The sequence below is a fragment of the Ranitomeya imitator genome, chromosome 2 (assembly GCF_032444005.1).
Source record: "Ranitomeya imitator isolate aRanImi1 chromosome 2, aRanImi1.pri, whole genome shotgun sequence".
Lineage (NCBI taxonomy): Eukaryota > Metazoa > Chordata > Amphibia > Anura > Dendrobatidae > Ranitomeya > Ranitomeya imitator.
Genome location: NC_091283.1, coordinates 248326376 through 248470554, shown reverse-complemented (window position 1 = coordinate 248470554; position 144179 = coordinate 248326376). Strand labels below are relative to the sequence as shown.

Genomic DNA, 144179 nt, shown 5'->3' with positions numbered 1-144179 from the left:
AAATGTTTTACAAATAGATCAAATTTTGTTATCCACCAGAGAGCTCACACAGGAGAGAAGCCTTTTTCCTGTTCAGAATGTGGGAAATGTTTTAACCGGAAATTAGATTTGGTTAATCACCAGAGAACTCACACAGGGGAGAAGCCTTTTTCCTGTTCAGAATGTGGGAAATGTTTTAACCGGAAAGCGCTTCTTGTTAGACATCAGTGCAGTCACACAGGGGAGAAGCCTTTTTCATTTTCTTAATGTGAAAAATATTTTACTTGGAAATCAACTGTTAATAAACATCAGAGACGTCACATAGGGGAGAAGCCTTTTTTATGTTCATAATGTTGGAATAGTTTTAATAAAAATTGAATCTTCTTAAATGGGTTGTCTCTTGTCATTCCTCATGTTTGCTGACAAAAGGATACAACTAAACTTTATTAATTCCAAATGTAAAACTATACCCATAATTTACCCCCGAAGGTTAATCAGTGGGTGACTAATAGAAAAAACATGTACCCCACAGTTCAGTATATAGGGTGAGGTGATGTATACACAGTCACTCTCCAAGCCTCTCATTTCGACTGGTTTCATCATCCTCACTAAGAGCGAATCATCAGAAGACTATGTAATATTGACCTATATTCAAGCATGACTAGACAAAAAAACTAAAATAATGTATCGTGTTATCCGAAACAGTCAGAAAACCAGCCACATATTGGCAGATCCCAGACCTCACACTATATACTTTGTAAGTTTATAAGCCACTCCAGTGTCAGGAATAGATAGTATGTGACAATACAGTACAATTCTTGTGTTTTTCTCCTATAGGGACTGCCCTAGTTTGGTATTGTAACAGCTGTTAATTAGCAGTGCAGACAAATTGTCCTAGACTAAACTCCGTTTTCAGACGGGGGGAGATGACACACAGGTATCTATAATATAACGCTGGGAGCTTCACTCTGTCCGAAGCCTTTATAGACTGCGCAAGCGCCGGCGCAGTCTGGACCCCACAGAGTGACGCTACCAGGAGATCGCGGTATGCGTAAAAACTGAACGCACATCGCGATCTCCACTGGAGAGGCAGGGACGCGCCAGGAGGGTGAGTATATTCACCTGTCCCCCGTTCCAGCACTGCGTGCGGCTCTGTCTCCCGGGTCCTTTGACGTTCACAGTTCAGACGGCGCGATGACGCGCTTAATGCGCGCCACCCTCTGACTGAACAGTCACAGCCAGAGGAGCCGGAACACGGAGCGGCACGCAGCACTGGATCAGGGCCAGGTGAATATAGCAAGTGTCGGGGGCCTGAGCGAGCGGCGACTCCGGCACCTGACCCCCACAGCGTGCCGGTGACCCCGCCTACTCAGGCCCCCCAGCACCCGGCGCCCAGCGACGATAGGTGAGTATGGTTTTTTTTTTTTTAATATATTGCAGCAGCATACGGGGCATATAATCCTATGGAGCATCTTATGGGGCTATCAACCATAATGGAGCAGTGTACGGGGGCATGTAATACCATGGAGCATCTTATGGGGCCATCAACCATAATGGAGCAGTGTTATGGGGCCATCAACCATAATGGAGCAGTGTACGGGGGCATATAATACCATGGAGCATCTTATGGGGCCATCAACCATAATGGAGCAGTGTACGGGGGCATATAATACCATGGAGCATCTTATGGGGCCATCAACCATAATGGAGCAGTGTACGGGGGCATATAATACCATGGAGCATCTGATGGGGCCATCAACCATAATGGAGCAGTGTACGGGGGCATATAATACCATGGAGCATCTTATGGGGCCATCAACCATAATGGAGCAGTGTACGGGGGCATATAATACCATGGAGCATCTTATGGGGCCATCAACCATAATGGAGCCGTGTACTGGGGCATATACTACCATGGAGCATCTTATGGGGCCATGAACCATAATGGAGCAGTGTACGGGGGCATATAATACCATGGAGCATCTTATGGGGCCATCAACCATAATGGAGCAGTGTACGGGGCATATCATACCATGGAGCATGTTATGGGGGCCATAAACCTTTATGGAGCAGTGTACGGGGCATATAATACTAAGGAGCATGTTATGGGGGCCATAAACCTTTATGGAGCAGTTTACGGGGGCATATACTAGGGAGCATCTTATGGGGGCCATAAACCTTTATGGAGCAGTGTACGGCGCATATACTATGTAGTATCTTATGGGGGCCATAAACCTTTATGGAGCAGTGTATGGGGCATATACTATGGAGCATCTTATGGGGGCCATAAACCTTTATGGAGCAGCGTATGGGGCATATGGATGGGAGCAGCAAATTACAGAACGGGGGCGCAGGATGGGAGCAGCACATGACAGAACGGGGGCGCAGGATGGGAGCAGCACATGACAGAACGGGGGCGCAGGATGGGAGCAGCACATGACAGAACGGGGGTGCAGGATGGAAGCAGCACATGACCGAACGGGGGTGCAGGATGGCAGCAGCACATGACAGAACGGGGGCGCAGGATGGGAGCAACACATGACAGAATGGGGCGCAGGATGGGAGCAGCACATGACAGGATGGGGGCGCAGGATGGGTGCAGCACATGTCAGAATGGAGGCGCAGGATGGGTGCAGCACATGTCAGAATGGAGGTGCAGGATGGGAGCAGCACATGTCAGAATGAGGGCGCAGGATGGAGCAGCTCATGATAGGATGGAGACGCAGGATGGAGCAGCTCATGACAGGATGGGGATGCAGGATGGAGCAGCACATGACAGGATGGGGGCGCAGGATGGAGCAGCTCATGACAGGATGGGGACACAGGATGGAGCAGCACCTGACAGGATGGAGACTGTTGTGAATTCTGTTGTCGGGCACCCTCCTGTGGTCATGAATGGTACTTCAGCTGGTTCTGTCCATGGACTTCCTCTGGTGGGTGTTTCTGAGTTTCACAGGTGACGAGGTTAATTCGTTAGCTGCTGCTCTATTTAACTCCACTTAGATCTTTGCTCCATGCCACCTGTCAATGTTCCAGTATTGGTCTAGTTCACTCCTGGATCGTTCTTGTGACCTGTCTTCCCATCAGAAGCTAAGTTCCAGCTTGTATTTCTTTGGTTTGCTATTTTTCTGTCCAGCTTGCTATTTAATTTGCTGTCTTGCTTGCTGGAAGCTCTGGGACACAGAGGGAGCGCCTCCGCACCGACTCACGGTGCGGAGGGTCTTTTTGCGCTCTCTGCGTGGTCTTTTTGTAGGTTTTTGTGCTGATCGCAAAGTAACCTTTCCTATCCTCGGTCTGTTCAGTAAGTCGGGCCTCACTTTGCTAAATCTATTTCATCTCTGTGTTTGTATTTTCATCTTTACGCACCGTCATTATATGTGGGGGGCTGCCTTTTCCTTTGGGGAATTTCTCTGAGGCAAGGTAGGCTTTATTTTTCTATCTTCAGGGCTAGCTAGTTTCTTAGGCTGTGCAGAGTTGCATAGGGAGCGTTAGGCACAATCCACAGCTATTTCTAGTGTGTTTGATAGGTTTAGGGATTGCGGTTAGCAGAGTTCCCACGTCCCAGAGCTCGTCCTTATTATCAGTAACTATCAGGTCATTCCGTGTGCTCTTAACCACCAGGTCCATTATTGTCCTGACCACCAGGTCATAACAGTACAGGTGGCCCAAAGTACTAATGCATCTCAATAGAGGGATAAGAGAAGTTCTGAGACCATTTTTTTTTCTTTGCAGTGTGTTTTGTCTCTATTTTCCCCTTTACCTCTGGGTGGTTCAGGACACTGGTGTAAACATGGACATTCAAGGTCTGTCCTCTTGGATGGATAATCTCACTACAAGGATACAAAACATTCAAGATTTTGTGGTTCAGAATCCGATGTCAGAGCCTAGGATTCCAATTCCTGATTTGTTTTTTTGGTGATAGATCTAAGTTCTTGAATTTCAAAAATAATTGTAAATTGTTTCTTGCCTTGAAACCTCGCTCCTCAGGTGACCTTGTTCAACAAGTAAAGATCATTATTTCTTTGTTACGTGGTGACCCTCAAGACTGGGCATTTTCCCTTGCGCCAGGAGATCCGGCATTGTGTGATGTTGATGCATTTTTCCTGGCGCTTGGATTGCTTTATGACGAACCTAATTCAGTGGATCAGGCAGAGAAAATCTTGCTGGCTCTGTGTCAGGGTCAGGATGAAGCGGAGATATATTGTCAGAAGTTTAGAAAGTGGTCTGTGCTCACTCAGTGGAATGAATGTGCCCTGGCAGCAATCTTCAGAAAGGGTCTCTCTGAAGCCCTTAGTGATGTCATGGTGGGGTTTCCCATGCCTGCTGGTCTGAATGAGTCTATGTCCTTGGCCATTCAGATCGATCGACGCTTGCGTGAGCGTAAAAGCTGTGCACCATTTGGCGGTACTATCTGAGCATGGGCCTGAGCCTATGCAATGTGATAGGACTTTGACCAGAGCTGAACGGCAAGAACACAGACGTCGGAATGGGCTATGTTTTTACTGTGGTGATTCCACTCATGCTATCTCCGATTGTCCTAAGCGCACTAAGCGGTTCGCTAGGTCTGCCACCATTGGTACGGTACAGTCTAAATTTCTATTGTCTGTTACTCTGATTTGCTCTTTGTCATCCTATTCTGTTATGGCATTTGTGGATTCGGGCGCTGCCCTGAATTTGATGGACTTGGAGTATGCTAGGCGCTGTGGTTTTTTCTTGGAGCCCTTGCAGCATCCTATTCCATTGAGAGGAATTGATGCTACGCCTTTGGCCAAGAATAAGCCTCAGTATTGGACCCAATTGACCATGTGCATGGCTCCTGCACATCAGGAGGATATCCGCTTTCTGGTGTTGCATAATCTGCATGATGTGGTCGTTTTGGGGTTGCCATGGCTACAGGTTCATAATCCAGTATTGGACTGGAAATCTATGTCTGTGTCCAGCTGGGGTTGCCAGGGGGTACATGGTGATGTTCCATTTGTGTCTATTTCGTCTTCCACTCCTTCTGAAGTTCCAGAGTTTTTGTCGGATTATCGGGATGTATTTGATGAGCCCAAAGCCAGTGCCCTACCTCCTCATAGGGATTGCGACTGTGCAATTAATTTGATTCCTGGTAGTAAGTTTGCTAAGGGCCGATTGTTCAATTTATCTGTGCCAGAACATGCCGCTATGCGGAGTTATATAAAGAAATCCTTGGAGAAAGGCCATATTCGCCCGTCGTCATCACCGTTAGGAGCAGGGTTCTTTTTTGTGGCCAAGAAGGATGGTTCTTTGAGACCTTGTATTGATTACCGCCTTCTTAATAAAATTACAGTCAAATTTCCGTATCCTTTGCCGTTGCTGTCTGATTTGTTTGCTCGTATTAAAGGGGCTAGTTGGTGCACCAAGATAGATCTTCGAGGGGCGTATAATCTTGTGCGTATTAAACAAGGCAATGAATGGAAAACAGCATTTAATACGCCCGAGGGCCATTTTGAGTACCTGGTTATGCCATTCGGGCTTTCCAATGCTCCATCAGTATTTCAGTCCTTTATGCATGACATCTTCCGGGAGTACCTGGATAAATTCCTGATTGTGTATTTGGATGATATTTTGGTCTTTTCGGATGATTGGGAGTCTCATGTGAAGCAGGTCAGAATGGTGTTCCAGGTCCTTCGTGCGAATTCCTTGTTTGTGAAGGGGTCAAAGTGTCTCTTTGGAGTTCAGAAGGTTTCATTTTTGGGTTTCATTTTTTCCCCTTCTACTATCGAGATGGACCCTGTTAAAGTCCAGGCCATTTACGATTGGACTCAGCCGACATCTGTGAAGAGCCTGCAAAAGTTCCTGGGCTTTGCTAATTTTTATCGGCGCTTCATCGCTAATTTTTCTACTGTTGCTAAACCGTTGACTGATTTGACCAAGAAGGGTGCTGATGTGGTCAATTGGTCTTCTGCGGCTGTAGAGCCTTTTCAGGAGTTGAAGCGTCGTTTTTCTTCTGCCCCTGTGTTGTGCCAGCCAGATGTTTCGCTTCCGTTTCAGGTTGAGGTTGATGCTTCTGAGATTGGAGCAGGGGCTGTTTTGTCGCAGAGAAGTTCTGATGGCTCGGTGATGAGGCCATGTGCTTTCTTTTCTAGAAAGTTTTCGCCTGCTGAGCGTAACTATGATGTTGGTAATCGTGAATTGTTGGCCATGAAGTGGGCATTCGAGGAGTGGCGTCATTGGCTTGAAGGAGCCAAGCATCGCGTGGTGGTCTTGACAGATCACAAGAATTTGACTTATCTTGAGTCTGCCAAACGGTTGAATCCGAGACAGGCTCGATGGTCGTTATTTTTCTCCCGTTTTGATTTTGTGGTTTCGTACCTTCCGGGCTCTAAGAATGTGAAGGCTGATGCCCTGTCAAGGAGTTTTGTGCCTGACTCTCCGGGTGTTCCTGAGCCGGCGGGTATTCTCAAAGAGGGGGTAATTTTGTCTGCCATCTCCCCTGATTTGCGGCGGGTGCTGCAAAAATTTCAGGCTGATAGACCTGACCGTTGCCCAGCGTAGAAACTGTTTGTCCCTGATAGATGGACTAGTAGAGTTATCTCTGAGATTCATTCTTTAGTGTTGGCTGGGCATCCTGGAATCTTTGGTACCAGAGATTTGGTGGCTAGATCCTTCTGGTGTCCGTCTTTGTCGCGGGATGTGCGTTCTTTTGTGCAGTCCTGTGGGACTTGTGCTCGGGCTAAGCCCTGCTGTTCTCGTGCCAGTGGGTTGCTTTTGCCCTTGCCGGTCCCGAAGAGGCTTGGACGCATATTTCTATGGATTTTATTTTGGATCTCCCCGTCTCTCAAAAGATGTCGGTCATTTGGGTGGTTTGTGATCGCTTTTCTAAGATGGTCCATTTGGTACCTTTGTCTAAATTGCCTTCCTCCTCTGATTTGGTGCCATTATTTTTCCAGCATGTGATTCGTTTACATGGTATCCCGGAGAACATCGTTTCTGACAGAGGTTCCCAGTTTGTTTCAAGGTTTTGGCGATCCTTTTGTGGTAGGATGGGCATTGATTTGTCTTTTTCCTCGGCTTTCCATCCTCAGACAAATGGCCAAACCGAACGAACTAATCAAACTTTGGAAACATATCTGAGATGCTTTGTTTCTGCTGATCAGGATGATTGGGTGTCCTTTTTGCCGTTGGCTGAGTTCGCCCTTAATAATCGGGCCAGCTCGGCTACTTTGGTTTCGCCGTTTTTCTGCAATTCTGGTTTCCATCCTCGTTTCTCTTCAGGGCAGGTTGAGTCTTCAGACTGTCCTGGTGTAGATACTGTGGTGGATAGGTTGCAGCAGATTTGGACTCATGTGGTGGACAATTTGACATTGTCCCAGGAGAAGGCTCAACGTTTTGCTAACCGCCGGCGCTGTGTGGGTCCCCGACTTCGTGTTGGGGATTTGGTTTGGTTGTCGTCTCGTTTTGTTCCTATGAAGGTTTCCTCTCCTAAGTTTAAGCCTCGTTTCATTGGTCCGTATAAGATATCTGAGGTTATCAATCCTGTGTCATTTCGTTTGGCCCTTCCTGCTTCTTTTGCCATCCATAATGTGTTCCATAGGTCGTTATTGCGGAGATACGTGGCGCCTGTGGTTCCATCCGTTGATCCTCCTGCCCCGGTGTTAGTTGAGGGGGAGTTGGAGTATGTGGTGGAGAAGATTTTGGATTCTCGTGTTTCGAGACGGAAACTCCAGTACCTGGTCAAGTGGAAGGGTTATGGTCAGGAAGATAATTCCTGGGTTTTTGCCTCTGATGTTCATGCTGCCGATCTGGTTCGTGCCTTTCATTTGGCTCATCCTGGTCGGCCTGGGGGCTCTGGTGAGGGTTCGGTGACCCCTCCTCAAGGGGGGGGTACTGTTGTGAATTCTGTTGTCGGGCTCCCTCCTGTGGTCATGAATGGTACTTCAGCTGGTTCTGTCCATGGACTTCCTCAAGTGGGTGTTTCTGAGTTTCACAGGTGACGAGGTTAATTCGTTAGCTGCTGCTCTATTTAACTCCACTTAGATCTTTGCTCCATGCCACCTGTCAATGTTCCAGTATTGGTCTAGTTCACTCCTGGATCGTTCTTGTGACCTGTCTTCCTATCAGAAGCTAAGTTCCAGCTTGTATTTCTTTGGTTTGCTATTTTTCTGTCCAGCTTGCTATTTAATTTGCTGTCTTGCTTGCTGGAAGCTCTGGGACGCAGAGGGAGCGCCTCCGCACTGTGAGTCGGTGCGGAGGGTCTTTTTGCGCGCTCTGCGTGGTCTTTTTGTAGGTTTTTGTGCTGATCGCAAAGTAACATAGTAACATAGTAACATAGTAACATAGTTAGTAAGGCCGAAAAAAGACATTTGTCCATCCAGTTCAGCTTATATTCCATCATAATAAATACCCAGATCTACGTCCTTCTACAGAACCTAATAATTGTATGATACAATATTGTTCTGCTCCAGGAAGACATCCAGGCCTCTCTTGAACCCCTCGACTGAGTTCGCCATCACCACCTCCTCAGGCAAGCAATTCCAGATTCTCACTGCCCTAACAGTAAAGAATCCTCTTCTATGTTGGTGGAAAAACCTTCTCTCCTCCAGACGCAATGAATGCCCCCTTGTGCCCGTCACCTTCCTTGGTATAAACAGATCCTCAGCGAGATATTTGTATTGTCCCCTTATATACTTATACATGGTTATTAGATCGCCCCTCAGTCGTCTTTTTTCTAGACTAAATAATCCTAATTTCGCTAATCTATCTGGGTATTGTAGTTCTCCCATCCCCTTTATTAATTTTGTTGCCCTCCTTTGTACTCTCTCTAGTTCCATTATATCCTTCCTGAGCACCGGTGCCCAAAACTATAACCTTTCCTATCCTCGGTCTGTTCAGTAAGTCGGGCCTCACTTTGCTAAATCTATTTCATCTCTGTGTTTGTATTTTCATCTTTACTCACCGTCATTATATGTGGGGGGCTGCCTTTTCCTTTGGGGAATTTCTCTGAAGCAAGGTAGGCTTTATTTTTCTATCTTCAGGGCTAGCTAGTTTCTTAGGCTGTGCCGAGTTGCATAGGGAGCGTTAGGCGCAATCCACGGCTATTTCTAGTGTGTTTGATAGGTTTAGGGATTGCGGTCAGCAGAGTTCCCACGTCCCAGAGCTCGTCCTTATTATCAGTAACGATCAGGTCATTCCGTGTGCTCTTAACCACCAGGTCCATTATTGTCCTGACCACCAGGTCATAACAGGAGACCATATACCAATATAAATGCTCGCCACCCGGGCGTAGAACGGGTTCAATAGCTAGTATACTATATACAGGGGAGATGACATAGAGGTATATACTATACAGAGGAGATGACACAGGTATATACAGGGGAGATGACACACAGGTATATACTATAAACAGGGGAGATGACATACAGGTATATACTATATACAGGGGGAAATGACATACAGGTATATACTATATACAGGGGAGATGGCACACATGTATATACTATATACAGGGGAGATGACATACATGTATATACTACATACAGAGGAGATGACACAGGTATATACTATATACAGGGGAGATGACACACATGTATATACTATACACAGGGGAGATCACATACAGGTATATACTATATACAGGTGAGATGACATACAGGTATATACTATATACAGGGGGAGATGACACACAGGTATATACTATATACAAGGGAGAAGACACGTATATACTATATGCAGGGGGAGATGACACACAGGTATATACTATATACAGGGGAGATGACACAGAGGTATATATTATCTACAGAGGAGATGACACACAGGTATATACTATATACAGGGGAGATGACACAGGTATATACTATATGCAGGGGAGATGACACACAGGTATATACTATATACAGGGGAGATGACATACAGGTATATACTATATACAGGGGGAGATGACATACAGGTATATACTGTATACAGGGGAGAGGACACACTGGTATATACTATATAAAGGGGAGAGGACACACAGGTGTATACTATATACAGAGGAGATGACACAGGTATATACTATATACAGGGGAGATGGCATACAGGTATATACTATATACAGGTCAAGATGACATACAGGTATTTACTATATACAGGGGAGATGACATACAGGTATATACTATATACAAGGGGATATGACACAGGTGTATACTATATACAGGGGAGAGGTCACACATATATACTATATGCAGGGGGAGATGACACACAGGTATATACTATATACAGGGGAGATGACACAGAAGTATATACTATAAACAGGAGATGACACACAGGTATATACAATATACAGGGGAGATGACACAGGTATATACTTTATACAGGGGAGATGACATACAGGTATATACTATATACAGGGGGAGATGACATACAGGTGTATACTATATACAGGGGAGATGACATACAGGTATATACTGTATACAGGAGGGAGGACACACAGGTATAAACTATACACAGGGGAGAGGACACACGTGTATACTATATACAGGGGAGATGACACAGGCATATACTATATACAGGGGAGAGGACAAACAGGTATATACTACATACAGGGGAGATGATACAGGTATGTACTATATACAGGGGAGAAGACACATGTATATACTATGTACAGGGGAGATGATATACAGGTATATACTATATACAGCGGAGATGACATACAGGTATATACTATATGCAGGGGGAGATGACACACAGGTATATACTATATACAGAGGAGATGACATACAGGTATATACTATATACAGGGGGAGATGACATACAGGTATATACTATATACAGGGGAGAGGACACAGGTGTATACTATATACAGGGGAGATGACACACGTATATACTATATACAGGGACAATGACAGAGGCATATACTATAAACAGGAGATGACACACAGGTATATACTATATACAAGGGAGATAACACAGGTATATACTTTATACAGGGGAGATGACATACAGGTACATACTATATACAGGGGGAGATGACATACAGGTATATACTATATACAGGGGAGATGACATACAGGTATATACTGTATACAGGGGAGGGGACACACAGGTATATACTATATACAGGGGAGAGGACACACAGGTATATACTACATACAGGGGAGGTGACACAGGTATATACTGCATACAGGGGAGATGACACACATGTATATACTATACACAGGGGAGATGACATACAGGTATATACTATATACAGGGGAGATGACATACAGTTATATACTATATACAGGGGAGATGACATACAGATATATACTATATACAGGGGGAGATGACATACAGGTATATACTATAACAGGGGAGAGGACACACAGGTGTATATTATATACAGGGGAGATGACACAGGTATATACTATATACAGGGGAGATGGCATACAGGTATATACTATATACAGGTCGAGATGACATACAGGTATTTACTATATACAGGGGAGATGACATACAGGTATATACTATATACAAGGGGATATGACACAGGTGTATACTATATACAGGGGAGAGGTCACACATATATACTATATGCAGGGGAAGATGACACACAGGTATATACTATATACAGGGGAGATGACACAGAAGTATATACTATAAACAGGAGATGACACACAGGTATATACTATATACAGGGGAGATGACACAGGTATATACTTTATACAGGGGAGATGACATACAGGTATATACTATATACAGGGGGAGATGACATACAGGTGTATACTATATACAGGGGAGATGACATACAGGTATATACTGTATACAGGGGGGAGGACACACAGGTATAAACTATACACAGGGGAGAGGACACACGTGTATACTATATACAGGGGAGATGACACAGGTATATACTATATACAGGGGAGAGGACAAACAGGTATATACTACAAACAGGGGAGATGATACAGGTATGTACTATATACAGGGGAGAAGACACATGTATATACTATGTACAGGGGAGATGATATACAGGTATATACTATATACAGCGGAGATGACATACAGGTATATACTATATGCAGGGGGAGATGACACACAGATATATACTATATACAGAGGAGATGACATACAGGTATATACTATAAACAGGGGGAGATGACATACAGGTATATACTATACACAAGGGAGAGGACACAGGTGTATACTATATACAGGGGAGATGACACACGTATATACTATATACAGGGACGATGACAGAGGTATATACTATAAACAGGAGATGACACACAGGTATATACTATATACAAGGGAGATAACACAGGTATATACTTTATACAGGGGAGATGACATACAGGTACATACTATATACAGGGGGAGATGACATACAGGTATATACTATATACAGGGGAGATGACATACAGGTATATACTGTATACAGGGGAGAGGACACACAGGTATATACTATATACAGGGGAGAGGACACACAGGTATATACTACATACAGGGGAGGTGACACAGGTATATACTGTATACAGGGGAGATGTCACACATGTATATACTATACACAGGGGAGATGACATACAGGTATATAGCATATACAGGGGAGATGACATACAGGTATATACTATATAAAGGGGAGATGACATACAGATATATACTATATACAGGGGGAGATGACATACAGGTATATACTATAACAGGGGAGAGGACACACAGGTGTATACTATATACAGGGGAGATGACACAGGTATATACTATATACAGGGGGAGATGACACAGGTATATACTATATACAGGGGAGGTCACACTTATATACTATATTCAGGGGGAGATGACACAGGTATATACTATATACAGGGGAGATGACACACAGGTATATACTATAAACAGGAGATGACACACAGGTATATACTATATACAGGGGAGATGACACAGGTATATACTTTATTCAGGGGAGATGACATACAGGTATATACTATATACAGGGGGAGATGCCATACAGGTATATACTATATACAGGGGAGATGACATACAGGTATATACTATATACAGGGGAGAGGACTCACAGGTATATACTACATACAGGGGAGATTACACAGGTATATACTATATACAGGGGAGATGACACACATGTATATACTATACACAGGGGAGATCACATACAGGTATATACTATATACAGGTGAGATGACATACAGGTATATACTATATACAGGGGGAGATGACACACAGGTATATACTACATACAGGGGAGAAGACAAGTATATACTATATGCAGGGGGAGATGACACACAGGTATATACTATATACAGGGGAGATGACACAGAGGTATATATTATATACAGAGGAGATGACACTCAGGTATATACTATATTCAGGGGAGATGACACAGGTACATACTATATGCATGGGGAGATGACACACAGGTATATACTATATACAGGGGAGATGACATACAGGTATATACTATATACAGGGGGAGATGACATACAGGTATATACTGTATACAGGGGAGAGGACACACAGGTATATACTATATACAGGGGATAGGACACACAGGTGTATACTATATACAGGGGAGATGACACAGGTATATACTATATACAGGGGAGATGGCATACAGGTATATACTATATACAGGTCGAGATGACATGCAGGTATTTACTATATACAGGGGAGATGACATACAGGTATATACTATATACAGGGGGATATGACACAGGTATATACTATATACAGGGGTGAGGTCACACATATAAACTATATGCAGGGGGAGATGACACACGGGTATATACTATATACAGGGGAGATGACACAGAAGTATATAATATAAACAGGAGATGACACACAGGTATATACTATGTACAGGGGAGATGACACAGGTATATACTTTATACAGGGGAGATGACATACAGGTATATACTATATACAGGGGGAGATGACATACCTGTATATACTATATACAGGGGAGATGACATACAGGTATATACTGTATACAGGGGAGAGGACATACAGGTATATACTATACACAGGGGAGAGGACACATATGTATACTATATACTGGGGAGATGACATAGGTATATACTATATACAGGGGAGAGGACAAACAGGTATATACTACATACAGGGGAGATGATACAGGTATGTAGTATATACAGGGGAGATGACACATGTATATACTATGTACAGGGGAGATGATATACAGGTATATACTATATGCAGCGGAGATGACATACAGGTATATACTATGTACAGGGGGAGATGACATACAGGTATATACTATATACAGGGGAGAGGACACAGGTGTATACTATATACAGGGGAGATGACACACGTATATACTATATGCAGGGGGAGATGACACAGGTATATACTATATACAGGGGAGATGACAGAGGTATATACTATAAACAGGAGATGACACACAGGTATATACTATATACAGGGGAGATAACATAGGTATATACTTTATACAGGGGAGATGACATACAGGTATATACTATATACAGGGGGAGATGACATACAGGTATATACTATATACAGGGGAGATGACATACTGGTATATACTGTATACAGGGGAGAGGACACACAGGTATATACTATTTACAGGGGAGAGGACACACAGGTATATACTACATACAGGGGAGATGACACAGGTATTTACTATATACAGAGGCGATGACACACATGTATATACTATATACAGGGGAGATGACATACAGGTATATACTATATACAGGGGAGATGACATACAGGTATATACTATATACAGGGGAGATGACATACAGGTATATACTATAGACAGGGGGAGATGACATACAGTTATATACTATATACAGGGGAGAGGACACACAGGTGTATACTATAAACAGTGGAGATGACACAGGTATATAATATATACAGGGGGAGATGACACAGGTATATACTATATACAGTGGAGGTCACACTTATATACTATATTCAGGGGAGATGACACAGGTATATACTATATACAGGGGAGATGACACAGAGGTATATACTATAAACAGGAGATGACACACAGGTATATACTATATACAGGGGAGATGACACAGGTATATACTTTATTCAGGGGAGATGACATACAGGTATACATAAATACAGGGGGAGATGACATACAGGTATATACTATGTACAGGGGAGATGACGTACAGGTATATACTATATACAGGGGAGAGGACACACAGGTATATACTACATACAGGGGAGATGACACATGTATATACTATATACAGAGGAGATGACACACATGTATATACTATATACAGGGGAGAGAACACAGGTGTATACTATATATAGGGGAGATGAGATACAGGTATATACTATATACAGGGGAGATGACACAGGTATATACTATATACAGGGGAGAGGACAAACGTATATACTATATACAGGGGAGATGACACACAGGTATATACTATATACAGGGGAGATGACATACATGTACTGTATATACTATATACAGGGGAGATGACATACAGGTATATACTATACACAGGGGAGATGACACAGGTATACACTATATACAGGGGAAATGACACATGTATATACTATATACAGGGGAGATGACATACAGGTATATACTGTATGCAGGGGAGAGGACACACAGGTATATACTATATACAGGGGAGAGGACACACAGGTATATGCTACATACAGGGGAGATGACACACATGTATATACTATATACAGGGTAGATGACATACAGGTATATACTATATGCAGGGAGATGACATACAGGTATATACTATATACAGGGGAGATGATATACAGGTATATACTATATACAGGGGGAGATGACATCAGGTATAAACTATATACAGGGCAGAGGACACACAGGTGTATACTATATACAGGGGAGATGACACAGGTATATACTATATACAGGGGGAGATGACACAGGTATATACTATATACAGGGGAGGTCACACGTATATACTATATTCAGGGGGAGATGACACAGGTATATACTATATACAGGGGAGATGACACAGAGGTATATACTATAAACAGGAGATGACACACAGGTATATACTATATACAGGGGAGATGACACAGGTATATACTTTATACAGGGGAGATGACATACAGGTATATACTATATACAGGGGGAGATGACATACAGGTATATACTATATACAGGGGAGATGACATACAGGTATATACTATATACAGGGGAGAGGACACAGGTTTATACTACATACAGGGGAGATGACACATGTATATACTATATACAGGGGAGATGACACATGTATATACTATATACAGGGGAGATGACATACAGGTATATACTATATGCAGGGGAGATGACATACAGGTATATACTATATACAGGGGAGATGACACAGGTATATACTATATACAGGGGAGAGGACAAACGTATATATTATATACAGGGGAGATGACACACAGGTATATACTATATACAGGGGAGATGACATACAGGTATATACTATATACAGGGGAGATGACATACAGGTAAATACTATACACAGGTTAGATGACACAGGTATACACTATATACAGGGGAGATGACACATGTATATACTATATACAGGGGAGATGACATACAGGTATATACTATCTACAGGGGAGATGACACACATGTATATACTATATACAGGCGAGATGACATACAGGTACAGTGCCTGCAAGTAGTATTCAACCCCCTGCAGATTTAGCAGGTTTAATAAGATGCAAATAAGTTAGAGCCTTCAAACTTCAAACAAGAGCAGGATTTATTAACAGATGCATAAATCTTACAAACCAAAAAAGTTTTGTTGCTCAGTTAAATTTTTATATATTTTAAACATAAAAGTGTGGGTCAATTATTATTCAACCCCTAGGTTTAATATTTTGTGGAATAACCTTTGTTTGCAATTACAGCTAATAATCGTCTTTTATAAGACCTGATCAGGCTGGCACAGGTCTCTGGAGTTATCTTGGCCCACTCCTCCATGCAGATCTTCTCCAAGTTATCTAGGTTCTTTGGGTGTCTCATATGGACTTTAATCTTGAGCTCCTTCCACAAGTTTTCAATTGGATTAAGGTCAGGAGACTGACTAGGCCACTGCAACACCTTGATTTTTGCCTCTTGAACCAGGCCTTGGTTTCCTTGGCTGTGTGCTTTGGGTCGTTGTCTTGTTGGAAGATGAAATGACGACCCATCTTAAGATCCTTGATGGAGGAGCGGAAGTTCTTGGCCAAAATCTCCAGGTAGGCCATGCTATCCATCTTCCCATGGATGCGGACCAGATGGCCAGGCCCCTTGGCTGAGAAACAGCCCCACAGCATGATGCTGCCACCACCATGCTTGACTGTAGGGATGGTATTCTTGGGGTCGTATGCAGTGCCATCCAGTCTCCAAACGTCACGTGTGTGGTTGGCACCAAAGATCTCGATCTTGGTCGCATCAGACCAGAGAACCTTGAACCAGTCAGTCTCAGAGTCCTCCAAGTGATCATGAGCAAACTGTAGACGAGCCTTGACATGACGCTTTGAAAGTAAAGGTACCTTAGGGGCTCGTCTGGAACGGAGACCATTGCGGTGGAGTACGTTACTTATGGTATTGACTGAAACCAATGTCCCCACTGCCATGAGATCTTCCCGGAGCTCCTTTCTTGTTGTCCTTGGGTTAGCCTTGACTCTTCGGACAAGCCTGGTTCCGGCACCGGAGGAAACTTTCAAAGGCTGTCCAGGCCGTGGAAGGCTAACAGTAGTTCCATAAGCCTTCCACTTCCGGATGATGCTCCCAACAGTGGAGACAGGAAGGACCAACTCCTTGGAAAGGGTTTTGTACCCCTTGCCAGCCTTGTGACCCTCCACGATCTTGTCTCTGATGGCCTTGGAATGCTCCTTTGTCTTTCCCATGTTGACCATGTATGAGTGCTGTTCACAAGTTTGGGGAGGGTCTTAAATAGTCAGAAAAGGCTGGAAAAAGAGATAATTAATCCAAACATGTGAAGCTCATTGTTCTTTGTGCCTGAACTACTTCTTAATAATTTAGGGGAACCAAACAGAATTCTGGTGGGTTGAGGGGTTGAATAATAAATGACCCTCTGAAAAGACTTTTCACAATTTAAAAAAAAAAAAAAAGAAATAACATTCTTTTTTGCTGCAGTGCATTTCACACTTCCAGGCTGATCTACAGTCCAAATGTCACAATGCCAAGTTAATTTCAAATGTGTAAACCTGGTAAATCTGCAGGGGTTGAATACTACTTGTAGACACTGTATATACTATATACAGGGGAGATGACATACAGGTATATACTATATACAAGGGAGATGACACAGGTATATACTATATACAGGGGAGAGGACATACAGGTATATACTACATACAGGGGAGATGGCACAGATATATACTATACACAGGGGAGAGGACACACTGGTATATACTATATACAGGGGAGAGGACACACAGGTGTATACTATATACAGGGGAGATGACACAGGTATATAGTATATACAGGGGAGAGGACAAACAGGTATATACTACATACAGGGGGATGACACCGGTATATACTATATACAGAGGAGATGACACACCTGTATATACTATATATAGGGGAGACAACATGCAGGTATATACTCTATATAGGGCAGATGACACAGGTATATACTACATACAGGGGAGATGACACAGGTATATACTATATACAGGGGAGATGATACACATGTATATACTATATACAGGGGAGATGACATACAGGTATATACTATATACAGGGGGAGATGACATACAGGTATATACTATATACAGGGGAGAGGACACACAGGTATATACTATATACAGGTGAGATGACATACAGGTATATTCTATATACAGGAGGAGATGACATTCAGCTATATACTATATACAGGAGGAGATGACATACAGGTGTATACAGGGGAGATGACACACAGGTATATACTATATACAGGAGGAGATGACATACAGGTATATACTATATACAGGGGAGAGGACACAGGTATATACTATATACAGGAGGAGATGATGCGTGTGGCATGTCCTAACATTGTAAGGGCCAAAGTTTTCTCCAGCTCAGATGGCTCAAATACCTACAAGATAATGCACTCAATAACATGTAATACTAAGTCAGTAGTATACTATGCCACTTGTCCTTGTTCCTTGATTTACGTGGGCCTGACAACTCGACAGTTAAAAATTCGTATTCGAGAACATGTATTGGGTATTATTGCTGCAAAAGAGATTGATGATATATTCACACTTAAAACTCTTACTAAGCATTTTAAAATCCACCACAACTCCGATGCCTCTCTTTAGCAAGTCATCGGGATTGACATGATTAACCCTACTACTAGGGGCGGTAAGGTAAGTACACCTCTGGTCAGGATGGAGGCCAAATGGATTTGGACCCTTAAGACTGTTTCACCTTTAGGTTTGAATGAAAACATGAGATTTGCTTCCTTTTTGTGAACCATATGCATGTGTATTTGTAAATATAATGTATATATATATGTATTTAGGTATATGTACCGTATATGTGTTTGTTTAAAACCTTTTATATTATATATTTTTTATATATATATTTTTACTAGTGTTGAGCGATACCTTCCGATATCGGAAAGTATCGGTATCGGATTGGATCGGCCGATATTCAAAAAATATCGGATATCGCCGATACCGATACCCGATCCCAATGCAAGTCAATGGGACCAAAATATCGGAATTAAAATAAACCCTTTCTTTCCTTGTAGGTTCATTCTACATGAAGGAAAACAACTAAGAATAATGCAGGATGTATTTGGGGAGGTGGCGGAGACATTAAAGTCATAGAGGTTTAGCCCAATCAAATAGAATAGCATGATTTATTTTTTTTTAAGACGTTCGGAGTGACGAAGATATTGACTATGTAAAAAAAATTTTATTTTGTCAGATATTGATGTTTCACTATTCCACGCCCATTCCCTTCTTTTTTTTTTACTTTTCCCACACTTTCATCTTCATCATCATCAGCATCTTTGACATCAACTTCTTCTACACCTTATTCATCTTCTTCTTCATCTTCTACCTATTTTTTTTTTAATTACATTCTTCATATTCATTTTATTCAACTATTATTATTCTTCGTATTCTACATATTCATTTTATTCAACTGTTATTATTCTTCCTATTCTACTTCTTCATCATATTCTCATTTGTGACAGGCATTCCCGTAGTTGTTATCTATAAAAGTTTGAAGATTACACCTTCCGTTCTGCCTGTCACAAAAGTTACATTTGTCCGCGTTCAGTTTGGCCTGCAGCATCAGGCTTTATCCAGGGGCACCACGAGGAGGAACGGACTCACCCCCATACACTGCTTAGTCTTCTTCTGCATATAATTTAGATAATATCTTTTGCTCTGATATTAAGTGTTATGCTTAATGTTCTTCTGCTCTTTGTTCTGCAGCCTCTTGTTCTTCTGCTTCTCGGTCTTCCATGTCATCGTCTCCAGGGTCGTCGTCTCCGCCGTCGTCGTCGTCATCGGGGTGGTCTTCAGGGTCGTCATCTCCAGGGTCGTCGTCATCTCACTGGTTGTCGTCTCTGGTGTCGTCGTCATCTTAGGGGTGGTCTTCCGGGTCGTCGACTTTAGGGTCTTCAACTTGGAAATGTAGCAGAAGGTACAAGAAGGCTGAGAAAATGCCAAGAACCAGTTGATGGAACTGGAACTCGGATGGCTACCCGAAGGTTCAAGAGCCTATGGAACTACCGAGGAAAAGCTGACGTTACTGGAACCCCGTTACTAAGCAGGAGGTACCCGTGCTAAAAAGCACTACCAAGGACCGCCTAACGTTGGCGGAACTCGGATACCCAGAAGGAGGCACCTGAGCCAAAGGCTCTGCCCGGAACCAGCTGACGTTACTGGAACCAGGATGGGGAGCAGAAGGTACAAGAGCAAAAGACACTGCCGAGAACCAGCTGACGGTGCTGGAACCAGGATGTGGACCAGAAGGTCCACAGGAGAGGAGAGAACAGCTAGGCCGCGAGGCAGCCGCAGTTACCGAACCCCAACAGTCCTACAGGGGGAGCTTGGCCTACTGGCACTACAGAACCAGCCTTGACTGCCAATTCACGCAGCCCACATAGGAAGCTCCTAAACTGGAGGCACCCTGGAGTTGGCTAACTCGACCGCAACACGACGGGGCAACGCATAGGTGTCTCAGTGAGTTTGACAGTACCCGGAAACAGCTGACGGTGCTGGGACCAGGCTGGGCACGAGGGAGTACCCGTGACAAAAACATTGCCGGGAACCAGCTGGCGGTGCTGGAACCCGGATGCGTTGCCCCAGTGTGCAAGAGCCAATGGCACCGAGGACCAGCTGACGGTGCTGGAACCCGGTTACTAAGCTGTAGGTGCCCGCGCTTAAAAGCACTACCAAGGACCGCCTGGCATTGGCGGAACTCGGATACCCAGGAGGAGGCACCTAAGCCAAAGGCTCTGCCCGGAACCAGCTGAGGTGCTGGAACCAGGTGGTGGACCCGAAGGTCCACAGGAGAGGAGAGAACAGCTAGGCCGCGAGGCAGCCGCAGTTACCGAACCCCAACAGTCCTACAGGGGGAGCTTGGCCTAGTGGCACTACAGAACCAGCCTTGACTACCAATTCACGCAGCCCACATAGGAAGCTCCTAAACTGGAGGCACCCTGGAGTTGGCTAACCCGACCGCAACACGACGGGGCAAGCATAGGCGTCTCAGTGAGCTTGACAGTTCCCGGAAACAGCTGACGGTGCTGGAACCAGGCTTGGCACGAGGGAGTACCCGTGACAAAAACACTGCCGAGAACCAGCTGGTGGTGCTGGAACCCGGATGCGTTGCGTACTCAAGATTGTCTTCCTAGAGCCCCAACTAGTGGTGTTGGAGCAAAGGGTAAGCAGGGGGAGCATAGTGTAGGCCGAAGCCTGCACTGGAAGCAGCTTTGTGTCTGCGTTGCATTTGCAGGACACGATGCCAGCTACACAGCGGGGAAACAGCTGGCGGTGCTGAACCCCACTGACACATTGACTGGTGTTTTTCTCTGTGCAGCTAGCACGTCCAGGCCCCAACTGGCGGTGTTAGAGCCCAGGGACAGCAGGAGGAGGAGAGGAGCAGAGTGTAGGCCGAAGCCTAATTGAACCAATTTCAAAGGTAACCTTTAACCCACCCTCAAGTGTTACAATGTAGAAGAGCCACACCTTGTGCAGCAGTAATGCTCCACAAGTGAAAGGTTGCTCTTAACATTTTGCTCATTGCACACGCAGAATGAAAGACGTACACAATTTTGCCCATTGTACAGTAGAACTGTATTGGAGGCGTGACTTGTCTTTTTAAGGAGACGCGGCACAGGTGTACAAAAATAACGCCTTGGTGCTGGGCGCAGCCTCCTGACCGTTGTTATTTGCTGTACAGGAGTCTGCGCTCTTGTTAGCCCTTGGCCATACGCTGTGAGCGCTGACTGTCTTCTCACCTCATTTCACGTTGGCCGGTGCGGTTAGCGATGGTCATGAATCCCAGACCCACAGTGTCTTTTCATAAAGTCACACTGCGGGGCTGTGATTCATGGCCTTGCATAGTAAATATGGTTGCCGCTCACACATGTCCTTACACCTGCTTCAGACTGGGCGGCCTCAGCTGATCCCTTATCGCATGCCGCGGCCATGAGGCCGCACAGTCTGAAGAAGGCGGAAGGAGATGAGTGAAGACAGGTGAACATATGCACTGCATATGCCCATCAATCACACCCTTGCAGTCAAAATATATGAGACAACGAGGGGCGTTGTGTCGGGCAGGGCGGACGCACAAGCACAAGCAGCCAACCAATGATGTCAGAAGACGGGCAGCGCTAACAAGGGGGGTGCTGCGTATCCTTAACAAGGAAAGTCACACCTCTGGGACAGTGTAATGGTCTCCAATGAGACACATTTTGTAGGTGTTTAGTTGCACGTGGGCAAGGAGAAAAAGTCAGCCACCTTGTACAAATGCAGCATTACTGCTGTACAAGGTGGCTGTTATATATAGAAACACCTGGGGGGGGCAGGTTCCCTTTAATTTCAGTTCAGGTGCCTGCATGGCGTTTACAGGACACGTTGCCAGCTACACAGCAGGGGAACAGCTGGCGGTGCTGAACCCCACAGACACATTGACTGGTGTTTTTCTCTGTGCAGCTAGCACGTCCGGGCAAAAACTGGCGGTGTTAGAGCCCAGGGTCAGCAGGAGGAGGAGAGGAGCAGAGTGTAGGCCGAAGCCTAATTGAACCAATTTCAAAGGTAACCTTTAACCCACCCTCAAGTGTTACAATGTAGAAGAGCCACACCTTGTGCAGCAGTAATGCTCCACAAGTGAAAGGTTGCTCTTAACATTTTGCTCATTGCACACGCAGAATGAAAGACGTACACAATTTTGCCCATTGTACAGTAGAACTGTATTGGAGGCGTGACTTGTCTTTTTAAGGAGACGCGGCACAGGTGTACAAAAATAACGCCTTGGTGCTGGGCGCAGCCTCCTGACCGTTGTTATTTGCTGTACAGGAGTCTGCGCTCTTGTTAGCCCTTGGCCATGCGCTGTGAGCGCTGACTGTCTTCTCACCTCATTTCACGTTGGCCGGTGCGGTTAGCGATGGTCATGAATCCCAGACCCACAGTGTCTTTTCATAAAGTCACACTGCGGGGCTGTGATTCGTGGCCTTGCATAGTAAATATGTTTGCCGCTCACACATGTCCTTACACCTGCTTCAGACTGGGCGGCCTCAGCTGATCCCTTATCGCATGCCGCGGCCATGAGGCCGCACAGTCTGAAGAAGGCAGAAGGAGATGAGTGAAGACAGGTGAACATATGCACTGCATATGCCCATCAATCACACCCTTGCAGTCAAAATATATGAGACAACGAGGGGCGTTGTGTCGGGCAGGGCGGACGCACAAGCACAAGCAGCCAACCAATGATGTCAGAAGACGGGCAGCGCTAACAAGGGGGGTGCTGCGTATCCTTAACAAGGAAAGTCACACCTCTGGGACAGTGTAATGGTCTCCAATGAGACACATTTTGTAGGTGTTTAGTTGCACGTGGGCAAGGAGAAAAAGTCAGCCACCTTGTACAAATGCAGCATTACTGCTGTACAAGGTGGCTGTTATATATAGAAACACCTGGGGGGGGCAGGTTCCCTTTAATTTCAGTTCAGGTGCCTGCATGGCGTTTACAGGACACGTTGCCAGCTACACAGCAGGGGAACAGCTGGCGGTGCTGAACCCCACAGACACATTGACTGGTGTTTTTCTCTGTGCAGCTAGCACGTCCGGGCAAAAACTGGCGGTGTTAGAGCCCAGGGTCAGCAGGAGGAGGAGAGGAGCAGAGTGTAGGCCGAAGCCTAATTGAACCAATTTCAAAGGTAACCTTTAACCCACCCTCAAGTGTTACAATGTAGAAGAGCCACACCTTGTGCAGCAGTAATGCTCCACAAGTGAAAGGTTGCTCTTAACATTTTGCTCATTGCACACGCAGAATGAAAGACGTACACAATTTTGCCCATTGTACAGTAGAACTGTATTGGAGGCGTGACTTGTCGTTTTAAGGAGACGCGGCACAGGTGTACAAAAATAACGCCTTGGTGCTGGGCGCAGCCTCCTGACCGTTGTTATTTGCTGTACAGGAGTCTGCGCTCTTGTTAGCCCTTGGCCATGCGCTGTGAGCGCTGACTGTCTTCTCACCTCATTTCACGTTGGCCGGTGCGGTTAGCGATGGTCATGAATCCCAGACCCACAGTGTCTTTTCATAAAGTCACACTGCGGGGCTGTGATTCGTGGCCTTGCATAGTAAATATGTTTGCCGCTCACACATGTCCTTACACCTGCTTCAGACTGGGCGGCCTCAGCTGATCCCTTATCGCATGCCGCGGCCATGAGGCCGCACAGTCTGAAGAAGGCAGAAGGAGATGAGTGAAGACAGGTGAACATATGCACTGCATATGCCCATCAATCACACCCTTGCAGTCAAAATATATGAGACAACGAGGGGCGTTGTGTCGGGCAGGGCGGACGCACAAGCACAAGCAGCCAACCAATGATGTCAGAAGACGGGCAGCGCTAACAAGGGGGGTGCTGCGTATCCTTAACAAGGAAAGTCACACCTCTGGGACAGTGTAATGGTCTCCAATGAGACACATTTTGTAGGTGTTTAGTTGCACGTGGGCAAGGAGAAAAAGTCAGCCACCTTGTACAAATGCAGCATTACTGCTGTACAAGTTGGCTGTTATATATAGAAACACCTGGGGGGGCAGGTTCCCTTTAATTTCAGTTCAGGTGCCTGCATGGCGTTTACAGGACACGTTGCCAGCTACACAGCAGGGGAACAGCTGGCGGTGCTGAACCCCACAGACACATTGACTGGTGTTTTTCTCTGTGCAGCTAGCACGTCCGGGCAAAAACTGGCGGTGTTAGAGCCCAGGGTCAGCAGGAGGAGGAGAGGAGCAGAGTGTAGGCCGAAGCCTGCACTGGTGGCAGCTTTTGTTCTGTTGTGCCAGCGTGGCTTGTGCTGGACACGTTGCCGACTACACAGCAGGGGAACAGCTGGCGGTGCTGAACCCACTGACACATTGGCTGGTGTTTTTCTCTGTGCAGCTAGCACTTCCGGGCCCCAACTGGCGGTGTTAGAGCCCAGGGTCAGCAGGAGGAGGAGAGGAGCAAAGTGTAGGCCGAAGCCTAATTGAACCAATTTCAAAGGTAACCGTTAACCCACCCTCAGGTGCTACAATGTAGAAGAGCCACACCTTGTGCAGCAGTAATGCTCCACAAGTGAAAGGTTGCTCTTTAAATTTTGCTCATTGCACACGCAGAATGAAAGACGTACCCAATTTTGCCCATTGTACAGTAGAACTGTATTGGAGGCGTGCTTGTCTTTTTAAGGAGACGCGGCACAGGTGTACAAAAATAATGCCTTGGTGCTGGGCGCAGCCTCCTGTCCGTTGTTAGTTGCTGTACTGGAGTCTGCGCTTTTGTTAGCCCTTGGCTATGCGCTGTGAGCGCTGCCTGTCTTATGACCTCATTTCATGTTGGCCGGTGCGGTTATCGATGGCCATGAATCCCAGACCCACAGTGTGTTTTCAATAATTCACACTGCGGGGCTGGGATTCATGGCCTTGTGCAGTAAATATGTTTGCCGCTCACAAATGTCCTTACACCTGCTTCAGACTGGGCGGCCTCACCTGATCCCTTATCGCATGCCGCGGCCATGAGGCCGCACAGTCTGAAGAAGGCGGAAGGAGATGAGTGAAGACAGGCGAACATATGCACTGCACATGCCCATCAATCACACTCTCGCAGTCAAAATATATGAGACAACGAGGGGCGTTTTGTTGCGCAGGGCGGACGCACAGGCACAAACAGCCAACAAATGATGTCAGAAGACGGGCAGCGCTACCAAGGGGGGTGCTGCGTGTCATTAAAAAGGAAAGTCACACCTCAGGGACACTGTAATGGTCTGTAATGAGACACATTTTGTACGTGTTAAATTCAACTTGGGCAAGGAGAAAAAGTCAGCCACCTTGTACAAATGCAGCAGTACTGCTGTACAAGGTGGCTGTTATACATAGAAACACCTGGGGGTGGGGGCAGGTTCCCTTTAATTTCAGTTCAGGTGCCTGCATGGCGTTTGCAGGACACGTTGCCAGCTACACAGCAGGGGAACAGCTGGCGGTGCTGAACCCCACTGACACATTGACTGGTGTTTTTCTCTGTGCAGCTAGCACGTCCGGGCAAAAACTGGCGGTGTTAGAGCCCAGGGTCAGCAGGAGGAGGAGAGGAGCAGAGTGTAGGCCGAAGCCTGCACTGGTGGCAGCTTTTGTTCTGTTGTGCCAGCGTGGCTTGTGCTGGACACGATGCCGGCTACACAGCAGGGGAACAGCTGGCGGTGCTGAACCCCACTAACACATTGGCTGGTGTTTTTCTCTGTGCAGCTAGCACGTCCGGGCAGAAACTGGTGGTGTTTGAGCCCAGGGTCAGCAGCAGGACGAGAGGAGCAGAGTGTAGGCCAATGCCTAATTGAACCAATTTCAAAGGTAACCTTTAACCCTCCCTCAGGTGTTACAAAGTAGAAGAGCCACACCTTGTGCAGCAGTAATGCTCCACAAGTGAAAGGTTGCTCGTTGAATTTGGCTCATTGCACACGCAGAATGAAAGACGTACACAATTTTGCCCATTGTACAGTTGAACTGTATTGGAGGCGTGACTTGTCTTTGTAAGGAGACGCAGCACAGGTGTCAAAAATAACGCCTTGGTGCTGGGCGCATCCTCCTGAGCGTTGTTATTTGCTGTACAGGAGTCTGCGCTCTTGTTATCCCTTGGCCATGGCCAGTTAGCGCTGCCCGTCTTATGACCTCATTTCATGTTGGCTGGTGCGGTTAACGATGGCCATGAATCCCAGACTCACAGTGTCTTTTCATAAAGTCACACTGCGGGGCTGGGATTTGTGGCCTTGCACAGTAAATATGTTCGCCGCTCACACATGTCATTACACCTGCTTCAGACTGGACGGCCTCAGCTGATCCCTTATCCCATGCCGCGGCCATGAGGCCGCACAGTCTGAAAAAGGCGGAAGGAGGGGAGTGAAGACAGGCGAAGATATGCACTGCTCGTGCCCATCAATCACACCCTCGCAGTCAAAATACATGAGACAACGAGGGGCGTCGTGTTGGGCAGGGCGTACGCACAGGCACAGGCAGCCAACCAACGATGTTAGAAGATGGCCAGCGTTAACAATGGGGGTGCTGCGTGTCATTAAAAAGGAAAGTCACACCTCAGGGACAATGTAATGGTCTCTAATGAGACACATTTTGTACGTGTTGAGTTTCACGTTGGCAAGGAGAAAAAGTCAGCCACCTTGTACAAATGCAGCATTACTGCTGTACAAGGTGGCTGTTATACATAGAAACACCTGGGGGGGGGAATGGCAGGGTCCCTTTAATTTCAGTTCAGGTGCCTGCGTGGCGTTTGCAGGACACGTTGCCGGCTACACAGCAAGGGAACAGCTGGCGGTGCTGAACCCCACTAACACATTGGCTGGTGTTTTTCTCTGTGCAGCTATCACTTCCGGGCCCCAACTGGCGGTGTTAGAGCCCAGGGTCAGCAGGAGGAGGAGAGGAGCATAGTGTAGGCCGAAGCCTGCACTGGTGGCAGCTTTTGTTCTGTTGTGCCTGCGTGGCGTTTGCAGGTCACGTTGCCGGCTACACAGCAGGGGAACAGCTGGCGGTGCTGAACCCCACTAACACATTGGCTGGTGTTTTTCTCTGTGCAGCTAGCACTTCCGGGCCCCAACTGGCGGTGTTAGAGCCCAGGGGCAGCAGGAAGAGGAGAGGAGCAGAGTGTAGGCCGAAGCCTGCACTGGTGGCAGCTTTTGGTCTGTTGTGCCAGCGTGGCTTGTGCTGGACACGATGCCGGCTACACAGCAGGGGAAAAGCTGGCGTTGCTGAACCCCACTGACACAAAGGTGGGTGTTTTTTTCTGTGCAGCCAGCACTTCCGGGCCCCAACTGGCATTGCTAGAGCCCAGGGTCTGCAGGAGGAGCAGAGTGTAGGCCGAAGCCTAATTGAACCAATTTCAAAGGTAACCTTTAACCCACCCTCAGGTGTTACAATGTTGAAGAGCCACACCTTGTGCATAAGTAATGCTCCACAAGTGAAAGGTTGCTCTTTAAGTTTTGCTCATTGCACACGCAGAATTAAAGACGTACACTATTTTGCCCATTGTACAGTAGAACTGTATTGGAGGCGTGACTTGTCTTTTTAAGGAGACGCAGCACAGGTGCACATAAATAACGCCTTGGTGCTGGGCGCAGCCTCCTGACCGTTGTTATTTGCTGTATAGGAGTCTGCGCTATTGTGATCCCTTGCCCATGCGCTGTGAGCGCTGCCTGTCTTCTCACCTCATTTCATGTTGGCCGGTGCGGTAAGCAATGGCCATGAATCCCAGACCCGCAGTGTCTTTTAATAAAGTCACACTGCAGAGCTGGGATTTGTGGCCTTGCGCAGCAAATATGTTCGCCGCTCACACATGTCCTTACACCTGCTTCAGACTGGGCGGCCTCAGCTGATCCCTTATCGCCTACCACGGCCATGAGGCCGCACAGTCTGAAGAAGGCGGAAGGAGATGAGTTAAGACAGGCGAACATATGCACTGCACATGCCCATCAATCACACCCTCGCAGCCAAAATATATGAGACAACGAGGGGGGTTGTGTCGGGCAGGGCGGACGCACAGGCACAGGCAGCCAAACAATGATGTCAGAAGACGGGCAGCGCTACCAAGGGGGGTGCTGCATGTCATTTAAAAAGTAGAATCACACCTCAGGGGCAGTGAAATGGTCTGTAATGAGACACATTTTGTACGTGTTGAGTTCCACTTGGGCAAGGAGAAAAAGTCAGCCACCTTGTACAAATGCAGCAGTACTGCTGTACAAGGTGGCTGTTATACATAGAAACACCTGGGGGTGGGGGTCAGGGTCCCTTTAATTTCAGTTTAGGTGCCTGCGTGGCGTTTGCAGGTCACGTTGCCGGCTACACAGCAGGGGAACAGCTGGCGGTGCTGAACCCCACTAACACATTGGCTGGTGTTTTTCTCTGTGCAGCTAGCACGTCCGGGCAAAAACTGGCGGTGTTAGAGCCCAGGGGCAGCAGGAGGAAGAGAGGAGCAGAGTGTAGGCCGAAGCCTGCACTGGTGGCAGCTTTTGTTCTGTTGTGCCAGCGTGGCTTGTGCTGGACACGTTGCCGACTACACAGCAGGGGAACAGTTGGCGGTGCTGAACCCCACTGACACATCAGCTAGTGTTTTTTCTGTGTAGACAACACTTCCAGGTGGCAACTGACAGTGTTGAAACCCAGGGAATCAAAGAGGAGCAGAGTGTAGGCCGAAGCCTGCAGTGGAGCAAGGTGAAAGGGAACCTTTAACCCCTCCCCCAGGCATTTGTTGCTGAAAGAGCCATCTTGTACAGCAGTAATACTGCACATGGAAAATGGTGGCTCCTAAAATTATGCTCCTTGCAAACGCTGAAGTACACACTCATATAATGTGTCCCCTCACACCATTAAACCATCCCGGAAGTGGGACTTTCCTTTGTAATGTGACACAGCACAGCCGTCATTCCAACCCCCATGGTGCCGTGCGCCACCTCCTCAACGTTGTTTGGTTCTGTCACGGAGCCCGCGCTGTAATGTTATCCCTTGGCCATGCACAGTTAGCGGCGCTCGTCTTCTGACATCATTTAGGTGTCAGGCTGGCAGTGCCTGTGCGTCAAAGCTGCCCGAGATCCAACCTCGCAGTGTCATCTAATGTAATTCCACTGCGGGCCAGGGATCCATGGGCATGCGCAGTGCATATCATCGCCTCTCACTCACCTCCTTCCTGCTTCTTCAGACTGTGCGGCGTCACGGCCGTGGCATGCTATTAGGGATCAGCTGACGCCGCCTAGTCTGAAGAAGCGTGAAGAAGGGGAGTGAGAGGCTAGTATATGCACTGCGCATGACCATGGATACCAGGCCCACTGTGGGATCACATTAGACGACACTGCGAGGTGGGATTTCGGGCAGCGTGGACGCACAGGCGCAGCCAGGACGACAACAAATGATGTCAGAGGACGGGCAGCGCAAACTGTGCATGGCCAAGGGATAACATAACAGCGCAGGGTCCATGACGGAATCAAACAACGCTAAGGAGGCAGCGCACGGAGCCAAGGGGGTAGGAATGACGGCTGTGCTGCGTCACATTACAAAGGAAAGTCCCACCTCCGGGACGGTTGGACGGTGTGAGGGGACACATTACATGAGTGTGTAGTTCAGCGTTTCCAAGGAGCATAATTTCAAGAGCGACCTTTTCCTTGTGCAGTATTAGAACTGCACAAGGTGGCTCTTTCAGTAACAAACGCCTAGGGGGGGGGGGACAGGTTCTCATACATTTTTGTTGTGCCAGCGTGGCGGTCGCATGACACGTTGCCGGATACACAGCTGGGGATCAGCTGCCGTTACTGAACCCCAATAACAGAGGAGCGACTGTTGACTGTGCACACAGCACTTCCAGGCACCAACTGGCTGTGTTAGAGCCCAGGGACAGCAGGAGGAGAAGATTGGAGGTATTGCCGCACACACAGCTGGGGATCAGCTGACGTTACTGAACCCCAATAACAGAGGAGCGACTGTTGACTGTGCAGACAGCACTTCCAGGCACCAACTGGCGGTGTTAGAGCCCAGGGACAGCAGGAGGAGCAGATTGGAGGTATTGCCGCACACACAGCTGGGGATCAGCTGATGTTACTGAACCCCAATAACAGAGTAGCGACTGTTGACTGTGCAGACAGCACTTCCAGGCACCAACTGGCGGTGTTAGAGCCCAGGGACAGCAGGAGGAGCAGAGGAACAGAGTGTAGGCCGAAGCCTGATTGGAGCAAGTTGAAAGGGAACCTTTAACCCCCCCAAGACGTTTGTAGCTGAAAGAGCCATCTTGTGCAGCACTAAGGATGCAAAAGGAAAAGGTTGCTCTTTTAATTATGCTCCTTGCAAACACAGAAGTAAACACTAAAAATGTGTCCCCTTATACCGTAAAACCGTCCCAGAGGTGGGAATTTCCTTCGTAATGGGACGCAGCACAGCTGTCATTCCTATCCCCTTGGTGCCGTGCGCTGCCTCCTCAGCATTGTTTTAAGCTGTCACGGAGCCTGCGCTGGTCTGTTATCCCTTGGCCATGCCCAATTTGCGCTGCCTGTCTTCTGGCATAATTTGGTGTCAGGCTGTCAGTGCCTGTGCATCCACGCTGCTCCAGATCTCACCTCGCAGTGTCGTCTAATGTAATCCCACTGCGGGCCTTGGATCCATGGGCATGCACAGTGCATATCCTCGCCTCTCACTCCCCTCCTTCCCTCTTCTTCAGACTGTGCAGCGTCACGGCCGTGGCATGCTATTAGGGATCAGCTGACGGCGCACAGTCTAAAGAAGGCGGAGGGAGAGGAGCGAGAGCCCGAGGTGAAGATATGCACTGCGCTTGCCCATGGATCCCAGGCTCGCAGTGTGATTCAATCAGAAGACACTGCGAGGCGGGTTCTCGGGCAGCGCGGGCGCACAGGCGCAGCCAGCCTGACACCAAATTATGTCAGAAGACAGGCAGCGCAAATTGGCCATGGCCAAGGGATAACAGAACAGCGCAGGCTCCGTGACAGCTTAAAACAACGCTGCGGAGGCAGCGCATGGCACCAAGGGGGTAGGAATGACGGCTGTGCTGCGTCACATTATGAAGGAAAGTCCCAGCTCCGGGACGGTATAACGGTATCAGTGAACATATTTTATAAGTGTTAAGTTCTGCGTGTGCAAGGAGCTAAACTAAAAGAGCTACCTTTTCCTTGGGCAACATTACTGCTGCACAAGATGGCTCTTTCAGGAACAAACGCCGGGGGGGGGGACAGGTTCCCTTACATTTAGGTTGTTGTGCCAGCGTGGCAGTCGCAGGACTCATTGCCGGCTACACAGCTGGGGATCAGCTGACGTTACTGAAACCCAATAACACTGGGTCGTATGTTTTGACTGTGCAGCCTGCACTTCTGAGCCGCAACTGGCGGTGTTGGAGCCCAGGAATAGCAGTTCAGGTGGTAGAAAGATGAACACATCAGGAGACCTGGATGACACCCAATTACTTAATCAGGCAGAGGAGTGGCAAATTCCTGCGAGATCCAGGCCTGGTTCATTTTCAGGAAAGTAAGCCGGTCAATGTTATCGGAGGATAGTCGCATGCGACGGTCTGTTAGTACACCACCTGCGGCACTAAAGACACGTTCCGATAAGACACTAGCCGCAGGGCAAGCCAGCACCTCCAATGCATACTGGCTTAGCTCTGGCCATGTATCCAGCTTAGAGACCCAAAACTTGAACGGGGAAGAGCCGTCTGAGAGTACAGTAAGAGGGCAAGCCATGTAGTCTGTCACCATCTGACGGAACCGTTGCCTCCTGCTGACTGGAGGCGCCGGTGATGGTGTAGACATTTGGGGCGGGCACACAAAAGTTTGCCACAGTTGTGCCATACTGGGCTTGCCTTGGGCAGAGGCACTGCTTCTGCTCCCTCTTTGCGCAGAGCCTCCCCCACTGCCTCGACGCACTGAACTGCTTTGTAAAGCACTAGCAGCACTCCTCTCAGTTGGACTGGAGAAGATCATGGAATTCACCAGTGTGTCGTGGTACTCCCGCATTTTACGCTCCTGGGTCAACGCCGGGATGAGGTTTTGGACGTTGTCCCGGTAGCGAGGATCGAGGAGGGTGAACACCCAATAATCAGGCATGTTGAGAATGTGGTCGATGCGACGGTTTCTCAGGCACTGCAGCATGAAATCCACCATGTGCTGCAGACTGCCAACTGGCCCAGAAACGCTGTCCCCTGCTTGAGACATGATCTCTGCCCGCTCGTCATCACCCCACCCTCGCTGTACACACTGACCTCTGGACAATTGTCTCACTCCCTCCTCTGGACGGAGCTCTTCCTCCTCCATTGACTCCTCCTCATCCTCCTCACAAAGTGGCCCCTGCGTACCCCTTTGTGAGGAACCACGTGGCGCTAACTCTCCAGAAGCTGATGGAAAAGGTGACTCCTCATCCTCCACCTCTTCCACAACATCATCCCTTAACGCTTGCAAAGTTTGCTGAAGCAGGCAGATAAGGGGGACAGTCATGCTGACTAGTGCATCATCTGCACTTGCCATCCGCGTGGAATAATCGAAAGGACGCAAAACCTGGCAGACGTCCTTCATAGTGGCCCACTCTGTGGTTGTGAAGTCTGATCGGCGCTGACTGCGACTTTTTAGCGCCTGATGCAGCTGGTACTCCATTACTGCTTGCTGCTGCTCACACAACCGCTCCAACATATGTAACGTGGAATTCCACCTGGTAGGTAGGTCACATATGATGCGGTGTTCCGGAAGGCGGAATCGGCGCTGCAGAGCAGCAATGCGGGATCTTGCCAAGCTGGAACGCCGCAAGTGAGCACACTCTAGGCGGACCTTGTGCAGCAGCGCATCAAGATCCGGATAGTCCCTCAGAAAACTCTGCACAACCAAATTGAGCACATGTGCCAGACATGGGATGTGAGTGAGGTTGCCAAGAGCCAAAGCTGCCACCAGATTTCGGCCATTGTCACACACTACAATGCCTGGCTGGAGATTCGCTGGCACAAACCACACATCGCTCTCCTGCTTGATGGCATTCCAGAGCTCCTGCGCTGTGTGGCTTCGATTCCCCAATGAAACTAGTTTCAAGACGGCCTGTTGACGTTTGGCCACGGCTGTGCTCATGTCGGTCATAGGTAAACTTTCACGGGTCCATGTGGAGGTGGACTGTGACGGCTCCTGCAGCGATGATTCTGAGGAACTTGTGTATGAGGAGGAGTCAATGCGTACAGACTGGATTCCTGCAATCCTTGGAGTGGGCAGGACACGTCCTGTGCCACTCGCACGATCTGTACCGGGCTCAACAACATTAACCCAATGGGCAGTGAGGGAAATGTATCGCCCCTGTCCATGTTGACTGGTCCACGCATCGGTGGTGAGGTGGACCTTGCTACTGACGGCGTCCAGTAGCGCGTGTTTTATTTGTCCCTCCACATGCTTGTGCAGGGCAGGGACAGCTTGCCTGCTGAAGTAAAAGCGGCTGGGGACCTTGTACTGTGGGACTGCCAATGCCATCAAGTCACGGAAGCTGTCAGTCTCCACCAGCCTGAATGAGAGCATTTCCAGTGACAGAAGTTTGGCAATGCCTGCATTCAGAGCCTGTGCTCGGGGGTGGTTGGCCGAGAATGCCCGCCTTTTCTCCCATGCCTGTACTACCGATGGCTGTAGAGTAGACTGGGAGTGTGAGGATGACTGGGAATGTGGTGCTGTGGGTGGAATTACACTAGGTCTCTGGACAACAGTGCCAGAGGTTCTTCCATGGCGATCCGGGGAGGATGCCAAACCAGCTGTGCGTGAGCTGGAGGAAGAGGCAACACGAGCTGAAGAGGTGGTAGCTGCCGCTGTGGTTGGCCTAGGTCTTCAGTGTGTTTTTGTAACTCCACCGCGTGCCTGGTCCGCACATGTTTCCACATATTTGTGGTATTGAGGTTGCTGACACTTTTACCTCTTTTGACTTTCTGATGACACAGCTTGCATTTGACAAAACAAATGTCATCTGCAACTGTGTCAAAAAAGGACCAGGCACTGCAAGTCTTGGGAGCGCCCTTTTTGGCTTTTGAAAGAGACAGGCTCCTAACGGGTGCCAAAGTGGAGGCTACAGGCTCCGCAATCTTCCCCCTCCCTCTCCCTCTTTGGCCCGTTAGGGGAATCTCTTCCTCTGAGCTGCTCTCACCACCTTCCTGTTCCTCACGCCACGATGGGTCAAGGACCTCATCATCTCCACTACCCTCTGCCACCAACTGCTTCTCCTGGGTAGTCTCGGCAGCACAGTACGCACCAGAAAGCGGCACCTGAGTTTCATCATCAGATGCGTACTGCGCTGTGGTCACCGCAGGCACTGACCCACCCGCCTCTTCAGAGTCAGAGAGACAAAGCTGTTGGGCATCACTGCACACTGCCTCTTCTTCCATTTCTCCAATACTGCTTGGCTAGCCCCCTGTTTCCAAGCCAAGAGATTCAGAGAACAGAAGTAGAGACGGCTCCTGTCCTGGGCTCTCTGACTGCCTGGCCAATTTGGCAGGTGGTGAAGAGACAGATGGCTGCTCTCCAGTGGTCTGTGCCTGAGAGGATGTGGCAGTAATTGAAGTCGATGCCGATGCGTTAGCTGTCATCCATCCGACAACGGCTTCAATTTGATCTTCACGCAGCAGCGGTGCACGGCGCTCTCCGACAAAGCTGCGCATGAAGGACTGTTCCCTGCTGAAACTGAGTGATGACGAGTCACCGGTGCCCGCAGCAGGCACAGAATCACCACGTCCTCTCCCTGCTCCTCTCCCTGCTCTGCGCCCACGCCCACGTGCCTTACTCCCTGCCCTCTTCATCTTGGTTGACAGATAAAGATAAGCAGAAAAGTACTAATGCCTTAGTGTGCTTATTCTTGAAATGCTCCTCCTAACAGGTGTAAGAAACACTAATGTTGTAAAGTGTGGACTAGACTTTATTATTTATAAAATGTGGCCTACACAAGTGTTAAGTGGTGTTTGGTGAACTTTACTTTTTTTTTCTGCAGATCGGGCTACAGATCGACTTTAACTCACACGGGGACCGTGCAGACAGCCGTAAACGGCGCTGCAAGGCAAAAAACCCTCCTCTAGGTTATCCTATGTAGTGTTTTTCCACTATTTAGCTGGAGACGGGTGGAAAGACACTAATAGGAATTTTTAAAAAAAATTTTCAACAGGCTGCACTATTTGAAAAAAAGGACAAGTTATTCAACGGTATGAGGCAGTGACGAACCCTGAGCTGAATACAACGGGCTGTGGCTGCACACAGACTACAGGGCGAGCTGCGCTCACACGGAGACCGTGCAGACAGCTGTAAACGGCGCTGCAAGGCCCAAAAACCCTCCTCTAGGTTATCCTATGTAGTGTTTTTCCACTATTTAGCTGGAGACGGGTGGAAAGACACTAATAGGAATTTTTTTTTTAAATTTTCAACAGGCTGCACTATTTGAAAAAAAGGACTAGTTATTCAACGGTATGAGGCAGTGACGAACCCTGAGCTGAATCCAACTGGCTGTGGCTGCACACAGACTACAGGGCGAGCTGTGCTCACACGGAGACCGTGCAGACAGCTGTAAACGGCGCTGCAAGGCCCAAAAACCCTCCTCTAGGTTATCCTATGTAGTGTTTTTCCACTATTTAGCTGGAGACGGGTGGAAAGACACTAATAGGAATTTTTTTAAAAAATTTTCAACAGGCTGCACTATTTGAAAAAAAGGACAAGTTATTCAACGGTATGAGGCAGTGACGAACCCTGAGCTGAATCCAACCGGCTGTGGCTGCACACAGACTACAGGGCGAGCTGCGCTCACACGGAGACCGTGCAGACAGCCGTAAACGGCGCTGCAAGGCCCAAAAACCCCCCTCTAGGTTATCCTATGTAGTGTTTTTCCACAATTTAGCTGGAGACGGGTGGAAAAACACTAATAGGAAATTTTAGAAAAAATGTGCAGCAGGCTGCACTATGAGCAAAAAAGGACAATGGATAGAACTGTGTGAGGCAGTGTGAACCCCCCCTGAGCTGAATACAACCGGGAATATGGCTGCACTCAGACTACAGAGTGAGCTGCACACACACACACACAGAGACCTTGCAGAACGCTGTTAAAACAGCGCTGCAAGGCAAGAGCAAGGTGAACAGTGAACAACACACAGCGTTTTGCTAAATTAGCCTTGGGAAAGCAAAATAAAGCAATTAGCTATCTCAACTGGCCCTCAGTTAGAACACAGCGTCCTGTCCCTAACTGAAATCACAGCAGAGTGAGCGCAAAATGGCGGCAGCATTTTTTATAGTGCAGAGTGACATCATTTCAGCAGCCAATCACAGCCTTGCCAGTACTTACATGCCCACCATGCTAAACAGGATGTGCCCACACTTCCATTCATTCCTCATTGGCTGCTGCGTTCAGTTTGAATTCTGGGAACTTCCGATTCCGGTATCCGATACGCGGGAAGTATCGGAATTCGGTATCGGAATTCCGATACCGCAAGTATCGGCCGATACCTGATACTTGCGGTATCAGAATGCTCAACACTAATTTTTTAGAGTTTTTACATAACCAAACTTTTTTAATCACATCAAGTATGGAAATATGTATACACTTATTTGCATATTTTATGTACATGTTGGTGCAAATTTTGTCCTTATGTGTTTGTGCACACGAGTATATTTATAATATTTTAAATTTTTATTTATTTTCTTTATTTGTATATGCACGTACTATTCTTCTATGTGTGTATGATACGCACACGTGTGTCCATTTATTATAATAATTTTTTTTTTTCATATATTTTTCTCTTATATGTGTATTCACGTACTATTTTTTATGGGTGTGTTTATATGATACCCACATGTGAGTACTCGTGCTTTTTATTATACACATGTGTGATTTTTGACTGAATGTGTGTTTGCATGTGTACATATGTATATTTTGCAAGTATAGGGACATATATAATCACACTGTGTGTGATGCATGCACTTTTTGAACGAGTGTACTCTGTTCTATGCCCTTCTAATATACACATATATTATTCTTATTGTGTGCATTTGTGTAGCTATTCTATAATATGTATATATATATATATATATATATATATATATATATATAATTTCCATATTTCTCTCTCTTTGTAATTTCTCATGCAGAAATTTTTAATTATATATTTTATTATTTCGTTTAGTTTTTGATTTACCTTGATTTGCCTGTTCTGGGATGTTGTGCTAAATTTGAATCTTCTCTGATCTGGGGGATTGAGGTGAAGAGGACTATGGCTGAAGTCCGCGGACAGATGGACCACCTGCTCTGAAATAAAAGATGCCATATTATTATGTTGTTCTATCTAAATTATATTCATTATTTTCATTTTTCTTATTAGTGTGTGTGTTCACCGCTGTTTGTATGCATACTTCAGGGGCACATGCGGTCTGACTTTTGCGAGCACTTTATATATATATATATATATATATATATATATATATATATATATATATAATAATTTTTACTTTTATTATTTCTTATTATTATTATTGTTTTTTCACCACCATTATTTTATTTTATTTCCTTTTTGTCCTTTCTACCATGATATATTATTTATTATTATTCCCCTTATTTTCATTTATCACTTTCACCTATTTCTATTATCCCTTGCGTTTTCTATTTAGTTATAACTAGCTGTACTACCCGGCTTCGCCCGGGTTATTAACTGCTGTTAGCAAAATAGAATGTGTTCTATGTTCTACAAAAAACACAAAACAAATAGATAGAAATGTAATTATTATAAGGCAAAAACTAAGTTCATTGGCCCTTGAGGAAGCAGCTCTTGTTTTCATGTCTGCAAGCCTCGCTTCCCTCTCCTCAGAAAGTTCATTGGCCTTTGAGGAAGCAGCTCTTGTTTTCATGTCTGCAAAACTCACTTCCCTCTCCTCAGAAAGTTCACTGGCCCTTGAGGAAGCAGCTCTTGTTCTCTTGTCTGCAAGCCTCGCTTCCCTCTGCTCTGAAAGTTCATTGGCTCTTGATGAAGCAGCTCTTGTTTTCATGTCTGCAAGCCTCGCTTCCCTCTCAGAAAGTTCATTCGCTCTTGAGGAAGCAGCTCTTGTTTTCATGACTGCAAGCCTCGCTTCCCTCTGCTCAGAAAGTTCATTGGCTCTTGAGGAAGCAACTCTTGTTTTCATGAGTGCAAGACTCGCTTCTCTCTGCTCAGAAAGTTCATTGGCTCTTGATGAAGCAGCTGCTCTTCTCATGCGTGTCAGCCTTGTTTCTCGGTCTTCTCATTTTCCATTGGCCCCTAATGCAGCTTTTCTTTTCGCATCAGCTGACATTCGTTCCATGGAATTCCTTTTCTTATAGGGCATTATTGTGGTAAAAATAGTCTGTAACTGGCAGTTTCTATGTCCTCTCACATAGAGGTAATGTGACTGACATCAGCCTTTCCACCAACACACCCTAACTGACATGCTATTACCTCACACAAACTTGGTTATACTGAGAATGTCCTTTGTTGCTTATATTAAAGGGAACCTGTCACCTGATATTGGCGGGTCCTTTTTTGGGTCATATGGGTGGTGTTTTCGGGTCTTTTAGTAACCTCTTTTTTCCCGCTGGCCGAACGCTGGTGGCGAAATTGACTTTGGTTAAAACCAAAAACACATGGGCTACTTGCACAGTGAACAAGTCTGTAGAAACCTGTTCACACCACCAAAGAACTTGAAGACACAAAAGCGCACAGAGAGGTCAAAAAAATACTCTGTTGTAAAAAAGTCACAGTAAATAAGCAAGTGCTAGTCAAAAAATGAAAAAATACAGGGTATTTAGTTAATACTTTTTTTGCAAAAAACTTTTGTGTCTTCAAGTTCTTTGGTGGTGTGAACAGGTTTCTACAGACTTGTTCACTGTGCAAGTAGCCCATGTGTTTTTGGTTTTATAATTGTTCTCTTGTTTCTACAAGACTAGGGAGTCCATCACTCCTCTGTGGGTCATTTGCATTGTAGCTGTTCCATCTTGCAAGTTCTGCATGGATATTTTCTCTCTGAACCCTGTTCACACAGGTACTATACCGATGATCAGGTTTTTAAATACATCAGATAGGGATTATGTACATTAGACAGGACTGCTCTATTATGGGTATACCTTGGCGATTGGTGGAGCAGCTTAACATACTTTTTTTTGCAAAAAAACGTATTAACTAAATACCCTGTATTTTTTCATTTTTTGACTAGCGCTTGCTTATTTACTGTGACTTTTTTTACAACAGAGTATTTTTTTGACCTCTCTGTGCACTTTTGTGTCTTCAAGTTCTTTGGTGGTGTGAACAGGTTTCTACAGACTTGTTCACTGTGCAAGTAGCCCATGTGTTTTTGGTTTTATAATTGTTCTCTTGTTTCTATAAGACTAGGGAGTCCACCACTCCTCTGTGGGTCATTTGCATTGTAGCTGTTCCATCTTGCAAGTTCTGCATGGATATTTTCTCTCTGAACCCTGTTCACACAGGTACTATACCAATGATCAGGTTTTTAAATACATCAGATAGGGATTATATACATTAGATAGGACTGCTCTATTATGGGTATACCTTGGCGATTGGTGGAGCAGCTTAACATACTTTTTTTTTTGCAAAAAAACGTATTAACTAAATTCCCTGTATTTTTTCATTTTTTGAATAGCACTTGCTTATTTACAGTGACTTTTGTACAGCAGAGTATTTTTTTGACCTCTCTGTGCGCTTTTGTGTACATGTATATATGTATATATATATCGTGCTGCTTTCATTTTCTTTTTGGCACATATTAATTTTCATACATTGCACACTTATATATTATTGCACTTTTCAATTAACTCACACTGCCCTTTTATGGCACTTTTGAAAACTAGTTATATATATATATATATATATATATATATATATATATATATATATATATATATTAGCTGAAGAGCCCGGCGTTGCCTGGACATAGTAAATATCTGTGGTTAGTTATAGCACCTCACTTCTCTTATTTTCCCATCACGCCTCTCATTTTCCCAATCACATCTCTCATTTTCTCCCTTACACCTCTTATTTCCCCCCTCACTCCTCTCATTCCCCCCTAACACTTGTCACTTTGACCTCTCATCTGTCATTTTCCGATCACTCCACTATTTTCCCTCACTCCTCACATTTTGCACTCACACCTTTTCATTTTCACCTCACACCCCTCATTTTCCCCTCAGTATATACATGTTTGTCATCTCCCTTATATATAGTATATACCTGTATGTCATCTCCCCTGTAAATAGTATATACCTGCTGTATGTCATCTCTTTTGTATATACTATACACCTGTATGTCATCTCCTCCTATATATAGTATATACCTGTATGACATCTCCTGAATATAGTAAATACCTGTATGTCATCTCCCCTGTATATAGTATATACCTGCTGTATGTCATCTGCTCTATATACATATGTGTCATCTCCTCTTTTATATAGTACTAGCTGAAGAGCCCGGCGTTGCCTGGACATAGTAACCAACTGTGGTTGTAACAAATTCTACACAGCCTCATACTGTAGCAGTACCTCACTTCTCTCATTTTCCCATCACACCTCTCATTTTCACCTAACACCTGTCATTTTCCGATCACTCCACTATTTTCCCCTCACTCCTCTCATTTTCCACTCACACTTCTTCACTTTCACCTCACACCTCTCATTTTCACCTCACACCTCTCATTTTCACCTCACTCCACTATTTTCCCATCATTCCAGTATTTTTCCCTCACTCCTCTCATTTTCCCCTCCCCTCATTTTCCCCTCACGCCTCTCTTCCCCTCACACCTGCACAGCAACTTCCTGTTATGAGCACAGCGGTGTAATCCATGAGGCTCCTTCCTTTCCCTTGACATCATGCCTCACGTGTGGCGAGTTTTCCATGAGGTGAGTTTTGCACGTGTGTCAAGTTTTGCGTAAGGCCTAGTTTTGCATGTGGCAAGTTTTGCATGTGGCAAATTTTGCGCGTGGCGAGTTTTGAGTGGCGACTTTTGTGTTTCGACTTTTATGTGGCGAGGTTGGTGAATGTGTGGTGAAATGTGTGCTGAGGGTGGTATATGTGTTCAAGCACGTGGTAGTGTGTGGCGCATTTTGTGTGTGTGTTCATATCCCCGTGTGTGGTGAGTATCCCATGTCGGGGCCCCACTTTAGCAACTGTACGGTATATACTCTTTGGCGCCATTGCTCTCATTCTTTAAGTCCCCTTTGTTCACATCTGGCAGCAGTCAATTTGCCTCCAACACTTTTCCTTTCACTTTTTCCCCATTATGTAGATAGGGGAAAAATTGTTTTGTGAATTGGAACGCTAGGGGTTAAAATTTCGCCTCACAACATAGCCTATGACACTCTCGGGGTCCAGACGTGTGACTGTGCAAAATTTTGTGGCTGTAGCTGCGACGCTGCAGATGCCAATCCCGGACATATACACATACACACATACACACACATTCACCTTTATATATTAGACTAGCTGAAGAGCCCGGCGTTGCCTGGGCATAGTAAATATCTGTGGTTAGTTATAGCACCTCACTTCTCTTATTTTCCCATCACGCCTCTCATTTTCCCAATCACATCTTTAATTTTTCCCTTCACATCTCTCATTTTCTCCCTCACACCTCTCATTTTCTCCCTCACTCCTCTCATTCCCGCCTAACACTTGTCATTTCGACCTCACATCTGTCATTTTCCGATCACTACACTATTTTCCCTCACTCCTCTCATTTTGCACTCACACCTTTTCATTTTCACCTCACACCTCTCATTTTCACCTCAGTATATACATGTTGTCATCTCCCTTATATATAGTATACACCTGTATGTCATCTCCTGTATATAGTATATACCTGTATGTCATCTCCCCTGTATATAGTATATACCTGCTGTGTGTCATCTCCCCTGTATATAGTATATACCTGTATGTCATCTCCTCCTATATATAGTATATACCTGTATGTCATCTCCTCCTATATATAGTATATACCTGTATGTCATCTCCTCCTATATATAGTATATACCTGTATGTCATCTCCTTCTATATATAGTATATACCTGTATGTCATCTCCTCCTGTATATAGTATATACCTGTATGTCATCTCCCCTGTATATAGTATATATCTGTGTGTTATCTCCTCCAATATAATGCATATACCTGTATGTCATCTTCTATATATAGCATATACCTGTATGTCATCTCCTCCTGTATATAGTATATACCTGTAGGTAATCTGCTCCTGTATATAGTATATACCTGTGTGTCACCTCCTCCTGTATATAGTATATACCTGTATATCATCTCCTCCTGTATATAGTATGTACCTGTATGTCATCTCCTCCTCTATATAGTATATACCTGTGTGTCATCTCTCCTGTATATAGTATATATCTGTGTGTCATCTCCCCTGTATATAGTATATACCTGTGTGATCTCCTGTATTAGACCTCGTTAACACGTTATTTGCTCAGTATTTTTACCTCAGTATTTGTAAGATAAATTGGCAGCCTGATAAATCCCCAGCCAACAGGAAGCCCTCCCCCTGGCAGCATATATTAGCTCACACATACACATAATAGACAGGTCATGTGACTGACAGCTGCCGTATTTCCTATATGGCACATTTGTTGCTCTTGTAGTTTGTCTGCTTATTAATCAGATTTTTATTTTTGAAGGCTAACACCAGACTTGTGTGTGTTTTAGGGCGAGTTTCGTCTGTCAAGTTGTGTGTGTTGAGTTGTGTGTGGCGACATGCATGTAGCGACTTTTGTGAGATGAGTTTTGTGTGGCAACATGCGTGTAGCAACCTTTTGTGTGTCGAGTTGCATGTGACAGGTTAGTGTAGGAAGTTGTGTGCAGCAAGTTTTGCGCATGGCGAGTTTTGCGCGTGGTGAGTTTTATGTCTGGAGCCTTTTGAGTATGTGCAAGTTTTGTGTGAGGCAACTTTTGCATGTGTTGCAAATTTTGTGCATGTGGCAATTTTTCCGTGTGTGCAAGTTTTGCGTGTGGCGAGTTTTCCATGAGGTGAGTTTTGCACTTGTGGCGAGTTTTGCGTGAGCCTAGTTTTTGCATGTGGCGAGTTTTGCGCGTGGTGAGTTTTGAGCGGCAACTTTTGTGTTTTGACTTTTATGTGGCGAGGTTGGTGTATGTGTGGTGAAATGTGTGCTGAGGGTGGTATATGTGTTCAAGCACGTGGTAGTGTGTGGCGCATTTTGTGTGTGTGTTCATATCCCCATGTGTGGTGAGTATCTCATGTCGGGGCCCCACCTTAGCAACTGTACGGTAAATACTCTTTGGCGCCATCGCTTTCACTCTTTAAGTCCCCCTTGTTCACATCTGGCAGCTGTCAATTTGTCTCCAACACTTTTCCTTTCACTTTTCCCCATTATGTAGATAGGGGCAAAATTGTTTGGTGAATTGGAAAGCGCGGGGTTAAAATTTCACCTCACAACGTAGCCTATGACGCTCTCAGGGTCCAGACGTGTGACTGTGCAAAATTTTGTTGCTGTAGCTGCGACGCTTCCAACACTTTTCCTTTCACTTTTTTCCCCATTATGTAGATAGGGGCAAAATTGTTTGGTGAATTGGAACGCGCGGGGTTAAAATTTCACCTCACAACGTAGCCTATGACGCTCTCAGGGTCCTGACGTGTGACTGTGAAAAATTTTGTTGCTGTAGCTGCGACGCTTCCAACACTTTTCCTTTCACTTTTTTCCCCATTATCTAGATAGGGCCAAAATTGTTTGGTGAATTGGAACGCGCGGGGTTAAAATTTTGCCTCACAATATAGCCTATGACGCTCTCGGGGTCCAGACGTGTGACTGTGCAAAATTTTGTGGCTGTAGGTGCAACGGTGCAGATGCCAATCCCGGACATACACACACACACACATACACACACACACAAATACACACATTCAGCTTTATATAGTAGATATACCTGTATGTCATCTCCTCCTGTATATAGTATATACCTGTAAGTCATCTCCTCCTGTATATAGTACATACCTGTGTGTCATCTCCTCCTGTTTATAGTATATACCTGTGTGTCATCTCCCCTATATATAGTATATACCTGTGTGTCATCTGCTCCTGTATATAGTATATACCTGTATGTCATCTGCTCCTGTATATAGTATATATATGTGTGTCATCTCCTCCTGTACATAGTATATACGTGTGTCATCTCCCCTGTATATAGTATATACCTGTGTGTCATCTCCTCCTGTATATAGTATATACCTGTGTGTCATCTCCTCCTGTATATAGTATATACCTGTATGTCATCTCCTCGGTATTTAGTATATACCTGTGTGTCATCTCCCCTGTATATAGTATAAATGTGTGTCATCTCCCCTGTATATAGTATATACCTGTGTGTCATCTCCTCCTGTATATAGTATATAGCTGTGTGTCATCTCCCTTGTATATAGTATATAGCTGTGTGTCATCTCCTCCTATATATAGTATATACCTGTATGTCATCTCCCCTGTATATAGTATATACCAGTGTGTCATCTCCTCCTGTATATAGTATATACCTGTGTATCTTCTCCCCTGTATATAGTATATATCTGTGTGTCATCTCCTACTGTATATAGTATATACCTGTATGTCATCTCCTCCTCTATATAGTAAATACCTGTGTGTCATCTCCCCTGTATATAGTATATACCTGTGTGTCATCTCCTCCTGTATTAGACCTCGTTCACACGTTTTTTAGTCAGTATTTTTACCTCAGTATTTGTAAGCTAAATTGGCAGCCTGATAAATCCCCAGCCAACAGGAAGCCCTCCCCCTGGCAGTATATATTAGCTCACACATACACATAATAGGTCATGTGACTAACAGCTGCCGTAATTCCTATATGGTACATTTGTTGCTCTTGTAGTTTGCTTATTAATCAGATTTTTATTTTTGAAGGATAATACCAGACTTGTGTGTGTTTTAGGGCGAGTTTCATGTGTCAAGTTGTGTGTGTTGAGTTGCATGTGGCGACATACATGTAGCGACTTTTGTGAGATGAGTTTTGTGTGGCGAAATGCGTGCAGCAACTTATTGTGTCGGGTTGCATGTGACAGGTTAGTGCAGCAAGTTGTGTGCAGCAAGTTTTGCGCATGGCGAGTTTTTGCGCGTGGCGAGTTTTATGTGTGGTGCCTTTTGAGTATGTGCAAGTTTTGTGTGAGGCAACTTTTGCATGTGTTGCAACTTTTGTGCATGTGGCAATTTTTCCGCGTGTGCAAGTTTTGCGTGTGGTGAGTTTTCCATGAGGTGAGTTTTGCACTTGTGGCGAGTTTTGCGTGAGCTTAGTTTTTGCATGTGGTGAGTTTTGTGCATGGCGAGTTTTGAGCGGTGACTTTTGTGTTTTGACTTTTATGTGGCGAGGTTGGTGTATTTGTGGTGAAATGTGTGCTGAGGGTAATATGTGTTCAAGCATGTGGTAGTGTGTGGCGCATTTTGTGTGTGTTCATATCCCCGTGTGTGGTGAGTATCCCATGTCGGGGCCCCACCTTAGCAACTGTCCGGTATATACTCTTTGGCGCCATCGCTCTCATTCTTTAAGTCCCCCTTTTTCACATCTGGCAGCTGTCAATTTGCCTCCAACACTTTTCCTTTCACTTTTCCCCATTATGTAGATAGGGGCAAAATTGTTTGGTGAATTGGAAAGCGCGGGGTTAAAATTTCACCTCACAACATAGCCTATGACGCTCTCGGGGTCAAGTCGTGTGACTGTGCAAAATTTTGTGGCTGTAGCTGCGACCCCTCCAACACTTTTCCTTTCACTTTTTTCCCCATTATGTAGATAGGGGCAAAATTGTTTGGTGAATTGGAAAGCGCGGGGGTTAAAATTTCACCTCACAACATAGCCTATGACGCTCTCGGGGTCCAGACGTGTGACTGTGCAAAATTTTGTGGCTGTAGCTGCCACGCCTCCAACACTTGTCCTTTCACTTTTTTTCCCATTATGTAGATAGGGGCAAAATTGTTTGGTGAATTGGAATGCGCGGGGTTAAAATTTCACCTCACAACATAGCCTATGATGCTCTCGGGGTCCAGACGTGTGACCGTGCAAAATTTTGTGGCTGTAGCTGCGACGGTGCAGATGCCAATCCCGGACATACACACATACACACACACACACACACACACACACACACACACACACACACACACACACACACACACATTCAGCTTTATATATTTATATATACACATATATATATATATATACATTTTTTTCAACACATCTTATACTTCCCCTTTTTGTATACACAATTCATATATACACAGTATTTATGAATTGATTATATATGCACTATATTATTATCTTTTTCAGATTGTTTGTTGTTTTCCACATTTACTTTATATATATAAATATATATTTTTTTATTATTATTATATATTGTTATAGCGCCATTTATTCCTTGGCGCTTTACATGTAAGGAGGGGTATACATAATAAGAACAAGTACAATAATCTTAAACAATACAAGTCATAATTGGTACTGGAGGAGAGAGAACCCTGCCCGCGAAGGCTCACAATCTACAAGGCATGGGTGAGAGTACTGTAGGTGAGGGTAGAGCTGGTCATGCAGCGGTTTGGTGAATCGGTGGTTACTGCAGGTTATAGGCTTGTTGGAAGAGGTGAGTATTCAGGCTATTTTTGAAGGTTTCGATGGTAGGCGAGAGTCTGATGTGTTGTGGTAGAAGGTTCCAGAGTAGGGGTGATACGCGAGAGAAATCTTGTATACGATTGTGGGAAAAGGAGATAAGAGGGGAGTAGAGAAGGAGGTCTTGTGCGGATCAGAGGTGGCATGTAGGTAAGTACCGGGAGACGAGGTCACAGATGTATGGAGGGGACAGGTTGTGGATGGCTTTGTACGTCATGGTTAGGGTTTTTTACTGGAGTCTTTGGGCAATGGGGAGCCAGTGAGGGGATTGGCAAAGGGGAGAAGCTGGGGAATAGTGGGGGGACAGGTGGATTAGTCGGGCAGCAGAGTTTAGAATAGATTGGGGTGTGAGAGTGTTCGAGGGGAGGCAACAGAGCAGGAGGTTTCAGTAGTCATGGTGAGAGATGATGAGGGCATGGACTAGGGTTTTTGCAGATTCTTGGTTGAGGAATGAAGGGATTCGTGAAATATTTTTAAGTTGAAGTTGGCAGGAAGTGGAAAGGGCTTGGATATGTGGTGTGAAGGAGAGATCAGCGTCAAGGATTACCCCGAGGCAGCGAGCTTGTGGGACTGGGGAGAGTGGGCAGCCATTTACTGTAATGGATAGGTTCGTTGGGGGGGTCACGTGAGATGGGGGAAAGATGATGAATTCTGTTTTGTCCATGTTAAGTTTCAGAAATCTAGCGGAGAAGAAGGATGAAATAGTGGACAGACATTGAGGGATTCTGGTTAGTAGGGTGGTGATATCTGGTCCAGAGATGTAGATCTGTGTGTCATCAGCATAGAGATGATATTGAAAGCCATGAGATTCTATGAGCTGTCCCAGGCCAAAGGTGTAAATGGAGAAGAGCAGGGGCCCTAGGACTGAACCTTGTGAGACTCTGACAGATAGGGGGCGAGGTGAGGAGGTGGTGTGTGAGTGGGAGACGCTGAATGTCCGGTCTGTTAAGTATGATGAGATCCAGGATAGGGCCAAGTCTGTGATGGCAAGGGATGAGAGGGTCTGTAATAATAAGGAAGGGTCCACTGTGTCAAAGGCAGCCGACAGGTCCAGGAGGAAGAGGACAGAGTAGTGTCGCTTGCTCTTGGCGGTTAAGAGGTCATTGGTGACCTTAGTTAGGGCAGTTTCAGTGGAGTGGTGTGACCGGAAGCCAGATTGTAAGCGGTCGAAGAGGGAGCAAGAAGAGAGATGGGAGGACAGTTCAAGGTAGACGTGTTGTTCCAGTAGCTTGGAGGCATAGGGGAGAAGTGATATAGGGCGATAGCTAGATACAGAGGATAGGTCAAGAGAGGACTTTTTGAGGATAGGTATGATGGAGGCATGTTTAAAGTTTGAGTGGAAAACACCAGTTGTTAGTGATAGATTGAAGAGAAGGGTTAGGGTTGGGATGAAGTGGGATGGTAATGGGTCAAATGCACAGGTGGTGAGATGTGATCTTGAGAGTAGAGTGGAGAGACGATCTTCTGTAATGGTGGAGAAGTTGGTTTTGGAGGTGGATGGCTGGGAAGTCGGGAGGAAGGGCTCTGGGGGTTGTTGACCAAAACTGTCTCTGATGTTATCAATCTTCTACTTGAAAAATGAGGCAATGTCTTCAACTGAGATGAGTGGGGAGGGAGGAGGTGCTAGGGGACGAAGGAGAGAATTGAAGGTGTTGAATAACTGTTTAGGGTTGTGAGACAGGGAGGATATGAGAGATGAAAAGTAGGTTTGTTTAGCTGTGGCGAATGTGGTCTTGAAAGTAGTGAGGGACTGTTTGAATGCGATGAAGTGCTCGTTGGAGTGGGATAATTTCCATCTGCGCTCAGCAGCCCTGGAAGCTCGCCTCAGTTCTTTGGTCAGGCTGGTGTGCCAGGGCTGTCTGTTGATTTTGCGAGCTTTGGTATGTGTAAGTGGGGCAGCAGATTCCAAAGCTACAGCTATTGTGGTGTTATATAGAGTGGCAGCGTCATCCGCATTGTGTAAGGAACTTATATCTGTGAGAGGGAGGAGGGATTCAGAGAATGAGTGTAGGTCAAGATGTTTAAGATTTCTGCGAGGGTGTGAAAGTTTGTGTGGTGGGGACTGTAGACATGGAGTGGAGAGGGAAGAGAATGTGAGAAGGTTGTGGTCAGAGAGAGGAAGAGGTGAGTTAGAGAGGTTAGATAGGGAGCAGAGGCGGGCGAAGATGAGGTCCAGTGTGTGGCCATCTTTGTGTGTTTATACATGTATATATGTTTATATATACACTAGATTGTGACCCAATTCTAACGCATCGGGTATTCTAGAATATGCATGTCCCCGTAGTATATGGACAATGATGATTCCAGAATTCGCGGCAGACTGTGCCCGTCGCTGATTGGTCGGGGCAACCTTTATGACATCATCATCGCCATGGCAACCATTATGACATCTACGTCGATACTGTGCCCGTCGCTGAATCAGAGACGCGGGATGTCTACGTCCTTTATGACATCATCGTCGCTGTGCCCGTCGCTGATTAGTCGAGGCCTGGACCAATCAGAGACATAAAGGTTGCCTGGACCAATCAGCGACTGGCACAATCTGCCGCGAATTCTGGAATCATCATTGTCCATATACTACGGGGACATGCATATTCTAGAATACCTGGCGGCCTCGACCAATCAGAGACGTGGGATTTCTACGTCGATACTGTGCGCGTCTCTGATTGGTCGAGGCCGCCAGGTATTCTAGAATATGCATGTCCCCGTAGTATATGGACAATGATGATTCCAGAATTCGCGGCAGATTGTGCCCGTCGCTGATTGGTCCAGGCAACCTTTATGACATCATCGTCGCCATGGCAACCATTATGACATCATCGTCGCTGTGCCTGTTGCTGATTGGTCGAGGCCTTGCGGCCTCGACCAATCAGAGACGCGGGATGTCTACGTCCTTTATGACATCATCGTCGCTGTGCCCGTCGCTGATTGGTCGAGGCCTGGACCAATCAGAGATGCGGGATTTCTACATCGATACTGTGCCCGTCGCTGATTGGTCGAGGCCTGTTGGCCTCGACCAATCAGAGACGCGGGATTTCCAGGACAGACAGACAGACAGACGGAAAAACCCTTAGGCAATTATATATATACATAATATATATGCACATCATTGCATATCATTTTCAGATGACTGTACAATATTCTATATTTTGACTTTTTAACTTTTGTCCGTTTTATTGCTATTAATTGTATATCTTATTGTAAAAAATATATATATTTTAATTAACCCTTGTGGTGAAATTTCCAAGTGCATGCACAGTTGTGCCACTATTTGCCATAGTATATAATAAAGGCTTTTTCATTATACTCATTGTATTTTGTCTTATATATTTACCTTGCATATAATTAATCTTTTTTGAACTCATATATGACGTTTTTTGTTCGTTGTTCAAATCCCGAATGGTTAGCCACTCTTCTTTTTAGTCATTTCAGTTTCCTATGTCCATTGGCCTCGATCAGAGACCGGCACAGCATCGACGTAGAAATCCCGCGTCTCTGATTGGTCGAGGCCGCCAGGCCTCGACCAATCAGCAACGGGCACAGCGACGATGATGTCATAATGGTTGCCATGGTGATGATGATGTCATAAAGGTTGCCTCGACCAATCAGCGACGGGCACAGTCTGCCGCGAATTCTGGAATCATCATTGTCCATATACTAAGGGGACATGCATATTCTAGAATACCCGATGCGTTAGAATCGGGCCACAATCTAGTATATATATATATATATGCATATACATATATATATACATATATATACATATATACATATATATATATACATATATATTAAAATCAGTTTTGGCTGGGAAATAGGGATGCTATTAAAAATTACAGACATTATGATTGCACATATCCCTAGTCTTTATAACGATATTGCACTCATTCCTTGACAGACCGCAGCATGGCTATTAGAAGCTACTACTGGAGCAGGTAAGTTTTCCCTGAGCGGGGTCTAGGACAATTTGTCTGCACTACTAATTAACAGCTGTTACAATACCAAACTAGGGCAGTCCCTATAGGAGAAAAACACAAGAATTATACTGTATTGTCACATACTATGGATTTCTGACACTTACAAAGTATATAGTTTGAGGTCTGGGATCTGCCAATATGTGGCTGGTTTTCTGACTGTTTCGGATAATATGATATATGATTTTAGTTTTTTTTTTGTCTAGTCTCGCTTGAATATATTTCAATATTAAATAGTCTCCTGATGAGTCGCCTTTGGTGAGGATGATGAAACCTGTAGAAATGAGAGGCTTGGAGAGTGAGTGTGTATACGTCACCTCACCCTATATACTGAACTGTGGGGTACATGTTTTTTCTATTAGCCACCTACTGACTAGAGTTGAGCGACTTATGCTTTTTTCGGATCGAGTCGGGTTTCGAGAAACCTGACTTTGTCAAAAGTCGAGTCGGGTGAAATAGGCCGATTATTGCAAAAAATCGGGAGCCGACTGAAACACGAAACCCAATGCAAGTCAATGGGGAATCAAAGTTGGCAGTGAGTGGAGGACAGGAAAACACCTACAGTGCCCATTTTAATGCCAAAAACATAAAATCTTATTACTTAAGCTTGTAAATCTTAATTTACTTTATAATAATAGTTAGGCATTGAAAACTGGGGGTCATTTGGCTTAAGTTGTGGGGGGATAGGGCTGACTCAAGATTTTCGTGGGCCCAGGAAACGCGGAATACGTCACAGCGGTGGAGCAGGGAGAGGTAAGTATTTCCACTTTGCAAGTGCTGTGATCCTGAGCAAGCAGGGGGGGCCCACTCGTTGGCGTTGGCACTGGCACAGGGCCCCTCATAGTACGGCAGTGTGTTTGATGGCAGGTGGCGCCTCCCACTGGCAGACACTTTTGCGTACCATGAGGGGCCCTGGGGCAGTGACGTCACCAAAGAGTATGCCCCCCCACCTGATGTCCCCGTGTAAGTTGGTATAGTATGCGGGAAAGGGAACCTGACTTTCAGCAGGGTCAGATTCTGGCTGTGTGGAGTGCAAGGGGAATCTAGTGGTCTGGGTCAATGTACCAGCAGACTCATCTATCGCTGGCTGGGCAATGGGCAGGATGAGGAGGAAACACAGATATAGGCCCAAATAATAAAGTAGGCTACATGCAGTTCAAAATTGGTAACGCTATTAAACAGGCGGCATTGCTTTGTTCAGTGGAGGACAAATGAAATGAGTGGCAGACACAGTTAGTAGGCCCAAATATTACTGGTAACAGGACTAATTAGTCGGCATTGCTTTGTTCAGTGGAGGACAACTGAAATGAGTGGCAGACACAGTTAGTAGGCCCAAATACTAAAGTGGCTAAATGCAGTTCAAAACTGGTAACAGGACTAAACAGGCAGCATTGCTTTATTTAGGGGAGTACAACTGTAATGAGTGGCAGACACAGTTAGTAGGCCCAAATACTAAAGTAGGCTAAATGCAGTTCAAAACTGGTAACAGGACTAAACAGGTGGCATTGCTTTGTTCAGTAGAGGACAACTGAAATGAGTGGCAGACACAATTAGTGGGCATAAATAATAAAGTGGGCTAAATGTCTGCCAAAAAATTGTTCATAAATAAACAGGTGGCATAGCTAGGTACAGGGGTGGGCTCCTCTGCTGAGTAGCTTACAGTGGTAGTAGGCACAAAGTATTAACTGGTCTAAATGGAGGCCAGGGCCCCTGTATATTTTAACTATCATCTTTCATTTCAACAAATTTGTATTGGCAGTGCCATTGAAGGATTTAACAGCACAGACTTCACAGTGGTGGAACAGGGAGAGGTAAGTATTGCAAGTGGTAGAGCACTGTTCGAGCTGGGGGCAACACTCTCTAGTGGGCGGTGGTACTGGCACAGGGCCCCTCATATTACGACGGTGTGTCTGAAGTTGGTTGTGCACTACCACCATCAGAGACATTTCATTGTACTATGAGGGTTCCTGTGTTAGTGCCGTCGCCCGAGAGTGGGCACATCCACCTGTCCAGGCAAACGGCACTTGCACGGGTGCTTGCACCAGGTGGTGGCCACGGCCCTGTGGGGGGAGTCAGCCCTTTTAGGGAGGTATAAAAATGGTCTATGGTAGACATTCAGCAGCTGCAAATGGAGGAATTGGAGAAGTCAGTAAGAGGAGGCCAAAAGCAAGACATTTTTCAGGCAAGCTACATGTCAGCAGGGGAAGGTGGGGCAAAATCATTTGAAATCCATGATTGGTTCATTTTAATGGTTAGATCATCAACATTATGGGTAGCCAGACGTGTCCTTTTTTCAGTCAGTATTGAACCAGCAGCACTGAAGACTCTTTCTGTTAGCACACTAGCAGCTGGGCAAGCGAGCTCCTGTAATGCATATTCTGCCAATTCAGGCCAGGTGTCTATTTTAGATGCCCAATAATCAAAGGGGAATGACTTGTGAGGGAGAACATCAATAAGGGAGGAAAAGTAGGTCGTAACCATACTGGACAAATGCTGTCTCCTGTCACTTTGAATCGATGCAGCAGTACCTGTCGTGTCAGCGGTCATTGTAAAATCACTCCACAACCTGGTCAAGAAACCCCTCTGTCCAACGCCACATCGGATTTGTGCACCTCTAACACCTCTGTCATGTTGCCCCTAAGGCTGTTGTGAAAACCATCAATGCCGCTGTGTGCCGGGAATGCCTGAACCAAACGGTCTACAAGAGTTGCTTGTTTGGTAGCCAATATTTGCTCAAGGTTCTCATGTAGCATATTTTGTAATTTTCCTTAATATCGTGGATCCAGGAGCCAGGCCAACCAGTAATCGTCATCGGTCATCATTTTGATAATGCGGGGGTCCCTTTTTAGAATACGCAAGGCATACCCAACCATGTGGGCCAATGTTCCAGGTGTCAATTCACTGCTTGTGCTGGGTTGAGGAGCAGTTTCTTGCAAATCAACATCACTTGTGTCCCGCAAAAACCCTGTACCTGACCTTGCAACACCACCCGTTTCTATTGCCCCCTGAGATGCATCCTCCTCCTATAAATATTCACCCCCATCATCCTCCTCCTCTTCATCTGCCACCTCATCCAGGAGAGTTCCCTGAGCAGAAAAGGGCTGACTATCATCAAGCCTTCCCTCCTCCTCGGCTGCAGACTCCAGCTCCTTAATGTGTGTCATACTTTGCATCAGCAGTTAGTGGGATGCTCATGCTTATGATTGCACACGGCTGGTAAGTACAGACGATGCAAACACTGAAGGACTTGACAGAGGTCTTGTAGCTTCGACCACTGCACACCAGACAACTCCATGTCTGCCATCCAAGTGCCTGCCCGTGTATGTGTATCCTCCCACAAATACATTACAGCACGCCTCTGTCCGCACAGCCTCTGAAGCATGTGCAGTGTGGAGTTCCACCTTGTTGCAACGTGCGGTGCTGGGGAAGATTCAGCGATCGCTGATGGTTCAGCATATGGCTGGAATGTACAGGCGATGGGCGGATGTGCGAGCAAAGTCTTCGCACCTTCAGGAGCAGGGCTGGTAACTCTGGATGAGTTTTGAGGAAGCACTGCACCACCAGGTTCAAGGTGTGAGCCAGGCAAGGTATGTGTTTAAGTTCTGAAAGGGCTATGGCAGCCATAAAATTCCTTTCGTTATCACTGACTACCTTGCCTGCCTCAAGATGTACACTGCCCAGCCATGACTGAGTTTGTTGCTGCAAGTACTCGGCCAGTAGTTCCGCGGTGTGTGTGTTGTCGCCCAAACACTTCATTTCTAACACAGCCTGCTGACGCTTACCAATAGCTGTTTGATAATGGGACACCTCGTGTGCAACACTGGCAACTGCGGATGGAGTGGTCGTGCGACTGCGATCTGTGGACTAGCTTTCGCTTCTGGAGGAGGAGGGGTGGCGAATGCCTACAGCCAACTGTTTCCTAGACCGTGGGCTAGGCAGAACGGTCCCACTATGGCTGTCCCCTGTGGACCCTGTATCCACCACATTAACCTAGTGCGCCGTGATGGACACGTAACGTCCCTGGCCATGCCTACTGGTCCATGCATCTGTTGTGAGGTGCACCTTTACACTGACTGATTGCCTCAGTGCATGGACAATGCGGTCTTTGACATGCTGGTGGAGGGCTGCGATGGCTTTTCTCGCATAGAAGTGCCGACTGGGTAGGTCATAGCATGGTACTGCGTACGCCATCAGGTCTTTGAAAGCTTCCCTTTCAACCAACCGGAAGGGCATCATCTCAAACCCTGTGTACATGGATGAGTACTTTCTTTTCCTAACGAGAGTCTCTTGTAGGGTGAGCTGGACTGGAGAGCTGCATATGGTGGAACTAGCGGGGGTGGTGGTGGACATGGCGGATTGAGAGAGGGTTGGTGATGGTATTTTTGATGTTGGCCTACATATAATGTTTCCTACCAAGAACCTTGTGATTCCCTGACAGCTTTGGGCTTGCGACAATACCTCCACATTTGCTGCTGGTGGTTTCCTAACCGGTGGGCTTACAGTGAGGGAAGCAATGTAGCGTTGCTGACTACCTTTATTCTGAGCAGGTGCACCAACGGTACGGGACGTTTGGTAGTTAGTCCAGGCTTGCAAGTGCATGCTGGTTAAATGTCTAAGCATGCACGTTGTATTTAAATTTTGAAGATTCTTCCTTCTGCTAAAAGTCTTTGAGCATTTCTTACAGATAACTTTTGACGGATCATTCGGACCTTGGTTAAAAAAACTGCCACACTACACTCTTCCTACTATGGAATACCTTTTCAGGCATTGAACACTGTGCTACTTTCACCGGATGGCCACGCTGTCCTAAAACGGTTTTGGTTTTTGACAAACGTTTTTGGCCGATACGGGCCTGCCAGATGACAGCTGTTGCGATGTAGATGGCTGCTGCGGATCATCCTCCTCTGTTTCTCAGCTACTGACAGCGGCATCCTTTTCCCCCAATGGCTGCCAATCTGGGTCAACAAGTGGGTCATCTATCACCTCCTCTTCTATGTCCTGTGCACCTTCCTTTATGTCACCGTGTAAGGTGCTATAGTGTTCAGGACGGGGCACCATAGTCTCATCAGGGTCAGATTCTGGCTCAGTACACTGCAAGGGCAATGTAGTGATCTGAGTCAATGGAACAGCATAATAATCTAGCTGTGGCTGTGCATCAGTGCACTCCATGTCCGATTTATCTTGTAATAGGCAGTTAACAATTTCCCTTTCTAACCCAGGCACGGTATGTGTAAAGAGCTCCATGGAGTAAACTGTAGTGTCGCCTGATGCATTCTTCACTTTTGGTTTGGGTGAAGGACACAAGGAAACGTCTTGTTCCTGACTGGGAGCATCCACTGACGACTCGCTGCTTTTATATTTGGAACTTTCTGAAGAGGAGGCGAAAGAGCTAGAGGCTGAGTCAGCAAGGAAAGCCAAAACTTTTTCCTGCTGCTCCGGCTTTAAAAGCTGTTCTCCTACTCCCAGATAAGAGAGTCTTCGAGGCCTTGTGTAGCCAGACGATGACGCTGGCTCAACACCTATCCAGCCTTAGGTGCTATTGTGCTTTTGCCACTACCACCAGATGCACCACCACCATCAGTACCAGTATGGTACTGTAAAACAAGGTAGAAGATGTATATAAACTTGTTGAGAATTTAAATCTCCCTTTTTTTGGGGGGAGACTGAACCAAAACTCAGACCCAGTGTATAAAACAACTCAATGTAAGTGGCAGAAAGTGGCTGGCTGATATACGAAAACCTAACAGTACTGAAGTATATCCACTTTGTGAGAATTTGAATCTCCCTTTTTTTGGGGGGAGACGGAAACAAAACTCAGGCTCAGTGTATATAACAACGCAATCTAAGTGGCAGAAAGTGTCTGGCTGATATACGACAAACTAACAGGACTGAGGTATATCCAATTTGTGAGAATTTAAATCTCCCTTTTTTGAGGGGGAGACTGAACCAAAACTCAGGCCCTGTGCATAAAACAACACAATGTAAGTGGCAGAAAGTGGCTGGCTGATATACGTCAAACTAACAGGACTGAGGTATTGTCACGCCGTTAACGGCGATAAAGGGGCAGGACGGCGTACTGGGACCCGCACCTGTCCCTGCCACTATAATGGGGCCCTGGCTTTCCCTTATCTCAGGGGTACCTATGATGGTTAGGAGGCCTGAGCTGCCAGCGTATCCCTGTCTCCTGTGCAGGCCCTATCAGTGGCCCCCTCTCCCACCAAGGGAGGTGGACTGCACCAGTGTATAAATACAACAACTAACAGGGTATACAGACAAGGTAACTAAAAAGTCTCAAACTCACCAAATGCTCACACAACCACAGAGGAAACACAGAGAAGGGAAGAGAAGGAAAAAACTAGGAAGGAAAACAGGTTTAACATGCAACCAAAATGGCAGACCTCCAAGCTCTAACACTACGCTCCTTCACACTCCAACCAGGCAGTTGAACTGATCACTGACAATAGCTGTAGTTAGGGCTGGGTCTATATAGAGGATGAGATTACAAAATCCACTTCAGCTGAGAGACCCAGCTCTCAGCAACTCAGCAATAAGGTTAACTCCTGCACTGCTGGCACAAAGCAGCCAGGTCAGAATACAGGAGAAGAGCTTCTGTTCACTGTGTGTGAACGAGGCTCAGAGCGCTGCGGTTCTCTGGAACCTCTCTGTCACGGTAGCCCCATGACAGTACCCCCTCTTCTACGAGGGACCTCCAGAATCTCAGGACCAGGTTTCTCAGGATGAGCTGTATGAAATGCCCGAAGCAACCTAACCGCAAGGACATCGGCAGCAGATACTCATTTCCTCTCCTCAGGACCGTACCCTCTCCAGTGTACCAGATATTGTAGGGATCGACGAACTAAACGAGAATCCATAACCCTGGAAATCTGGAACTCAAGATTTTCATCAACAAGGACCGGAAATGGAGGTGAAGGGGACGGATTGGATGACGCCACAACCTTCTTGAATAAGGAGCGATGAAAAACATTATGGATCTTAAATGACTGAGGCAAAGCCAGCCGAAAAGCAACGGAATTCACGATGGCCACAATCCTATAAGGGCCAATGAACCTAGGGCCCAATTTCCACGAGGGAAATCTCAGCTTAATATTTTTCGAGGACAACCAAACCCAATCACCCACACACAGGTCTGGACCTTCCACACATCTCCGACCAGCCGCATTCTTATACCTGGAATCCATCCTCTTTAATTTATCAAGAATCCCTTGCCATATGGACGTGATGGATGAAGAAAACCTCTCCTCTTCAGGAACACCTGAGGAATCCCTCTTATTAAATTAACTAAATTGAGGATGAAAACCATATGTCCCAAAAAACGGGGACTTACCAGTAGACTCATGAGTACGATTCTTTATAGCAAATTCAGCTAACGGTAAGTACTTAACCCAGTCCTCCTGATTCTCTGAGATGAAACACCTGAGATAAGTTTCAAGATTTTGATTTACGCGTTCAGTCTGACCATTGGATTGAGGATGAAAAGCTGAAGAAAACGACAAATGAGTCCCCAGCCGGCTACAGAAAGCCCTCCAAAACTAAGAAATAAACTGCACCCCACGGTCTGAGACAATATCTGATGGAATACCATGCAGTCTCACAACCTCCTTGATAAAGACCTGTGCCAGAGTCTTAGCATTTGGTAATGCGGGGAGCGCAATGAAATGAGACATCTTGCTACATCTATCAACTATGACTAAAATAACTGTATTACCCTCCGAAACCGGTAAGTCAGTGATGAAATCTATTGACAAATGAGTCCAAGGTCTATTGGGAATCTCCAAAGGTTGAGGAGACCCAGACGGGCGAGAACGAGAGGACTTGGAACATGCACACACACAGTAGGCAGCGACATATTCCTGTACATCATGTCTTACCCCAGACCACCAAAAATGCCGAGTGAGTAGGTCAACGGTAACCTTACTTCCAGGGTGTCCGGCCAAAACCGAGTCATGATGCTCATTTATGACCCTGAGACTGAGATTAGCTGGGATAAAAAGTTTACCAAACAGACAGGCTGCTGGGGCGTTCCCCTGTGCCTCTACCACCTCTTTCTCAAGATCAGAATTAATTGCGGCGACTACTACACCCTTCTGCAGTATAGGACCTGGTTCACAATTATCCCCACCCCCCGGGAAACAAAGGGATAACGCATCAGCCTTGACATTCTTACTTCCTGGCCTGTACGTAATGTAGAAATTGAACCTGGCGAAGAACAGAGACCACCTTGCTTGCCTAGGTGTGAGATGCTTTGCAGATTCTAAATACAACAGATTTTTGTGATCTGTGATCACCATGACAGGGTGAAGTGCTCCTTCCAAAAAATGACGCCATTCCTCAAATGCCCATTTAATTGCCAACAGCTCCCTGTTACCAATATCATAATTCTTCGTAGGAGATAATTTTTTCGAGAAAAATGCACACGGATGCCACTTACTCGGAGAAATTCCCTGTGACAATACAGCTCCCATCCCTACCTCAGAGGCATCCACCTCTACCACAAATGGCTGAGTGATGTCAGGCTGTATTAGTATGGGTGCAGTGGAAAAACACTTTTTCAAATTTTCAAAACCCTTACAGGCCGCACTGGACCATACAGAGAATTCCGTGCCTCTCTTGGTCATGTCTGTCAATGGTTTGGCTACCACTGAAAAGTCTTTAAGAAATTTGCAAAACCTAAAAACCCTCTGTAAAGCCTTAAGGTCCTCAGGATGATCCCACTCCAAGACCGCCCTGACCTTAGCCGGATCCATATGAAAACCTGTGGAGGATAAGAAATAACCCAGAAACGGAATCTCTTTAACCGCGAACATGCATTTCTCAAGTTTGGCAAACAGTTTATTGTCCCTGAGTACCTGAAGGACCTGCCGTACATGATCCTGATGAGACTCGAGGTCAGGGGAATAAATTAAGATGCCATCGAGATATACCACCACAAACCTACCTATTAAGTGACTAAGTATATCATTGACAAAGTGTTGAAACACAGCAGGAGCATTACTTAACCCAAAAGGCATAACCAAGTTCTCGTAATGTCCCTCTGGAGCATTAAACACCGTCTTCCATTCACCCCCCTCCTTCATCCGAATAAGATTATATGCCCCCCTGAGATCTAATTTGGAGAACCATTTAGCCCCCACAATTTGATTAAAGAGGTCTGGAATAAGAGGGAGCGGGAAAGAATCCCGGACCGTAATTTTGTTTTAATTCACGGAAGTCTAAGCATGGGTGTAAACCTCCGTCCTTCTTCTTAACAAAGATGAACCCGGCAGCAATGGGTGATGACGAGGGTCTGATATGACCCTTGGCCAGACTCTCCATGATATAGTCCTTCATGGCCTGTCTATCTGGGGCAGAGATGTTGTATAGCCTACTCTTAGGCAGTTTAGCACCAGGAATGAGACGTAAGGCGCAATCATAAGGACGGTGTGGAGGTAGCTCTCGACTCCCCTCCTCAGAGAATACACCCTCCAAATCTGAGGTGAACTCTGGCAAAACCTGAGAACTCAACCCGGCCAGCCGAGTGCCCAGGCAATGTTCCTGACAAAACTCTATCTAGTAATCTCCCGAGTCTGCCAGTCTAACACCAGGTTGTGCAATGTGAGCCATGGTAAACAGAGAACTACAGGCAACGGCAAACCCCCCAACACATAACAATCTAATGACTCAGAGTGCAACGCCCCTATTTGTAAGCTCACCCCACGGACGATCTGAGTGAAAGTCCCCTGGCTCAAAGGTGCAGAATCAATAGCAATTATAGGTATGGGTCTAGACAACTCTTGAGTCTTAAGCCCATGTGCCTGAACAAACCCAGCATCAATTAAATTAAACCCTGCCCCAGAGTCCAGAAAGGCAGAGATATTGAGCCTACTTTCACAAAGATGAATCTCAGCTGGTAGAAAAAATTGTGGTTTACCTAAGGAGGAAACTAGTTCACCCTCTGCGTCCTCCTTCATTGGCTGAAAAATGGCGCTGAATGCGTCATACGAAACGCAACTTTGGCGCAACTTTGGCGCAACTTTGGCGCGAAGATCGCCAACCTCATGGCCGATCCCACACTAGGATCGGGTCGGGTTTCATGAAACCCGACTTTGCGAAAGTCGTCGATTTTTGAATTTGTCTGATCCATTTCGCTCAACCCTACTATTGACTTACCTTCAGGGGGTGAATTATGGGTATAGTTTTACATTTGGAATTAAAAACATTTAGTTTTATCCTTTTATCAGCAAAAATGAGGAATGACAAGAGACAACCCATTTAAGAAGATTCAATTTTGGATAAAACTATTCCAACATTATGAACATAAAAAGGCTTCTCCCCTATGTGACGTCTCTGATGTTTATTAACAGTTGATTTCCAAGTAAAATATTTCCCACATTAAGAAAATCAAAAAGGCTTCTCCTCTGTGTGACTCCTCTGATGTCTAACAAGAAGCACTTTCCATTTAAAACATTTCCCACATTCTGAACAGGAAAAAGGCTTCTCCCCTGTGTGAGTTCTCTGGTGACTAGCAAGATGCCCTTTCTGGTTAAAACATTTCCCACATTCTGAACAGAAAAAAGGCTTCTCCCCTGTGTGGGTTCTTTGATGGCGATCAAGTTCTACTTTCGTTTTAAAACATTTCCCACATTCTGAACATGAAAAAGTCTTCTCTCCTGTGTGAGTTCTTTGGTGTTCATCAAGATTCCATTTCTGGTTAAAACATTTCCCACATTCTGAACAGGAAAAAGGTTTCTCCCCTGTGTGAGATCTCTGGTGATTAACCAAATATGATTTCTGGTTAAAACATTTCCCACATTCTGAACAGGAAAAAGGCTTCTCCCCTGTGTGAATTCTATAGTGCCTCACCAAATCTGATTTTTGGATAAAACATTTCCCACATTCTGAACAGGAAAAAGGCTGCTCCCCTGTGTGAGTTCTCTGGTGACTAACAAGATACCATTTCTGGCTAAAACATTTCCCACATTCTGAACATGAAAAAGGCTTCTCTCCTGCATGAGTTATTTGGTGACTAACAAGATTCGCTTTATAGCTAAAACATTTCCCACATTCTGAACAGGAAAAAGGCTTCTCCCCTGTGTGGATTCTTTGGTGTCTAACAAGATATGATTTATGTGCAAAACATTTCCCACATTCTGAACAGGCAAATGAGTTCTTTGCTTTAGGAGCAGTTTGTTTTTTAATGCCTCTTTTGTGACTTTGATTTTCCTTGGTAGTCAGTAATGAATCAGAAGATGGGACCTGTTTCATAGGATCAGATGATAGATCTTTGCTGTGAATGGATGATGGTATATCTGGAGTAACAGCAATCACTTCAGTTGTATCTTCTAGGATCTCAAGATCATCAGATTTAAAAATTGAATATGTCAGCTGTCCCTCTGATCTCCTGGTACAGTCATCTGCTAAGATAAAAAAAACAATTATTATTAATAAAATATCCATAAGTTTTATATTTTTTAACATTTCTACTTAAACTGTCCATAAAAATGGCAAGCTATGTAAAAAAACTTTAATTATTTACCAAGACTATGACCGTTCACAGTCTAATAGAAAACCTTGTTGGATGAACAAGTAGTGTGTGGTGTTCAACTGTTTGTTCATTCTGCCTCCCAAATATCGAATAAAAAGAAACCAATCAATGTTATGCAGGCGAAAATAATACTAATTCTCATCTCACAAAAAACAAGTCCACACTCAGGTCCATCATCTGTCAATGGAAAAACAGAGGTTCCCACACTATTAGTGGCTCAAAGGCTGTTGAAAAGTAACAGAGTTTCTATAAACCAATCCAGAAAAATCCGCTCTCACTTCTGAGTCTTGCAGTGTGCTCAAACAACATTTAGGATCTCTGTATTTACCAATATTATAGTGAGAAGAATCCACTTAATTTGCGATGTGTCTCCTGGAGCACAATCTGGGCACTATGTGCTGGGTAATAAAATGGCAAATGTATAATTTTCACTCTCCAACATCCACTTTGTGCTAATTTCCGGAAAGTGGCTGTGGGATCAAAATATTCACTCCTCCTACACATGTAGTCTAAATTGTTGGTACCCCTCGTTTAATGACTGAAAACCCAGAATGGTCACAGAAATAACTTGAATCTGACAAAAGTAATAATAAAAGATCTATGAAAATGAACAAATGAAAGTCAGACATTGCTTTTCAACGATGTTTCCACATAATTAAAAAAAAAATAAATAAAACTCATGAAATAGGCCTGGACAGAAATTATGGTACCCTTAACTTACCCACTTCATGACTGCTAACGGTAGATAAATGTTGACGCTAGCAGAGCTTTGTGGAGAGACGACGTTTGTCTACGGTCGGCAGTTTTGTGCTCATCGGGACCCCCATATACCTTATAATGAGGGGATTCCGACGCACAACGCTTCTTTTGACCCCTGACCTCATCGAGACCTGATTGGTTCAGGTCCAGATGACGTCAGCGCCACACCAGCCAATGGACAAATCACTGGGAAAGTTTGTTGTAGCAATGAACTTTCCCGGGCGATCTGCCTCATAAAAACGCTGTTTCTCCTCAGATCTCCTGTCAGCGAGAGATTAGAGGAGAAACAGTGTTACAGGTGCAACTTGCAACAGCTGTGTCAGTCAGCGAACGTGTTATAAAGTAAAAAAAACAGATAAGGCGGGTTAGGGTTAGCGCTAGAGTTAGGGTTAGTATTGGGGCTAAAGTTAGGGTTACTGTTATTCTAAAGTTAGGGTTACTGTTATTCTAAAGTTAGGGTTACTGTTAGGGTTACTGTTAGGCTAAAGTTAGGGTTGGGGTTTATTCTAAAGTTAGGGATAGGCTAAAGGATCAGGCTTTTCTCAATTGTCTCCCCAATAATTTGGTCACCTCAGCCATGTCACGTCAGAGTTTCCCATTTCCGGAAGAAAAAAAAACCGAATAAAATGACCCATCAGTATTATAGTGCAGAGGAGGCTTATGCACTTTTATGTTCTGACAGCGAAGAAAGTGCAGTGTCAGATGGCGATGTGGATTCCGAGGGCTTTAGTAGCAGCGACAGTGATAGCTCAGAAATGAGCAGTGATTCTGGTCCATCCTCACACAGAAGGATCAGTACAACAAGAAGGACAAATAGCGCTTCTGGAGAAATGTCTCCAACTCAGGGAACAATGCCCAGTACTAGCGCTGTCCCTAGTGCTCGTGAATTGGCGTACACCAATGTCTAAGGGGCTTTGGTTCTTGATGTAGCATTTCCCAGATGGGAGGCTTCGGATCTGGCTACTCCAGTCATCCCTAATTTTAATGCCATTCCTGGTATAAATGTGGAGGTTGAAAATTTTGGAACAATTATTTTTTTTTTTTATTTGTTTCTGACAGATACAGATAGCTTGCTAGAACATATTATCCTACAAACAAATTCATATATGTCCCAATTCATCAGCCAGAATCCACAATCCTATTATGCTAGGTCAAATTTATGGACACCAACTAAGGACATAGAAATGAAAAAATTTTTGGGACTTACATTCGCTATGGGGCTTGTTAAAAAGAAACAAGCATTCGGTCCTACTGGACCAACCATCCTGTTCAAGCCACCCCAATGTTTTCTGCCATTCTTCCTAGGACCCTTTATTAAATGCTCATTAGATTTTGTCATTTTAACCCCTTAAGCTCCAAGGGTGGTTTGCACGTTAATGACCGGGCCAATTTTTACAATTCTGACCACTTTCCCTTTATGAGGTTATAACTCTGGAATGCTTCAAAGGATCCTGATGATTCTGACATTGTTTCTCGTGACATATTGTACTTTATGATAGTGGTAAAATTTCTTCGATACGACTTGCGTTTACTTGTGAAAAAAAAAATGGAAATTTGGCGAAAATTTAGAAAATTTCGCAATTTTCCACATTTGAATTTTTATGCCTTTAAATCAGAGATATGCCACACAAAATACTTAAGTAACATTTCCCACATGTGTACTTTACATCAGCACAATTATGGAACCAATTTTTTTTGTTAGGGAGTTATAAGGGTTAAAAGTTGACCAGCAATTTTTCATTTTTACAACACCATTTTTTTTAGGGACCACATCTCATTTGAAGTCATTTTTTGAGTCTATATGATTGAAAATAACCAAGTGTGACAACATTCTAAAAACTGCACCCCTCAAGGTGCTCAAAACCACATTCAAGAAGTTTATTAACCCTTCAGGTGTTTCACAGGAATTTTTGGAATGTTTAAATAAAAATGAACATTTAACTTTTTTCACACAAAATTTATTTCAGCTCCAATTTGATTTTTTTTTACCAAGGGTAACAGGAGAAAATGGACGAAGGCAGACGCCGAAACGCGCGTCAGGGTTCGGCACATCCCAGGGACTCACACTCCACATAGCAGGTAATACCAGGTGGCTTTTTTGACCTTTATTACTTTTCATTTTATTCCGTTTTGTGCCCGCCTGGTGCTTTATACTTCACCGGTTATCATGTCCAACATGTCACATATCGGTCTGACTTAGCGCCAGTAATTTGCACCATTATTTAACGTCAGCACTTTATTTGGTCTCCTTCTGCCACCAATTAATCAAGTTTGCACACGCACTTTATCACATTGATTTGGTATATCTGCTACTTATTCCTATATATGGCCTACTGACACAGATATGCACATACAGTGGGGCAAAAAAGTATTTAGTCAGTCAGCAATAGTGCAAGTTCCACCACTTAAAAAGATTAGAGGCGTCTGTAATTTACATCATAGGTAGACTTCAACTATGGGAGACAAACTGATAAAAAAAATCCAGAAAATCACATTGTCTGTTTTTTTAACATTTTATTTGCATATTATGGTGGAAAATAAGTATTTGGTCAGAAACAAAATTTCATCTCAATACTTTGTAATATATCCTTTGTTGGCAATGACAGAGGTCACACTTTTTCTGTAAGTCTTCACAAGGTTGCCACACACTGTTGTTGGTATGTTGGCCCATTCCTCCATGCAGATCTCCTCTAGAGCAGTGATGTTTTTGGCTTTTCGCTTGGCAACACGGAATTTCAACTTCCTCCAAAGGTTTTCTATAGGGTTGAGATCTGGAGACTGGCTAGGCCACTCCAGGACCTTGAAATGCTTCTTACGAAGCCACTCCTTCGTTGCCCTGGCGGTGTGCTTTGGATCATTGTCATGTTGAAAGACCCAGCCACGTTTCATCTTCAATGCCCTTGCTGATGGAAGGAGGTTTGCACTCAAAATCTCACGATACATGGCCCCATTCATTCTTTCATGTACCCGGATCAGTCGTCCTGGCCCCTTTGCAGAGAAACAGCCCCAAAGCATGATGTTTCCACCGCCATGCTTTACAGTAGGTATGGTGTTTGATGGATGCAACTCAGTATTCTTTTTCCTCCAAACACGACAAGTTGTGTTTCTACCAAACAGTTCCAGTTTGGTTTCATCAGACCATAGCACATTCTCCCAAAACTCCTCTGGATCATCCAAATGCTCTCTAGCAAACTTCAGACGGGCTCGGACATGTACTGGCTTAAGCAGTGGGACACGTCTGGCACTGCAGGATCTGAGTCCATGGTGGCGTAGTGTGTTACTTATGGTAGGCCTTGTTACATTGGTCCCAGCTCTCTGCAGTTTATTCACTAGGTCCCCCCGCGTGGTTCTGGGATTTTTGCTCACCGTTCTTGTGATCATTCTGACCCCACGGGGTGGGATTTTGCGTGGAGCCCCAGATCGAGGGAGATTATCAGTGGTCTTGTATGTCTTCCATTTTCTAATTATTGCTCCCACTGTTGATTTCTTCACTCCAAGCTGGTTGGCTATTGCAGATTCAGTCTTCCCAGCCTGGTGCAGGGCTACAATTTTGTTTCTGGTGTCCTTTGACAGCTCTTTGGTCTTCACCATAGTGGAGTTTGGAGTCAGACTGTTTGAGGGTGTGCACAGGTGTCCTTTTATACTGATAACAAGTTTAAACAGGTGCCATTACTACAGATAATGAGTGGAGGAAAGAGGAGACTCTTAAAGAAGAAGTTACAGGTCTGTGAGAGCCAGAAATCTTGATTGTTTGTTTCTGACCAAATACTTATTTTCCACCATAATATGCAAAAAAAATGATAAAAAAACAGACAATGTGATTTTCTGGATTTTTTTTTCTCAGTTTGTCTCCCATAGTTGAGGTCTACCTATGATGTAAATTACAGACGCCTCTCATCTTTTTAAGTGGTGGAACTTGCACTATTGCTGACTGACTAAATACTTTTTTGCCCCACTGTATATGCTGATTTCACACTGTGGTTATACAGTTAATTTATTTTTGTGCCATTTTTTATGTCCCTGGTGTTGTGCCTTTAATGGTATTTTTTCCCACCGTTCCACTATATATTACACTAGCTGAAGAGCCCGGCGTTGCCTGGGCATAGTAAATATCTGTGGTTAGTTATAGCACCTCACTTCTCATATTTTCCCATCACGCCTCTCATTTTCCCAATCACATCTTTCATTTTCCCCCTCACATCTCTCATTTTCTCCCTCACATCTCTCATTTTCTCCCTCACTCCTCTCATTCCCCCCTAACACTTGTCATTTCAACCTCACATCTGTCATTTTCTGATCACTCCATTATTTTTCCTCACTCCTCTCATTTTGCACTCACACCTTTTCATTTTCACCTCACACCTCTCATTTTCACCTCACACCTCTCATTTTCACCTCATCACCTCAGTATATACATGTTTGTCATCTCCCTTATATATAGTATACATCTGTATGTCATGTCCTGTAAATAGTATATACCTGTATGTCATCTCCCCTGTATATATTATATACCTGCTGTGTGTCATCTCCCCTATATATAGTATATACCTGAATGTCATCTCCTTCTATATATAGTATATACCTGTATGTCATCTCCTCCTGTATATAGTATATACCTGTGTTTCATTTCCCCTGTATATAGTATATATCTGTGTGTCATCTCCTCCTGTATATAGTATATACCTGCATGCCATCTTCTATATATAGCATATACCTGTATGTCATCTCCTCCTGTATATAGTATATACCTGTAGGTCATCTGCTCCTGTATATAGTATATACCTGTATGTCATCTCCTCCTGTATATATATATATATGTACCTGTATGTCATCTCCTCCTCTATATAGTATATACCTGTGTGTCATCTCTCCTGTATATAGTATATATCTGTGTGTCATCTCCCCTGTATATAGTATATACCTGTGTGTCATCTCCTCCTGTATTAGACCTCGTTCACACGTTATTTGCACAGTATTTTTACCTCAGTATTTGTAAGCTAAATTGGCAGCCTGATAAATCCCCAGCCAACAGGAAGCCCTCCCCCTGGCAGTATATATTAGCTCACACATACACATAATAGACAGGTCATGTGACTGACAGCTGCCGTATTTCCTATATGGTACATTTGTTGTAGTTTGTCTGCTTATTAATCAGATTTTTATTTTTGAAGGATAAGACCAGACTTGTGTGTGTTTTAGGGCGAGTTTCGTCTGTCAAGTTGTGTGTGTTGAGTTGCGTGTGGCGACATGCATGTAGCGACTTTTGTGAGATGAGTTTTGTGTGGCAACATGCGTATAGCAACTTTTTGTGTGTCGAGTTGCATGTGACAGGTTAGTGTAGCAACTTGTGTGCAGCAAGTTTTGCACATGGCGAGTTTTGCGCGTGGCGAGTTGTGTGTGGTGCCTTTTGAGTATGTGCAAGTTTTGTGTGAGGCAAATTTTGCATGTGTTGCAACTTTTGTGCATGTGGCAATTTTTCCGCGTGTGCAAGTTTTGCGTGTGGCGAGTTTTCCATGAGGTGAGTTTTGCACTTGTGGCGAGTTTTGCAAGAGCCTAGTTTTTGCATGTGGCGAGTTCTGCGCGTGGCGAGTTTTGAGCGGCGACTTTTGTGTTTTGACTTTTATGTGGCGAGGTTGGTGTATGTGTGGTGATATGTGTGCTGAGGGTGATATGTGTTCAAGCACGTGGTAGTGTGTGGCGCATTTTGTGTGTGTGTTCATATCCCAGTGTGTGGTGAGTATCCCATGTCGGGGCCCCACCTTAGCAACTGTACGGTATATACTCTTTGGCGCCATCGCTCTCACTCTTTACGTCCCCCTTATTCACATCTGGCAGCTGTCAATTTGCCTCCAACACTTTTCCTTTCATTTTTTCCCATTATGTAGATAGGGGCAAAATAGTTTGGTGATTTGGTAAGCACGGGGTTAAAATTTCACCTCACAACATAGCCTATGACGCTCTCAGGGTCCAGACGTGTGACTGTGCAAAATTTTGTGGCTGTAGCTTTGACGCCTCAAACACTTTTCCTTTCACTTTTTCCCCATTATGTAGATAGGGGCAAAATTGTTTGGTGAATTGGAACGTGCGGGGTTAAAATTTCGCCTCACAACATAGCCTATGACGCTCTCGGGGTCCAGACGTGTGACTGTGCAAAATTTTGTGGCTGTAGCTTCAACGCCTCCAACACTTTTCCTTTCACTTTTTTCCCCATTATGTAGATAGGGGCAAAATTGTTTGGTGAATTGGAACGCGCGGGGTTAAAATTTCACCTCACAATATAGCTTATGACGCTCTCTGGGTCCAGACGTGTGACTGTGCATAATTTTGTGGCTGTAGCTGCGACGGTGCAGATGCCAATCCCGGACATACATACACACATACACACATTCAGCTTTATATATTAGATATTTTAATAAATATTGTTATTTATGCTTTATTTTGGACTTTGTCACGTTTTTTTCTTCGTGTTTCTATGTGGTTTGCCGATTTGTCCATTACACCTTCCATTGGTGCACATTGGTGGTTATATTATTTTCTTCTTATATATTTGTTTTGTGCACCGTGCCTTGAGATTTATTTAACTGGTCCTGACTCCTGTTTCAGCCCTATGCTGAAACCACCACCCGCCACCCAGTGAAGAGACCACACACCAACCCCCACAGAAAGCAAAGACAGGGAAAACTAAAAACGCACCATGCCGCAGACACACAGGAAAACAAAATAATGTGCACAGGGCAAAACAAATACAAATATAAAAAGGAGAAATATAACAAAGGATAATACATCACCAGATACGATATTTCTTCTCCAAGACCACCACTCCAGACCGGAATCACTAGTCACAAGCTATAATCGGCGACGCCCAATGTCCAGCAAGACTATTTAAAGGCCATAGGCGTAACCCAGCCCCAACCCGAGTACCAGCTAGATTAACCCCGGGCAACCTGGATCAAGTCCAGCTGGCGCCACTGAGCGTATAGTGGACGAATGTGGAATTACCGCTGTCTGTCGGACGCCCTAGTGTGAATAGCGTCCGACATGACAAAAGCTGATTTAATGTGACGCTTCTTTGACATTGTCAGGTTTTTAATTCTGCATTCACAATCCAAATGACAATTGTTTTTCCTAAAAACAATTGTACAAAATTATTGCCAGGTCGTACAACTGATATAGTGGTCAGTAATACTGTTATTCCTCATGTACTCACAGTTAACTGATGCAAAGTTTGTTGAAAGGATAATACTTCTTACAGTCTTCCTCTTCCGAGTAGCAGCTGTGAGATGCTTGGAAGACGCACACCTAGTAAACATCTAGTCTAGAGGAGGAGCTTTACTACTAAGAATTTGCAACACATTTTCACTTTCAGTTTCATACATTGTAAATAGGGGGGTTGGGGCAGCATGAGGTTAACCAAGTATAAGATTAGTTAAGGGCAGTGGAGAACAGTGACACACAAGAAGTAAGAAATGTCTCTATCTCCAGCAGAACTGCTTATCACTGTTGTTCATAGTTTGATAGAACATATATATTTGAGTAACATTTATAAAATTCATATGAAAGTTCAATTATTAAATATTAATACATTTTTTTTAAAGCTGGAGTCGGAGTCGGTACATTTCTACCGACTCTGACTCCAACCAAAACTAACTCCGACTCCATGACTCCGACTCCACAGCCCTGTGTGAAACCACTGTCAGCTTACTACTGCAGCGCCCCAGAGACCTGGTTGTTGCAGTAGTATCGCTCTGCCGCCAAGGGGAGTAATGGTACTTCTGATGGTACTAAAGGAGTTCATCTGACCAGGTATCACCAGCACACAGTACACTTCACACTCCGGCCACTAGGGGGAGCAAAAGGTTTTATTTATTAGGCCACTCCTCACACTGGTAAAACTAGGGGTTAGATAGGAAGTTAGGCAGAAGCTGACTGGGTTTTGTTCAGGCAACATCCCGTGGCAGGGGGTGTTGCGGGGGAAGATTCAGGGGGTCCCTGTTAGGCGTGGGAACCTGGCAGGCACCTAGCGACAAGAATAGAACATTACGGAGCCGCACCTGCGCTATCTGCGGCGGCATCCAAAGAAAGGACACGAAGCAAAGGATATTGTGGACAGTGAGAAACGAGATCAAAGCACAAAGGAGAGCCAGTAGGAGTCGTGCCCGGAGAACGCCAACATCCTACTGAGGCACGTAGCCGGTGCCCGGAACACAGAGGAAGTAACTGACTTTATGCCTTACTTCAAATACCGCAGGACAGTTAATTATAAGTTGGCTGTCTACCTTACATCACCTAAGCAGACATAGGGGGCAACGCGTGGAGAGGGGCATCTCTAGAGTCCCGGAAGAGCTCCGAGCCTTCCCGTCAAATGGGTGCGTCCTAGCCATAACAAACCTGGGGGACGGAGAATAGAAAGAACGAGAAAGAACTAGAAAGAACTGAAATGAACGAGAATAGAAGTTGTGAGGACTATCCCGAATGCTCAGCAGGGAAGCACTACAACACACAGGCGCTAGTGGTAGGCAACGATTTCCACCTGCAAAGGGAACTCTGGATGTGCCTTCGGACCGGCCGGTCTCAGACAGCCCTGTTGACAGTGCTCTGGATTGAGGATCCTGAAGCCTTCAGTAAAGAGGTAAAGAGACTGCAACCCTGTGTCCTCATTATTGACTGCACCTCACACCATCGCCATCTACATTATCGGGAAGCCCTGGGGACACACTTCGCCTGTGGGAAGGTATACCATCTAGCTGCCATTCCATCACCCCAGCGGACCCCTAAGCAGTGTCGGTCACCCTGACCGAATACCACAGGTGATGTCACGAACCCTTGACAAACTACCATCACCCCTTTTATTGGACGCCCCTTGGCAGGGTCACGGACCGGGTCCAGCCACCGTGACAACCCCAGAACTGAGACAGAGAGGACCGGTACTGAGTAACCTGTGGCCCTGTGTCTGGGGGCGCTCCACTACCTTCCCCTGATATTGGGATGTCATCGCCCCCTTTATCCACTATCAAGATATTTGACTTCTCCCAATTGATTTCAAGACCTGATATATCACCAAATGTCCTGAGAATATTCAGCGCCCTTCAAGGCCTCTCCAGAATTTTCTAAAAAATAGTAGCATGTCATCTGCATATAGGCCTATTTTATCCTCTATAATGCCATACCGGAACCCCCTAACCGAAACAGAATTACTAAATGTCTGTGCTAGGGGTTCCACTGCCAACACAAAAAGCAGCGGATATAGCGGGCACTCCTGCCTAGTCCCCCTATATAGCAGTCTAGCAGTCGGAGAAGAATACAATAACCTCACCTATGAGATAAAAGTCGGCCGAAACCAAAAGATCTCAGAACCTACCAAAGATAGCACCATTCAACACCATCAAATGCTTTACGCGCATCCGGTGAGACTACAACTCTATTACCCTCGTTGTCAGATGGCAGCTGCAAGTTCAGGAACAATCTTCGTAAATTAATCGCTGTAGACTTATTTGGCATAAAACCAGATTGATCAGGATGGACCAGATTCTGGACCACACTTGCCAACGGGTTAGCCACTACCTTAGCCAAAATCTTAACATCCACCTTCAGCAACAAAATCGGCCTATATGACTCTGCCAAACCCGGGTCCCTACCTTCCTTTAAAATGACCACTACTACCACCTCTCTCATGGACGCCAGCAACTCTCCCTCCCTATCTTTAATTTAGCCACTGTAATATCCAATAAATTCTTATATATCTCAAGCGGGAGACCATCAAATCCAGAGGCCTTGTTATTAGTCATTGACATGATGGCAAGTTTAATCTCCTCCTCCGTTATAGGTTCATCCAACCTCCTCCTATCATAGTACCCTATTCTGGGACGTTTCGTCTCACCCAGGAAGTTTACAATGTTCCCCAATGTAGCCCTCAATCCAGATGAATACAGTTGCTCATAAAAACTTCTAAACTCACCCAAAATATCTACTACATCTGTCAACACAGTACCTCCATCTGTTCTTAATTTGAACACATGCAATGATTCTTTCTGTGCCGCCGTTACCACAGAGAGCAAGTGCCCCACTCTTTCTCCTTCCTCAAAAAACTGTAATTTCTGAAAAGTTCTTCTTCTCTCCACTTTTTTCACATAAAACTTATTAACCGCTTTCTGGGCTTCCCTTAGTCTACATTGAGTTACCTCAGATGGGTCCGACAACATGTCCCTTTCTGCTCTTTCTAATTTCTCAATTATCTCCCTATCATCCATCCTAGTCTTAGATTAAGGCTGGTTTCACATTTGCGTTTTTTTTTTTCTTTTGCGTTTTTGCGGTAAAAAACGCAAAAAAGCATGCGTTTTCCCCCTATATTTAACATTAAAAACGCATGCGTTTTTTTGCATGCATTTTGATGCTTTTTTGCAGCGCATGCGTTTTTTCTCTGCATGCGTTGTGTTGCAGAAATGCAACATATAGTAATTTTTGCGGCATTTTTTTTGCAAAAAAACCTATTGATGTCTATGTAAACACATGCGTTTTTAAGCACATGCGTTTGTTTGCGTTAAAAACGCATGCGTTTTTATAAAAAAAAAAAAAAACACACTGATATGCCACCCCCCACCATAAAAGTGATAAAGGGATCCTAACCCTAACCCTAAAGGGATCCTAACCCTATCCCTAACCCTATCTGTTGTGAATTCTGTGGTCGAGCTCCCTCCTGTGGTCACAAGTAGTACTTCGGCTGATTCTGTCTATGGGCTTCCGTTGGTGGATGTGAGTGGTACTGCGGCTTCTGAGTTTCCTTCCTCAGGTGATGAGGTTAAGTCGTTAGGTGCTGCTCTATTTAACTCCACCTAGTGCTTTGATCCTGGCCTCCAGTCAATGTTCTAGTATTGGTCTTGCTTCCTCCTGGATCGTTCCTGTGGCCTGTCTCCCAGCATAAGCTAAGTTCTGCTTGTGTTTCTTTTGTTTGCTATATTTTCTGTCCAGCTTCCTTTATTGGTTTTTCTTGCTTGCTGGAAGCTCTGAGACGCAGAGGGAGCACCTCCGTACCGTTAGTTGGTGCGGAGGGTCTTTTTGCCCCTCTGTGTGGTTGTTTGTAGGTTTTTGTGTTGACCGCAAAGCTATCTTTCCTATCCTCGGTCTATTCAGTAAGTCGGTCCTCACTTTGCTAAATCTATTTCATCTCTGTGTTTGTATTTTCATCTTTACTCACAGTCATTATATGTGGGGGGCTGCCTTTTCCTTTGGGGAATTTCTCTGAGGCAAGGTAGGCTTATTTTTCTATCTTCAGAGCTAGCTAGTTTCTCAGGCTGTGCCGAGTTGCATAGGGAGCGTTAGGCGCAATCCACGGCTACCTCTAGTGTGGTGTGATAGGATTAGGGATTGCGGTCAGCAGAGTTCCCACGTCTCAGAGCTCGTCCTATGTTTTTTGGTTATTGTCAGGTCACTTTGTGTGCTCTGAACTTCAAGGTCCATTGTGGTTCTGAATTACCTATTCATAACACCTATCCCTAACCCTACCCCTAAAGGGATACTAACCCTAACCCTAAGCCTAAAGGTATCCTAACCCTAACCCTAATCCCTTTAGGGTTAGGGTTAGGATCCCTTTAGGCTTAGGGTTAGGGTTAGGATCCCTTTAGGGTTAGGGTTATGATCCCTACCCCTAACCCTACCCCTAGCTATTTCTGTTTATAGTGGGTTTTTTACTTTATTTTGATGATTGGCAGCTGTCACACATTTCTCAGCATGCGTTTAAAAAACGCAAACGCATGAAAAAACGCATGTAAATGCATCAAAACGCCGCGTTTTTTTCACCACATGCAAAAACGCATGCGTCAAAAAACCGCAGCGTTTGCACGCGTTTACATGCATTTTTTCACCATGCGTTTTTTTTTAAAACGCATGCGTTTTGAAACGCAAGTGTGAAACCAGCCTTACATCTAGAAATCTCCCTAAAAAGAAGGCCCCTCAGAAAACCATATCCACAGCTCTGCACATCGGGGCCGACCTCCGGTGACCTCCCTCAGCCGCACAACACTTTATCAGCTCCTAGAGAGATCTTATCTACAGGATAAATGCAGGGTCACAGCGGAGGAGCTCCATAAGCTTACCGCACACATCAGGTGCTAGGCCACACCCCCCATGATCTCCTTCTCTACTCCTCTCTCATCTCTTCCTCCCACAACCGCATACAAGACTTCTCTCTTGCTTCTCCTACACTTTGGATCTCTGTACCCCAACACATCAGGCTCTCACCTACCACGGAAACCTTCAAAATGAACCTGAAGACCCACCTCTTCCGACAAGCCTACAACCTGCAGTGATCCTCTGTCTGCTGAACCGCCGCATGACAAACTCTACCCTCTCCTATCCTCACCCATCCCCTGTACACTGTGAGCCCTCGCGGGCAGAGTCCTCTCTCCTCCTGTACTTGCGTGTGCCTTGATTTACTCATGTATATTGTACTTGTCTATATATGCCCCGTTCACATGTAAAGCGCCATGGAATAAATGGCGCTCTAAAAATGTATAATAATAATAATAATGAGTACCTTGTACAATTCAAAGGAAGACTGCACCTCAAGTAATTTATTCCTTCTAAAAGGGCAAGGTTTAGAAAAAAGCTCTATAAAATGTGCGAGAGTTCAACCAGATACACATCAGTTTTTTGCATTTATGAGGGGGAAAGATATCCAACTAAACCCACCAGTATGCTCTACTTATCTGGGGACATCTGGAAAAATCATTTGGGAGCTGATAACTCCATTATTACAAAAAAAGGCAACAATCTATATGTTGACAACTGCTACACCAGCATACCCTCAGTTAAAAGTCTGGTTGAACATAACATAGGAGATTGTGGAACAAATCGCAAAAACTGTCAGGGATTTCCACAATCATTGGTCAACAAAAAGGTCCAAAAGGGGCAGTCAGGGACATTACGCAATGGAGAGATGCTTGCCCTGAAGTATAAGGATAAAAAAGATATTTTCATCCTGAGCTCGATCCACACAGATGCCACAAGGGCCACTGCAGACCAACAGGGATCCACTACTCCAAAACCTGTGTCTGTCATTGACTACATCAAATATATGGGGGGTGTGGACCTTGCAGATCAACTGCCCTCACTAAAGTCTCTAATGATCTAATAACAGCTAAATCCAAAGGTCATTGTTCTCTGCTGATTCTCCTGGATCTCTCTGCCGCATTTGACACTGTGAATCACCAGCTCCTTCTCACTAAGCTCCGCTCTATAGGCCTCAAGGACACAGCCCTCTCCTGGTTCTCCTCCTACCTCTCTGACCGCTCTTTCACTGTATCTTTTGCCGGCTCCTCTTCCTCTACCCGTCCCCTTACTATCGGAGTTCCACAAGGCTCAGTCCTAGGCCCCCTCCTCTTCTCTCTTTACACGGCCCCCATTGGACAAACAATCAGCAGATTTGGGTTCCAGTATCATCTCTATGCTGATAACACCCAATTATACACTTCTTCCCCCGACATCACCCCTACCCTAATTCAAAATACCAAGGATTGTCTGTCTGCTGTCTCTAACATCATGTCCTCCCTCTACCTGAAACTAAATTTCTCAAAAACGGAACTTCTTGTGTTTCTCCCTTCTACTAACCTCACTCTACCCAACATCGAAATTACCCTGGAGGGTTCAACCATAACTCCCAAGCAGCATGCCCGCTGTCTTGGGGTCATATTCGACACCGAACTTTCCTTTATTCCCTATATCCGATTACTCACTCGCTCTTGTCACCTGCATCTTTAACCCCTTTACCCCCAAGGGTGGTTTGCACGTTAATGACCGGGCCAATTTTTCCAATTCTGACCACTGTCCCTTTATGAGGTTATAACTCTGGAACGCTTCAACGGATCCCAGTGTATCTGACATTGTTTTCTCATGACATATTGTACTTCATGACAATGGTAAAAATTCTTTGATAGTACCTGCGTTTATTTGTGAAAAAAACGGAAATTTGGCGAAAATTATGAAGATTTCGCAATTTTCCAACTTTGAATTTTTATGCAATTAAATCACAGAGATATGTCACACAAAATACTTAATAAGTAACATTTCCCACATGTCTACTTTACATCAGCACAATTTTGGAACCAAAATTTTTTTTTGTTAGGGATTTATAAGGGTTAAAAGTTGACCAGCAATTTCTCATTTCTACAACACCATTTTATTTTAGGGACCACATCTCATTTGAAGTCATTTTGTGGGGTCTATATGATAGACAATACCCAAGTGTGACACCATTCTAAAAACTACACCCCTCAAGGTGCTCAAAACCATCTTCAAGAAGTTTATTAACCCTTCTGGTGCTTCACAGGAATTTTTTGAATGTTTAAATAAAAATGAACATTTAACTTTTTTTCACAAAAAATTTAATTCAGCTCCAATTTGTTTTATTTTACCAAGGGTAACAGGAGAAAATGGACCCCAAACATTGTTGTACAATTTGTCCTGAGTACGCCAATACCCCACATGTGGGGGTAAACCACTGTTTGGGCGCATGGCAGAGCTCGGAAGCGAAGGAGCGCCATTTGACTTTTCAATGCAAAATTGACTGGAATTGAGATGGGACGCCATGTTTCGTTTGGAGAGCCCCTGATGTGCCTAAACATTGAAACCCCCCACAAGTGACACCATTTTGGAAAGTAGACCTACTAAGGAACTTATCTAGAGGTGTGGTGAGCACTTTGACCCACCAAGTGCTTCACAGAAGTTTATAATGTAGAACCGTAAAAATAAAAAATCATATTTTTTCACAAACATTATCTTTTCGCCCCCAATTTTTTATTTTCCCAAGGGTAAGAGAAGAAATTGGACCCCAAAAGTTGTTGTACAATTTGTCCAGAGTATGCTGATAGCCCATATGTGGGGGTAAACCACTGTTTGGGCGGATGGGAGAGCTCGGAAGGGAAGGAGCGCCGTTTGACTTTTCAATGCAAAATTGACAGGAATTGAGATGGGACGCCATGTTGCGTTTGAAGAGCCACTGATGTGCCTAAACATTGAAACCCCCCACAAGAGACACCATTTTGGAAAGTAGACCCCCTAAGGAACTTATCTAGAGGTGTGGTGAGCACTTTGACCCACCAAGTGCTTCACAGAAGTTTATAATGCAGAGCCGTAAAAATAAAACAAAATTTTTTTCCCACAAAAATTATTTTTTTAGCCCCCAGTTTTGTATTTTCCCGAGGGTAACAGGAGAAATTGGACCCCAAAATGTGTTGCCCAATTTGTCCTGAGTGCAATGATACACCATATGTGGGGGGAACCACTGTTTGGGCACATGGGAGGGCTCGGAAGGGAAGGAGTGCCATTTGAATGCAGACTTAGATGGAATGGTCTGCAGGTGTCACATTGCGTTTGCAGAGCCCCTAATGTACCTAAACAGTAGAAACCCCCCACAAGTGACACCATTTTGGAAAGTAGACCCTCTTAGCAACTTATCTAGATGTGTGCTGAGCGCTTTGACCCACCAAGGGCTTCACAGAAGTTTATAATGGAGAGCCGTAAAAATAAAACAAAAATTTTTTCCCACAAAAATTATTTTTTAGCCCCCAGTTTTGTATTTTCCCGAGGGTAACATGAGAAATTGGACCCCATAATTTGTTGTCCAATTTGTCCTGAGTGCGCTGATACCCCATATGTGGGGGGGAACCACTGTTTGGGCGCATGGGAGGGCTCGGAAGGGAAGGAGCTCAATTTGGAATGAGGACTTAGATGGAATGGTCTGCAGGTGTCACATTGCATTTGCAGAGCCCCTAATGTACCTAAACAGTAGAAACCTCCCACAAGCAACACCATTTTGGAAACTAGACCCCCTAAGGAACTCATCTAGATGTGTTGTGATAGCTTTGAACCCCCAAGTGTTTCACTACAGTTTGTAACACAGAGCCGTGAAAATTAAAAAAAAAAATCTTTCCCCCCAAAATTATTTTTTAGCCCCCAGTTTTGTATTTTCCTGAGGGTAAGAGGAGAAATTCGACCCCAAAAGTTGTTGTCCAATTTGTCCTGAGTACGCTGATACCCCGTATGTTGGGGGGAACCACCGTTTGAGCGCATGGCAGAGCTCGGAAGGTAAGGAGCGCCATTTGGAATGCAGACTTAGATGGAATGGTCTGCAGGCGTCACATTGCGTTTGCAGAACCCCTAATGTACCTAAACAGTAGAAACCCCCCACAAGTGACCCCATATTGGAAACTAGACCCCCCAGGGAACTAATCTAGATGTGTTGTGAGAACTTTGAACCCCCAAGTGTTTCACTACAGTTTATAACGCAGAGCCGTGAAAATAAAAAATCTTTTTTTTTCCCACAAAAATTATTTTTTAGCCCCCAGTTTTGTATTTTCCCAAGTTTAACAGGAGAAATTGGACCCCAAAAGTTGTTGTCCTATTTGTCCTGAGTACGTTGATACCCCATATGTTGGGGTAAACCCCTGTTTGGGCACACGGGAGAGCTCGGAAGGGAAGAAGCACTGTTTTACTTTTTCAACGCAGAATTGGCTGGAATTGAGATCGGACGCCATGTCGCGTTTGGAGAGCCCCTGATGTGCCTAAACAGTGGAAACCCCACAATTATAACTGAAACCCTAATCCAAACACACCCCTAACCCTAATCCCAACAGTAACCCTAACCACACCTCTAACCCTGACACACCCCTAACCCTAATCCCAACCCTATTCCCAACTGTAAATGTAATCTAAACCCTAACTGTAACTTTAGCCCCAACCCAAACTGTAGCCCTAACCCTAGCCCTAACCCTAGCCCTAATCCTAGCCCTAGCCCTAACCCTAATGGGAAAATGGAAATAAATACATTTTTTTAATTTTTCCCTAACTAAGGGGGTGATGAAGGGGGGTTTGATTTACTTTTATAGCGGGTTATTTAGCGGATTTTTATGATTGGCAGCCGTCACACACTGAAAGACGCTTTTTATTGCAAAAAATATTTTTTGCGTTACCACATTTTGAGAGCTATAATTTTTCCATATTTTGGTCCACAGAGTCATGTGAGGTCTTGTTTTTTGCGGGACGAGTTGACGTTTTTATTGGTAACATTTTCGGGCACGTGACATTTTTTGATCGCTTTTTATTCCGATTTTTGTGAGGCAGAATGACCAAAAACCAGCTATTCATGAATTTCTTTTGGGGGAGGCGTTTATACCGTTCCGCGTTTGGTAAAATTGATAAAGCAGTTTTATTCTTCGGGTCAGTACGATTACAGCGACTCCTCATTTATATAATTTTTTTTGTGTTTTGGCGCTTTTATACGATAAAAACTATTTTATAGAAAAAATAATTATTTTTGCATCGCTTTATTCTCAGGACTATAACTTTTTTATTTTTTTGCTGATGATGCTGTGTCATGGCTCGTTTTTTGCGGGACAAGATGACGTTTTCAGCGGTACCATGGTTATTTATATCTGTCTTTTTGATCGCGTGTTATTCCACTTTTTGTTCGGCGGTATGATAATAAAGAGTTGTTTTTTGCCTCTTTTTTTTTTTTCTTACGGTGTTTACTGAAGGGGTTAACTACTGGGCCAGTTTTATAGGTCGGGCCGTTACGGATGCCGCGATACTAAATATATGTACTTTTATTGTTTTGTTTTTTTATTTAGATAAAGAAATGTATTTATGGGAATAATATATATTTTTTGTTTTTTCATTATTTTGGAATATTTTTTTTTTATTTTTTTTTACACATTTGAAAAAATTTTTTTTTACTTTTTTACATTGTCCCAGGGGGGGACATCACAGATCGGTGATCTGACAGTTTGCACAGCACTCTGTCAGATCACCGATCTGATAGGAGTGCAGGCTGCTTCACAGTGCCTGCTCTGAGCAGGCTCTGTGAAGCCACCTCCCTCCCTGCAGGACCCGGATCCGCGGCCATCTTGGATCCGGGGCTCGAGCAGGCAGGGAGGGAGGTAAGACCCTCGCAGCAACGCGATCACATCGCGTTGCTGCGGGGGGCTCAGGGATGCCCGCAGGGAGCCCCCTCCCTGCGCGATGCTTCCCTGCACCGCCGGCACATCGCGATCATCTTTGATCGCGGTGTGCCAGGGGTTAATGTGCCGGGGGCGGTCCGTGACCGCTCCTGGCACATAGTGCCGGATGTCAGCTGCGATAGGCAGCTGACACCCGGCCGCGATCGGCGGCGCTCACCCTGTGAGCGCCGCCGATCGCGCTGGACGTACTATCCCGTCCATGGTCATGGGGGCCCACCCCACCTCGACGGGATAGTACATCCCATGTCAGAAAGGGGTTAAAACATCTCCAGAATCCGACCTTTTCTCACCTTTGAAACTGCTAAGACTCTTACTGTCGCTCTTATTCATTCCCGTCTGGACTACTGCAACTCTCTTCTGATCGGTCTCCCTCTTTCCAAACTTTCTCCACTCCAATCCATTTTGAATGCTGCAGCCAGAGTCATATTTCTGTCCAGCCGCTTCACCGATGCCTCCATCTTGTGCCAGTCATTACACTGGCTACCCATTCGCTACAGGGTCCAGTATAAACTCATCTCTCTCAACCACATAGCTCTCCACAGTTCTGCACCGCCTTATATCTCCTCTCTCATCTCTGTCTACACGTGCCCTCCGTTCTACAAATGACCTAAGACTAACATCCCCCGTAATCCGAACCTCACACCTCCGTCTCCAAGACTTCTCTCGTGCTGCGCCAGCTCTCTTGAATGCACTTCCCCAGACAATCAGACTGATACCTAGCCCTGACCTATTCAAGCACGCTTTAAAAACCCATCTCTTCAAACAAGTCTACCACATCAACTACTCAGTAAACTAACTTTGTCCTGTTCCCTCCTTCCAAATATTACTCTGAATCTGCACCCTACTACTCATCTGTCTCAACACCCTCCATGCACATGATAACTGCACTTGATACTTGACTATTGCACTTAAACACACGGGCTGATGACCAGATCATGCAGCTTTATATGAAAATCCCTATTTATTATAATTGCCAGACCTGAAATCACAAGCACTTTTCACCTATTGTGTCTCCCCATTTACTTGTAGATTGTAAGCTTGCGAGCAGGGACCTCACTCCTAAGGTCACTGTTTAAATTGTCTTAACTTATACTGAATTTATTGTCTGTACATGTCCCCGCTTAATTGTAAAGTGCTGCGGAATATGTTGGCGCTATATAAATAAAAATTATTATTATTATATTAAGTTCTACAGCCATACCAGGTATCAAAAAAATCATATACCTGGTATACAAAGTTAGTCATTTATTTGTTTCAGGTGGCCACATAATTATTTTGCGTTATACAAAAAAAGCCGGAAATGCAGATACTTTCCTTGATTATCAGGAAAAAGTAATTGAAAATCTTGTTTTTGGAAATGTTGTCCTCGCCAATCCTTTAGAATCTGAAGATGTCAGAAGACTTACTGAGCAACATTTCATGGCACTTATTCCAGCAACTGCAACAAGAAAGAACCCCCAGAGAAGATGTCGTGTATGTTCCAAGAGAGGAATGAGGCATGATACCCGCTATTATTGCCCACAATGCCCATCATTGCCGGCTTTATGCCTCCATGACTGATTTACAATCTTCCACACAGAACCAAGTTTTTACACTGTTTTGACATTCAAGCATTTGGTTTATTTAGTGACAGACACATATGAGTAGAGCTGACTTAACAATTTCCGGGGGTAGATGGGGGGATGTCTCCAGAGACACAAGCTGGGCACAATATATTGGGCACTACAATGATATGTTTGCAATTTTTGCTCTAAAACCTCCACTAAGTGTTTCTGGAAATCATCCATGTAGTGAAAATGGTCACTATATCCATAGATGAATAACCAGAGGGGTGTCATTTCCAAAATGGGGTCACTTCAGGCGGATCCTGTTGTTCTGGCACTTAGCGGCTCTCCAAAGTGCCATAACAGCAGAATCCCCCCTGATGTGACCCCATTTTGGAAATGACACCCCTCTGGGTATTGGAAATGACACCCCTCTGCGAATTCATCTATGGGTGTAATTACCATTTACCTATCTACCTATTTTCAAATGTAAAATCTGGGGTTAAAACAACATCTTAGTGGTAAAAATGTGATTTTATTTTTTCACAGCCCAATGGTATAATTTTGTATGGAACAGCTGTGGTGTCAGTATGCTCACTGCACAACTAGAAGAATTCATTCAGGGAAGTATTGTGTAAAATGCAGTCACTTTTGGGGGCTTATGCTGTTCTGGCACCTCAGGGGCTCTGATAATGTGACATGTCACCCACAAACAATTCCAGCAAAATCTGCTCTCCAATATGGCGCTCCTTCCCTTTTGAGCTCTGCCATGCACCCAAACAGTGGATTATTCCCACATATGGGATGTCACCATACTCAGGACAAATTGCACAACAACTTTTGGGGTCCAATTTCTCCTGTTACCCTTTGGAAAAAATGAGGGCGAAAAGATAATTTTTTATTGAAAAATATGATTTTTTATTTTCACAGCTCTACGTAATTAACTTCTGTGAAGCACTTGGAGGTTCAAAGTGCCCACAACACATCCAGATAAGTTCCTTGGGGGGTCTAGTTTCCAAAATGGGGTCACTTGTTAGGTGTTTCTACTGTTTAGACACGTCAGGGGCTCTGACACCCACAAACAATTCCAGCAAAATCTGCTCTCCAATATGGCGCCCCTTCCCTTCTGAGCTCTGCCATGCGTCTAAACAGTAGTATTCCCCCACATATGGGGTATCGGCCTGCTCAGGAGAAATTGCACAAAAAAATGAATGGTCCATTTTCTCCTGTTATCCTTGTGAAAGTAAAGAAAATTAGGTCTAAAGGAAAATTTTTGTGAAAGAAAAGTATATGTTTATTTTTTCCTTCCACATTCCACTCATTCCTGTGAAGCCCCTGAAGAGTTAATAAACTTCCTGAATGTGGTTTTGAGCACCTTGAGGGGTGCAGTTTTTTAAAATGGTGTCACTTTTGGGTATTATCTGTCATATTGACACCCCAAACTCACTTTAAATGCGAGGTGGGCCCTAAAAAAATGGTTCTGTAAATTTTGTTCTAAAAATGAGAAATCGCTGGTCAACTTTTAACCCTTACAACTTCCTAACAAAAAAAAAATTGTGTTTCCAAAATTGTGCTGATGTAAACTAGACACATGGGACATGTTATTTATTAACTATTTTTTGTGATATGACACTCTTTCAAAATTGCAAAATTTTGGCCATATTTCCATTTTTTAACAAATAAACGCAGGTAATATCAAAGAAATTTTACCACTATTATAAAGTACAATATGTCACAAGAAAACAATCTCAGAATCACCAGGATTCGTTGAAGTATTAGAGTTATGACCTCATAACCTGACACTGGTCAGAACTGAAAAAATTGGCCCGGTCACAAAGGCAAAAACAGGTGCTGGCGCGAAAGGGTTAATACTTTGTTGCACAACCTTTTGAGGCAATCACTGCAATCAAACAATTCCTGTAACTGTCAATGGGACTTCTGCACCTCTCGACAGGTATTTTGGCCCACTACTCAAGAGCAAACTGCTCCAGTTGTCTCCTGCCTGAAGGTTGCCTTTTCCAGACGGCATGTTTCAGCTCTTTCCAAAGATGCTCAATAGGATTTAGGTCAGGGCTCATAGAAGGCCACTTCAGAATAGTCCAATGTTTTCCTCTTAGCCATTCTTGGGTGTTTTTAGCTGTGTGTTTTGGGTCATTATCCTGTTGCAAGATCATAGTAACATAGTAACATAGTTAGTAAGGCCGAAAAAAGACATTTGTCCATCCAGTTCAGCCTATATTCCATCATAATAAATCCCCAGATCTACGTCCTTCTACAGAACCTAATTGTATGATACAATATTGTTCTGCTCCAGGAAGACATCCAGGCCTCTCTTGAACCCCTCGACTGAGTTCGCCATCACCACCTCCTCAGGCAAGCAATTCCAGATTATCACTGCCCTAACAGTAAAGAATCCTCTTCTATGTTGGTGGAAAAACCTTCTCTCCTCCAGACGCAAAGAATGCCCCCTTGTGCCCGTCACCTTCCTTGGTATAAACAGATCCTCAGCGAGATATTTGTATTGTCCCCTTATATACTTATACATGGTTATTAGATCGCCCCTCAGTCGTCTTTTTTCTAGACTAAGTAATCCTAATTTCGCTAATCTATCTGGGTATTGTAGTTCTCCCATCCCCTTTATTAATTTTGTTGCCCTCCTTTGTACTCTCTCTAGTTCCATTATATCCTTCCTGAGCACCGGTGCCCAAAACTGGACACAGTACTTCATGTGCGGTCTAACTAGGGATTTGTACAGAGGCAGTATAATGCTCTCATCATGTGTATCCAGACCTCTTTTAATGCACCCCATGATCCTGTTTGCCTTGGCAGCTGCTGCCTGGCACTGGCTGCTCCAGGTAAGTTTATCATTAACTAGGATCCCCAAGTCCTTCTCCCTGTCAGATTTACCCAGTGGTTTCCCATTCAGTGTGTAATGGTGACATTGATTCCTTCTTCCCATGTGTATAACCTTACATTTATCATTGTTAAACCTCATCTGCCACCTTTCAGCCCAAGTTTCCAACTTATCCAGATCCATCTGTAGCAGAATACTATCTTCTCTTGTATTAACTGCTTTACATAGTTTTGTATCATCTGCAAATATCGATATTTTACTGTGTAAACCTTCTACCAGATCATTAATGAATATGTTGAAGAGAACAGGTCCCAATACTGACCCCTGCGGTACCCCACTGGTCACAGCGACCCAGTTAGAGACTATACCATTTATAACCACCCTCTGCTTTCTATCACTAAGCCAGTTACTAACCCATTTGCACACAATTTCCCCCAGACCAAGCATTCTCATTTTGTGTACCAACCTCTTGTGCGGCACGGTATCAAACGCTTTGGAAAAATCGAGATATACCACGTCCAATGACTCACCGTGGTCCAGCCTATAGCTTACCTCTTCATAAAAACTGATTAGATTGGTTTGACAGGAGCGATTTCTCATAAACCCATGCTGATATGGAGTTAAACAGTTATTCTCATTGAGATAATCCAGAATAACATCCCTCAGAAACCCTTCAAATATTTTACCAACAATAGAGGTTAGATCCATGACCTACGACTGAGACCAAGCTTTCTGACACTGGGCAGCACATTTCTCTCTAGAATCCCTTGATAGTCTTGAGATTTCCTTGTGCCCTGCACAGATTCTAGACACTCTGTGCCAGATGCAGTAAAGCAGCCCCAGAACATAACAGAGCCTCCTCCATGTTTCACAGTAGGGACAATGTTATTTTCTTGATATGCTTCATTTTCCATCTGTGAACATAGAGCTGATGTGCCTTGCCAAAAAGATCCATTTTTGTCTCATCTGTCCATAGGATATTCACCCAGAAGCTTTGTGGCTTGTCAACATGTAGTTTGGCAAATTCCAGTCTGGCTTTTTTTTTCAACAATGGTGTTCTCTTTAGTCGTCTCCCATGAAGTCCACTTTGGCTCATACAACGATAGATGTTGCTATCTGACACTGATGTTCCTTGAGCTTTAAATTCACCTTTTATCTGTTTTAGAAGTGTCACGGCTCCCGGGAATTATTGCGGGGAGAGCTGCACACAGCAGCAAGGGAGCTGAGCAAAATGCCGGGTTACTAACCAGGTTACAAACCAAACAGGACCTGGACCATGTGACAGAGAAGAAGGTGGGCCAGCAAACTGAACCCTGAGAGAACAGGACATTAACCATGTCCTAACCATGACAAGTTTTTGGGGGCTTTTTTTACCATTCGTATTATCTGTCTCTTTGATTTGTCATCAATTTTCCTCCTGCAGCCACATCCAGGGAGGTTGGCTACAGTCCCATGGATCTTACATTTCTGAATAATATGTGCAGCTGTAGTCACAGGTACATCAAGCTGCTTGGAGATGGTCTTAGAACTTTTTCCTGTAACATGTTTGTCTATAATTTTCTTTCTAATCTCCTGAGACAACTCTTTCCTTCGCTTCCTCTGGTCCATGTTGAGTGTGATACACACCATGTCACCAAACAGCACAATGAGTATCTGTAGCCCTGTATATAGGCCACTCACTGATTCCAAGATTGTAGACACATGTGATGCTAATTAGTGGACCACCGCAATTTAACATGTCCCTTTTGTCACATTATTTTCAGGGGTACCATCATTTCTGTTCAGGCCCATTTTATAAGTTTTATTTTTTTTTAAATTCGGTGGAAGCATGGTTAAAAAGCAATGTCTGACTTTCATTTGTTCATTTTCATAGATGTTTTATTTATTATTACTTTTGTAAGATTCAAGCTATTTTTGTGACCGTCGGTTTTTCTGTCATTAAACGAGGGGTACCAACAATTTTGACCACATATGTATAGATTATAACCCTCAGTGAACTAATTTATAAAATGGAATCACTTTATGGGGATTTCGACTCTTCTGGTTTTCTGTCATTTAGTTATATTAGGGCTTCTGCATATGGTGTGTCCAATCCTATCTGGGATCTGTTCCTGCTGTCCAGCTGGAGTAATCTGCTCCCTACTTCAGCCAATTGGAAAGTACCACACCCTACTAAAGCTCAAAGCACATGGCCGGAATCTGCCAGAAACAGCGTTGTTCTCCTCTGGTTCAGTCCTCTGTGCTCAGCTTGTGGCTTGTGTATTTGTTTCCTGTTGTGACCGTGGCCCGTTTACTGACTACTCTTGTGTCTTCTGATTCTGTCCTTCCGGTTCTGACCCAGCTACCTGACTATTCTTCTTGCCATCTAATACAACAGAATAGCAGGTAACACCATGGTCCAAGCCTAGGGGTCCCAGTGTAAGTCCAGATCCATGTAATGGTGTTAAAGGGCGATGAGCAAGGCAATCGTTGGGATATGGAAAGCAGAGAAGATAGTGCCAAGCATGTTCATGGTGGAGATCTTTTGAGCTGCCAGTTGACCACGAACAGTGCCCCAATACATTATATCTGCAAACTATTCCAGCTAGATCTGCAGTCAAACAGCTAAATGGCGCTCCTTCCCTTCTGAACACTGCCGTGTGCCCAGAGAGTAGTGTACAATCGTATGTAGGGTATTGTGAGAAGCTGGAAAATAATTTGTAAGATCCATTTGTTTTCTATTATCCTTTGTGAATAATTCCAAAGGTATCACCACATAAAAGTGACCACGTCAGATTGTAAAAATGGGGCCGGATTAAGAAGATAAAACTGGCTGCGGGAAGAGGTTAAATCAGAGGATTCTGGACACTACTGTAATCAAAACCTGACTATAGACAATAACATCTACTGAAATGCTCAAACTGAACAGTCTCCATCAGTAATAAATGAGCAGCTAGTGGTGAAACCTCTCTGGGGGAATTAGAGCACGGGGCTCGGTGACTTCACAATCTAAACTATCGGAAGCTCCAATATTTTCTGTCAGATGAGTTTCAAGAAGAAATATTACACATTTAAAGAGAACTGTGTATAATAGTGCAGAGCGGAGATGTCTTAAAGGGAACCTGTCAGCAGGATTGTGCTCAGTGACTACACTGTCAGGTCGGTGCCGTTATACTGATTACACTGATACTTGGTGATGAAATCCGTCTTATGGTTGTTGTTTAATCTGTATTTGTAGTTTTCAGCTAATGAGATTCTCGTGCTCTGGGGCGGGGCTGTGGGTGGGGCTTTATGTGGTGCTCTGATTACATATGCATCTGTATTGGCTTATAACAGGTCGCTGATCCCTCACTGACCTGCCCCCATTTTTACATAATACATATAATAGAATTGATAATAATCAGGGATCTAGGAAGCCAACAGCATCATTACCCTCCGCTTTCTCTTACAGGCCCATCATAATAGTTTTCTTCAAGTGATTTTCTATCTTGTCAGCACATTCTACGTACGCCGTCATTTGGCTTTATAGTTCACAGATCTGGGCAGGTAACAGCGTCTCCTAAACCCAGGGGGGAGGTGGATGTACCAGGTTGTAAGTTCTATAGAAAAGGGCTTTCAATGACCAAAGTCATTAGAACAGTTTTGGGTGGAGGAGAATGTTGTGGTCTAGAGGCAAAATGGTGATCATGGTAATACGGCCGTACTACACCACCGATAAAGCAGCCACAGCCGGTGATGAGAAGAAGCTGTGACTTCTCTGCATTTAGTGGTCACTACTCACCTGGGTAGCCATATGTAGGAATCTCCTCTTTACACCACTCATCCCCCCTCACATATAACTCTGTAGTATTAATATGGGTCAGATCTTCACCCTGAAACAAATATTATAAAATTCACCGACAGATGGAGAAGTCACATCTATGATCAGCTCTAATCCTGCCATCTCCACCGTTCTCATTACACAAGTATAAAACATATAATACTGGTGGATAAAACAAGACTGAGCACAAGACCTTCACCGGCGTCTACACATCATAGGGGAGATCTCCTGACACCTTCTCTCCATCTACCTGATGATCCTGAGGAACATTGGGATCTTCTTGGTTACAGTCCTGTGGAAGTAGAGGACGGGGACATCTCTCTGGTGTTGTCCTCTTACTGGATAGATCTGGAGGAAACACATACAGGGACTGAATTCATTCTTTACATACAGATAATTATAGGCTGTGTGTATTTAGTCCTGTCTATTACCTGGAGATGTGAGGGGCTGGGGAACCTCCATTATGACGTCCTTGTACAGATCTCTGTGTCCTTCTAAATACTCCCACTCCTCCATGGAGAAATAGACAGCGACATCCTGACACCTTATAGGAACCTGACACATACAATGATACCGTCATCCCCCGATCCCTTCATAGTGTTACTGTATAATGTCCCAGCATTCCCAGCAGTGTCACCTCTCCAGTCAGCAGCTCAATCATCTTGTAGGTGAGTTCTAGGATCTTCTGGTCATTGATGTCCTCATGGATCAGGGGGTGAGGTGGAGGCCCCGTGATTGGGCTCAGGGGTCTTCCCCATCCCTCAGACACAGGGTCCTGACAGCGATCACTAGAGGTCTTCTTCACCACTGTGTAATCCTGGTAATGGAGAGACACATTAATAAATCTCACTACAGACATTTCCAGAGTCCTCACCTCTCCAGTTCTGTCCATCTGATATTCCCATAGATAAAAATGATGTAATGTGACGTCATCAGAATCTCTCACCTCTCCAGTAAGCCGGAAGAGGATCTCTAGGGTGAGGTGTAAAATTTTCTCCACCATCTTGTCTTTGTCCATATCCATCTTTGATGGGTAAAGAATCCTGTGTAATAATACAATTACTGGAGATAATAAGGGAAACATATGACAAGATTTATTATTTTGCAGTATTTAGTTTCCTTCTTTACATCTACTAATAAATCCTATATATTTAGGCCGCAGACAACAAGCAGTTTCCTCCTCGGAGTCGGCAGCTGAATGCGTTTCTCATAGACTCATCTTCCATAACGCTAATTCTCGTCTCATTTACCGACCCTGGAATCGGCATTAGCAATACTGCAGGAGATATTCATTACACGCGACATGAGAAATAACTACTTCATGATGAGGACGACATCTTCATCTTCTACTGCGGCTCTAGAAACATATTTGGCCAGAGTCGGTCACTGACTCCATCACCACCGGCCTCTATATGAAGGTTTCCCGTCTTCCCCGCACTGTAATCTTCTATCACGTTAGATCTCAGGTCTGATTCACACACAGAAGTTTGTTTATAGCCCAGGAAGGGGGTAATACCCATGGAGCTTCCCAGGCTTATATCAGCTCACAACTGTATACTGGCTTTTAAAATGGGGGAACCCCCAAACAAGTGACGTAGGGTCCCCCTTTATTTAATAACCAGCAAAGACTATGCAGACAGCTGCGGGTCGCTATTAATAGCCTAGGAAGGTCCATGGATACTGGCCCTCCCATGCTAAAAACACCAGTTCTCAGCCACCCCGGAAAAGGCACATCTCTAATGCACCAATTCTGGCACTTAGCCTCTCTCTTCCCACTTGCCCTTTAGCGGTGGCAAGTGGAGTAAATAAGACGCCCCCATTACTAACCCCATAGTCACATTGTAAGAAAACAGACACCCAGAAAAAAGTTCTTTAATTGAAAGAATAACATGGACTCCTTTAATAATCTCAATTAAACCATACTTACGACCTCGCCTAATTCCACCAAAGTCCTCAATCTCCTGTAATAAACCAAAAATAATAAAACAACAATGTCCCTCACCTCTCCATTTTTCTGTCCCATGACGTAATCCATGTCTGGGGGAGAAATAGTTTCCAACCTGGACGGTGCCAAGATGTGACCGTACAGGCTGAGAACCACTGGTCAATGAGCTGCTGCGAGCGCAGCCTCAGTGTCTGGCGGTGACATCACTGATGCTCCGTTCCCAGCCGGGCTGAACTGCGGTGACCTCAGTGAGAAACCCCACTAGCACTGTGAGAAAGTCGCACGGTGTAGAGACGAGTTCACAGGTAGAATTATTAAAAAATACAGTGTGGGGACCCCTCTATTCTTGATAACTAGCCTTGCTGAAGCTAACAGTTAAGGGTTGGAGCCCCCAGCTGTGAGTTTTGCCTGGCTTGTTATCAGAAATAGTTTTTTTTTTTAAATTATGTATTTACCGCACAGAAGCAGCTGATGACTACTCCTATCATCCGCTCCTGCTCTCACTGTTATTAGCAGGTGTCGGATGATGGGAGCAGTTGTCCCATCAGCTGACACCAGTGACCGGAGGTAACCTGTATACCTCCGATCACAGCTGAGCGCTGCCGCTGTTTTTGACAGTGGGGGAACTGCGGCTCTCTGACCGGCGGGGATGGTTTCACCGCCGTTAAGAAGCAGTGTTTGCCGTGCTGTCATGCATATGACAGAATGTCCAACACTGTATTGCCGAGCCCCCAAAAAAGTGAATCTTCAGCATTTTTTTACCATCCATCCAAGTCAATGGGTGAAAAATGCTGCAAAAACTCTGAAAGAAGTGACATGCTCTATGTCAAAAGCACGCTGCAAAGCACAAAATCCTGATGACAAAAAAAACAATGTGTGTATGAGATTTCTGAAATCTCATAGACTTTGCTGGTAATGGAAAAAGCAGATGAAAATTAGCATATAAAAATGCAGCAAAAACGCCCAGTGTGAACATACCTGTGAGAGCAGGAGCAGATGATGGGGGGTATTCATAAGCTGCTCTTGTGCTGTAAATAAATAATGAAAAAAGGTATGGGGTCCACCCTGTTTATGAAAATCAGCCAGGCAAAACTCACAGCTGGGGTCTGCAACCCTCAGCTGTCAGCTTCAGCAAGGTTGGTTATCAAGAATAAAGGGGTCCCCACGATCTTTTTTAAATTATTTAAATAATTTTAAAAAATGGCATGGGGTCCACCCATTTTGTGACCACCAGCCTTTGTAAAGCTGACAGCTGGGGGCTGGTAATCTCAGGCTGCTAAGGGGCCATGGATATTGACCCCCAAGCCTAACAATAGCAGACCGCAGCTGCCCAGAAAAGGCACATCTATTAGATGCGCCAGTTCTGGTGCTTTGCCAGGCTCTTCCCACTTGCCCTATAGCGGTGGCAAGTGGGGTTAAAATTTGTGTAGTTGATGTCACCTTTGTATTGTCAGGTGACATCAAGCCCACGGCTTAGTAATGGAGAGTAAGACACCGATCCATTACTAATCCTATAGTTATATGATAAATAAAGACACAGCAAGAATAAAGTGAATTGAAAAAAATGGGACAGACTCCTTTAATAATCTCAATTAAACCATACTTACGACCTCGCCTAATTCCACCAAAGCCCTCGATCTCCTGTACTAAAACTAAAATAAAAAAACAACAATATACCATACCTGTCTGTCGTTCTGTCCCACGCCGTAATCCATGTCTGGGGAGAAATAGTTTACAACCTGGACAGTGCCAAGATGTGACCATCCAGGCTGAGAACCACTGGTGAATGAGTGGCTGGGAACACAGCGTCAGTGACTAGCGGTGACATCACTGAGGCTGCGCTCCCAGCTGGGCTGAACTGCGGTGACCTCGGTGAGATCCCCGCTAGCACCATGAGAAAGTCGCACAGTGCAGAGGCTAATTAAAATTCACCGCAGTGAAATTCTCCTGTGAACTCACCTCAGCACCGTGTGACTTCCTCACGGTGCTAGCAGGGATCTCACAGAGCCCACGCCATTTTTTTAAGAAAAATTATCGTTTATTAAATACATGTACAGTAAGTTGCACACACTGTACTAATTGTATTTGTCACTGACATCTATATATCCACCTATTCTATTTGTATTTACTGTATGTAATCCATGTCTTCTATCCTGTCGCCTCCTGTTGTGATTTTACACTACCGCGGCTTCAGAATTACAGACTTTTATTTTTCTATGTAATATATTTATACACTATCACTGAAATCTATAAAGAAAACTTCCTTCTCATCCCCAATGGGATGGCCTTTTTTGTTCTTGCTCATTCTCGGGTCCTCTACCAGAGGCCTTGGAGTACGAGGGTTGTTGTGCAGGATCTTAGTTGTTCCCAGCATTGCGCTTTTCTAGACAGAGAGCTCAGATGTTGCTCCTGGGATCTGCTGTAGCCATTCTTCCAACTTAGGGCTCACTGCTCCAAGTGCTCCTATCACCACTGGAATCACTGTTGACTTCACCTTCCACATCTTCTCCAGTTCTCCTTTGAGGCCCTGGTATTTCTCCAGCTTCTCATATTCCTTCTCTCTGATGTTGCTGTCACTTAGCACTGCCACATCTATTATCATTGCTGTCTTCTGATCCTTGTCTACTATCACAATGTCTGGTTGGTTAGCCAACACCTGCTTATCCATCTGGATCTTGAAGTCCCACAGGATTTTAGCCCTTTCATTGTCCACCACTTTTTCTGGGGTCTCCCACCTGGACTTAGCCCATATGCTGTGCAGATGTTCCTGTATACAACTCCCGCTACTTAGTTGTGGCGTTCTGTATACGCTGTTCCTGCTTGCATTTTGCATCCTGCCACTATGCGTTAGATGGTTTCTGAGCTTTCTTTGCATAGTTTGCACCTTGGGTCTTGTGTTGTGTGGTAGATTCCTGCTTCTATGGATCTGGTACTTAGTATTTGCTCTTGTGCTACTATGATTAGTGCCTCTGTGCTGTCTCGTAGTCCAGCTTTCTCCAGCCATTGATAGGATTTCTCCATGTCAGCCACCTCCATTATCAGCCGATGGTACAGCCCATGCAGCTGCTTGTCTTGCCATGGCGCTTCATGTTCCTGTTCTTCCTTCCAGACCTATTGTTGCTGCCTTACGCTTTCTCTCAGCATCTCATATTTTGGTGCCATTTTTCTGATGTATTCCTGGATACTCCTCGTTTCATCCGTGTTGGTGGCTTGGATGCTTACCAAGCCTCGACCACCCTTCTTTCTGTTGGTATACAATCTTTGGGTGTTATACTTAGAGTGGAGACCTCCATGCATTGTGAGGAGCTTTCATGTTTTCACATCTGCAGCTTCCATCTCTTCTTTTGGCCAGCACACTATGCCAGCAGGGTATCTGATAACTAGCAGGGCATATATATTGATGGCGCTGATTTTATTCTTCCCATTGAGCTGGCTCTTCAGGACCTGTCTTACCCTTTGATGATATTTGGATGTTGCTGCTTTCTTTGCCTCCTCATCATGGTTACCGTATCCCTGTGGGATGCCGAGGTACTTGTAGCATGTCTGTACATCTGCTATGTGCTCTGCTGGTAATTCTACTCCATCAGTCTTGACTACCTCGCCTCTCCATTACAAACCAGCCGCACTTCTCCAGTATGATGGACATCCCGATGTCTTCACTGTAGATTCTTGTCACGTGGATCAGTAATTGAGGTCTCGTTCGTTTTTCGCATACAGCTTGAGGTCTCGTTCGTTTTTCGCATACAGTAGAGGAGGTGGCTGATGGTGCGTCCATTCTTGAACTTGTATCCATAGCCAGACTCTGGAATTATCTGACTGAGGGGGTTCAAGACTATGCAGAACAGCAATGGAGACAGTGCATCACCTTGTTATATGCCGCATTTGATGGTCACTTGTGCTAGTTGTCTTGAGTTGGCTTTCAATGTTGTTCTCCATAGCCCCAGTGAGTTTCTGAGGAAGGTTCTTAATTTCCTGTTGACATTGTACAGAGCCAAGCATTCACAGTTCCATGTGTGTGGCATTGAGTCATAGGCTTTCCTGTAGTCAATCCAGGCTGTGCTGAGATTGGTCTGTATGGATCTTGTGCGACTGCTCTATCTACTAGGAGCTGGTGCTTAGAGCCTCTGGTGTCAGTCCCAATGCCTTTCTGAGCTGCATTCATGTACTGGTTTATATGGTTCTGTAGCTTGGTGGCTATGACGCCTGACAGAAGTTTTCATGTTGTTGTAAGGCAGGTTAATGGACGGTAGTTGGATGGAACTGTTTCTGTGTGAGGAGCCTTCATGATCAGTGTCATACTGGCCTCCTCTGATGCTGCGGCCGCTTCTCCTATCAGTCCCGCTCTCTCCATTTCTCCTCGCCACTCTCAGTGTCGCGCCGGTTCCCCGCGTCCTCTTCCTGCTGCTCAGAGATTTCGGAGTGGGGTGCGCGCTCCTCTTCCCTCCCGTCCTGTACCTGCTCCACACATGCGCCTTAGGACGCGGGCGTGCACTTCTTCCTCCAGTTAACCATTTTGGACCCTCCCTGCTCCTGTCTCCTCCAATCAGGTACTTCTTTGGGCTATATCAGGCCTCGCCTCCATAATGGAGGTGCCTGATTGTTGTGTGCAGTTTGTACCTTCGTTTGGCCCTGTCTGGTTCAGATCCTTTTCTGCTCCGGTCTGGTCCATTTTCTCAGGCTCATTCTCATCCTGTCTTACCTCCGTTTTCCCAGCCTGTCTCCCTTGGTTCGTCCCTTCTGTCCTTTCCAGAGCCGTCCCTCTTGGTGCCAGCTGTTGCGGTATTGTCCCCCTCGGGCCTGCTCCCCAACTTTCCCTGTATAGGGGTTGTCATCGCGGGTTCGCTCGTCCCTGGGTGTATCAGTACCGTGACCCAGAGGGTCCACTCTCTGTCCGGTTCTTCCGTCCTCACGGTCACTATTGGACTGCGCTCAGATTTCATCAGAGTGCAGTCAGATTGTCACAGTCTTCCGTTCTCATGGTCACTATAGGACTGCGCTCAGATTTCATCAGAGTGCAGTCAGATTGTCTCAGTCTTCCGCTCTCACCGTCACTATAGGACTGTGCTCAGATTACATCAGAGTGCAGTCAGATCGTCACAGTACAATCAGGCCATGGACCCCGCTGGTGCCTCCGCAGCAACCCAGAAGGAGTTGTTGTTCTTACGGAAGAATCAGACCCGTATTATGTCTGTTATGAAGTCTATGGACTCTCGTTTAACCGCCCTACAGACTTCGGATCCTGGTAACGCCCCTCTGCTGGTGGGACTCCAGCAGGAGCTCGCACAGCAGCGAGATACCCAGTCCCATATTCTTACTTACATGGCATCGGTTGACGACCGCCTTCACTCTCTTCAGTCTGCCGCCGCTGCTTCTGCCTCTCATCAAGATCCTGTACCCCTTCCTCCTCGTTTGGGAAAGCCCCCTCGATACAGCGGCGATCCCAAATTGTGTCGGGGTTTTTTGAACCAGTGCCGTCTACACTTCGAGCTCCTACCCCAGCAATATCCCTCTGATCGTGCTAAGGTGGCCTTTATTGTGTCCCATCTCGAGGGAGAAGCTCTGTCCTGGGTTAACCCCTTATGGGAGCGGGATGACCCGGTAGTTGCCAGTATACAGATTTTTCTGGACACATTTCGTAAGGTCTTTGATGAGCCAGGTCGGGTGGCATCTACCACTGAATCCCTCTTTAATCTTCAACAGGGGAACCTTACTGTTGGACAATACGCCATCCGTTTCCGGACACTTTCTTCTGAGCTTGGATGGAATAACGAGGCACTGGTAGGGGCTTTTTGGAGAGGGCTCTCGTCCAAGATTAAGGATGAGCTCGCAGGTCGGGATACCCCTACTATCCTGGAGGACCTTATATCCCTGGCCACACGTATTGATTTACGTTTCCAGGAGCGCTCTCGAGAATTAGTCAGGGAGAGGAGATCCTTTAGGACTAATTGGGTGCCTGGTTCCTCCTTGGTCAAGTCCTCTGCTTCTTCCGCTCCTGAACCTATGCAGGTGGATCGAGTTAGGTTGTCGGAGCAGCGTCGCAAGGAGAGGTTGGCGCAGGGCTTGTGTTTTTATTGCGGAGGGGTAAATCATTTCTTGCGTTCCTGTCCAGAGAGGCCGGGAAACTCCTCCACCTAGGCCAGGTATGAGAGGCCTTCCTAGGTGATTCAAATTCCTCTCTACCCCTAACTATTTCAGCTTTGATTTCTGTAGGTCTTGAGCGTAGGTCTGTGGAGGCGTATGTGGACTCGGGTGCCGCTGGTAATTTCATTCGGCAGGAGGAGGTGAACAAATTTCGGATACCTGTGGTTACTCTTGAGACTCCGCGTTTTATTTCTGCAGTGGATGGCAGACCCCTACCTGTTTCCATCAAGATGGTCACTCTCGAGTTGGACATGCAGATTGGAGCTCTACACCAGGAGAAGATAGCATTTTATGTTCTGCCTAATCTTTCTCACGCTCTGCTCTTGGGTCTACCCTGGCTCAGGTCGCACGAGCCAGTTCTTGATTGGCGCTCTGGAGAGATACTCCGCTGGGGTCATGGTTGTCATGAACGTTGTCTGCTGTCCGTCTCGCATCCAGGTCTTCCCCAAGCACCCGTCAATCTTCCTAGTCTTCCCTCTGCCTATCTCTCGTTTGCCGATGTCTTTGATAAAAAGGAGGCGGAGTCTCTACCTCCACACCGAGCCTATGACTGCCCTATCAAGTTAATTCCTGGATCTACCCTTCCCAAGGGAAGAACCTATCCATTATCTCCGGCAGAGACCTTAGCCATGTCAGAATACATCCGAGAGAATTTAGCCAAGGGTTTCATCCGGAAGTCCTCTTCTCCAGCTGGAGCCGGTTTTTTCTTCCTTCGGAAGAAAGATGGATCCCTTCGGCCATGTATAGACTACCGAGGTCTGAATGCCATCACAGTCAAGAATAGGTATCCCCTACCGCTGATTCCTGTACTCTTCGACCGACTGAGAGGAGCCCGAATTTTCTCCAAACTAGATTTACGCGGAGCTTATAATTTGATCCGAATTCGCGCTGGAGACGAGTGGAAGACTGCCTTCAACACCCGGGATGGCCACTATGAATACCTGGTCATGCCCTTTGGTCTCTGTAACGCTCCAGTGGTCTTCCAGGAATTTGTAAATGAGATCTTCCGTGATCTACTGTATTCTTGTGTGGTGGTGTATCTTGACGACATCCTTATTTTTTCACCCGACTTGTCCTCTCACAGAAGAAGTGTTCGTCTGGTTCTACAGCGTCTTCGGGAGAATCGCCTCTACGCAAAGATCGAGAAGTGTTTGTTTGAACAGACTTCTTTGCCTTTCTTGGGATATATTATTTCTGACATGGGGTTGGAGATGGATCCTGAGAAACTATCTGCTGTACTTAAGTGGCCTCGTCCTATTGGAGTGAAGGCCATCCAACGATTTTTGGGCTTCGCTAACTACTATAGACAATTCATTTCGCATTTCCCTTCTGTGACCAAGCCTCTCACCGCTCTTACCCGGAAAGGAGCAGTTCACAATGTTTGGCCTCCGGAGGCAGAAGACACCTTTCTCTCCCTAAAAAGGGCCTTCACATCTGCTCCTGTTCTTCATCGGCCTGTGGCCAGCAGGCCTTTCATCCTTGAAGTGGATGCCTCCTCTTCGGGTGCTGGGGCAACTCTCTCCCAAAGATCTCTCTCCGGTCGTCTGGTTCCTTGTGGGTTCTTCTCGAAGTCATTTTCGCCCGCGGAATGCAATTATTCAATTGGAGATCGAGAATTACTTGCTATAAAGATGGCTCTACAGGAGTGGCGTTATCTCTTGGAAGGGGCCATTCATCCCTTTAAAATTTTCACAGACCACAAAAACTTGGCTTACATTCAATCCGCCCAAAGACTTAATTCCAGACAGGCCAGATGGTCTTTGTTCTTTTCTCGTTTTGATTTTAAGCTTCATTTTCGACCCGGAGATAAGAATTCTAAAGCGGATGCACTTTCCCGATCCTTGCAATCTCCCGAGACAGAAGAAGGTCCTTCACATATTATTGATCCTGCCAAAATCATCATGGTGGCTCCCTCTAACCTCCTCTCTGTTCCCCCTGGCAGAACGTTTGTCCCGTGTGACAAGAGAACAGAGGTATTGCATTGGGGACATTCTTCCAAAGTTGCTGGACATGTCGGCACCAAGAAGACTCTCGCTCTTCTCTCCCGGTACTATTGGTGGCCGTCTCTCCGACAAGATACTTCGGATTTTGTGGCCTCCTGCACGACTTGTGCTAAAAACAAAGTACCTAGAGGGCTACCTTCCGGTCTCCTGCATCCGTTACCCGTTCCCGAGGCCCCTTGGCAACAAATAGCTATGGATTTCGTTACAGATTTGCCTCGTTCCTCTGGATGCACAACCATCCTGGTGGTGGTGGATCGGTTCTCCAAGATGGCCCATTTCGTTCCATTGCCTGGATTACCCTCGGCTCCAGAATTGGCAAGAATTTTCATCCATCAGATCTTCAGATTACATGGACTTCCTCAGCGAATTGTGTCGGATCGAGGGGTCCAATTTACCTCCAAGTTCTGGAGAGCACTTTGTAAGCTCTTGGGCATTTCGCTGGATTTCTCCTCCGCCTATCATCCTCAGACCAACGGGCAAGTGGAACGGATAAATCAAATCTTGACCTCCTACCTCCGCAATTTTACCAACGCTCATCATGATGACTGGGTAACTCTTCTTCCTTGGGCTGAGTTTGCCCATAATAATCATCCTAGTGGGGCAACTTCTAAATCTCCATTCTTTGTGGTTTCTGGTCTGAACCCGGGAATACCTCTTCCTATGTCTTCCCCTTCTGGAGTGCCTGCAGCAGACGCCTTTTCTTCTGAATTTTCCCAAATTTGGAGAGAGACCAAGGAGGCTCTCGTTCGGACTGCAGCCCAGATGAAGAGACACGCCGACAAAAGGAGGAGGGATCTTCCACCGTATCATCCTGGTGACAAGGTCTGGCTTTCGACTAAACACATTCGCTTGAAGATTCCTTCCTACAAGTTGGGTCCTCGATACATCGGTCCCTTCGAGATTTTGGGACGTATTAACAACGTGGCCTATAGATTGAGATTGCCGGCTTCTCTCCGAGTCCCTAACGTCTTCCATGTCTCGCTCTTGAAACCTCTCATTCTTAATTGATTCTCTCCTGCACCCATGGACTCCCCTCAGCCCTTTAGCATTGACAATGATTTTGAAGTAAAGGATATTCTTGCCATGAAGAGGGTTAGAGGAAGGGTCTTCTATCTTATTGATTGGAAGGGGTTTGGTCCTGAGGAGAGGTCGTGGGAGCCTAGGGAGAACGTTAATGCTCCACGGATTCTGAGAAGATTCACAGCCAGTCTCGGAGGGGGGAGTCTTAGGAGGGGGGGTACTGTCATACCGGCCTCCTCTGATGCTGCGGCCGCTTCTCCTATCAGTCCCGCTCTCTCCATTTCTCCTCGCCGCTCTCAGTGTCGCGCCGGTTCCCCGCGTCCTCTTCCTGCTGCTCAGGGATTTCGGCGTGGGGTGCGCGCTCCTCTTCCCTCCCGTCCTGTACCTGCTCCACACATGCGCCTTAGGACGCGGGCGTGCACTTCTTCCTCCAGTTAACCATTTTGGACCCTCCCTGCTCCTGTCTCCTCCAATCAGGTACTTCTTTGGGCTATATCAGGCCTCGCCTCCATAATGGAGGTGCCTGATTGTTGTGTGCAGTTTGTACCTTCGTTTGGCCCTGTCTGGTTCAGATCCTTTTCTGCTCCGGTCTGGTCCATTTTCTCAGGCTCATTCTCATCCTGTCTTACCTCCGTTTTCCCAGCCTGTCTCCCTTGGTTCGTCCCTTCTGTCCTTTCCAGAGCCGTCCCTCTTGGTGCCAGCTGTTGCGGTATTGTTCCCCTCGGGCCTGCTCCCCAACTTTCCCTGTATAGGGGTTGTCATCGCGGGTTCGCTCGTCCCTGGGTGTATCAGTACCGTGACCCAGAGGGTCCACTCTCTGTCCGGTTCTTCCGCCCTCACGGTCACTATTGGACTGCGCTCAGATTTCATCAGAGTGCAGTCAGATTGTCACAGTCTTCCGTTCTCATGGTCACTATAGGACTGCGCTCAGATTTCATCAGAGTGCAGTCAGATTGTCTCAGTCTTCCGTTCTCACCGTCACTATAAGACTGTGCTCAGATTACATCAGAGTGCAGTCAGATCGTCACAGTACAATCAGGCCATGGACCCCGCTGGTGCCTCCGCAGCAACCCAGAAGGAGTTGTTGTTCTTACGGGAGAATCAGACCCGTATTATGTCTGTTATGAAGTCTATGGACTCTCGTTTAACCGCCCTACAGACTTCGGATCCTGGTAACGCCCATCTGCTGGTGGGACTCCAGCAGGAGCTCGCACAGCAGCGAGATACCCAGTCCCATATTCTTACTTACATGGCGTCGGTTGACGACCGCCTTCACTCTCTTCAGTCTGCCGCCGCTGCTTCTGCCTCTCATCAAGATCCTGTACCCCTTCCTCCTCGTTTGGGAAAGCCCCCTCGATACAGCGGCGATCCCAAATTGTGTCGGGGTTTTTTGAACCAGTGCCGTCTACACTTCGAGCTCCTACCCCAGCAATATCCCTCTGATCGTGCTAAGGTGGCCTTTATTGTGTCCCATCTCGAGGGAGAAGCTCTGTCCTGGGTTAACCCCTTATAGGAGCGGGATGACCCGGTAGTTGCCAGTATACAGATTTTTCTGGACACATTTCGTAAGGTCTTTGATGAGCCAGGTCGGGTGGCATCTACCACTGAATCCCTCTTAAATCTTCAACAGGGGAACCTTACTGTTGGACAATACGCCATCCGTTTCCGGACACTTTCTTCTGAGCTTGGATGGAATAACGAGGCACTGGTAGGGGCTTTTTGGAGAGGGCTCTCGTCCAAGATTAAGGATGAGCTCGCAGGTCGGGATACCCCTACTATCCTGGAGGACCTTATATCCCTGGCCACACGTATTGATTTACGTTTCCAGGAGCGCTCTCGAGAATTAGTCAGGGAGAGGAGATCCTTTAGGACTAATTGGGTGCCTGGTTCCTCCTTGGTCAAGTCCTCTGCTTCTTCCGCTCCTGAACCTATGCAGGTGGATCGAGTTAGGTTGTCGGAGCAGCGTCGCAAGGAGAGGTTGGCGCAGGGCTTGTGTCTTTATTGCGGAGGGGTAAATCATTTCTTGCGTTCCTGTCCAGAGAGGCCGGGAAACTCCTCCACCTAGGCCAGGTAAGAGAGGCCTTCCTAGGTGATTCAAATTCCTCTCTACCCCTAACTATTTCAGCTTTGATTTCTGTAGGTCTTGAGTGTAGGTCTGTGGAGGCGTATGTGGACTCGGGTGCCGCTGGTAATTTCATTCGGCAGGAGGAGGTGAACAAATTTCGGATACCTGTGGTTACTCTTGAGACTCCGCGTTTTATTTCTGCAGTGGATGGCAGACCCCTACCTGTTTCCATCAAGATGGTCACTCTCGAGTTGGACATGCAGATTGGAGCTCTACACCAGGAGAAGATAGCATTTTATGTTCTGCCTAATCTTTCTCACGCTCTGCTCTTGGGTCTACCCTGGCTCAGGTCGCACGAGCCAGTTCTTGATTGGCGCTCTGGAGAGATACTCCGCTGGGGTCATGGTTGTCATGAACGTTGTCTGCTGTCCGTCTCCCGTCCAGGTCTTCCCCAAGCACCCGTCAATCTTCCTAGTCTTCCCTCTGCCTATCTCTCGTTTGCCGATGTCTTTGATAAAAAGGAGGCGGAGTCTCTACCTCCACACCGATCCTATGACTGCCCTATCAAGTTAATTCCTGGATCTACCCTTCCCAAGGGAAGAACCTATCCATTATCTCCGGCAGAGACCTTAGCCATGTCAGAATACATCCGAGAGAATTTAGCCAAGGGTTTCATCCGGAAGTCCTCTTCTCCAGCTGGAGCCGGTTTTTTCTTCCTTCGGAAGAAAGATGGATCCCTTCGGCCATGTATAGACTACCGAGGTCTGAATGCCATCACAGTCAAGAATAGGTGTCCCCTACCGCTGATTCCTGAACTCTTCGACCGACTGAGAGGAGCCCGAATTTTCTCCAAACTAGATTTACGCGGAGCCTATAATTTGATCCGAATTCGCGCTGGAGACGAGTGGAAGACTGCCTTCAACACCTGGGATGGCCACTATGAATACCTGGTCATGCCCTTTGGTCTCTGTAACGCTCCAGTGGTCTTCCAGGAATTTGTAAATGAGATCTTCCGTGATCTACTGTATTCTTGTGTGGTGGTGTATCTTGACGACATTCTTATTTTTTCACCCGACTTGTCCTCTCACAGAAGAAGTGTTCGTCTGGTTCTACAGCGTCTTCGGGAGAATCGCCTCTACGCAAAGATCGAGAAGTGTTTGTTTGAACAGACTTCTTTGCCTTTCTTGGGATATATTATTTCTGACATGGGGTTGGAGATGGATCCTGAGAAACTATCTGCTGTACTTAAGTGGCCTCGTCCTATTGGAGTGAAGGCCATCCAACGATTTTTGGGCTTCGCTAACTACTATAGACTATTCATTCCGCATTTCTCTTCTGTGACCAAACCTCTCGCCGCTCTTACCCGGAAAGGAGCGGTTCACAATGTTTGGCCTCCGGAGGCAGAAGACGCCTTTCTCTTCCTAAAAAGGGCCTTCACATCTGCTCCTGTTCTTCATCGGCCTGTGGCCAGCAGGCCTTTCATCCTTGAAGTGGATGCCTCCTCTTCGGGTGCTGGGGCAACTCTCTCCCAAAGATCTCTCTCCGGTCGTCTGGTTCCTTGTGGGTTCTTCTCGAAGTCATTTTCGCCCGCGGAATGCAATTATTCAATTGGAGATCGAGAATTACTTGCTATAAAGATGGCTCTACAGGAGTGGCGTTATCTCTTGGAAGGGGCCATTCATCCCTTTAAAATTTTCACAGACCACAAAAACTTGGCTTACATTCAATCCGCCCAAAGACTTAATTCCAGACAGGCCAGATGGTCTTTATTCTTTTCTCGTTTTGATTTTAAGCTTCATTTTCGACCCGGAGATAAGAATTCTAAAGCGGATGCACTTTCCCGATCCTTGCAATCTCCCGAGACAGAAGAAGGTCCTTCACATATTATTGATCCTGCCAAAATCATCATGGTGGCTCCCTCTAACCTCCTCTCTGTTCCCCCTGGCAGAACTTTTGTCCCGTGTGACAAGAGAACAGAGGTATTGCATTGGGGACATTCTTCCAAAGTTGCTGGACATGTCGGCACCAAGAAGACTCTCGCTCTTCTCTCCCGGTACTATTGGTGGCCGTCTCTCCGACAAGATACTTCGGATTTTGTGGCCTCCTGCACGACTTGTGCTAAAAACAAAGTACCTAGAGGGCTACCTTCCGGTCTCCTGCATCCGTTACCCGTTCCCGAGGCCCCTTGGCAACAAATAGCTATGGATTTCGTTACAGATTTGCCTCGTTCCTCTGGATGCACAACCATCCTGGTGGTGGTGGATCGGTTCTCCAAGATGGCCCATTTCGTTCCATTGCCTGGATTACCCTCGGCTCCAGAATTGGCAAGAATTTTCATCCATCAGATCTTCAGATTACATGGACTTCCTCAGCGAATTGTGTCGGATCGAGGGGTCCAATTTACCTCCAAGTTCTGGAGAGCACTTTGTAAGCTCTTGGGCATTTCGCTGGATTTCTCCTCCGCCTATCATCCTCAGACCAACGGGCAAGTGGAACGGATAAATCAAATCTTGACCTCCTACCTCCGCAATTTTACCAACGCTCATCATGATGACTGGGTAACTCTTCTTCCTTGGGCTGAGTTTGCCCATAATAATCATCCTAGTGGGGCAACTTCTAAATCTCCATTCTTTGTGGTTTCTGGTCTGAACCCGGGAATACCTCTTCCTATGTCTTCCCCTTCTGGAGTGCCTGCAGCAGACGCCTTTTCTTCTGAATTTTCCCAAATTTGGAGAGAGACCAAGGAGGCTCTCGTTCGGACTGCAGCCCAGATGAAGAGACACGCTGACAAAAGGAGGAGGGATCTTCCACCGTATCATCCTGGTGACAAGGTCTGGCTTTCGACTAAACACATTCGCTTGAAGATTCCTTCCTACAAGTTGGGTCCTCGATACATCGGTCCCTTCGAGATTTTGGGACGTATTAACAACGTGGCCTATAGATTGAGATTGCCGGCTTCTCTCCGAGTCCCTAACGTCTTCCATGTCTCGCTCTTGAAACCTCTCATTCTTAATCGATTCTCTCCTGCACCCATGGACTCCCCTCAGCCCTTTAGCATTGACAATGATTTTGAAGTAAAGGATATTCTTGCCATGAAGAGGGTTAGAGGAAGGGTCTTCTATCTTATTGATTGGAAGGGGTTTGGTCCTGAGGAGAGGTCGTGGGAGCCTAGGGAGAATGTTAATGCTCCACGGATTCTGAGAAGATTCACAGCCAGTCTCGGAGGGGGGAGTCTTAGGAGGGGGGGTACTGTCATACCGGCCTCCTCTGATGCTGCGGCCGCTTCTCCTATCAGTCCCGCTCTCTCCATTTCTCCTCGCCGCTCTCAGTGTCGCGCCGGTTCCCCGCGTCCTCTTCTTGCTGCTCAGGGATTTCGGCGTGGGGTGCGCGCTCCTCTTCCCTCCCGTCCTGTACCTGCTCCACACATGCTCCTTAGGACGCGGGCGTGCACTTCTTCCTCCAGTTAACCATTTTGGACCCTCCCTGCTCCTGTCTCCTCCAATCAGGTACTTCTTTGGGCTATATCAGGCCTCGCCTCCATAATGGAGGTGCCTGATTGTTGTGTGCAGTTTGTACCTTCGTTTGGCCCTGTCTGGTTCAGATCCTTTTCTGCTCCGGTCTGGTCCATTTTCTCAGGCTCATTCTCATCCTGTCTTACCTCCGTTCTCCCAGCCTGTCTCCCTTGGTTCGTCCCTTCTGTCCTTTCCAGAGCCGTCCCTCTTGGTGCCAGCTGTTGCGGTATTGTTCCCCTCGGGCCTGCTCCCCAACTTTCCCTGTATAGGGGTTGTCATCGCGGGTTCGCTCGTCCCTGGGTGTATCAGTACCGTGACCCAGAGGGTCCACTCTCTGTCCGGTTCTTCCGTCCTCATGGTCACTATAGGACTGCGCTCAGATTTCATCAGAGTGCAGTCAGATTGTCTCAGTCTTCCGTTCTCACCGTCACTATAGGACTGCGCTCAGATTACATCAGAGTGCAGTCAGATCGTCACAATCAGCACTGTTCTTCCTTGTGTTAGCCAAGCTGGGTGGTGGCCTGCTTCTAGCAGTTGGTTCATCTGCTTTGCCATGCGTTCCTGTACCGCTGTGAATTTCTTTAGCAAGTAGGTAAGGATCATGTCTGGGCCAGGTGCTGTCCAGCTCTTCACGTTCTTGATCCACTGTTGGATGTCTGTTTCTGTAATGGTGACTGGTACTCCAGTACTGTTCAGTCTCTGCTATTGGTGGAGTTGCTGCCTTTGTGCTGTTCCTCTGTTGTTGGGAGTACACTTTGGATGTTTTTTTGGAGAACAGGGCATTTATCTTCTTGGCCTCAGGTTCTCTAATGTATCACCCTAGTTTTGCAGCGAGTGCTGTGAGCCTTTGTTTAGCAGTCTCTTCAGTTGGGGTAAGGCCTTTGTACCTGTCCAGCTTGGTCTTATTCTTGATCTTCACACACTTCTTTATTTCTGATAGTTGGCTGATTTCCTTCGTGGCACCTTGGTCTTTGTCTAGTCTTCTTTTCCAAGGGGGGCATGTACTTCTGTTGTTCTTGCTGGTTGTATAGCCAAGCATTTCCATGATTGCTGAGGCAGTAGCATAGATCAGGTTATTAGTTTGAGTTATGGTGGTGGTAGGTATTCATGCAAGTGCTCTATTGGCATCCTCTAGCATACTTTTTGTTGGACTTTCCTTGCTGAGCCTTGGCAGTCGATCACTGTTATTGATGGTATTTAGTTTATCTAAGATCTTCTGTTTCAGACCAGCTGCAGTGCTCTCTAGTTGCAGGGTTGGATCAGGATCTTCAGGGGGTTTCACGTGTTTCTTCCAGGTCTTCATGTGGGGTGGATCTACAGTGCAGTTGATCCATCTCAAGTTGTGATAATAGCTTTCTCTTTATGATATTGAAACGTTGGGTGACTAGTTGTTTCTCAGTTAGTGAACATGGAGGTCTTGATTCCTCGACATCTGATGCAGACCTTGTTAATCAGGCGACGTCTGAGCCGGCATGACTCTGTTTGCTCGTGACACTCTCATGGTTATTGAGGTAGGCACCATAGTGTTATGGACCACTACTGATATATTATGTCCAACAGGGCAGAGTCAGGATTTGAACCCCAGTCTCCCACATTGGTGGCTGTGATTTTACTAAACACAGCACATGTATTGCCGGCTTCTTTTATGTGTGTTACCGACTTTTTCCGATCTTAAGAAAAATGCTCGTGTTAACGATCATGAATCCGAATGTACCATATTTGTGCCAAATTTGTTTTGTTATCGTTTTCCAAACATATTTGCTCATCTCTAATTATGGCCACAACAACCTGCTAAACAAAATAAATAACCCCAATAAGTATGGAGGCATTTACAGTCCACCACAACCCCAGTATAATGGCCCCTACCAGCCACACATTCAGTATGAGAGTCCCAACAGCTCTTCTTTTAATATGATGCCCCCACAATTCCTGATATTTGAAAAAAAAAAAACACACACTACTCAGCCAACCCGTTCCCTGAGGAGCGCTGCTCTGGTCTGTGCGGTGTGAGTACTGAGGCTCCGTACTACAGGTGTGATGTAGTGACGTCATTGTGCCTGCAGTGCACGGAGTCTCAGACTCAGAAGTGAAGGCTGAATGGTGGATCAGGAGCTTTCCACTCCCTGATCCACTAATCTATTCAGCGGTATCACCGTCATGGGAATGTGGATATCGCTGACATTGTGATGAAGGGAAAAAGAGGGTGACAATACCACACCCCACTGAGCCCTGTCAATTCATAGGTATATAGCAACCGAGTGGGCTACCTTTATGGATGATACACTCCTGTCTATCCAACTATCGTATGGTAAATATCTCATAGATCCTGGGTTCATTAGTATTTGCACCAAGAATGAGGCTAAGTGAGTATTTATTAATTAACTGTCGGTGGTCAGAGGTAGTTAGTGAGGTGGATAGTACCATATTGTGCATGTAGGGGGCAGTACTGTGGGAACATTAAAAAGTGGGTGGATGGCAGTACTGTGGGAACATTATACTGTGTGTGAGGGGGATGCCAGTCCTGTGGAAACATTATGTATGTGGGAAGCCACTATTGAGGGAACAAAAAAACTGTATGTGGTGGGATGAAGGTACTGTGGGAACTTTATACTGTGTGTGGGTGTATGGCGGTACTGTGAGAAGATTATACTGTGTGTGGGGGTATGGCGGTACTGTAGGAACATTACACTGTGTGTAGGGGAATGGCGGTACTGTAGGAACATTATACTGTGTGTGGTGGGATGAAGGTACTGTGGGAACTTTATACTGTGTGTGGGGGTGTGGCGGTACTGTAGGAACATTATACTGTGTGTAGGGGAATGGCGGTACTATGAGAACATTATACTGTGTGTGGTGGGATGGCGGTACTGTAGGAACATTATACTGTGTGGGGGTATGGTGGTACTATAAGAACATTATACTGTGTGTGGGGGTATGGCGGTACTATGAGAACATTATACTGTGTGTGGGGGTATGGCGGTACTATGAGAGCATTATACTGTGTGTGGGGGTATGGCGGTACTATGAGAACATTATACTGTGTGTGGGGGTATGGCGGTACTATGAGAGCATTGTACTGTGGGGGGGTATGGCGGTAATATGAGAACATTATACTGTGTGGGTGTATGGCGGTACTATGAGAACATTATACTGTGGGTGGGGGTATGGTGGTACTGTAGGAACATTATACTGTGTGTGGGGGTATGGCGGTACTATGAGAACATTATACTGTGTGGGGGGATGGCGGTACTATGAGAACATTATACTGTGTGGGGGGATGGCGGTAGTGTGAAAATCCCTTTTTTACGAGAGATGCCAGTACTGTGGAAACATTACATTATACTGTGTGAGTGGCATCATATATATTACATAAGGGATGTAAAAAGGAGAGTCATAAAAAGACTCCTCAGGGCTGTGCTGCATTTGTACAGACTGCTATCTGCCGTCCAGACGGGACCATGTGACATCAATGGGAGGAGGGAGAGTTTCCGGAGGGAAGAGTCTAGAGGGTGCACCTGGTCAGGAGACCTTGATGACGCAGTTACTGATATTATAAAGGCCGGAGCCCCAAAGGCAGAACAGATTTGGCGCCAACAAAGGAAAGGGGTGCGGGGAAGAATCTGAGGTACCAGCTGATGGTAAAGTGCCCGAGGCAGCTGGGTGTGGGGCAGAACCTGCTTACAGGGCATAATGGGGGCATTACACTGTGTGGGCCAAGAAAGGGGCCCTATACTAGGAGAACAATCCGCTCCCTCACTTCCTGTCCTCCATAGTTGCCTCGTATGTATCTATTACAAGAAACAGAACAACAACGTTATGATTCTTATAAAGTGGCAACAACAACCCCAAAAGAGTATCCGTGCAGAAGGGGTTAATGTCCCCCGCGCTCAGTAATGGGGAATCTCCACATACCTCCACCTGCGGAGCCGCACTCCACATATATGGCTGCTCTGTGCGCACAGGACCTGTGATGAGGTCACAGGAGGGAGGAGTCAGGGGTCACGTGATCCGCAGTGAAGACGCTACATGGAACCTTCTCCTCAGTCAGTGACATTTCCGCCATTATTCGCCCTCACTACTGGCACAATTACCTCGCGCCGCCTTTTCTACACAATGTTCTGTGTGGAATGTAACGTGTGATTTCTCTGGAGACAAATAGACCCCACACATGAGGGAATTATTACCGGTTACCGGACGTCTAGTATATGGCGGCATATGATTGTGCTATCGCCTCCACACCAGGAGCTAAAATGCCGAAATCTCGCTTATTTAACCCCTTCCAGTGTCCGGCTAAGGGTCATATACGGCCATGCCCCTCTCCAGTCACTGTGGGGTTTGTTAATAGGATGGAGGTCGGCGTCCATGCTTGGACTTCAGAGAGTAATAAAATCACAGCTCACCTTCCCGATCCTTTACCCCTCACACCTGACCTGTTTAGCCAATTACCTGGAGACTAGATGGTGGCCCGATTCTAACGCATCGGGTATTCTAGAATATGTATGTATATAGCAGCCATATAGTATATAGCAGAGGTGTCAAACTGCATTCCTCGAGGGCTGCAAACAGGTCATGTTTTCAGGATTTCCTTAGCATTGTACAAGGTGCTGGAATCATTCTGTGAAGGTGATTAAATTATCACCTGTGCAATACAAGTAAATCCTGAAAACATGACCTGTTTGCAGCCCTCGAGGAATGCAGTTTGACACCTATGGTATATAGCACAGGCCACGTAGTATATAGCAGACAAATAGTACATGGCCTGTGCTATATAGTATGTGGCTGCTATACATACATACATACATATTGTAGATATATAACGCAGCCCACGCAGTATCTAACACAGGCTACGTAGTATTCAGCACCCATGTGGTATATTACACTGCCCATGTAGTATATAGCACTGGCCACGTAGTATATAGCAGCCATGTAGTATATAACGCAGTCCACACAGTATCTAACACAGCCCACGTAGTATTTAGCAGTGTGGGCATATATACTCACCCCCTGGGATCCAGCGGCGCTCTGACAATGCGCGCATGGCTGCCACCATCTTCCGTTCCCAGGATGCATTGCGAAATTACCCAAAAGACTTAGCGGTCTCGCGAGACCGCTATTTCTTCTGGGTAATTTTGCAATGCATCTATGGGAACGGAAGATGGCGGCAGGCGCGAGCGCATCGTCGGACTACGGAAGGTGAGAATAGCAGGTCTTTTGTTTTTTTTATTATTTTGAACATTAGATTTTTTACTATTGATGCAGCAAAGGCAGCATCAATAGTAAAAAGTTGGGGACACACAGGGTTAATAGCGGCGGTAACGGAGTGAGTTACCCGCGGCATAACGCGGCCCGTTACCGCTGGCATTAACCCTGTGTGAGCGGTGACCGGTGGGGAGTATGGAGCGAGCGGGCGACGGGCACTGACTGCAGGGGAGTAGGGGGGGGGGACTAATCGGACTGTGCCCATCGCTGATTGGTCACGGCAGCCATGCCAGGCAGCTGGCGAGACCAATCAGCGACGCCAGATTTCCGTTGCGGACAGAAAGACGGAAGTACCCCTTAGACAATTATATATATATAGATAAATGATTTTACAAACTCAACGTAAGAGGGGCATATAACCTTATACGTACAGTGCCTTGCGAAAGTATTCGGCCCGCTGGAACTTTTCAACCTTTTCCCACATATCATGCTTCAAACATAAAGATACCAAATGTAAATTTTTGGTGAAGAATCAACAACAAGTGGAACACAATTGTAAAGTTGAACGAAATTTATTGGTTATTTAAAATTTTTGTGGAAATTCAAAAACTGAAAAGTGGGGCGTGCAATATTATTCGCCCCCTGTAACTTAATACTTTGTTGCACCACCTTTTGCTGCGATTACTGCTGCAAGTTGCTTGGGGTTTGTCTATATCAGTTTTGTACATCGAGAGACTGAAATTCTTGCCCATTCTTCCATGGCAAACAGCTGGAGCTCAGTGAGGTTTGATGGAGATCGTTTGTGAACAGCAGTTTTCAGCTCTTTCCACAGATTCTCGATTGGATTGAGGTCTGGACTGGGACTTGGCCATTCTAACACCTGGATACTTTTATTTGTGAACCATTCCATTGTAGACTTTACTTTATGTTTAGGATCATTGTCTTGTTGGAAAACAAATCTCCGTCCCAGTCTCAGGTCTTTTGCAGACTCCAACAGGTTTTCTTCAAGAATAGTCCTGTATTTGGCTCCATCCTTCTTCCCATCAATTTTAACCATCTTCCCTGTCCCTGCTGAAGAAAAGCAGGCCCAAACCATGATGCTGCCACCACCATGTTTGACAGTGGGGATGGTGTGTTCAGGGTGATGACCTGTGTTGCCTTTACGCCAAACATATCATTTGGCATTGTTGCCAAAAAGTTTGATTTTGGTTTCATCTGACCAGAGCACCTTCCTTCACATGTTTGGTGTGTCTCTCAGGTGGCTTGTTGCAAACTTTAAATTACACTTTTTATGGATATTTTTGAGAAATGGCTTTCTTCTTGCCAAACTTCTATAAAGGCCAGATTTGTGCAGTATAGGACTGATTGTTGTTCTTTGGACAGACTGTCCCACCTCAGCTGTAGATCTCTGCAGATCATCCAGAGTGATAATCGGCCTCTTGGCTGCATCCCTGATCAGTCTTCTCCTTGTTTGAGATGAAAGTTTAGAGGGACGGCCGGGTCTTGGTAGATTTGCAGTGGTATGATACTCCCTCCATTTCAATATGATCGCTTGCACAGTGCTCCTTGGGATGTTTAAAGTTTTGGAATTCATTTTGTATCCAAATCCGGCTTTAAACTTCTCCACAACAGTATCACGGACCTGCCTGTTGTGTTCCTTGGTCTTCATGATGCTCTCTGTGCTTCAAACAGAACCCTGAGACTATCACAGAGCAGGTGCATTTATACGGAGACTTGATTACACACAGGTGGATTATATTTATCATCATTAGGCATTTAGGACAACATTGGATCATTCAGAGATCCACAATAAACTTCAGAAGTGAGTTTGCTGCACTGAAAGTAACTACCTCTTGAAGCTCATCAAGAGAATGCCAAGAGTGTGCAAAGCAGTCATCAAAGCAAGAGGTGGCTACTTTGAAGAACCTAGAATATAAGACATAATTTCAGTTGTTTCACACTTTTTTATTAAGTATATAATTCCACATGTGTTAATTCATAGTTTTGATGCCTTCAGTGTGAATGTCCAATTTTCAAATTTTCATAGTCATGTCATATGTCTCCTGTTACTAGAACAGCCGCGATCAGGAACCAACACGCGCTCTTCGAATAGACAGCCGTCACATACAAGATACAATCACATTCTTGTGTTGTCAGCACTTCCATTTCTCACTATGTAACACCCCAGGCTGACATTCATTCTTATTACTTACTAACCATTGGGTTACGGATTTGTCTTCTGCTTCAGTGGATTCCTTTCCAAAAATCCTATTTTTTCAGTCTAGTGCTGATCCATCAAGTTCACTAGTGGTGCACAGCTTTACACCGCTATACCTGTGACTTCAGAACCTTCCAGAACACCAGGTCACATCTCATATAGGAAACTACTGACACAACTCAATAACACCATTTATAAATGATTTATTTACTGGCCAGAACTTTCTCATTCACATCACATACAGGTTTATTCATTCTCTTAGGTGACCTCACTTCATTCATAAGTACTTTTTAATATAAAAAATGTATGTAAATGTTTTTTTGTTTTTTTCATGAACCATAATTTATCTTTGTTTGATGGACTTTCTCATGAACTTTGACATATCGTGCTTTGGCTTTTTTTTATCAAAAAGAAACTGCATATAAAACGTTCCAAGCTTGACATGTTCATCCGCTATCAGGTTTTCTCCTGAGGAACAGGTCCTGCGTGACTCTGAAACGCGTTGACTTTGAAAACCTATTTGAATAAACGTTTTTAAGGAAATCTCCATATCTAAGAGTAACATAGTAACATAGTTAGTAAGGCAGAAAAAAGACATTTGTCCATCCAGTTTAGCCTATATTCCATCATAATAAATCCCCAGATCTACGTCCTTCTACAGAACCTAATAATTGTATGATACAATATTGTTCTGCTCCAGGAAGACATCCAGGCCTCTCTTGATAGTCTTCATCAGCAGTGCAGGTACAGACACATTATACCCGGATCAGCTATTCTGCTCGGTCTTTGGCCCCGTGTCCGGCAGCAGCTGATTTATGCATTGAACATGTTGCTGAGGTGCCGCTCTATCAGGTGAGTGTAATACTCCTCTGTTTTCATTATATCTTGTTATCAGATAGGACCCTATTTTTCGCTTGTTTGTTCCTCAGTATCTCGACTGCAAGAAATCTCTGTAACGCTTTCAGGTTACTTGGTTAAAAGCAATCAAGGACTGCTTGGACCTTAACGGGGTCCATCTGAAACCACAACGCAGAAGCCAAATGTCCTGAGAACTGGACCTGCTGTACCACAAATGGACATTTCTCCAGGTTAGCAAATAAATAGTTGTCACGTAGAACCTGGAGAAGCTGTCTGACATGTTCACCATGCTCCTCCAGATTACGTGAGTAACTCAGTATATCATGCAGGAAAATTACCACAAATCTACCAATCAGTGAGAAAAAATATAATTAATGACATTTTCAAAGACTAGAAGCATTGGTTACCCCGAATGGCAGCATCAAATGTTCAATCTGCCCCTCAGGTGTATTGTGTGCGGTCTTCCATCCGTCACCATGGCGATACGTATAAGGTTATATGCCCCTCTCACGTTAAGGCCGGCGTCACACTGGCGAGTTTTACGGACATATGAGCGCAGAAAATACATCCGTAAAATACGCATAACACACAGCCCAATGATTCTCTATGGCCCAGCTCCTATCAGCCGTATTTTACTGATCCGTATTATACGGTCTTCTACGGCCATAGAAAATCGCAGCATGCTGCGTTTGTCACCGTATTGCGCAAAAAATCCGCCAATGAAAGTCTATGGGGGCCAGAAAAATATGGATTACACACGGACCAGCAGTGTGACTTGCGAGAAATACGCAGCGTTGTTAGAAAAGCCGGCAATTCAGTGCGGTGTACAGTAAAATCACACTGACAGGTTAGAATAGAATAGGTAGAATAAATGTGTACACATACTATAGGGGTATATATATATATATATATATGTATATATATATGTCATTGAGACACATATATGTATATATATTAATATTTCATACAGCGCTAGATAGCTTTAAAGCCAGTAATTCAATTGCCGGCTTTTGCTATCTCCTTCCTAAACCCGACATGATATGAGACATGGTTACATACAGTAAACCATCTCATATCACCATTTTTTTTGCATATTCCACACTACTAATGTTAGTAGTGTGTATATGCAAAATTTGGCCGTTCTAGCTATTAAATTAAAGGGTTAAATGGAAAAATTGGCGTGGGTTCCCGCGCAATTTTCTCCGCCAGAGTAGTAAAGCCAGTGACTGAGGGCAGATATTAATAGCCTGGAGAGGGTCCACGGTTATTGGCCCCCCCTGGCTAAAAACATCTGCCCCCAGCCACCCCAGAAAAGGCACATCTGGAAGATGTGCCTTTTCTGGCACTTGGCCACTCTCTTCCCATTCCCGTGTAGCGGTGGGATATGGGGTAATGAAGGGTTAATGTCACCTTGCTATTGTAAGGTGACATTAAGCCAGATTAATAATGGAGAGGCGTCAATTATGACACCTATTCATTATTAATCCAATTGTATGAAATGGTTAAAAAAAACACACACACATTATTACAAATTATTTTAATGAAATAAAAACACAGGTTGTTGGAATATTTTATTATCCTGGTAATCCACCTGAAGACCCTCGCTCTGTAACAAAGGAAAAATAAAAAAGCAACAATATCTCATACCTTCCGATGATCTGTCACGTCCCACGATGCAAATCCATCTGAAAGGGGTTAAGTCATTTTACAGCCAGGAGCTCTGCTATAATGCAGCTGTGCTCCTGGCTGTAAAACCCCAGCGAATGAATGGAAAGTAGGTCAATGACCTGTAGTTACCTTCATTCGCGGTGATGCGCCCTCTGCTGGTTGTCCTCATATGAACTCGAGCGTGGGAACTTTTCAGAATATTTTCCCAGGCTCGAGTACCTCTACAGCAGGTAATACGCACAGTGATTTTAGCGTCCACATGTCTTCTACCTCACTTAAGTACACCATCTAGGTTACCATGTAGCCTTTTGTGGCAGCACTGCTGATACCTTTGTTAGAATGGGTGATTGACATGTGGCGTGGTGTGTGCTCTGTTACACCAGCTGTCCGGTTCTGGAGTTTTGCCGGGGTCACCATACCTTGGGCGACTGCTCTTTATGTTGCCTGAGGCATTTGTCTTGTCATCTGCTGGCCCCATTTTCGCTATTTGTCTGGCCTTTTTGTATGTAATTTTAGTGATTTGAAATGAAGATATTTTTTTATTGGATTCAGTGACTGCATGTTTTTTGGTTGTTCTAACATGGTATTGGCAGTTATCCATATTGTCCATGCATGGTTGGTGTATGTTGACTGATACATACCATCACTTTTATTTTACAGTACGTCTCTACACCACTAATTATGCTCATTGGAATATTTTTGTATACATATATGTGTCTACTGACATATATATATATATATATATATATATATATATCTATAGACAGTATATATGTTGTTACAATTTTTTGAGCACATGGATCCATTGTATATCCATATGTCGGTTTTGCAAGCCTGCGAGAAAATCTCGCAGTACGGATGCCATACGGATTACATACGGAGGATGCCATGTGCAAAATACGCTGACACACCCTGCCTATGGAGGAGATACGGACCACTATTTTGGGGACTTTTCTGCGTATTACGGCCGTAAATTACGGACCGTATTTTTATACGCTGAGTGTGATGCCGGCCTAAGTCTGTAAAACCATTTATCTCCAGGTAATTGGCTAAACAGGTCAGATATAAGGGGTAAAGGATAGGGAAGGTGAGCTGCGATTTTATTACTCTCTCTGAAGTCCAAATATTGACGCCGCCCTCCATCCTATTAACACAACCCCCACAGCGACTGGAGAGGGGCATGGCCGTATATGACCCTAAGGCCGGGGTCACACTAGACCGTAATACGGACGAGTGCAATGCAATAAAAAATTGCATAGCACTCGTCCCAATGTTAATCTATGGGGCATCTCCCATCATTCGATATTTTCTCGGCCGTATTCAGGATCCGAGTGAAATCGCAGCATGCTGCGATTGTCAGCGTATCTCGGCCGAGAATCGCCAATGAAAGTCTATGGGGGTGAGAAAAAATAGCACAGCACACGGCCCATCAGTGTGACTTGCGAGAAATTCTCAGGCATTGGGCAGGTGACAGGAAAGGCTCAACCATTATTTGCTCATTTTGCAAGTGTGTGAGAAAATCTCACCATACGGATGTCACACGGATCATTTGATGCGAGAAAATCGCATCCTCGCACTGCACACGGATCACTGTTTTGGTAACATTTGTGCGATTCTCGTCCGTCAAAAACGGACCTTTTTTTATTCATTGAGTGTGTCCCCGGCCTTAGCCGGACACTGGAAGGGGGTAAATAAGCGAGATTTCGGCATTTTAGCTCCTGGTGTGGAGGCGATAGCACAATCATATGCCGCCATATACTAGACGTCCGGTAACCGGTAATAATTCCCTCATGTGTGGGGTCTATTTGTCTCCAGAGAAATCACACGTTACATTCCACACATAACATTGTGTAGAAAAGGCGGCGCGAGGTAATTGTGCCAGTAGTGAGGGCGAATAATGGCGGAAATGTCACTGACTGAGGAGAAGTCTCCATGTAGCGTCTTCACTGCGGATCACGTGACCCCTGACTCCTCCCTCCTGTGACCTCATCACAGGTCCTGTGCGCACAGAGCAGCCATATATGTGGAGTGCGGCTCTGCAGGTGGAGGTATGTGGAGATTCCCCATTACTGAGCGCGGGGACATTAACCCCTTCTGCACGGAGACTCTTTTGGGGTTGTTGTTGCCACTTTATAAGAATCATAACGTTGTTGTTCTGTTTCCTGTAATAGATACATACGAGCCAACTATGGAGGACAGGAAGTGAGGGAGCGGATTGTTCTCCTAGTACAGGGCCCCTTTCTTGGCCCCACACAGTGTAATGCCCCCATTATGCCCTGTAAGCAGGGTTCTGCCCCACACCCAGCTGCCTCAGGCACTTTACCATCAGCTGGTACCTCAGATTCTTCCCCGCACCCCTTTCCTTTGTTGGCGCCAAATCTGTTCTGCCTTTGGGGCTCCGGCCTTTATAATATCAGTAACTGCGTCATCAATGGAGATAAATGGTTTTACAGACTTAGGCCGGCATCATACCCCCACACAGTATAATGTTCTCACAGTACCGCCATACCCCCACACACAGTATAATGTTCTCATAGTACCGCCATACTCCACACAGTATAATGTTCCTACAGTACCGCCATACCCCCCACACACACAGTATAATGTTCTCATAGTACCGCCATACCCCCCACACAGTACAATGTTCCTACAGTACCTTCATCCCACCACACACGGTATAATGTTCCTACAGTATGTCCATCCCACCACACAGTATAATCTTCTCATAGTACCGCCATTCCCCTACACACAGTATAATGTTCCTACAGTACCGCCATACCCCCACACACAGTATAATCATAATCTTCTCATAGTACCGCCATACCCCCACACACAGTATAATCTTCTCATAGTACCGCCATACCCCCCCACACAGTATAATCTTCTCACAGTACCGCCATACCCCCACACACAGTATAAAGTTCCCACAGTAACTTCATCCCACCACATACAGTATTTTGTTCCCTCAATAGTGCCTTCCCACATACATAATGTTTCCACAGGACTGGCATCCCCCTCACACACAGTATAATGTCCCCACAGTACTGCCATCCCCCCACTTTTTAATGTTCCCACAGTACTGCCCCCTACATGCACAATATGGTACCATCCACCTCACTAACTACCTCCGACCACCGACAGTTAATGAATAAATACTCACTTAGCCTCATTCTTGGTGCAAATGTTATTGATCCACCATTCAGCCTTCGCTTCTGAGTCTGAGACCCCGTGTACTGCAGGCACAATTTCGTTACTACATCACATCTGTAGTACGGAGCCTAAATACTCACACCGCACAGACCAGAGCAGCGCTCCTCAGGAATCGGGTTGGCTGAGTAGTGCGTGTGTTTTTTTTTTTCAAATATCAGGAATTGTGGGGGCATCATATTAAGAGAAGAGCTGTTGGGACTCTCATACTGAATGTGTGGCTGGTAGGGGCCATTATACTGGGGTTGTGGTGGACTGTAAATGCCTCCATACTGAGTGGGGTTATTATTTTGTGTAGCAGGTTGTCTTGGTCATAATTAGAGATGAGCGAATATGTTTGGAAAATGATCACCAAACATAAATTTGGCACGAATATGGTACATTCGGATTCATGATCGGTAACACGAGCATTTTTCTTAAGATCGGAAAAAGTCGGTAACATTCGGTAAAATACATAATAGAAGCCGGCAATACATGTGCCGCATTTAGTAAAATCACAGACACCAATGTGGGAGACTGGGGTTCAAATCCTGGCTCTGCCCTGTTGGACATAATATACCAGTAGTGGTCCATAACACTATGGTGCCTACCTCAATAAACATGAGAGTGTCACGAACAAAGAGAGTCATGCCGGCTCAGACATCACCTGCATTAACAAGGTCGGCGTCAGATGTCGAGGAACCAGGACAATCTGATGATAAATGGGCTACTGGACCAAACCATACATGGACAAGACAAAAGAACCCGGATCTGGTGAAATGCTACTATAACAGCAGACCAAATGAGAGAGGATAAATGAAGCGTATGAGGAAACTCTGGAGGATACAAGACCTGCAAGTCCACTAACTGAGAAACAACTAGTCACCCAACGTTTCAATATCATAAAGAGAAAGCTATTATCACACCTTGAGATGGATCAACTGCACTGTAGATCCACCCCACATGAAGACCTGGAAGAAACACGTGCAACCCCCTGAAGATCCTGATCCAACCCTGCAACTACAGAGCACTGCAGCTCGTCTGAAACAGAAGATCTTAGATAAACTAAATACCATCAATACCAGAGATCGGCAGCCAAGGCTCAGCAAAGAAACACCACCAGACAGTATGCTAGAGGATGCCAATAGAGCAGCTCTTGCATCAATACCTACCACCACCATAACTCAAACTAATAACCTGATCTATGCTACTGCCTCAGCAATCATAGAAATGCTTGGCTATACAACCAGCAATAACAACAAAAGTACGTGCTCCCCTTGGAAAAGAAGACTAGACAAAGATCAAGGTGCCACGAAGGGAATCAGCCAACTATCAGAAATATAGAAGTGTGTGAAGATCAAGAATAAGACCAAGCTGGACAAGTACAAAGGCCTGACCCAACTGAAGAGGCTGCTAAACAAAGGCTCACAGCACTCGCTGCAAGACTAGGGAGATACATTAGAGAAGCTGAGGTCAAGAAGATAAATGCCCTGTTATCCAAAAAAACATCCAAAGTGTACTCCCAACTACAGAGGAACAGCACAAAGGTAGCAACTCCACCAATAACAGAGACTGAACAGTACTGGAGTACCAGTCACCATTACAGAAACAGACATCCAACAGTGGATCAAGAACATGAAGAGCTGGACAGCACCTGGCCCAGACATAATCTTTACCTACTGGCTAAAGAAATTCACAGCTGTACATGAATGCATGGCAAAGCAGATGAACCAACTGCTAGAAGCAGGCCACCACCCAGCTTGGCTAACACAAGGAAGAACAGTGTTGATCATGAAGGATCCTCACACAGGAACAGTTCCATCCAACTGCCGCCCATTAACCTGCCTTACAACAACATGAAAACTTCTGTCAGGCATCATAGCCACCAAGCTAAAGAACCATATAAACCAGTACATGAATGCAGCTCATAAAGGCATTGGGACTGACAACAGAGGCTCTAAGCACCAGCTCCTAGTAGATAGAGCAGTCGCTCAAGACTCGAGATCCAGACAGACCAATATCAGCACAGCCTGGATTGACTACAGGAAAGCCTATGACTCAATGTCACACACATGGATCTGTGAATGTTTGGCTCTGTAAAATGTCAACAGGCAATTAAGAACCTTCTTTAGAAACTCACTGGGGCTATGGAGAACAACATTGGAAGTCAACTCAAGACAACTAGCACAAGTGACCATCAAATGCGGCATATAACTAGGTGATACACTGTCCCCATTGCTGTTCTGTATAGGCTTGAACCCCCTCAGTCAGATAACTACAGAGTCTGGCTATGAATACAAGTTCAAGAGTGGAAGCCCCATCAGCCAACTCCTCTACATGGATGACATCAAGCTGTATGCGAAAAATGAATGAGACATCAATTACTGATCCACATGACAAGGATCTATAGTGAAGACATCGGGACGTTCTTCAGACTGGAGAAATGCGGCTGGTTTGTAATAAAGAGAGACAAGGTAGTCAAGATTGATGGAGTGGAATTACCAGTAGGGCACATAACAGATCTACAGACATACTACAAGTACCTTGGCATCCCACAGGGATATGGTAACCATGATGAGGAGGCAAGGAAAGCAGCAACATCCAAATACTATCAAAGGGTAAGACAGGTCCTGAAGAGCCAGCTCAAAGGGAAGAATATAATCCACCACATCAATATGTATGTGCCCTGCCAGTTATCAGATACCCTGCTGGCATAGTGTGCTCGCCAAAAGAAGAGATGGAAGCTGCAGATATGAAAACACTAAAGCTCCTCACAATGCATGGAGGTCTCCACCCTAAGTCTAACACCCAAAGATTGTACACCAACAGAAAGGAGGGTGGTCGAGGCTTGATAAGCATCCAGGCCACCATCACGGATGAAACGAGGAGTATCCAAGAAAACATCAGGAAAATGGCACCAAAAGATGAGATGCTGAGAGAAAGCCTAAGGCAGCAACAACAGATCTGGAAGGAAGAACAGGAAAATGAACCGCCATGGCAAGACAAGCTGCTGCATGGGATGTACCATCAACTGATAATTGAGGTGGCTGACATGGAGAAATCCTACCAATGGCTGGAGAAAGCTGAACTCTGAGACAGCACACACAACACAAGACCAAAGGTGCAAACTATGCAAAGAAACCTCAGAAACCATCTAACTCATAGTGGCAGGATGCAAAATGCAAGCAGGAACAGCGTATACCGAATACCACAACCCAGTAGCTGGAATTGTATACAGGAACGTCTGCACAGCTGACAGGTGAGGGTTGCAGCCCCCAGCTGTGAGTTTTGCCTGGGTGATTATCAAAAATAGGGGGGAACCCATACCTTTTTTTATTATTTATTTACAGCACAAGAGCGGCTGATGAATACCCCCATAATCTGCTCCTGCGCTCATGGGTATGTTCGCACTGGGCGTTTTTGCTGCATTTTTATATGCTAATTTTCATCTGCTTTTTCCATTACCAGCAAAGTCTATGAGATTTCAGAAATCTCATACTCACACATTGTTTTTTTTTTCTCATCAGGATTTTGTGCTTTGCAGCGTGCTTTTGACATAGAGCATGTCACTTCTTTCAGAGTTTTTGCAGCATTTTTCACCCATTGACTTGAATGGATAGTTAAAAAAACGCTGCAAATACGCAGGTTGACCTTTTTGTAGAGTATTTGCTGCCGAAAAGTCAAGGACAGCCGGATGTGACCCCACACTTGGCTCTGCTGCCTCTAGATGGCAGGCTGCATCATGTGTCCATACAGCCTGTCATTGAGCAGAGTGGACCCGAGCCCCATTCACTTGAATGGGGCCTCGACAATACAGTGTTTGACAATCTATCATATGCATGACAGCGCGGCAAGCACCGCTTCTTAACGGCGGTGAAACCATCCCCGCCGGTCAGAGAGCCGCAGTTCCCCCACTGTCAAAAGACAGCGTGAGCGCTCAGCTGTGATGGGAAGTGTACAGGTTACCTCCGGTCACTGGTGTCAGCTGATGGAACAACTGCTCCTATCATCCGACACCTGCTGCTGCTAATAACTGTGAGAGCAGGAGCGGATGATAGGAGTATTCATCAGCTGCTTCTGTGCGGTAAATACATACGGTAATTTAAAAAAAAACTGCATGGGTTCCCCCTATTTTGATAGCAAGCCAGGCAAAACTCAGAGCTGGGCCTGCAACCCTCAACTGTCAGCTTCAGGAAGGCTAGTTATCAAGAATAGAGTGGTCCCCACACTGTATTTTTTAATAATTCTCCCGGTGAACTCACCTCTGCACCGTGCGACTTTCTCACGGTGCTAGCGGGGTTTCTCACTGAGGTCAACGCAGTTCAGCCTGGCTGGGAACGGAGCATCAGTGATGTCACCGCTAGACACTGAGGCTGCGCTCGCAGCAGCTCATTCACCAGTTGTTCTCAGCCTGGACGGTCACATCTTGGCACCGTCCAGGTTGGAAACTATTTCTCCCCCAGACATGGATCACAGCGTGGGACAGAATGATGGAAAGGTGTGGGACATTGTTGTTTTATTGTTTTTGGTTTATTACAGGAGATTGTATCGTTTAATTGAGATTATTAAAGGAGTCTGTGTTATTCTTTCAATTAAAGGACTTTTTTCTGGGTGTCTATGTTTTCTTACAATGTGACTATGGGGTTAGTAATGGGGGCATCTTATTGATGCCTCTCCATTACTAACCTCGGGGCTTGATGTCATCGGACAATAAAAAGGTGACACCAACACCCCCAACCTTTACCCCACTTGCCACCGCTAAAGGGCAAGTGGGAAGAGAGAGGCTAAGTGCCAGAATTGGTGCATCCTAGAGATGTGCCTTTTCCGGGGTGGCTAAGTGCTGATGTTTTTAGCCTGGGGGGCCAATAACCATGGCCCCTTCCTAGGCTATTAATAGCGACCCACAGCTGTCTGCATAGCCTTTGCTTGTTATTTAATATAGGGGGACCCTATATAATGACCCTATAACGAGAATTAGCGTTATGGACGATGAGTCTATGAGAAACGTATTCAGCTGCCGACTCCGAGGATGAAACTGCTTGTTGTCTGTGGCCTAAATATATAGGTTTTATTAGTAGGTGTAAAGAAGGAAACTAAATACTGTAAAATAATAAATCTCCTCATATGTTTCCCTTATTATCTCCAGTAATTGTTTTATTACACAGGATTCTTATGATGTTACATCGGCTCATCTTCTCATTCAGGTCTCTACAATATCGGATCCTCTCAGTGAAGATCTTCTACAAAAGAACATTTTCCTGTTTTACCCATCAAAGATGGATATGGACAGAGACAAGATGGCGGAGAGGATATTACACCTCACCCTAGAGATCCTCTTCCGGCTTACTGGAGAGGTGAGAGATTCTGATGATGTCACATTACATCATTCTTATCTATGGGAATAACAGATGGACAGAACAGGAGAGGTGAGGACTCTGGAAATGTCTGTAGTGAGATATATTAATGTGTCTGTCCATTACCAGGATTACACAGTGGTGAAGAAGACCTCTAGCGATCGCTGTCAGGACCCTGTGTCTGAGGGATGGGGAAGACCCCTGAGCCCAATCACGGGGCCTCCACCTCACCTCCTGACACATGAGGACATCAATGACCAGAAGATCCTAGAACTCACCTACGAGATGATTGATCTGCTGACTGGAGAGGTGACACTGCTGGGAATGCTGGGGCATTATACAGTAATGCTATGAAGGGATCGGGGGATGACGGTATCATTGTATGTGTCAGGTTCCTATAAGGTGTCAGGATGTCGCTGTCTATTTCTCCATGGAGGAGTGGGAGTATCTATACAAGAACGTCATAATGGAGGTTCCCCAGCCCCTCACATCTCCAGGTAATAGGACAGGGCTAAATACACTGCTCAAAAAAAATAAAGGGAACACTTAAACAACAGAATATAACTTCAAGTAAATCAAACTTCTGTGAAATCAAACTGTCCACTTAGGAAGCAACACTGTTTGACAATCAATTGCACATGCTGTTGTGCAAATGGAATAGACAGCAGATGGAAATTATTGGCAATTGGCAAGACACCCCCTATATAGGAGTGGTTCTGCAGGTGGGGACCACAGACCACATCTCAGTACCAATGCTTTCTGGTTGATATTATGGTCACTTTTGAATGTTGGTTGCGCTTTCACACTCGTGGTAGCATGAGAGGGACTCTAAAATCCACACAAGTGTCTCAGGTAGTGCAGCTCTTCCAGGTTGTGGCAAGAAAGTTTGCTATGTTTGTAAGTGTAGTGTCCAGAGGCTGGAGACGCTACCAGAAGACATGGAGGGGGCCGTAGGAGGGCAACAACCCAGCAGCAGGACCGCTACCTCAGCCTTTGTGCAACGAGGAACAAGAGGAGCACAGCCAGAGCCCTGCAAAATTACCTCCAGGAGGCCACAAATGTTAATGTATCTGCACAAACGGTTAGAAACCGACTCCATGAGGATGGTCTGTGTGCCCGACTTCCACAGATGGAGGTTGTGCTCACAGCCCAACACCGTGCCACAGAACACCAGGATTGGCAAATTCGCCACTGGCGCCCTGTGCTCTTCACAGATGAAAGCAGGTTCACACTGAGCACATGTAACAGGCGTGACAGAGTCTGGAGGCACCGTGTAGAGTGATCTGCTACCTGCAACATCCTTCAGCATGATCGGTTTGGCAATGGGTCAGTAATGGTGTGGGGTGGCATTACTTTGGAGGGCAACACAGCCCTCCATGTTTTCGCCAGAGGTAGCCTGACTGCCATTAGGTACCGAGATTAGATCCTCAGACCCCTTGTGCGACCATATGCTGGTGCAGTTGGCCCTGGGTTCCTCCTAATACAGGACAATGCCAGACCTCATGTGGCTGAAGTGTGTCAGCAGTTTCTGCAAGATGAAGGTATTGAAGCTATGGACTGGCCCGCCGGTTCCTTAGACCTGATTCCGATTGAATACATCTGGGACATCATGTCTCGCACCAACGTCACATTGCACCACAGACTGTCCAGGAGTTGGCGGATGCTTTAGTCCAGGTCTGGGAGGAGATCCCTCAGGAGACCATCCGCCGCCTCATTAGGAGCATGCCCAGGCATTTTTAGGGAGGTCATACAGGCATGTGGAGGCCACACACTGCTGAGCATAATTTCCTTGTTTGAGGCATTTCCACTGAAGTTGGATCAGCCTGTAATTTGATTTTCCACTTTGATTTTGAGTATCATTCCAAATCCAGGCCTCCATTGGTTAATAAATTGAATTACATTCATGATTTTTGTGTGATTTTGTTGTCATCAAATTCAACTTTGTACAAAACAAAGTATTCAATGAGAATATATCATTCATTCAGATCTAGGATGTGTTATTTGAGTGTTCCCTTTATTTTTTTGAGCAGTGTACATGCAGCCTATAATTATCTGTATGTAAAGAATGAATTCACTCCCTGTATGTGTTTCCTCCAGATCTATCTAGTAAGACAACACCTGAGAGATGTCCCCGTCCTCTTCTTCCACAAGACTGCAAGCAAGAAGATCCCAATGCTCCTCAGGATCATCAGTTAGATGGAAAGAAGGTGTCAGGAGATCTCCACTGTGTGCCCCAATATATTAATAATGTCTTCTGTGTGCCCCCATATATTACTACTGGCCCATGTGTGCCCCATATATTACTAATGATTCCTATGTGCCTCCATATATTAGTAATGTCCCCTATGTGCCCCCATATATTAGTACTGTCCCCTATGTGCCCCTAAGTATTCCTAATGTCTCCTATGTGCCCCCATATATTTGTATATTAGTAATGTCCCGTGTGCATATATTAGTAATGTCCCCTGTGTACCCCCATATATTACTACTGGCCCATGTGTGACCCCATATATTACTACTGGCCCCTGTGTGCCCCCATATATCAGTAATGATCCCTATGTGCCCCCATATGTTAGTAATGTCCCCTATGTGCCTCCATATATTCCTAATGTCCCCTATGTGCCTCCATATATTTGTATATTAGTAATGTCCCCTGTGTGCATATATTAGTAATGTCACCTGTGTGCCCCCATATATTAGTACTCTCCCCTATGTGTCCTCATATATTAGTAATGTCCCATATGTTCCCCCATGTGTTAGTACTGTCCCCTATGTGCCCCATATATTGGTAATGTCCACTATGTGCCCCCGTATATTAGTACTGTCCCCTATGTGTCCCCATATATTAGTAATGTCACCTGTGTGCCTCATATATTACACATGATTTTTATGATGCTACATCGGCTCATCTTCTCATTCAGGTCTCTACAATATCGGATCCTCTCAGTGAAGATCTTCTACAAAAGAAAATGTTCCTGATTTACCAATCAAGGATGGATATGGGCAGAGACAAGATGGTGGAGAGGATATTACACCTCACCCTAGAGATCCTCTTCCGGCTTACTGGAGAGGTGAGAGATTCTGATGATGTCACATTACATCATTCTTATCTATGGGAATAACAGATGGACAGAACAGGAGAGGTGAGGACTCTGGAAATGTCTGTAGTGAGATTTATTAATGTGTCTGTCCATTACCAGGATTACACAGTGGTGAAGAAGACCTCTAGTGATCGCTGTCAGGACCCTGTGTCTGAGGGATGGGGAAGACCCCTGAGCCCAATCACGGGGCCTCCACCTCACCTCCTGACACATGAGGACATCAATGACCAGAAGATCCTAGAACTTACCTACAAGATGATTGAGCTGCTGACTGGAGAGGTGACGCTGCTGGGAATGCTGGGACATTATACAGTAATGCTATGAAGGGATCGGGGGATGACGGTATCATTGTATGTGTCAGGTTCCTATAAGGTGTCAGGATGTCACTGTCTATTTCTCCATGGAGGAGTGGGAGTATTTAGAAGGACACAGAGATCTGTACAAGAACGTCATAATGGAGGTTCCCCAGCCCCTCACATCTCCAGGTAATAGACAGGACTAAATACACACGGCCTATAATTATCTGTATGTAAAGAATGAATTCACTCCCTGTATGTGTTTCCTCCAGATCTATCCAGTAAGAGGACAACACCAGAGAGATGTCCCCGTCCTCTTCTTCCACAGGACTGTAACCAAGAAGATCCCAATGCTCCTCAGGATCATCAGGTAGATGGAGAGAAGGTGTCAGGAGATCTCCCCTATGATGTGTAGACGCCGGTGAAGGTCTTGTGCTCAGTCTTGTTTTATCCACCAGTATTATATGTTTTATGCTTGTGTAATGAGAACGGTGGAGATGGCAGGATTAGAGCTGGTCATAGATGAGACTTCTCCATCTGTCGGTGACTTTTATAATATTTGTTTCAGGGTGAAGATCTGACCCATATTAATACTACAGAGACATATGTGACAGATGATGAGTGGTGTAAAGAGGAGATTCCTACATATGACTACCCAGGTGAGTAGTAACCACTAAATGCAGAGAGGTCACAGATTCTTGTCAGTCACCGGCTGTGGCTGCTTTATCGGTGGTGTAGTCCGGCCGTATTACCATGATCACCATTTTGCCTCTAGACCACAACATTCTCCTCCACCCAAAACTGTTCTAATGACTTTGGTCATTGAAAGCCCTTTTCTATAGATCTTACAACCTGGTAGATCCACCTACCCCCTGGGTTTAGGAGACGCTGTTACCTGCCCAGATCTGTGAACTACAAAGCCAAATGACAGCGCACGTAGAATGTGCTGACAAGATAGAAAATCACTAGAAGAAAACTATTATGATGGTCCTGTAAGAGAAAGCGGAGGGTAATGATGCTGTTGGCTTCCTAGAACCCTGAGATCTTATCGGATGAATCTCCCTTCTCTCCCTTCTGTGCTGCTGAATGTGATCATATGGTCCCTACTAGACCAGGTCCAGTCTTTCTGGCCAAACGTCACTTTTATGATCGACAACATTAAATGTGCAGTGAGGCCAAGTGTGAATTTCTGGACAATAACAGAGTTTCCCTTTATCCTGATTTTTCAATTTGTATTAAAACCGACAAACTTCAAGGAGGATTGTGATAATCTACATAAACACATCTCACCGGTGCCATGATATATCTCTGAGCTGTGCGTGGCTGATGGCTGGAATATACATTTATTCCCGCCTGCAGGAGATGTGTTGGCTCCAGCCCTGGTTTCATGGATTCACTCCACCTCATAAATTACATTGTTTTTGATCCTAAGAAATTCAGATTACTGCACAATCTTTCCTGAAATGGGGAGCAACATTATTTTCTGTAATCTTCTGGTCAGGATTCATAGTAGCTCCAATGGTCCACCATAAATGAATGCAACTCTGGTTTACTGCTGTGTAATCTGTATTTGTAGTTTTCAGTTAATGAGATCCTCGGGCTCTGTGGGCAGGGCTGTGGGTGTGGCTTTATGTGGTGCTCTGGGGTGGGGCTTTATGTGGTGCTCTGGGGTGGGGCTTTATGGTGCTTTGGGGCGGGGCTGTGGGCGGGGCATTATGTGGTGCTCTGATTACATATTCATCTGTATTGGCCTATGACAGGTCTCTGATCCCTCACTGACCTGCCCCCCATTTTTACATAATGCATATAATAGTGTTGATATTATTGTTGATAATGCCTATAATATTGTGGCTTTTGGGAGGCTTAGAGAAAAAATTACATCCAGCAAAATGACAGTAAAAAATATCTCAAAAGTTCAGAAATGAATAGGTGTTCTAGATTTGCGAGTGTACTGCAAATCGCTTTCTCAAAGAAGCCCCCAAATGTAGTCCCCATCATGTTTTCATTATACCGTCCTTGGTAATGACGTTCAAAGTCCAATATATCTTGATGAAAGCGCTCGCCTTGCTCCTCTGAGTTTTCATGTTCTCCTTGATCTTGTCAAGATGAGCGTCAAGGATATGGACTTTGAGAGACATTCTGCATCCCATTATGGCGTAATTCTTCATGAGAGTCTGAACCAACTGCACATAGTTTTAAGCCTTGGGATTACCCAGGAAGCCATGAACCAAAGCGGTGAAACTGTTCCAAGCCGTTATCTCTGTCCTGTTCAGTAGCTAGGCAAACTCGTCACATTCTATGATCTTCTTGATTTGTGGTCTGACGAAGATACCAGCCTTGACCTTTGCCTCGGACAGCTTTGGAAAAAGACCTTGGAGATATTTGAAAGCTGCTGACTCCTTGTCAATCGCCATGACAAATTGCTTGATGAGGCCTAACTTGATGTGCAGTGATGGCATCAGCACCTTTAGAGGTTCTATCAGTGGCTCCCACTTCAAGTTGCTTTTCCCCCACAGAGAACTCGGGCCGCTGTGGCCAGTCCTTTCTGTGATAGTGCACCTTAGTGTCATGGCTATTACAGAGGCAAAGGAAATTTTGTGAAACTGCCTTGAAGGCCCATCAGGAAAGACATCATTTTGAAGTCTCCGATTACCTCCCATCCATAGTCATCATACTTCAAGGCACTCAGCAACATCTTGACACTGGTGTAGTTCCCTTTGAGATACACAGAGTGAGCCATAGGGAGAGACTTGTAGTTGTTTCTGTTGTGGAGGCTCCGGGATGAACTGTCTATGAATAGGCGCCATTCACTCAGGTTACAGGTGATACCTATAGCCTCAAAAAGACCAGCCACATTGTTGCAGAAGCACAACCCATCTTCTCAACTGAAGAATTCGGAAAATGTTTGGTGACGCTTTTTCTGATCCGTGGATTGCATGCTTTCATCCAACAAGTTCCACTGCTTGAGCCTGGATGTCAGAAGCTCAGCATTGGACTTGGTAGGATGAAGGTCTCTGATTAGATCGTTGACGTCTTTCTGGTTAGGAAAGTATGTCCTTCTCTCCTCAACCGTATCTCTGATGACGTAATCTTGATCTCCAATATCTTCCTCGCGGTCTGACTTTCTGTTTTTTCCTGAAGATGGCTGATTTCTCTTCAGGGGAGTTGGAACAGGCATCTCGGGGCAATGTGGCACTGGGGCAATGGAAGAAGGAATGTCTGGACCAACGATTTGAGGTGCATTCTTGTCTGTGCGATGTTTGACAGGATCCACCAAGCAGAAGTAGCAGTTGCTTGAGTGGTTGGTCGGTTACCGCCAAATTCGTGGGATAGCAAACATTAGGGCTCTCTTTTCTCCCCTCTTCCAACCTGTAACATAGCAGATATAGTTATATAAATGTAAAAGCATGACATTTTACACATTACTTAATACATATTTTACTATAGTGCATTGATATATGTGAAAAGTTTGTCAATTGCAACTCCTTAAACTGTACTAGGTCTAAATCATTGAAATTCTACAAAATAAAGAACTGCCATCTAAATGATCAGCAATTGTTCACCTTACCTTCAAGAGATTTCTTGCAATATTTGCATGTGAAATGAGGTACCCAGGACTTGTTTTGATCCCCAACAGGCATGCCGAAATATGTCTTGTAGGCCTCGCACATCTTACGACATGCTTTCATGGAATAATTTCTCGCTCTTGTTTTTATAAATTGTCCACACACGTAGCAAAATGCATCTGCTGGGCACAAACAACCTCTTGATGCCATCTAAAAAAAATAATTGCTCTTTAACTACGATTCATTAGTCTCTTACTCAGCAATAACTTAAACCGAAATGTTGGTTCGAGTCACCTGTGCTTTTTATACTTGTATGATCACTATTGAACAGCCAAGAATGTTCTAGATAATTCTGGAAAATTGTAGAAACTTCTGCAAAATTCTAACAGTTCAAGAATATTCTAGAAGACTACTTCGTATTGAATACAAATCAAGATTTTTACCGAAAACGGACACATTTCAAAATGTCATTATTCTGATCACAGAAGCAAAGTTTTGGTTTAACTATTTTCTATTTGTTTTAGGCATAACGGGTTAGGAAAACACACTTTCTACCCAGCAAAAAAAAAATTGTTACATAGTGTAATTAAAGTTTTTTTTTACATAGCTTGCCACTTTTATGGACAGTTTAAGTAGAAATGTTCAAAAATATAAAACTCAAGGATATTTAAAAAAAAATAGTTGTTTTTTTATCTTAGCAGATGACTGTACCAGGAGATCAGAGGGACAGCTGACATCTTCAATTTTTAAATCTGATGATCTTGAGATCCTACAAGATACAACTGAAGAGATTGCTTTTACTCCAGATATATCATCATCCATTCACAGCAAAGATCTTTCATCTGATTCCATGAAACAGGTCCCATCTTCTGATTCATTACTGACTGCTAAGGAAAATCAAAGTAAAAAAAGAGGCATTAAAAAACAAACTGTTCCTAAATCAATGAAGTCATTTTCATGTTCAGAATGTGGGAAATGTTTTAACAGTAAATCCAATTTGGTTAATCACCATAGAACTCACACAGGAGAGAAACCTTTTTCCTGTTCAGAATGTGGGAAATGTTTTGCACATAAACCACATTTTGTTAGACATCAAAGAACTCACACGGGGGAGAAGCCTTTTTCATGTTCAGAATGTGGAAAAGGTTTTAAACAGAAATCAGATTTGGTTAATCACCATAGAACTCACACAGGGGAGAAGCCATTTTCCTGTTCAGAATGTGGGAAATGTTTTACCTTCAAAGAGGCTCTTGTTAGACACCAAATAATTCACACAGGAGATAAGCCTTTTTCATGTTCAGAATGTGGGAAATGTTTCACCCACAAACAGGCTCTTGTTAGACACCAAATAACTCACACAGGGGAGAAGCCTTTTTTCTGTTCAGAATGTGGGAAATGTTTTAACCAGAAATGGCATCTTGCTAGACACCAGAGAACTCACACAGGGGAGAAGCCATTTTCCTGTTCAGAATGTGGGAAATGTTTTACCCTCAAAATTATTCTTGTTAGACACCAAATAACTCACACAGGGGAGAAGCCTTTTTCCTGTTCAGAATGTGGGAAATGTTTTAACCAAAATTGGCATCTTGTTAGACACCAGAGAACTCACACAGGAGAGAAGCCATTTTCGTGTTCAGAATGTGGGAAATGTTTTAACCAGAAAGCGTTTCTTGTTAGACATCAGAGAACTCACACAAGGGAGAAGCGTTTTTCCTGTTCAGAATGTGGGAAATGTTTTAAATGGAAAGCGCTTCTTGTTAGACATCAGTGCTGTCACACAGTGGAGAAGCCCTTTTCATTTTCTTAATGTGGGAAATATTTTACTTGGAAATCAACTGTTAATAAACACCAGAGATGTCACGTAGGGGAGAAGCCATTTTTATGTTCATAATGTTGGAATAGTTTTAACTAAAATTGAATCTTCTTAAATGGGTTGTCTCTTGTCATTCCTCATGTCTGCTGAAAAAAGGATAAAACTAAACTTTATTAATTCCAAATGTAAAACTAAATTCACCCCCTGGAGGTTAGTCAGTAGGTGACTAATAGAAAAAACATGTACCCCACAGTTCAGTATATAGGGTGAGGTGACGTATACACTCACTCTCCAAGCCTCTCATTTCTACGGGTTTCATCGTCCTCATCAAAGGCGACTCATCAGGAGACTATTTAATATTGTCCTATATTCAAGCGAGACTAGGCAAAAAAAAGCTACTGTATTTGAAACTTTCAGAAAACTAGCAAAATATTGGCAGATCCCAGACCTCAAACTATATACGTTGTAAGTGTATAAGCCACTCCGGTGTCAGGAATAGACAGTACAGTATAATTCTTGTGTTTTTCTCCTATAGGAACTGCCCTAGTTTGGTATTGTAACAGCTGTTAATTAGTAGTACAGACAAATTGTCCTAGACTAAACTCAGTTTTCAGATGGCCCAATATATACCACTCAGGGAAAACTTACCTGCTGCAAAGATCAATAGCAGCTTCTAACTAATGGCCATGCTGCGGTCTGTCAAGGAATGATTGCAATATCGTTATAAAGACTAGGGATAAGTGCAGTCATAATGTCTGGAAGATCTGTGCCATTATTTAGTATGAATATGAAAATTATTTCTGAAAGCTAAGTGTTCCCTGAGCGGTATATACTGTATTTTCACATACTATCTATTCCTGACACTGGAGTGGCGTATAAACTTACAAAGTATAAAGTTTGAGGTCTGGGATCTGCCAATTTGTGGCTTGTTTTCTGACTGTTTCAGTTAACATGATACATTATTTTAGGGTTTTCTTCGTCTAGTCCCTCTTGAACATAGTTCAATATTATTATTTATTATTATAGCGCCATTTATTTCATGGTGATTTACATGTGAGGAGGGGTATACATAACAAAAACAAGTACAATAATCTTAAACAAGACAAGTCACGACTGGTACAGGAGGAGAGAGGACGCTGCCCGCGAGGGCTCACAATCTACAAGGGATGGGTGAGAATACAGTAGGCGAGGGTAGAGCTGGTCGTGCAGCAGTTTGGTCGATCAGTGGTTACTGCAGGTTGTAGGCTTGTCCGAAGAGGTGGATCTTCAGGTTCTTTTTGAAGGTTTCAATGGTGGGCGAGAGTCTGTTATGTTGGGGTAGAGAGTTCCAGAGTAGGGGTGATGCGCGAGAGAAATCTTGTATGCGATTGTGGGAAGAGGAGATAAGTGTGGAGTAGAGAAGGAGATATTGTGAGGATCATAGGTTGTGTGCAGGTAAGTACCGGGAGAAGAGGTCACAAATGTATGGAGGAGACAGTTTGTGGATGGCTTTGTATGTCATGGTTAGGGTTTTGTACTGGAGTCTCTGGGCAATGGGGAGCCAGTGAAGGGATTGACAGAGGGGAGAGGCCGGAGAATTGTGGAACAGGTGGATTAGTTGGGCAGCAGAGTTTAGAATAGATTGGAGGGGTGCAAGAGTGTTTGAGGGGAGGCTACTGAGCAGGAGGTTGCAGTAGTCAAGGTGAGAAATGATGAGGGCATGGACTAGGGTTTTTGCAGATTAATGGTTTTAGGAATGTACAGATCCGTGAAATATTTTGAGTTGAAGGCAGCGGAAGTGGAAAGGTCTTGGATATGTGGTTTGAAGGAGAGATCAGTGTCAAGGATTACCCCGAGGTAGCGAGCTTGTGGGACTGGGGAGAGTGGGCAGCCATTTACTGTAATGGATAGGTTAATTGGGGGTTCGCGTGAGATAGGGGAAAGATGATGAATTCTGTTTTGTCCATGTTAAGTTTTAGAAATCTAGCAGCGAAGAAGGATGAAATAGCGGACAGACATTGAGGGATTTTGGTTAGTGGGGTGGTGATATCTGGTCCAGAGATGTATATCTGTGTGTCGTTGGCAAAGAGATGATACTGAAAGCTGTGAGATTCTATGAGCTGTCCCAGGCCAAAGGTGTAAATGGAGAAGAGCAGGGGCCCTAGGACTGAACCTTGCAGGACTCCGACAGAAAGGGCACGAGGTGAGGAGGTGGTGTGTGAGTGGGAGACGCTGAATGTCCGGTCTGTTAGGTATGACAAGATCAGCATAGGGCGTAGTCTGTGATGCCAAGGGATGAGAGGTTCTGTAGTAATAGGAAATGGTCCACTGTGTCACAGGCAGAGGACAGGTCCAGGAGGAGGAGGACAGAGTAGTGTCACTTACTCTTGGCGGTTAATAGGTCATTGGTGATCTTAGTTAGGGCACTTTCAGTGGAGTGGTGTGACCGAAAGCCAGATTGTAAAAGGTTGAAGAGGGAGCAGGAAGAGAGATGGGAAGACAGTTCAAGATGAATCTGTTGTTCCAGTAGTTTTGAGGCATAGGGGAGAAGTGATATAGGGCTATAGCTAGATATAGAGGATGGGTCGAGAGGGCTTTTTGAGGATAGGTGTGATTGAGGCGTGTTTAAAGATTGAGGGGAAAACACCAGTTGTTAGTGATAGGTTGAAGAGATGGGTTAGGGTTGAGATGAAGACTGTTGTGAGGTTTGGGTTGAAGTGGGATGGGATCGGGTCAAGTGCACAGGTGGTGAGATGCGATCTTGAGCGTAGAGTGGAGAGTCAATCTTATGTAATGGTGGAGAAGTTGGTTTTGGACGTGGAGGGCTGGGCACTTGGGAGGAAGGGCTCTGAGGGTTGTTGACCAAAACGTCTCTGATGTTATCAATCTTCGCTTGAAAAATGAGGCAAAGTCTTCAGCTGAGATGAGTGGGGAGGGAGGAGGTGCTAGGGGACGGAGGAGAGAATTGAAGGTGTTGAATAACTGTTTAGGGTTGTGAGACAGGGAGGATATGAGAGCTGAGAAGTAGGTTTGTTAATATATTAATATTAAATGGTCTTCTGATGAATGAATCCAATGAATATTAGTTTCTCTTAAGTAGCGGCACACATGACTGCCGGCAGCAGCAGGAAGCCGGTGGCTGACACTGAGCACTACTGGAGAGCAATGAATACTCACTGCTCTCTGCACACAGTACTGGTGAGTGTTCTGGCAGCTGTGCTCTGCTTGTGAGCAGTGCATGAGGTCCCTGCCATGTGCTGCTTAGAAGCATAAAGCAACTGCTGGCATCGGAGCAGGACACTGCAAGGGAGCGCCGGGTAGGTAAGTGTAATGTGTTTGTTTTCTGATGGGGCCATGCATACCAGGATGGGGGTGGGGGCCAATTATAAGGATTGGGCCATTCATACCAGGACCGGGATGGGGGCCAATAATACCAGGATAACGATGGGCGCCATGCATACTACGACAAGATGGGGCCCTGCATACAAGGACCGGGATGGGGGTCTTTCATACCAGAATAGGGATGGTGCCCTACATACCAGGACAAGATGAGGGCCCTGCATTCCAGGATAAGGATGGGGGCAATGCATACTACAATGAGATGGGGGCACTGCATACCAGGACCAGGATGGGGGCCAATCATACCAGAATAGGGATGGTGCCCTGCATACAAAGACGAGATGAGGCCCCGTATACTAGGACTAGATGGGGGCCCTGCATATCAGGATAAGGATGGGGCCATGCATACTAGGATGGATGGGGGACCCTGCCTACCAGGATAGGGATTGGGCCATGCATACCAGGGTAGGGATGAGGAGGCATGCATACCAGGGTAGGGATGAGGGGGCCATGCATACCAGGGTAGGGATGAGGAGGCCATGCATACCAGGGTAGGGATGAAGGGGGCCATGTGTATCAGGATGGGGATGAGGGGAGTCATTTGTATCAGGATGGGGATGAGGGGAGTCATGTGTGTCAGGATGGGGATGAGGGCCATGTGTATCAGGATGGGGATGAGGGGGCCATGTGTATCAGGATGGGGATGAGGGGGCCATGTGTATCAGGATGGGGATGAGGGGGCCATATGTATCAAAATGGGGGTGAGGGGGCCATGTGTATCAGGGTGGTGGACCATATATACCAGGATAGGGGATATTAAGTACAGAATTGACCACATTTTTTGCTTAAATTTTTTTTTAACGATGCAACTACTTTTTATTCCATACATCCATAGTTGTACAACAAATCCAGGTAGATGGCCAAAATACAATGTCCTCAAGTTCCCAATCTGAGATCAGTAGTTCCACTGGCTCCATACCAGGCGATACCCACTGTCTCCCAACTTTTGGTTGGCCCACAGCTTTTGGTATCTCCAGCCGTTATAGTGTGCAGTCACAGCCTGTGTTCCTCCAGATGGATATCACGGCCAAAACTCATGGATACCCCTCCAGCCAACAATCCCTCTCAAAAACTCCATAGTCCATCCATCCATCCCAACTCAGATCTTCTCGAAGTCGCTCCAACAACTTGCTTCAATTTTTTTTCCTAATTTCCTCTAAAACCTAGGTGCATCTTATAGTCCAAAAGATACGGTATATATATCCTTTTTTTTCTCCGTGAACCCATTTCTCATGTTTGGTCTCATTAAAATAAAAACACTCATACTCCGCTGGCGTGCCGGCTCCACTTCTGCGGCGTCGAGTCTCACTGTCCTGGGGCTTATGTGAGGTTGTTACATCACTGTTCCTTTGGCCGTATTGATCATGAACAGGAAGCCAGTGCCGTGGCTGCTCTCTGCCTCATGATGGTTGATTTGTCTGAAGGTGGGGAGAGTGACATCAGCGCTGATTGGGCACAGGGCTCACATGACGTAAAAACCTCAAAAGAGCACAAAAAACGCAAGCGCCAACTCCAGTGAAACGGTGCCAGAGTGGGAGGTTTGTATGAGGATTTTTATTTTAACAGGACCAAATATGAGGAATGAAAATGGGTTGTCCAAGTAGTTGTCAACCTTTATAAACATCAAAAATCCCACACAGGGAAAAGCCATTATTATACAGTGGGGCAAAAAAGTATTTAGTCAGTCGGCAATAGTGCAAGTTCCACCACTTAAAAAGATGAGAGGCGTCTGTAATTTACATCATAGGTAGACCTCAACTATGGGAGACAAACTGAGAAAAAAAATCCAGAAAATCACATTGTCTGTTTTTTTATCATTTTTTTTGCATATTATGGTGGAAAATAAGTATTTGGTCAGAAACAAACAATCAAGATTTCTGGCTCTTACAGACCTGTAACTTCTTCTTTAAGAGTCTCCTCTTTCCTCCACTCATTACCTGTAGTAATGGCACCTGTTTAAACTTGTTATCAGTATAAAAAGACACCTGTGCACACCCTCAAACAGTCTGACTCCAAACTCCGCTATGGTGAAGACCAAAGAGCTGTCAAAGGACACCAGAAACAAAATTGTAGCCCTGCACCAGGCTGGGAAGACTGAATCTGCAATAGCCAACCAGCTTGGAGTGAAGAAATCAACAGTGGAAGCAATAATTAGAAAATGGAAGACATACAAGACCACTGATAATCTCCCTCGATCTGGGGCTCCACGCAAAATCCCACCCCGTGGGGTCAGAATGATCACAAGAACGGTGAGCAAAAATCCCAGAACCACGCGGGGGGACCTAGTGAATGAACTGCAGAGAGCTGGGACCAATGTAACAAGGCCTACCATAAGTAACACACTACGCCACCATGGACTCAGATCCTGCAGTGCCAGACGTGTCCCACTGCTTAAGCCAGTACATGTCCGGGCCCGTCTGAAGTTTGCTAGAGAGCATTTGGATGATCCAGAGGAGTTTTGGGAGAATGTCCTATGGTCTGATGAAACCAAACTGGAACTGTTTGGTAGAAACACAACTTGTCGTGTTTGGAGGAAAAAGAATACTGAGTTGCATCCATCAAACACCATACCTACTGTAAAGCATGGTGGTGGAAACATCATGCTTTGGGGCTGTTTCTCTGCAAAGGGGCCAGGACGACTGATCCGGGTACATGAAAGAATGAATGGGGCCATGTATCGTGAGATTTTGAGTGCAAACCTCCTTCCATCAGCAAGGGCATTGAAGATGAAACATGGCTGGGTCTTTCAACATGACAATGATCCAAAGCACACCGCCAGGGCAACGAAGGAGTGGCTTCGTAAGAAGCATTTCAAGGTCCTGGAGTGGCCTAGCCAGTCTCCAGATCTCAACCCTATAGAAAACCTTTGGAGGGAGTTGAAAGTCCGTGTTGCCAAGCGAAAAGCCAAAAACATCACTGCTCTAGAGGAGATCTGCATGGAGGAATGGGCCAACATACCAACAACCAGAGGCGTATCTAGGGTTTCTGGCACCCGGGGCAAGAATTCATTTTGGCGCCCCCCCCTCTCCCCCCCCCCCCCCCCAGCACATATGCGATTTGCGCACTTAGTCATGTACCCACAAGCTCCTCTCCCTAATGCTCTCAATGTTCAGTGAAAAACTGAGAAGCAGAAGAAAAGCTCGTTGTCACCAGACCATAAGTGTGAAAGTCACATATGAGTGAGGTGTCCATGTGACGACTACTGGAACCTGCTGACCTGAATCCTGACATCGCAGACTTCTGAATTCTCACAACGAATGCACTGGACACTTTTAGGATTCTCCCTTGCTGGTGGACGGTCATGTCAGCACAAGCATGTGATTTGTATAATTCTGAACACATTCCGACTAGACGTGCCCGGCCTCGCTCAGTTCATTTTCATTGACGGAGGCCACACATGTCTAGTCAGCACGTGACCACATGTATGTAAATTGCCAGCACGAGAGAATCCTGACAGCGTGCAATGAGCACTGTGAGAACTCAGAAGTCTGCAGTCACGAAGAATGACTGCAGACTCATTACAAACCTGGACATCCCCTTTAATGCTCCTAACATAAATAAAAACATGAGAGTTAGTCAGTATCACAATTAACATTTACATCCAGGTACCTTATAGATGATGTCGTCTCTGGAGTCGTTCTTCTTTTCTTCATCTTCACGATGCCCTTAAAGATACAAGTGTCATTATAATGCTCCTGAATGAAAAATTGCCCCTCACTATATTGTCTTCACAAAATATGACCCCCACACTGTCCCTCTTATGGTACATGCTCTTCACACTGACCTCTCCTTTCCATACCGGTCCCCTCTTCACACTGTCCTCTCACACTGTGTCCCCCATATAGGGCCCAGTATTTATGCTGTACTCTCTCATCACACTCCCCCTCCTTGGTATACTGTCCCCTCCTGGCTGTGCCCTTACACTGCCCCCATGCTACGAACCCACTACTCAGTTTCTATTCTGTGCCCCATCACCCCCTTTGCTGTTCATTTTGTGTCCTCAAATCTCCCATCTCCACTCCAATTCAACCCCACACAATAAATCCCCCCATTACCCACACAGCCCCTCATCACCCCCATCTCCTGATCCCCCACACAGCCCCTCATCAACCCCATCTCCCCCTCATCACCCCTACACAGTCCCTCATCATCCTCCCATTCCCCACAGGCCCTCATCATTCCCCAAAAAGGCCCTCATCACCCCGCTTCTCCACAGAGCCCCTCATCATCCCCCCATTCCCCACAGGCCCTCATTATCACCCACACAGCCTCTCATCCCCCATTCCCCACACAGCCCATCACCCCCATACAGCCCCTCATCACCCCCCTTCTCCCCCAAAGCCCCTCATCACCCCCCTTCTCCCACACAGCCCCTCATCATTCCTTCTTTTTCCACACTGCCCCTCATCATGCTCCATTCCCCACACAGCCCCTCATCATCCACTTCACAGCCCATCATCATTCCCCACACAGCTTCTCATCATCCACTACACAGCCCCTCATCATTATCCCTCCATTCCCCACAGCCTCTCATCATCCACTACACAGCCCCTCATCATTATCCCTCCATTCCCCACAGCGTCTCATCATCCACTACACAGCCCCTCATCATTATCCCTCCATTCCCCACAGCGTCTCATCATCAACTACACAGCCCCTCATCATTATCCCTCCATTCCCCAGACAGCTTCTCATCATCCACTAAACAGCCCCTCATCATTATCCCTCCAATCCCCACAGCTTCTCATCATCCACTACACAGCCCCTCATCATTATCCCTCCAATCCCCACAGCGTCTCATCATCCACTACACAGCCCCTCATCATTATCCCTCCAATCCCCACAGCGTCTCATCATCCACTACACAGCCCCTCATCATTATCCCTCCATTCCCCACAGCCTCTCATCATCCACTACACAGCCCCTCATCATTATCCCTCCAATCCCCACAGCTTCTCATCATCCACTACACAGCCCCTCATCATTATCCCTCCAATCCCCACAGCTTCTCATCATCCACTACACAGCCCCTCATCATTATCCCTCCATTCCCCACAGCTTCTCATCATCCACTACACAGCCCCTCATCATTATCCCTCCAATCCCCACAGCTTCTCATCATCCACTACACAGCCCCTCATCATTATCCCTCCATTCCCCACAGCTTCTCATCATCCACTACACAGCCCCTCATCATTATCCCTCCAATCCCCACAGCTTCTCATCATCCACTACACAGCCCCTCATCATTATCCCTCCATTCCCCACAGCGTCTCATCATCCACTACACAGCCCCTCATCATTATCCCTCCATTCCCCACAGCGTCTCATCATCCACTACACAGCCCCTCATCATTATCCCTCCAATCCCCACAGCTTCTCATCATCCACTACACAGCCCCTCATCATTATCCCTCCATTCCCCACAGCCTCTCATCATCCACTACACAGCCCCTCATCATTATCCCTCCAATCCCCACAGCTTCTCATCATCCACTACACAGCCCCTCATCATTATCCCTCCAATCCCCACAGCTTCTCATCATCCACTACACAGCCCCTCATCATTATCCCTCCAATCCCCACAGCTTCTCATCATCCACTACACAGCCCCTCATCATTATCCCTCCAATCCCCACAGCTTCTCATCATCCACTACACAGCCCCTCATCATTATCCCTCCATTCCCCACAGCTTCTCATCATCCACTACACAGCCCCTCATCATTATCCCTCCAATCCCCACAGCTTCTCATCATCCACTACACAGCCCCTCATCATTATCCCTCCATTCCCCACAGCTTCTCATCATCCACTACACAGCCCCTCATCATTATCCCTCCAATCCCCACAGCTTCTCATCATCCACTACACAGCCCCTCATCATTATCCCTCCATTCCCCACAGCGTCTCATCATCCACTACACAGCCCCTCATCATTATCCCTCCATTCCCCACAGCGTCTCATCATCCACTACACAGCCCCTCATCATTATCCCTCCATTCCCCACAGCGTCTCATCATCCACTACACAGCCCCTCATCATTATCCCTCCATTCCCCACAGCGTCTCATCATCCACTACACAGCCCCTCATCATTATCCCTCCATTCCCCACAGCCTCTCATCATCCACTACACAGCCCCTCATCATTATCCCTCCAATCCCCACAGCCTCTCATCATCCACTACACAGCCCCTCATCATTATCCCTCCAATCCCCACACACCTCGGTAATCTCCTCACATGGCTGCATGCTGCAGACCCTCAGTCCTCCTCACACGACTCCAGCAGCTTCCTGGTTCCTGCTATCTGTCTTCACTGGACTGAAGGAGGCCCCGCCCCTTCCGGTGACATCTTACCTCCCAAAATCAGCTCCATTCTAGACAGGCACTGCAGTCAGATGTTCAATTGTACTCATGTCCGTAAGATACGAGTACAATTGAACACTGGGAGCCGCGCGCTGCAGCGTCTCTGTGCCGGATGTCAGCTTGACAGTCCGACACAGAGAACAGCTGACTCCGAGTGCAGGGGCGGCAGAATGCAGCTGCCAGGGGAGACATTTGGCGGCCCAACTGCGCCCCCCTGCCAGCTGCGCCCGGGGCACATGCC

At 45.4% G+C, this 144179-nt stretch overlaps 2 protein-coding genes across 3 annotated transcripts; one reads left to right on the top strand and one right to left on the bottom strand.

Moving 5' to 3' along the window:
* Window positions 1–62004: 62004 nt before the first annotated feature.
* LOC138662911 (zinc finger protein 773-like) lies at window positions 62005–110899 on the bottom strand. The gene is made up of 7 exons (XM_069748912.1): window positions 110846–110899; window positions 91194–91290; window positions 90885–91064; window positions 90679–90802; window positions 90498–90595; window positions 90209–90299; window positions 62005–63155 (listed from the first exon to the last, which is right to left on the bottom strand). The coding sequence occupies exons 2-7, from the start codon at window positions 91269–91271 to the stop codon at window positions 62140–62142; spliced, it is 1587 nt and encodes a 528-aa protein (XP_069605013.1). The 5' UTR covers window positions 91272–91290; window positions 110846–110899; the 3' UTR covers window positions 62005–62139.
* A 7983-nt stretch (window positions 110900–118882) lies between these two features.
* Window positions 118883–134308, top strand: LOC138662910 (zinc finger protein 419-like). 2 transcript variants are annotated; one of them, XM_069748909.1, is made up of 11 exons: window positions 118883–118924; window positions 125267–125416; window positions 125546–125725; window positions 125808–125913; window positions 127514–127623; window positions 128338–128487; window positions 128617–128796; window positions 128879–129002; window positions 129086–129183; window positions 129382–129472; window positions 133078–134308. In XM_069748909.1, the coding sequence occupies exons 1-11, from the start codon at window positions 118898–118900 to the stop codon at window positions 134184–134186; spliced, it is 2325 nt and encodes a 774-aa protein (XP_069605010.1). In that variant the 5' UTR covers window positions 118883–118897; the 3' UTR covers window positions 134187–134308. The 2 variants fall into 2 exon arrangements, with proteins under 2 accessions (XP_069605010.1, XP_069605012.1); XM_069748911.1 differs by lacking the exon at window positions 118883–118924 and having other exon boundaries at window positions 125240–125416; window positions 133081–134308.
* Window positions 134309–144179: the final 9871 nt, after the last annotated feature.

What these genes read in the sequence shown, in the direction of transcription:
- LOC138662911 (XM_069748912.1), bottom strand. Translation starts at nt 91,271, where the DNA reads ATGGATATGGACAAAGACAAGATGGTGGAGAAAATTTTACACCTCACC. An exon ending in TTGAGCTGCTGACTGGAGAG is followed by an intron (nt 90,803 to 90,884) that starts GTGACACTGCTG and finishes TGTATGTGTCAG; the next exon opens with GTTCCTATAAGGTGTCAGGA. An exon ending in TCCTACATATGGCTACCCAG is followed by an intron (nt 63,156 to 90,208) that starts GTGAGTAGTGAC and finishes TTTTTATCTTAG; the next exon opens with CAGATGACTGTACCAGGAGA.
- LOC138662910 (XM_069748909.1), top strand. Translation starts at nt 118,898, where the DNA reads ATGTGGAGTGCGGCTCTGCAGGTGGAG. An exon ending in GTGCGGCTCTGCAGGTGGAG is followed by an intron (nt 118,925 to 125,266) that starts GTATGTGGAGAT and finishes CTTCTCATTCAG; the next exon opens with GTCTCTACAATATCGGATCC. An exon ending in TTGAGCTGCTGACTGGAGAG is followed by an intron (nt 128,797 to 128,878) that starts GTGACGCTGCTG and finishes TGTATGTGTCAG; the next exon opens with GTTCCTATAAGGTGTCAGGA.